The sequence below is a fragment of the Hippocampus guttulatus genome, chromosome 2 (assembly GCF_054856545.1).
Source record: "Hippocampus guttulatus isolate MCC_2025c chromosome 2, RoL_Hgut_1.0, whole genome shotgun sequence".
Taxonomy (NCBI): Eukaryota; Metazoa; Chordata; class Actinopteri; order Syngnathiformes; family Syngnathidae; genus Hippocampus; species Hippocampus guttulatus.
Window position 1 is genome coordinate 30,761,766 of NC_141262.1, and position 130,689 is coordinate 30,892,454.

General features: G+C 42.1%; 3 protein-coding genes across 5 annotated transcripts; 1 reads left to right on the plus strand and 2 right to left on the minus strand.

The window, feature by feature from the left end:
- The first annotated feature begins 10,205 nt into the window (after positions 1–10,205).
- LOC147209555 (uncharacterized) lies at positions 10,206–17,291 on the plus strand. The gene is made up of 3 exons (XM_086132011.1): positions 10,206–10,389; positions 16,198–16,359; positions 16,475–17,291. Exons 1-3 carry the CDS (start codon positions 10,206–10,208, stop codon positions 17,176–17,178), a joined length of 1,050 nt encoding a protein of 349 aa, XP_085988137.1. The 3' UTR covers positions 17,179–17,291.
- Positions 17,292–37,583: 20,292 nt separating this feature from the next.
- Positions 37,584–68,291, minus strand: tspan17 (tetraspanin 17). Of its 3 annotated transcripts, XM_086105630.1 has the most exons (9): positions 67,799–68,291; positions 61,393–61,443; positions 46,430–46,576; positions 45,003–45,173; positions 44,521–44,646; positions 43,004–43,048; positions 40,534–40,650; positions 40,241–40,347; positions 37,584–40,157 (listed from the first exon to the last, which is right to left on the minus strand). In XM_086105630.1, exons 1-8 carry the CDS (start codon positions 67,880–67,882, stop codon positions 40,282–40,284), a joined length of 807 nt encoding a protein of 268 aa, XP_085961756.1. In that variant the 5' UTR covers positions 67,883–68,291; the 3' UTR covers positions 37,584–40,157; positions 40,241–40,281. The 3 variants fall into 3 exon arrangements, with proteins under 3 accessions (XP_085961756.1, XP_085961755.1, XP_085961757.1); XM_086105629.1 differs by having other exon boundaries at positions 37,584–40,347; XM_086105631.1 differs by lacking the exon at positions 61,393–61,443 and having other exon boundaries at positions 37,584–40,347.
- Positions 68,292–71,882: 3,591 nt separating this feature from the next.
- synpo (synaptopodin) lies at positions 71,883–84,861 on the minus strand. Its single transcript, XM_086105632.1, has 4 exons — positions 84,744–84,861; positions 81,346–82,493; positions 76,241–78,258; positions 71,883–74,604 (listed from the first exon to the last, which is right to left on the minus strand). Exons 2-4 carry the CDS (start codon positions 81,506–81,508, stop codon positions 73,333–73,335), a joined length of 3,453 nt encoding a protein of 1,150 aa, XP_085961758.1. The 5' UTR covers positions 81,509–82,493; positions 84,744–84,861; the 3' UTR covers positions 71,883–73,332.
- Between the last annotated feature and the right edge of the window lie 45,828 nt (positions 84,862–130,689).

A 130,689-nucleotide genomic window follows, 5' to 3' on the forward strand; every position in this document is an offset into this window, starting at 1 on the left:
GGCCACGCCCAGCCAAAGGATTGCCGTCGCTTTTGTTCCTGTTCCCTGGCGAGGTGAAGGTCACAGTCGCTTTTGTTCCTGTTCTCCGGTGAGGCAAGGGTTGCCGTCGCTTCTTGTTCTTGTATTTCGGCGAGGCGAAGGTCGCCGTCGCTCTTGTTCCTGTTCTCCGGCGAGGCACGGGTTGCCGTCGCTTTTGGTTCTTGTTCCCCAGCGAGGCAAGCCTTTTGGACAATTTTGGGACGTCTGGGATCCGTCCCTTGAGGGAGGGGTACTGTCATGATTCGGTTTAGGGACCAACAGGTGGCACTGTAGGGCTCCCCCAGCAGCTGCACACCTGTTGGTCATATGTAATTAGGGCTTTAAAAGGACTCCCAGCCCTAACACTCGGTGTTGGGTCATTGTTGCTCTTTGCTACTGTCATGTTCGTTTGTTTGCTGTTGCCACGTTTGTTTGTTTGTGTTATTGCTAGTTTTGAGCTTCAGTCATGGTTTTTGTTTGCTACTTTGGACTTTGTTTGTTTAGGGTTTAGTTTCCTGTGTTTTATCAATACTTCTTCAAATACACCCTGCTCCTCTCTCCTGCCTGCTTTTTGGGGTCCACCACGCAACGTGACAAAAACAAACATTAAAAATGCAACCAACCAGAGCTGGGTACATGACACACGGTAACGAGGGCACTTGACGACAGCAACACCAACAGAAACTGAAACAATGATCCACCAAAGCAACCAAGGAAGTAAATACATGCAAAATGCCAAGACAACAAAGAAAACCTGGACAAGGCATAAGTAGCTAAGAAATATGATTGGCTGACACAAGGGACCACCCACATGACAAGAACAGGTGGACACAAAAACCGAGCCATACAGACAACACATGGAAAAAAGTAGAGAATCAAATCATAGCTAATCCAAAATCAACAACTTAAAAAATAAATAAATACCGGTAAATATATATATATTTTTTTTAAACCGGTTCCCGACACTTGACGCTAAACCACTTTCAAATTTGCCCTTTCTGACATGACCGACTCAAGAGCTGCACAAAGCTACTCACAGTTCCACAAATGGTAATCTTTTACTTGAACAGTTTTTCGTTCATCCAACACACCACTCACCCTCCCCCCTGCCAAAAAAAAACATTCTTTTATAGAATCAGATCCTACTATATATATGCTGACCTACAGCACTATCAGGAAAGTCCTGGCTGACTCTCGGTTCAAAGGATTTTAAAACCCCCCTTACGCGGTCACCGGAGAGGACGGGAATTTTCCCAAGCCATCTTGAGAAAGACTCATAAATTCTCACGACCTCAGTTGTAAGGAGTCAGTCCTGTCATCCACCTTTATTGAGTAACCTTAATAGAAATAAAGCCAATGTCAGGCCACTCCCTTTTTATGGTAACTTTTCCTCTTTCGATCTGGTGCGTTTGTTAAGACTTGGTAAGACTGCAAAGACTCGTTTCTGAAAAGCAAAAACCGATGTTCTGGGTGTGGTCATTCTTCCATTTTATAGAGAGTGAGTGTAAAATAAAATAATATGGGTGTCAAGATTACCATGACTTTATAGTGTTGGAAGATTGAATAGCGCCACAACAATTTAAACAGTTATCAATCGATATATCAATATCTATCAACTATTAACAATTATCAATCAAATAAAATGGAATATATGGTGCTGATAAACATCAAAGTGAAAATTATGACAGCAATTAAACTTGTGAATTCATTTCGCAACAAATTCATCACCATCACTTCATCTTGACATAGCACTCCTGTTACATCTTTTATCATCCACACCTCACATATATATATATAACATTTTTTAATAACATACCCTGTGATTTCTTCTGTTAATTCCCTTGATGCCATGACTGTGGTTTTATTTTCTCTAAAACCGTATTCTCTGTCTGACAGTAACTGATGATTCTCAATGCTTTTTCATTGTTAAGTCTCGGACAGACCGAGTTTAGGGGGGATCCAAAAGCGTAGACGAAAACAAGGTCTCCGTAGGAAAAAAATAAAGTTTAATGTACAAATCGCACCAAATAAGGAGAGAACATAAAGCGCTGGTCCACAATAAGGACCAGAAGGCAAATCAAACGAGTAACAAAAAGCACTTGCACAAAAGGGCAATGGAGAAAAATAAAGACCGCGACTACAAACGAAAAACAATGTATCACAAATACACGCAAGAAAGCCAAATCACAAAACAAAACCAGTACTTACTCTACCATGGGTACCGAGAAATACAAAGCGAAATCACAACGAGGTCTAAAGCCAACTAGTCAAGGAACAGCGAAACAGCAATGCAATAGACAATACTCCGACAACAGGTGTACGGCGGAGGAGTCCTTAAATACTGAATCTATTAATTACAGATTGGCAGCAGGTGTGCCAGAAAGTCCGCTCATGCCACCTGCTGGCCAGACCGCAAACAGAAACGTGACATTCATATTGCTTTATATTAGTTTCGCTGTATTTTGGAGAGCTAATAAGAGTAATGACACAGGCCTGGAGTTAGCCAAATATTTGTCTTCCAATTTACAGCGAGATAACTTTTTTACATTTTTTTTGTCGAAATCTTTCGATTATGAAAGGTCGTTTATAGGTTTAGAGTTGTGGGTTTGCAATACTGTCTTCCCTGACAAGTATCATGTAGAATCCATTTCGGGAAGTTGATTTTTTTTCTTACATTTACAGCCTACTATACCGGTTTATTTCTTGACAAGCATGATTCCTCGAAAAATTCACTTAATCCCGGAAACCAGAGGACAACACACAAATGCCTGTAGATTTTGCGACAATAACTGACAAACAGTAATGTAGGCCCTTCCTTCAAATCAAATGAAACAAACGTTCTGAGAAATGTCAAAGGAGGTCTGGTAGTCGACAATGGTAACTTAAAAATGGTAAATCCAACAAGCGGACATGCTCCTATAATTTCATTTTGATGTAAGCACGAAGTGGGGGAGGGGCAGGTGGGGCAATGCCAAACAAGCAGAGATATCAAGTTCTGGCCAGTGGCCACTGTTCTTCACGGTCATGTCTTCTGCTCAAGCAGGCTCCAGTGGTTTTGGTTGTATCAAATTAATGAATTTTATGTTGGGGGGGGGGGGGGGTGAACGCCCTCCGCACACTCCAGCTCGATGGATGATTTATGTTGAGTTGTTGTTGTTGTTGGAGGGGCATTAAGGCATCATGAAATTAGAGGATTATCAAGAGGTTTTTGAACAAAATGAGCCATTATCAGGAACATGGTGCGAAAGGAGCGGGGTGAACTTGACAAAATGTATTATTCGATCAAACACTATGAACACGAAATCCAAAACAAACAAACAAAGTCCTGAAAACAACAAGAATCCAAAGTAACAAACAAAATCCCATAGCATACGCAAAAACAAGGTGAAAGCAATACAAACAAAAATCCATGGCAGTAAAGCACAGAAGCAACAACAAAAAACAGTGACAGAAACAGAAACAACAACCCAACACTGAGCGGTCGGGCCGAGAGTCCTTTTAACAGAAAACCTACTAATGACATGATGACCAACAGGTGTGCCGCTGTAGGAGGAGCCCCACAGAGTCACCTGTTGGTCCCAAACAGATCAACAATGACACCTCTTTGGTATAATAATGTCTAGGTTTGGGTTGATACTGGATTCCTCAGAACAAAAAACAACAACAAAAAAAGAAATCCTGCCCCTAAATCACACAGAAATGCTTGACAAAGAATTCATTGGGATTTTCCAAAACGGTGTAACAATCTCAATCCCAAAGAAAATCCCTGGAAAATGTTGAGATCTGCCATGCGTGAAAGAAACCATGCAAGCATTCTAAAATGTAAACACACAATCATGAGACAACCTATTGGGGCAACAAGCTTTTAGATTGCTGTAAGAAAGTTTGGAGCCAGTTGTCCTTACTAAAGCCTTAACAACAAACTCATAACAAAGCGCTCTTCCTTTCCTTTTATTACTGTCGAGGGCCGTATTTGCTACTCTAGTCTATTTTGAAAAGGATCCACACAAGGCAAAAAAAACCAAAACAAACAAAACAAACCACCACCTTGTCAGGGTAAAGAGGAGACTAGATTACATATCAGTAAAATGTCTGCATGAACCACATTATGAGAATAGATGAAAAAACAAACAAACAACAACAACAAAAAACATGTTCGTGTGGGACCCTTATAAGAAGGGTTTGGATGACGGCCAAATAAAGCAGGGTGGGTGGTCTTCCTTTCTGGTGTTATATAAGCTACATTCCTGGATGAGTGGGTGAGATCTACTCATCGTAAATTCAAAAATAAATAAATAAAAGCAAAACAACTTTGGATATTATGGAGTGTGACATTGACATCTGTGATCATTGCTTTCTTTTAAACATACATTTTCATCAATTGGAGATCAATATTCTGAGTCACAATTCTTCATATTCACCAAGTTTATGAAAGTTGACCTCCATAAAATGTCGTTTCTAATAAATGGCACAGAGAGTGTCAAAGTGGAGGACATTCTGATGAGAATACATGATGAGGTAAATTTGCTGGATTCAGTCAAAAAATATTTTTGAAGAAAATGATGATGATACCCTTCGTGCAGGATTAAGTATAGTTTAGGGTTTTCTGTCCTTTACGAGCATATTGCTGCTCTCCTCGTATAAGATAAGAAAACCATTATTTGTCTCACAATGGATACATTCGCAATTTACAACAGCAAAATTTGAAAGTTTCTTTATAAATTTTCAGCCGTTTTTTTTAAACATCCGTTTGTACTATGTGTTCTCCTACATGTCCTGTTTAAATTGTGTAGCTAAACAACCAATGAAAACATTTGTGATGTAGTGGTAGGCACCTCTGCCACAGTTCAGCGATTCCGGGTTCAAATCTCAGTTCGGGTCTTCCCATGTGCAATTTTGCATATTCTTTGTGTGGTTGCGATTATTTTCTCCAGGTACTCTGCATTCCCTTTCCAAAAGGATACATGCTGGATTCATTATAGATTCTTAATTGTCTGTGGATGTGAATGTGAGTGTAAATTTTTGTCTATAGGTGCCCTGTGATTGGTTGCCCACCAAATGACGGTGCAATCCCCACGACCGTATTGGGAACACACGCTTCAGAAGAAAGATATGTAGTAAAATGTACATGCATTGTTATTTGGAAATATGTACAACACAATATGAAAATAATGGTTGTGGAATCATTTATATTTTTCAATATAAATGATTGAAGCTGTCTAAAAACATCATTTGCCATGTGTTTTAAAGAAACACATGAACAGAAACATGATGTGACAGCAACGATAGAGTGCATCTGTTTTTCTGCTTTTCTGTTCAGTGATGTTATTATCCTGACTCCTGACTGCCTGTCTCTGTTTCTGACCTTATCATGTGTCCATGTGCACAGTCGCAGTGCAAGAGTTGTGTAGCAATATAAAAACATGTCAAATTAGGAGTTGAGAACTCTTAACATTTTGGGCATGAGTTTTCTCCCGCTTCTTCTTCTTCTCCAGTCACTACGTATCATCAAATAATTCCAGTCCATTGTTGGAAACATTGTCTGGCATTCGGGGTGAGATCAACTAGGTCCTCTTGGGTGCAAGATGTCGGGAGGAGTGGGCAGACAAAGAGATGTTGCATGGTCTGATCCTCTCCACACAGACAAGAGATGTCGCCATTCTCATTAAACCCCCACTTTATCAAGTTTGTTTTGCATCGGCCGCAGCAGTTCTCAAGCGGTGAAGGGAAGACCAGAGTGGCCATGCTTCACTGGCACCAGATGGAAGAGATTCGAATGGCCTGGTAAAAGACACTGTGTGTGGGGCTTGGCTACGATGTTCTGTCCACAGAGCGACACGTTGCTTGTCCAGATTTCTGTCCAGAGCCTCGACAGAGTGCAGGAAGCTGTGCCTTGATTTGAACCATTTTGCTGTTGGCTCGTGATTGTAGAGTTGGTTGTCTCCATTTTTTTTTCTGGGATGCAACTGTCCTCCGGATGCTTGGTGGAGCAATCCCACTGAGTAGGTATAGGTCATCAACCTTTGTAGGCTTCAGGCAGCCAGTGACAGCACGGCAAGCAGAGTTTAGCACTGTTCAACCCTGGTGGCATGGGCTGATCTACACCAGACCGGTGATGCGTACTCCGCTGCAGAGAAACATAAAGCCAACGCTGTTGTACGTACTATCTTGGCATCAGCACCCCACATTGTGTTGGTAAGCTTCCTAAGAATATGCTGTTCCTTGATGTCACTTTAGCCTTGGTCTTTATGATGTGTTACTTGTAGGTGAGAGACCTGTCAAGTGTCACCCCTAGGTAGACTGAATCTGAGATGTGCTGCAGCCTCTTCCCATACCAGCTGATCTGCAGCTTGCGATCGGCTTCGCTGTTTTTTTAGATGAAACGCACAAATTTGTGTTTTGTCTGGGTTTTCCCTTCGGTGTTTGATGGAATAGTAAGGGATGAGCAGGTCCAGAGCATTTGAAAGGGAGACTTCAACTGCTTCAAATGTACTCTTCTGGGAGGCAATACACAAATCATCAGTGTAGAGGAAACATCTTGTGTCTGATTGGGTAGGTTGATCATTAGTGTAGATGTTGAACAACAGGCGGCGAGCACACTACCTTGAGGGAGTCCGTTCTTCTGTGTCCTCCATCTACTCCGATTACCATTGAGGTCTACAAAAAATCTGCGATTTGATAGCATATTGCAGATCAGCTCTTGGGATGGCAGGATTTTTTCCAGTTTTCAGTAGGGCAATGACTCTTGATTTTCTCCACATCTTTGGGATCTTGTTCGAGGCGACACATTCATTTATCAGACTGAGAAACCATCTGCGTGTTCCTGATCCGAAGTGCTTGATTTGTTCCACAAGGATATCATCAAGACCCGCAGCTTTGTTGTTCTTCATGGACTTCATTGCAGATTCTAGTTCATCCATGGTGAAAGGCCTTGTGAAACCTGTAGAGTCATCTGAGAGCGCATCAGACACTTGAGGAAGTTTGGCCCTTTGAGTACGTTGTTGAGCATTACCCCGACGATTCAGCAGGAGTTGGTGGGCAACCTGGTCAGCGGTGACTTGCGGCCTTGGTTGCGACTTGGTGTAGTCGTTTCCCAGGATATGGATAGTCTTCCAGGCTTTCCTACTACTATGGGTCATATCGGTTGATTCAATTAGCTCTTGCCACTTCTTCCATCTTTCTTCTGTGATATAATTTGCTAGTGTTTCGCCAAGCTCGATGGTGTCAACACTAAAGGGGTCCTTATCAAAATGCGAGATGGAGTCATCATATAACACCTCGGAGTCATCAGTCAGGCCTTGGATGTAATTCATACGGCAACCACGAGGAATGTTGCAACGCGACGATGACTTGACTGATTCTACCAAGGCATCATAGTTGCTTGGAGTGGCTGGAAGATCCACAATGGCAGAGTCTAGGTCTTCGGCAAAGCCTTCCCAGTTGTCTTTCTTCAGATTGAAACGTCGCCTAAAAGGGACACTGTGAGGAGAAATGACTGCATTGATCTTGAGCCCTATTGGACGGTGTTGGGTGTGGGGAATAGGGTCCAGGACAATCTTCTCATTCTGATTGGCAATGGCATCTGATGCAAAATTCAGATCTGGATTATATCCCCTTCTCCATCGGGAGCTGTTGAAAGAAGAGGTTAGCATCGTGGATGAGAGACAGTTGACTGTATTCTGCCCAGTTCTCAACCAGCTCACCATCTCCGTTACTTTTAGCAAAACCCCAGTTGACACTGTGACTGTTAAAATCTTCCACAACCACGTTGATGCGATCATCGGTGGGATCAGGGGGAATGTCACAAATGACGTAGGGTTGTTTATATACTGAAGTGACAGAGATTCTCTCTGTGCAGATGGGAATGACTTCAATGTCGTCGTTGTCAGAAAATGATACCTTGTCTGCATGCAAACCTCTGCGTAGAAAAACTGCACTCCCATAATGGTCATGTGGCCTCTCAGCGATGAGGGTCACACCAGAGGTGCGAGGACGGACGTGTGAAGGTCCACGATGTGTCTCTTGGAGGCAGAGGATGTCGCAGTTATTCTTGATACATAAATCGCCAGGAGATCTTGTTTGGCACCAGTAAGTCCTTCGATGTTCGATGATATCACACACAAGGCCGGTCCTGACAAGGACCCATGCTTACGACCTTGGGCACCACCGAAAGATCTGAGGTCTTGTTGAGTCATATTAGCAACGAATAGAAAAACTGCTGTTGACAGCGTAGTGTACTTGAAAGATTCGCAAGTGCAAAAACACCTGACAGGGACCGCGACGTGAACGCTCCTTCAGTGGCCCCCTTCTACCGCTTATCTCTGCTCAAGTCATGGGTGGGCTGCACCCTGACCCAGCTGACTGTGGATGAAAACTGGAGTTCATTCAGTCAGTCAATCACAGAGTATGCTCGAAACAATGGTCTTAATTGCTGTGTGAAATTATGGTGGAAGGCTCTGCCTCTGGCATTGCGATGAATATCAAACATGTTTTCCCTCAAAAAGGAAAAAAAAAAAAAAAGCACATCAAGTCCTGAGGGCATATGATTTCACCATCGCGGCCCCCAACAAAGTTGATAGTGCGGCCAGACTCAACAATAAAATGGTCGATATGTTGACATTCTGTATATCAGGATGTCCAAAGTCTGGCCCGGGATCAATTTTTTACCGGCACGCGGCCGGTCATAAAATCAATACTATGCGTAGTATAAAGTAAATTTGTACAAAAACATTTTTTTTACATTTCACCAGAGGATGGCAGTAGCCTTTTGGCCGCACCCTGGCCGCCGTGACACTTGGCCTCGCATGACCGTTTTAGCCCAGCCCATTTCTGACATGGCGACTGGAACCAAAAAACGTAAGGTTGACTGTGAGGGCCGCCGCTTCCAGGACAAGTGGAAATTGGAGTCTTTTTTCACCGAAATCCCGAACAACTGTGTGTGCCTAATTTGCCAAGAGACCGGGGCTGTTTTCAAGGAATTCAATATCAAGAGGCACTACCAGACGAAACATGCCAACTACGACAAGCTAACTGGAAACCAACGTGGTGAAAAAGTAAACCAACTGGAAGCTGTTTTAACGGCACAGCAGCGCTTTTTCACAAGAGCCCGCGAGTCAAATGAAAATGCTACGAAGGCGAGCTACGAGGTGGCGATGCTGATTGCCAAGCACTGCAAGCCTTTCACCGAGGGTGAATTTATTAAAGACTGTGTAATGAAAATGGTCGAGAAAATTTGTCCCGCGAAGAAGCAAGAGTTTGCCAATATTTGCCTGGCTCGTAACACTGTGGTACGGCGAACTGAAGACGTTTCATTAGATATTAAGAGACAATTAGAAGCAAAAGGAACTGAGTTAGATTTTTTTCGTTAGCCTGTGATGAAAGCACGGATGCATCCGACACCGCTCAGCTACTGATTTTTTTTGAGAGGAGTGGACAACGACATGAACGTGAGTGAAGAGCTTCTGGGCCTCCTGAGTCTGAAGGACCAAACAAGAGGAACAGATTTGTTTGTTTCATGTATGTTCTGCCGTAGACGACATGAAACTACAGTGGAATAAAGTCACCGGGATTATTACGGACGGCGCACCTGCTATGACTGGTGAGCGGAGTGGATTATCAACCCTTGTCTGTAACAAAGTCAGCAAAGAAGGAGGCAGAGCTATTAAACTCCACTGTATATTCACCAAGAAGTTCTCTGTGCTAAACATATCAGATATGATAATGTTATGAAACCGGTGATAAAAGCGATTAATTATATTCGCTCCAAAGCGCTGTGCCACCGGCAGTTCCAGTAGTTTCTTCTTAATATCCAGGCTGAATACGGAGATGTTTTGTATCATAATGACGTAAGATGGCTCAGTCGGGGGTCTGCACTGTAGCGTTTCTACGCTTTTAGGGAGGAAATTGAACAATTCTTGACAAAAAAGGGACAACTGATGCCACAACTTTCTGATCCCTTTTGGCTAGCTGATTTGGGATTTTTAGTCGACATAATGCGACATCTGAATGCGCTGAACACAAGCCTTCAAGGGCAAAATGCACTGGTAAGCCAACTATATTCACACATCAAGGCATTTCGGACTAAGCTACAACTTTTCCAAAGACACCTATCACAGGAGCAGCCCAATACTGCACATTTCCCATCGCTGAAGGAAATTATGACCAGTTTCCCACAGAAAAGTGCGCAAATGGCAAAGTACGCAGCAGACATCTCCTCTCTGGCTGAGGAGTTTCAACAGCGCTTTCGGGACTTTGCAGCTATTGAAAAGGAGATGATGCTTTTTTCCTCTCCTTTCTCTGTGGACCCTGATGACGCTCCAGACCACCTGCAGCTGGAGCTCATTGAGCTGCAGTGTGACGCCGAGTGTCGCGGTCGGCACCAACAGCTCCCTCTTGTCGACTTCTACCGCCCAACTGGATGAAGGCAGGTTCCAAGCAATGCGAACATTTGCTAAGAAAATGCTGCGCTTGTTTGGCTCCACATACTTGTGCGAGAAGACACAAGTATGATTTTCACAAGTATGATATTCTCCGTTATGAACATGAACAAGAGCCACGTGAGGACGAGACTAAGTGACTCTCACCTGCGTGACGTCTTGCGCATCAAAACCACTGTTCTTGAGCCAGACCTGGACTACATACTGCAGTCCAGGTCTCAGTTTCACCCTTCACATTAGTGCAGGCAAGATGTTTATTTATTCTTTTTTATGTTTATTTATTTATTTATTTATTTGTTCCAAGATGGCGCCCGAGTAGGCAGCCTCCGGCAAGTGCTCTTCAAGAGCCTTGCGTTTTTGTTCTTTTTTGGTGTTTTTGTCTTTTGTTTTGTCAGATGTTGTTTGTTGTTTCATCGTGTGGACCTGATATGGACTGTTTTCAGCGTTTTTTGGCCACGACATTCGTCAAAGGAGAAGTATCTGTGCTTGGTGGTTGCGCCTTCTCGGCAGCACGCCTGTACCAGCACCGATTTTGATTGGGAGGAATGTCGGCGCCATTGTCCATCGGTGCTGGACAGATCTGGGGCGCTTGTGTTTTTTGCGCCTGTAATGGGCAGCATTTTTCACAACCCCATTTTGTTCAGTGAATATGTCGGCGCTGTGGGACAGTCGGCGTTGGTGTGGCTGGATGGATGGCTGCTGAAGTTGAGGATGAGGAGAGAGGAGCGTTGGCGCAGAGCGCCGATGCGTATTTGGAACCGAGAGCTGCCGCTTGGAATTGAAATGGATTTCCATGGGACAGGAGAAGTGAACCAATCTCTTTTTTCATCAATGGATGCTACAGCTTCTTGTTGACTTTGAAACTTAGCTTGTAGCCGACGTGTGCACATTTTGAGCATGACGTCTCTGATCCACTGGTTAAAGGACACTTTGATTCTGTCCTCTTTCATCTCAAACTGCTTCAAACAACAAAGCGTGTGACGGAAAAGTGGTTAGGACTGCACGACTGTCCGTGTTTTATGTTATGTGTTGTGTTTATTATTTTACTTTATGTTAACTGTTTTGTTAAGCGCTTTGTTACAGCTGCCGCTGTTGTGAAAGCGCTATATAAATCAGCATGTATTGTATTGTATTATTCCTGAGATGTTTATTTATTCCTTGAATAAATTATTAAATCTCAGTTAATTGTTTTTTTGTGATGGTAAAAACCAGTTTTGAGTATGCAGTGATCACTGTCTTGAATTTATTTTACAGTGAGCATTTAATAGTGAATAATACGTAATTCTGCAAATTACTTGGATGTCTGTAATCTCCCCAAGTGTGTATTTTTTTTCATTTTTTTGTGGTCTGTGATTTTGTTTGGAAAAAATGAAGTCTGCCATTTGCAATAAATACATATATATATAATCATAAAATAGTTCCTTTGTATTTAATCTTAATGGTTCAAAGAATGTCAGGCTCAATAGTCGGCCCTTGCATATTTTCACTTTACCAAATCTGGCCCCCTTTGCAAAACGTTTGGACACCCTTGCTGTATATCATATACCCCAGGGGTCGGGAACCTTTTTGACTAAGAGAGCCACAAAAGCAAAATATTTGGAAATGTATTTCAGTGAGAGCCTGAAAGATATATATATATATATATATATATATATATATATACACACACACACACACACACACACACACACACACACACACACACACACAAACTGTATTTTAAAAGTGAATTCAACAAAATGTCAGATTAATACACTTCTGAATGTATTCTTTTCAATAAGTTTGTTTTAATACTCACCATTAATGTGAATGGTTTTCCGTTCCTCACGATTGCGAAAGATCCAGCAAAACTAGTGGGATTATAGTCAGTTTGCCGGGTCCATACGCGGAGTTGCTGCTGGTGGCTAGCTTGGACCCTGCTCAGTAGCTTGCATGCTTGCTTTCTGCTCTCTCTCGTAGTGTGTTTTGATGCGAACATAGCATGCCGCTTTACATTCGACCACTTCATCGATGGTATTTTGTCATTGCAAATTAGACACACCGCAGGACCTGTTCCCTCCGCAAAGGTGAATCCTTCGGTCCATTCGTCGTGAAGTGTACCATACTCGTCATCTTTTTTTCTTTTCGCCATCTTATTCATCGAAGGATTAGCTTTGAGCTAATGACTGAGCGGGCTGATTCAAAAGGGGGCGTTTACCTGTTGTCACAGCAACGGCCAACGTAGGACAGTATCATCCAATTAAAATTTCCCCTTCCAACTGCAGGACACGACCAGTGAAAAGTCGATGGATGTATTAAACAAGCGAGAATATTTTGTTTTATCTGCGAGCCAGATGCAATCATCAAAAGAACCATAGGTTCCCGACCCCTGATATACACAAAGCTGAAGTAGTACAAACATGGAACTAAAGCAAACTGACTAACCAACGAGGCACACCGGGACAAGACGCGAGTTGCTGGAGGAAGGGAGCTGATTGGTAGTCAAAAAGGAGCATGGCTGCCGAGAACAGCTGGACAGGAAAACCTAAAGAGTACACATGATATGAAAACAGTTACCCTCGGGAAACATGACAAGTCACCAGGCTGGAAAGGATTGGGTGTAGTCTGCCTTCTGCCAGAAGTTATCTAGGATAGGCTAAAGCTAAAGACAATGAACACGGTAAGCAGTATAGAAAACGATGGATGGATGTCATCTTAGTGAGTGAAAAACATCGAGTGATGACAAAGGTCGCAAGTTTGCCTGTGAAGTGTTAGACACACTCACACATCCACTTACACTTAAGTTTAGAAGTAGTTGGACAGATGATGGGTTTTTTTTTCCTTCATCCAGGAGTGTTATTCAAATGTGTAGTCTTTCAAGTTGAAGTGTTGAGCAGGTTCTAAATCCTGTCGTCACCAGAACCTTGGTAATTAAGAAAATGACTTTTTTTTTCTTCCCAAGACTGAGTCAACAAACCCCAAGGGGTTCAATCCAACCCATATTAGCAACCATTGCTTTTGAAGTTTCATTTATTCTTTCGTAATTACAACAATCATATGCAAATTATGTCAAGGGTAAAGCGCTGGAAACCTTTTGAAGTAAATGGACATCAACAGGAGATTCCACCATGAATCCTTTTTGCATCATGCTATACTTTTTGTACTTTTATAGCATTTTAACTGTGATATTTTTTTAGCCCGGCTATTTTAAAAAAATACTTTTTGTTGATTATGCTGCAACCACGAGTAACTTTTCTACAACATGGATCTGGCTAAATATGACAGGCGATTTGAACCATTCTTTCCTTTGATAATTATCGAAATGTGAGGTTACTTGCCAACAGACGAACAAACGGCTGTAAGAAAAAGTACATTGTTTGTTTACAATCACCCTTGAGTTGGGAGATTTCAACATCTCGGCCCACTCAAAGCTTGGTAAATGGTTCAGTCATATCCTCTACGACAGTGGTTCTTCACCTGGATTCGATCGAACCCCAAGGGTTCAGTGAGTCGGACTCATGGAGGGTAAGACACACACAACTCAACATGTAAATTAGTTATGACACGCCCGCTTGGCCATCACTGGCTGCAGATGATCACATGACATTGCTTGTCCAATCAATGCTGCGGGACGTGTGACTGTCATGATAGCAGACGTACAATATATATATATATATATATATATATATATATATTTATCTCTTGAAATTGTGTTTACTTTTTTTCAGTTTTTAATAAATGCGTTTTTTAAAATATCTTGAATTTGCAAAAAATATACAGGTATATATTTATTTTTCACTCATGAAGGGTTCGGTGAATGTGCATATTCAATGGTTGGGTTCGGTACCTCTAAAAAGGTTAAGGACCACTGCTCTACGAGAAGGAATTAACACTCTGGACATGGATGCCAAAGGCGAATGTGACGAGCTCTTTTACAGACAATGGGCAACAGCCCAGAATAGGAAAAGAACTTACATTTGTCTACAAATCTAAAGAATTGTGTTCTGTTTATTAGTGATGTGACAACTGACAGAAGCAATATCAAACCAAAAGAGCATCCACCACTTTTCATTTACCGAAGACAGAAAGAGAAGAAACACGAGCGAGCAGCAAGAAAGCCTGTTCAGGCAATGACGGCCCATCCAAGCATATCGAGGAAGGAAACCTTACGGTTTTTTTTCATGTCCAGACTCCAGACAGTGACTAAGTATTAGAATTTTTAACCAAATAACGAAAGTGGCCGCGAAATATACATTCACATTGAATCTTGGAATACGCTTGAGACTCTAACAAAAGCAAAAAAATTGATTTTACTTCCAAAAGAATGCAAAGGCAGAAACCTTCGAGCTGACAGCCTATTCTCAATCAAATCCTAATTTATTTCAAATTGATTGTCCTGCTGTACAAAGGCAGAATCATGAGAACCTAGATGCCCAAAAAGCAAAAATAAATTATAATAATAAGAGAAATTGATGTATTAAAAAGATGTGGGTTTATGCTGAAGGAGCTGAGTTTTTGTTTTTGCCAGAGAGTCCCTTTTTTTAAGTTTAATAGGACTTGCCCACAATGTTTTTAAGAAAAAGTGTTGCCCATGTGAGAGGAATATTAATTAGCCTCTCCTGGAGCCATCTCCAGTTGAACATCGACCCTAATGTGGCATGACATTTATCAGTGATACGCAAAAACAATCTACACATTGATGTTGACATTTAATTTCGGGGGGGGGTGCATGTTTTAACTTTTACAAGCGCAGTCAGATACTGGGGGGTTTGTCCTGCTGAAAAGGGCTCCTGCTGAGATCACGAGTATTAGTAAAAAAAAAAAAAAAACAACCCCCACTTTCACAAATTCTCTTCCTGTTGTTTCATTTGTTGTTTTCATTTCCACTTCCATTCAACTCTGAATCACATTGCAATCAACAAAAGCGTTCACTATGGAGCAAGGGACTCTGACGCAAAGAAAAATCATGTGAGGGTCCCCTTCAAAACTGATTGGTTATCATGGACTATCATCATAAAATAAGTGCCAAGGCCATGATGTGACTGTCGACTGCTCACTCCGCTACGTCACTGGGCAGCTCAAGTTCTTAAACGATGGAGGAGGGGCCACTTGATCATCCTCGACACCCAATTATGTCAATAGGCACTGTTTAGTTATGCCCCCCCCAAAAAAAAAATCAGGAAATATAAAATGGTGTTTAAAAAAAAAAACTGGTGGTTTCTCCGCACTTCAGTACTACATAGTTCTTTGTTTTTGCACTCGTTGAGCAATTATCTTCAAAGAAGTAGACTGTTTTTAGAAAGTTAGTTTTTGCTGCTGTAGACTGCAAATTTCCCCAGTGTGGGACAAATAAAGGTTATCTTAACTTAACTTAAAAGACGGCCAAGGAGATGGTAAAACTGGATAAACTAGTAGTTTCCATTTCGTTCTGTCTACTATGAACTTAATAAAGTACAAAAATGATTCGGGGACCACGTAAGGAGTATTTCCATACAGGATGAGAATAAAATTAGTTTTTTGTTGGTTTTTTTTCAGTGGGCTCAGTGGTGGGGCAACCAGGTGGAAGAAATCGGCAACATCGGAACTGAACGACTATAGGCCTGTCGCCCTGACGTCTGTGGTCATGAAGTCCTTTGAACGCCTTGTGCTGAACCACCTAAAGAACGTCACCGGACCCCTGCTGGACCCTCTCCAGTTTGCCTACCGGGCAAACAGGTCTGTGGAAGACGCAGTCAACATAGGTCTGCACTACATCCTCGAGCAGCTCGACAGCACAGGGACCTATGCAAGGATTCTGTTTGTGGATTTCAGCTCTGCGTTCAACACCATCATCCCGGAACTCCTCACCCCCAAACTTCTCCACCTCGGTGTGTCCCCTACGATCTGCCAGTGGATCCTCAGCTTCCTGATGGGACGGACACAACAGGTGAGACTGGGAGCAACAACATCATCAATACGCACCACCAGCACTGGAGCCCCACAGGGATGTGTCCTCTCTCCACTGCTCTTCTCTCTCTACACAAACGATTGCACCTCAACAGATCCAGCTGTCAAACTCATAAAGTTCGCAGACGACACCACGGTCATCGGTCTCATCAAAGACGGCGACGAGTCTGCGTACCGCCAACAAGTGGAGCAGCTGGAGCTCTGGTGCAGCCGACACAACCTCGGGCTGAACACGCTCAAGACTGTAGAGATGATCGTGGACTTCAGGAAACATTCTTCTCCACAGTTGCCCCTCACACTATCCAACTGCCCTGTGTCAACCGTCGAGACCTTCAAGTTCCTGGGAATCACAGTCTCCCAGGACATGAAGTGGGAAGTCAACACCATCTCCATCCTGAAAAGGGCCCGGCAGAGGATGTACTTCCTGAGACTGCTGAGCAAGCATGGCCTGCCACAGGAGGTGCTACGACAGTTCTACACGGCAGTCATCGAATCAATCCTGTGTTCTTCCATCACGGTTTGGTTTGGGGCCGCCACAAAAAAGGACAAAATCCGACTTCAACGGACAGTTAGGACGGCGGAAAAAATCGTTGGCACCGCCCTACCCACTCTTGAGGACTTGCACACTGCAAGAATCAAGACAAGGGCACGGAAAATCCGCCTGGATCCCCCGCACCCTGCCCACCACCTTTTCCAGCTACTCCCCTCAGGCAGACGCTACAGATCCATGCGCACCAAATCCAGTAGACACTTAAACAGCTTCTTCCCTCTAGCCATTAACTCCTTAAACAGTCACTGACGTAGTCACTCTTCTTGTACTACAAATACTGCTACTGGTTACTCTAAAATGGTTCAATGATTTGTTGTTTACGATGATACTAATGCAGCGTGTTATACCGGAGACAAATTCCTTGTGTGTTCTACATACTTGGCCAATAAAGATGATTCTGATTCTGATTCTGATTCTGGAAGCAGGAGATGTGGCATGCGTCTAGGCTGCCAGTTGGTGTGGTGTTGGTGATTAGATGGACTGAGGTGACTGTCTTAACGGTGCCTCACGCCCGGGACGCTGGCTGGCAGGCCGAAGAAGGGAAATGTGGACAGTGAAGCGGCATCTTTGGGCCATTGACATATTTGGGCCATTGATAAAAACATGAAGTCCAAGCACTGTTCCAACATGACTGACGGTCATTGGGAAGGGTGCGCGCAAAGCTGGCTATCAGCAGCTTCTGTTCGGACTCCATCCCTGGCTGATTCCCTTTAGTGCAAGTCAACAGAGTCAAGTAAGGGCAGACAAATGTACATTACCGGTACTTGTATTGTGCATGCAGGGTTCACGCAGTTATGGAAGGGACACCAATATATATTGTACATAGAAGTACCGGTAATAGTAAGCATATTTTTAAATAGATAAATGAAGTGGATAATTTTGACTTGTAATTGAATTTATAAGTAGTGTGCATGCTGGGCACCCCTGTTTTAGGCCGTGTTGTACCTGCTAAATGATACTTTGGACTGGAACAATTTTCCTTTGACGAAATGGGCTAATGTTAGCTAGTTTGCGTTAACTGTCGTCTAGCTATGATGAGCATTGTGCGTGGTATGGCGGTTCTGCTGTAAGTGTGTTGGAGCCATATATAAAATCTCATTAAAGGCCAACAAAATACTTGGGGCCAGCCCGACTAGCATTATACCAGCTAATTTGCGGCATTACCAGCATGAAAGTATGAGCAATGTGAAGTGAGCCGTGCTCAGCCAAGAGGTCGAGCGGTTCATGATAGCTGCTGACAGACAGCCATGAATGCGTGATGTATTTTCTCCACGCTGTGTTACCCAAGTGGCATGTGACGTGAGAAGAATGTCAACAACATTATCTTATCATTTCCAACTTTAGGCTCGGGTCATTGATTTGCATGTAATTGGAGTCAAATTCTCAGTGGAGCCATTGTTTTGAAAATATTTGTGAAATGAATTCTTCAGTTTGAAATAATGTGTCCGACTTGACTCATGCTATACTCCATTTAGTGGCTTGTTGACTTCAATGCTTGCTGAAATGACGCTTTGAGAGCAGTGAAAATGATGTAAAACACTTTGACACGCGGAATAATCGATAGGATGAGCCACTGTCAAACATGTACCGTAAATGGAGCAGAGAAGAAGACTTGTTTTGTATCGTCACTGTCCTATGAAAAACACGTATGTTCATTTTTATAATTTTCAAAATGTTTACAGTAATCGGACAGCTGCATTTTAATTGGCAGAATTTTTTTAACAGCAATGTTTATTAATAGTTTCTTTCCAAATTAAGAAGATAAACCTTTTTTGTCATAACATTAGCAATTATTTTCATGGATTTCACTTAACATGAACGGCTACTTGTTTTTATAAAACAAACAAATTTAAGTCTTTCTAGACTTCACTTTGTAACAATGTTTTTTGAAGGCAAGTTTGTTTTAATCTGACATTTATCTATTATTATTTCCATGGCAAACTTAACATTTATAATGTCATCGTTACATTTCGGGACCTGGTACGGTCCCTGTGGGTCCTTTCTCTTTCAAGAGGAAGTTAACCCAAAGATTTTCTTGACAAGAATATGTTCTATGCAGCCCCACTGGTCTAAACACAGCATTCTGATTGCCATGTGGAATATGAACTCGGCAATAAAATACACCCGTTTTTGTCCATCTCACGGGATGGCCATTTTGCCACTTGACGAAAACAGGTGAGCAGCGATTGGTCTTTAGCCCCGAACAACTGTGAGGTCAGAAAGTGGCAAAATGGCCGCCCTCTGATATGGACAAAAATGTGTCGATTTTGCTGCTTAAATCCAATTCCAGAAAGACAGGATGAATCTGGAATGTGTTACGACCCTATGTTTTTTTAAATTGTGAAAATAATTAGTTTTTTTCAATTTGACATACTGGTGGGGTTCTTGAAGCTAGATAAGACTTTGTCTACAGCACAGAATGTGCAATATACTTGAATAATTTCTTTGGCTGACTGACACAAGCGGAAAATAGTGTCTATATTTCCAGCTTGAAAACATACAAATTGTTCTGCTTCCTCCATTGTTACTTTTTAATGTGGTCAAGGGATGACACGGGTCATACGTCACTCACCCAGATGAAAGTTTTGATTCTGAAGGCCCAGAATGCTTCACTTCAATTTGTGAGCGCTGGAGTTCCCCTTTCCTAATGTGTTCTAAAATGTCAAGTTGTTTGCTGTAAGTCATTATCGAGGAATGGGGTCTCCTCCTTTATTTTCTTATGTGTTATTTATTAGTATTGTTCCACATATACGCGTGGGGGTGTGGGAGGGGGGGGGGGGGCAGGTAGGCCGGGATTGAAAAATATGTGACTCCTAGTCGAGTGTGCTCAAATGTCACCCTCAAGAGGTATCTGATGGCACTGGCACTCGATTATGAATGTTAAGTGTTCGCTACCTTTTCTGTGAGCGGATTGTCATGAATGTTAATTGCTATACCATCATGAATTGTCATCTTGCAAAGTAACGGTAGTCAGATTACTAAATTGAGAAACGTCATGCTTGAGATTAGTCGTTAGTGTCAAGAAAATTGCTATAACTGGGTAAAGGACTGGTTTTATTAGTTGATTTGCAAATCCTGTAAAAAAATATGAGACAAAAAAGGAACAACTGTAGAGTGTGGCGTTGAGGCTCAAGAGCCATTTGCCTAAAACCTTTCATCAGGGAAAGGGCATCAACATCAGAATCAGAATCAGAATCATCTTTATTGGCCAAGTATGTAGAACACACAAGGAATTTGTCTCCGGTATAACACGCTGCATTAGTATCATCGTAAACAACAAATCATTGAACCATTTTAGAGTAACCAGTAGCAGTATTTGTAGTACTGCTACATGTGTTGTTTTAGCGGTTCCTTTCCATGACAGTCATATTTTGAAGGGCATGAATAATTTGAGGCGCAGCTGTATACCAATAAACTGCCATGTTTACACTCAGTGAATCGACTTTCATAATTTTAAGTTCTTCATGGCTTTAGTGAACACCACTAAATTTCAATGTTCTCCAGTCCAATGTGCTTGAGCTCCAGTAGCTGGGGTCATTCTGGATGTCCACTCAACACATGTTTGTACCAGGCATTTCTTCATTCCATTGGAATGTTGTCTGTCCATGGGGGTCATATATCATACTGTATCCGAACAGAATGTTTCGTGTCAGTGTTTGACTGGTTCCTTTTTTTTCTTGCCTTCAACAATAAATGAATGATAGGGGGTGGATTCATATTGCACATTATGTTCCCACAATACACACGTTGAACTCAGTAGTTCCAAATTACATGAACACAAATGTATGAGAAAACTACACTTAACCAAGGCGCAAATGCAGAGACAATCAGGGCAAAAATGTCCCGCCCTTGGGATTCAACTGAACAAGGGCCCACTTAACTCATTTACACCCTTTGACGTATAAATACGTCAATTTGCGCATAGCCGTTCCCTCCCCATGACGTATTAATACGTCAATCACGTGTTTTCATGGGGGAGGGTGCAAGAGAGTCCAATGCAACTTCTCACCACAGGATTAGGCTTGACGGCAATGTTAAATAGCAAAAAAATGGCCATCGGGTGGCAAAAATCAACCAGGATCACGCCGCAGAAGGAGTAGAAAGGGCGTACAGTGAAGGAGGGGATAGTGGATTGGAACATTAGCAACTAGCAACGATGGAGAAAAGGAAATAACTAACTAAAAATGATTTTTTTTTTGGTATAAAAGCGTCCTCGAAACAAAACAACAAAGGAGATGGTGTTTGTGTGGAAGAGAAAATGACCCTTCGGTCACTAATCGAAAGCGGCACCCGTCAAACGAACGTCGGCCTGCACAAACATGGCGTGCTACACGCAGCCCGCATAGCTCACGCCGAGTTTCGAGTTCATCTGATGAAGATGAACTTGCTCCACGTCAGCGATCATCGCTTGGCAGAGCATTTTGTGCCTCCCGATGCCCCGCGTCGCCCACAAATCGTCTCCCCGGCGACTTCCAGCGATGATGGCAAAGAGGCTGCATTGCTTCGCATGGCCGACGCCGGGCACACGTCAGCGATTCGTTGGAATCGTCTCGTAAAGACGACGGCGAAAACGATGAATTGGAGAGCGATTTGGATCCCGATGTCGGACGAATATGTGCCTTCGGACGTAACGGAAAGCAGCTGAGAGTCCTCGCCAGAGCCGCTGGAACGACGAGGTAACTGCTGACTAGCTTGCAAGTTCCCATTCAAAACTTCATCACTTCTTATGCCTCCTCAGTCACTTTTATGTACCGCTACATTCCCCGCTATACTATGAAGTTGCCAGTAACACTAATCATTTATGTACGGTTGATGCGTCTCGTAGATGTGGATGAAAATATGCGCTGACTTGCATGTCGCCATAGGTTTTCAAAAAACAAACAAAAAAAAAACAGGACACATTTGGTCCGCTCAGCTCTGCTAAAACCACTCGTGTTAAATTCATATTCCATTTCATTTCAAATTGGATGCTGAGCAACGTGGAATGAATGGTGTAAATAGCAGTGTGCGAGCATGTATGTGTGTGTGTGAGAGATGTTGAAATGTAAGTGGAAAGCAACGATAAAAAAAATAGAAAAATAAAAGTGTGGTAATTGTACATACTTCTATACATTACAGATTGTCCAACCAGAAGCCAAAAGATGACGACTCCTCGCTTTGGTGGTGGAAAGAAAGGTAAATAAAATTATTGTACCTCACTCTGCAGCAAGATATATTTGCAACTTTTTATGGTTCTATAATTTATAGGTCGTGCATCTGGACGTGGTGGGATGAATCGATGGTGACAAACTGGATGGAAGCCAAAAACCATCTTCTCCACAGCTGCAGTTTTCTTCATAGTTCAATAGTTTTGTTGTGTGCAAATAAATTATTTTGCTACAAAAACATTATTTGTAATGTTCATTTGTAGGAGGAACACATTGTTGAGGTATTTGAGCTGCCACAAAAGCAAAAAATAGTGTAAAACTTGAAATGATGCTTGAAATGCATGCTTTTACAAAAAGCTCATTTTCTCCGGATTTCTGCAGAAAATCGGCCTTTCCCATCAAACTTAGCAGTTTTCTAATGCTGATTGCCAACGAACGGAGAAAGATAGAAACAAACTTTTTTTCTGCTGAAAGAAGAGAGTCTCGCCTTTCTTTTGACAGGTTGCATGTATATATAGCCATAGAACAGAAAATTCTGTGGGCCTTGCAAATCGGTCAAAATTCAGTAAAATGTGAGGGATTGAGGGGGTTGCTCCAGTGAAAAGGGGTGGTATTCAATGAGTTAATGGATGTCTCTAAAAAAAAATAAAAAACTATCCTGTGACGTGGGGTGGGTTAACAGTGATCGTTATTCCCCGATGTAGAAAAAAAAAATGGTTTGTCCAACAATGATTAATGTTAAAGCTATTAAATTTATGATTGCCAATACTTTGCGCGGTCGTAGAATGATAGCCGAGTAGGAAGCGACCCAAGGAAAAAAATGCCTTCGGCATCTAGGGAACGTGCGTTAATACAAAAAAAAAACGATACCGGATAGGGCACATTTGGTTTATTTAGCGCTGTTTCACGGATCGTCAGTCAGGGTGCCTTTGTTTGGGTATTTTGTGGTCACAGTCTGCGGAGTCAAATGACTCGGGAGATGTCGGCTTGCCCCACACACACATGAAAACTATTGGCCATACATAATCAAACACATTCATTCGTTAAGATTGTTTGGCCCTGACTCGTTTTGGACCACATCATCGGTACAAATCTACTCTTAACACACTACACACATAAGGAGAATCACATAGGACAATCTTATAAGGCATAAGATTGTCGGGTGCTCGACACGCTTTCTCGGGAAGGAACAAAATCAGGACAAAAACATGCCGATTGACTTTATGTGTGTACCCGTCCAAACTTGCGTTGTGGAAGTTATCGCTAGCGACGTGTGCACGGCTCATCTCCAGTCGACACTGAAGGACTGTGTTTTTGCATTCATTTTTTTCAAAAAAGATATCAAAGCAATTTAATCAGAAGAGCGTGCTCATGCTTGAGAGGCGGTGAAAACAGAGTTGATCAGGTTGCCAAGAAACACACTTGCGCATGTGGCGCATCAAATACCCCCCAAAAATCTATAATTTACCACCCATTATTCCGATGACTCGTGAATGTAGTTTGTGATTGGTGCTTTTCAAGCCCCACCAACATGTGGAAATGCTCTTCAAAGGGGAAGAAAAAAAGTCAGCTGGTGCTGATCCTTTTTCTCAACATTCACGATTGTAAGTTGAGTGTCACGTTTTGTGTGATGGTAGTTGTAGGACCCCAAAAAGCAGGGAGGAGCAGGGTGGATTGACCAAAATGTATTTAACAAAAAAATACACACAGGATTACAATGGAAAAAACACCAAGTCGAAGTACTCAAAAAATGCCTGGAAATCACAAGTATCAAACAAAACAAAAACAGGAAACAAAACATGCCAAGCGCACACGTATGCTCACATACTCACAGCTCGCAATGACCCTACGAACACTGACAGAAACTCAGGGAACTAAATACAAGCAAAGTGACGAGACAACGAGAAACACCTGGACAAGACACACAGGGTTGAGGGAGGGAATTGGTTACACATAAGGGACACTGATAATGAGAACAGGTGGCGAAAAAAGGGCACATGAGGAATCAAAACCAAACGTAACCAGACCGAAGCATAACACTGAGGGGTTCGTTGTTTTTAGTGGATAGCTCTACTTTACGAACGGCAAAAGGAGAGATGGAATCCTTTGAATGCAGTTTTAGTGAAAGGGAGAAAAAAAACAGGCTTCTGCACCGCAGCACGTTCGAGAACACAACTCCTTTTTCCGGCTACGAAAACACTTCCTGTTTCCTTCAGCCAATCAGACGCTCTCAACATAAGCATGGTTAAGAAATTATTAAAGAGAATATAATTTAGGTAACTTTAACATCAAAGACAATACTGTAATGTTCAAACATAAAATGATCATAATTAACAATTTAACAAAAGCTTACATGATCATATATTAAATTACATTTGTCACTGTCACGTAGTAGGGACACATCGAGCCGTCGGGCAGTCAGCATACCTGTCAACTTGTACGTTTTCCCTGTATTTTATACGTTTTTTTATCATTTCAAATCATGTACAGCGTATTACAACTTTTATACGGGGGAAAAAAACCAATTGTGAACCGATCTCACAAAGACAATTTTGGCTCAAATCCAGATCGTCTCACCTGCTGGTAGCCAACGACAATGCCGTCGTCGATCGCTACGATTGTCACGGCAAACCAGCAAAAGTAATCCTCAATCGTATATTTTTTTTCATCGCTGCGTACGGTCGGATTGATAAAGCATGATGTGCGCAGGCGCGGAAAGCCGTTGTATGGGTTTTTGTTGCTTTGTAAGGGGAATCGTAATCATTTATAAGGGCAGCGATAAACCGAGGTTGACAGGTATGAGTCAGTGAGAGTGTACGGTCCCCCTGCCGCCCCGCCTGCACATCAAAAAAGTGCCCGGCAGTGTGCCTTTTCTGACGAAAGCACACGGGAGTATATGGCCCTTAATGAGGTCAAGCGCGATTGAGAATGGACTGATGAAAATTGGAAGCCATATTCTGGATTTTGCAGGTTCCACTTCATGTTAAATCTTCCCAAGTAAGCACAGCATGACGTTTGACCATCTTAATCCAAATAATAGTGTCTTGACTCTTGACTGTCCATATATTCCATCACCGGCTCATATGCAGACAGATCCCACAAAGACAAATTGATGACTGGAGAAAACTAAGTACCATACTGTCAATGACAGAATGAGTCATCGGTGCATTTTTCTCTTAGAAAGGTTAATGAGTGTCTGATGATGTTCATACATGGGTTTTTCTACATGCTCCTTCAGAATCACTTCAAAAAGTATTTTAACATGAAAAGAGTGACTTTGTTAGCTCTCTTATTGGTATACGTTATGCAAGCCTGCATGAAGACATATCCTGGGTCGCTGGGGTTATACGCATCCGAGCATTCCAGGCCATATTTGAAGCAACATAAACTTCATTCGTACACGGCATGTATCGAGAATATTACAGCCTCGCAGGTCGCAATCTCCACAGTACCATTAGATGATTGCATCACGGTAGACACGATCAATAAATACCCTGGTAACATGATCATTACCTGTTCCTTAACATCATTCCAGGCCTTTAAAAAGCTTCTACGGTTTAATTTGTCCTGAGTGGAAGACAGTGAGACTGATTTAAGAAGCCGGAGAGTACATCAAAATGTATTTGGTTGGTGGGGTGGCGTGACACACTCATTACAAGCTGAGGGCTGTGTTGTGTGAGACAAATTAGCACATCTTTTTTTCTGCCTTTAAATCACCTGGAAATGTGGGCGTTGTGTACAACATGCTGAACGGTGTCATTGGCAGTGATGTATAACTCTGCCCCTCATTTCTGGCAGTGAACGCTAAGTAGTTACAGTGCCATGAAAAAGGATTTACCCTCTTTTCAAATGCCGACTTTTTTGCAGGTTTCCCTACTTAAATGTTTGAGATCATCACTTAAGCCACAGGCGCTTCCACTCAACGAGCAGGGAAGGGAACTCTTACCTGCCGGTTGAGTGAAAGTACCTGTGGCTGAAGTCAAACGGATTTTACTTTCTGGAAAAATTGTGGCCTACCCCCTCTGTCATGAAAGTTGCGTCGACCTGATTTTTTTCATAGCACTGTAGCTGGAATTCAACACGTACATGTTAGCCTGTATCTGTGGACCGGAGTGTATCATGATGACATTTCAAGAAAAGTCGTCAGGCAAATATCCAATGCCTTCCATCCAACCATCCATATTTCTGATCCGCTCATCCTCACAAGGGTCGCGGGGCGTGCTGGAGCTTATCGCAGCCGTCTTCGGGCAGCAGGCGGGGGACAACACCCTGAACCGGTTGCTAGCCAATTGCAGGGCACACACAGATGAAGAACCATCTGCCCTCACACTCACACCGTGGGACAATTTAGAGTGTTCCATTAACATGCCATGCATGTTTTTGGAATGTGGGAGGAAACCGGAGTACCCGGAGAAAAACCCTTACAGGCATGGGGAGAACATGCAAACTCCACACAGGGAACCCGGAGCCGGAATCGGACCCTACTCCTCTGCACTGTGAAGCAGACGCACTGACACCGGGCCTCCTCCAATGCCTTCCATTAAGGTTAATATTTTTTTAATTTTACTGAGGGCCGCCCGGTGGTCCAGTGGTTAGCACGTCGACTTTACAGTGCACAGGTTCAATTCCAGCTCCGGCCTCCCTGTGTGGAGTTTGCATGTTCTCCCCGGGCCTGCGTGGGTTTTCTCGGGGTCCTCCGGTTTCCTCCCACATTCCAAAAACATGCATGGCAGGTTAATGGAACACTCTAAATTGTCCCAAGGTGTGAGTGTGAGGGCAGATGGTTCTTCATCTGTGTGTGCCCTGCAATTGGCTGGCAACCGATTCAGGGTGTCCCCCGCCTCCTGCTCGAAGACAGCTGGGGTAGGCTCCAGCAGCCCCCGCGGCCCCAGTGAGGATAAAGCGGTTCGGAAAATGAATGAATGAATGAATGAATAATTTTATTGAAGGGAAGATAGCTCAGAGGGCAGCAAATCATCATTGATAAATCTAAGTAATGGCGTCCACTTAGCGGCGATGTAAGATGTGACACCGCAAAACATCTACAAATGCAAAAATTACGCACTGTGCAACCCTCCGGTGCTCAGTGAGAAAAGCGCATGCATCCTTTGAGGGTTCTGCACTGTGTGAGCATCAGTCGTAATTTTCTCAAACTAATTTAATCTCCTCAATTAATCGGGTCTATGGGGGAGAGGGTTTAGTGTACTCAATGCAGCTGTAGTGACATCTTCCAGAAAAAAGCACATAAGCAAGCTGTTTTTGCTCCTTTTGTCAAGCGCCTTCGAAGTGTCATGGCAATACACAGCACAGATACACTTTGGGCTCAAATAGCTGCCACACACTTAGCGGTGCTGTGATTGTGTCTGGAAAGTACAGGCACTCTGGAGAATTATGACCTATCCTGATCCGGTTCCTGCTTCATCTTCACCCCAAGGCACACTCCTTGCTGGCAGATTGCAAGTGGTGCCGTGAGTTTTCTCCCTGGGCCATATCATCTTTTCCTGCCAGGGATTAAATTGGACTGTGATTCAATCATTGTTTTGCCATAATGGTGACCATTCATTCAATTAAACCATCAACCAAAAAGGCCTGTTAGGAACAGAACAAAAGTTCTGTCAGTCAGACATCATTTGGTGTTGGTATCTATGACACAACGATTATAGCGGAACCATGAAAGACAAAAGCAACCTCTTCCAGGGCTGGTTTTTTTCTGTCAGGAAATAATGGAAAGAAATATGGACGTGAATAATCACTTTCAAGGTCAAACTGTTGCTATCGGAAACCATTACTGGCCATGTTTTAAAAGATGTTGGCATCTTTAACTGTCAAACAAGTGGGATGGGAATTTGATACAATTACAACGATTCTGATTCCCTCATCGATAGGGATGGGCACTGAATCCCGATGTTGAATTATTAATCCAGATTATTGTTAAAAGGCAACCGCTCAGAGTGGGGCCCGCTGCTACGCTCTTTTTTATCTTACTCTTTTACAAACAATGAATTCTTGAAGAAATGATGATGAACATTTAATATTTGTTTTCTATGACCATTGACTGAATCCACTTAGAACAGGGATAGTGCAAAGAAAAAACATAACCCCCCCCCACCCACCCAAAAAAAGCTTTATGCAAATTCAGAGGAAAACTCTTCCCCAAAATCTAAGGCAGAATTCCGAATCGTAACCTCAGTGGCGTTATAATCAGCAGTCCACTGAATTTTTGATCATGTGATGGAAATCATCTCGACCTTTGCAAATGTATGACTTTGACCACACAAAGGAGAGTTTCAGAGCAACATAATAACACACGAGAAATAAAAACGATTTTATTTTCATTTTTCTTAAAGTGCATGTGATAAAAGCACACAAAGAGGCCGGCAAGCTCCGTTCTGTCATGTGACGTCTCTTTCTCCAAGTTGGATGACGCAGATGTGATATCACCGGCTGGTGAATGGGAGCCTTTGACAACTCGGTCGAGTCTGTGTACATCAGTAAAATCAGTTCCTGATGACCTTATCTGGAGGCTACAGCGGGCCTTCTCCATGTGGAAAGCCGGAGGGATTTTTTTTTTCTCTTTATCTCTCGATGCTAGCATTCTTTCCGGGCTACTTGTTGGAGCCAGTCTTGGACTCAGGTTGTGGCTCGAGACCAGCTCGCTTTACAACACTGGAATTGTGAACCTAACATTGTTTCAAATGTAAAGCAATTGCACAGTTAATATTACCGCAAATGATACAGTAGTGGTGATTCTTTTCTTATTTGTTGTATTTACATTTCACCATTAGCCTCGCTTTAGTAGTCAATCAAAATGCTATTTACTTTTTACATATTGACAAATACATATTTGATTCATTTGATTTGACTTTTTATTAGGTCTCCTGCAGGAGAAACTTGTGTCGGAGGACAGTCCCTCTGTGCTGCTACAAACATTGAGCAAAAAACATACACATCCACAGCACAACATAATTAAGACAATTACATACAAGACAAGACAGTATATACTCTACACACATTGGACACTGCATTAGAGTCATTTGCACCCCCCCCCTCCCCCATCCCCACCACGCTCACGAACTTCCGCTTGTCTGTCTGCCTCCCTCTAATTGTTCATTGATTAAGATGATAGCCTGCGGTATGAATGAGTTTTTATACCGGTTTAATTTGCAGAAAAGAGTCCTATACCTCTTTCCTGAGTTTAGGAGCTCAAATTGGGCACATGAGAAGAATTGTCTAGAATGTTGTTGGCCTGTTGAATAACGGACTGCACATATACTGTATGTCCTGGGGAGCAGGGGGTGGGGGCTGCCCGATTACCGTCCCTGCTGTCTTAACCAAGCTGGTTATCTGAGCCTTAGACTTAACAGTTAGGTTCCCAAACCAACTGGTTATTCCGAAGCGCAGGACTGACTCAATGGTTGCTCTATAAAAGATCAACAGAATGCTTTTGCCAACTCCAAATATCCTGAGACGTCGCAAAAAATGAAGGCGCTGATGGATCTTCGAACAGACCTTTGATACATGTGTCTGCCAGTTAAGGCCACAATCTATATAAATCCCCAAGTATTGGTAAGAGGAGACCTGCCTGATGTTCGTGCCATTTATAAAGATGGGGCTGTGGTCTCCAATTGGTTTGGGGTCATCCCGTGCTGCTCATGACCTCATCTGACAATACAGTGTTAAATCTCACACGCTGTGGCCTTTTTGATAAGAAGGAGTGGTACCACCTAATAAGAAATGGGTTGGCATTCAACCGAACCAGCTTCTTCAGCAATATGTCTGGACGGATTGAAGTAAAGGCTGAGCTGAGGTCCACAAATAGCAGTCTGGGATATGCCCCCCTACTCTCAAGATGTCTCAAAAGAAAGTGCAGGATAGGAGACACGGCATCACTCGTACCACAGTTTTTAGTGAAGGCAAATTGATATTCATCCATCAAAGCTTCCACCTCACTGCGTAGTTTCTCGACAATGATCTTCTCCAACCCTTTCATTACATTGGAGGTTAGGGCCACTTGGACCGGAATTGTCATTGATTTCTTGGCACTTGGCACTTCTGTGTCTATTGACAGCTGGAAGAGAGGATGCCAGGCCGGTGTTAGTTCCTCAGCGAATGTTTTTACTAAATAAGCGGACATGTTGTCTGGTCCAGTGGCCTTGTTTACACCAGTGTTGTGTCCAAGGACCGGCAACCCGAGGCCAAGGCCAAGGCCAAGGACTTGACTCCGAGGCCAAGGCCAAGGCCAAGGACTTGGAAAATTTTCCGGGGCAAGGCCAAGGCCAAGGACTTGAGAAATTTTCCGAGGACAAGGACCGAGGACTTGAGAAATTTTCCGAGGCCAAGGCCAAGGACCAAGGACTTGCCTCCGAGGCCAAGGCCAAGGACCAAGGACTGATTTTGAAACTGAGGCCTAGCCGAGGACATGTAAACAATGCTATCATACCACTTGGCAGGTCTTCATGATTTGCAACACCCCTCCATCATAACCCTTTGCACTCCCTAACGCTTGAATGAAGTGTTTTTATTCAAAGAGTAGAACAGTCAGGTTACGTGTTATTTATACTGAGAAAAAAAAAATAAAATCATATGGTATACATTTATGAATGAATGTTTTAGTGCAGTAGTTTCTTAATATGAAGTAAATCAACACTCAACGGGCATGACGTGGCACGGAACACAACTTGAGAAATGGCTTTGCATACAAGTCAATCACTGACTCCAGAAAAAGCGGTAATCTCTCAGTGATAATTTTACAGTTTACCGGCAGCGAGTCCCAGGGACTCGCTGATCAGAAAAGTATGAGTGCCATTATGGATTGAGAGAGTCCCAAATTTCGAATTCTGAAAGGGTCTACTTATTCAATTGCATATGATAATAACACAAACAACAACATATACATACAATGATAAACAAATGCTGCAAAAATTTAAATAATTCAGGAGCAGGCCTGAGGATTTCGGAAATTCATGGTAACCGTTTTTCGGTTTCGTCGGATTACCCAATGGGAAACCACGATAACAAATGTTGGGTTCCGTAAACGTTCATCATAGGAACCCATTTTTCAATTTGACGAAAGAATTTAACACACGTCATCATTCGTTCTACCAACAGTTAACATTAGCATTACTACACCTTGTGACGAATGTTTTATTCATAAAGTTACCATGCTACAACCAGTAAATCATAGAATAACCAATACTGTTTCATAATATTTTTCACAGCGATTAGCCTACAAATCTAATGACCAACTTGCCTCGTAATCGTGCCTCGCGTCGTATTTCGCTCTCGCGTTCTGTGCATATGTCACAGGTGAGTTTAGTGATACGCCCTTTGGACGATTCATACGAAAAATCAGACAAGCATTCCCATTTCTTAAATAATGTAATTAGTAGACCCTGGTGAGTTTTTTTCGCCGCCATCTCAAACTTTCATCCGCGCGATTCCTCAGTTTGCGGACTAAAATAACAACCCGCATGCGCACATAACGTCATCTGTTGTGTCCCCCCCCCCCCCCCCCCTGAAAACAAAACAAAACGAAAGTAAATTAGAAGAAACACACTCACACACCACATCACAAACACACATACAGGCGCAGTGAAATCGCATGGATCACACAGTCAATTCAAGTGCGGTGACTTTTATAATTAAACTATTTTTCGGTACCGTGAAAATGACGCCACGGAAACGACACGCTACCGGTAACGATTGTTCCTGTGAAATCCTCAGGCTTGCCGTAGTTTTTTTGTTTGTTTGTTTGTTTTGACTGAGAAATTTCCTTGCGTCCCAAAAACGCACATTGTTTGGAACTGTGCGTCCCGTGGGAAAATGATGCGTCTAGGACGCGGGACGCAGAGGTAACGAGATGGCTGAATCTCGAACCATTCTCTGAGTACGACTATTATTACCACTACCACTAATACTACATTAATTAATACCTTCAACTTCACAATAATCATAATAAATAATTCAATCAACCATGATTTTAAACTATGTATTATCAATATTCATTATTCCAAACATGAGAAAGCATTCAGCAAACATAACTGGAATCGAGCAAAAGGACTCCAAATCCCAACGGCCAAACCCAGAAGTGAACTGCCGACAATATTGACTCCAGCTGTAACGCAAGTTACTTGGTTCAAACAAACATTCTAGTGCGACCGCACAAATGTGACGACTGTGCAAAAATAACTAAATAGAAGACACCACTGTTACAGAAAGGCTTTACACGCTATTTAAACTGCCGATCGTGAACGCAACAAACCGTGATTGAAACTAACTGTGATGCCGCTCTCTATCCGTTGCGCCAACTGTTATCTGTCAGTGGCAGACCCGCCCCTCTTAAAGCGGCAGAATTTATCCATCAATATGGGTTTCCTTGGATGGAATTTATTAGATTCGTTCATGATTATTGCGGTCCTTATACAAGGGATTCGAGGCTCTAATCCCTCATTGTGTCCGAGGACCGGCCATCCGAGGCCAAGGCCAAGGACTTGACTCCCGAGACCAAGGACCACCCCTCGGTCCTCGAGCCGGTCCTCGAGGCCAAGGACCGGCTCGAGGAACACATCTCTGGTTTACACGCAGTGATTTTAAAAACCCGGGTAACACTAGCTGAGTCGATTAACACCCTGTTCATCTGTGCTGCATATAATACAGCACATTTGACAATAACGTTGTCTTCAATTCAATTGTTAGAATCATACTGCAGAGCAATTCATTACACTCTTTGGAAGTGTCAACTTCAAAGCGCATGTTGAAATCATGTAGTTAGTTCCCTTGCCCTCGCTTTCTCATCATGGGCCGACAGGGGCTTCTTCCTAGTGTCCATGTTCGTCATGGTGTGAATTGAGTCCCACAACCTCTTTGTGTTTGAATTGGACAGGGCTTGCTCTGCCCGCTCTTTGCGTTTTGACCGTGCTGCTCTGAGTTGCCAGTTGAGATCTTTCTGGGGCAACCTCAGAAACTATTTATACCTTTACTTTGTATGCCTACGTTTATAGATCCAATTTTTAACCCTAATAGTTTGCTGTGTTCTTCAACCAGCCACAAGCAGTGGCGTACAAAGCGGTGGATGCCTGGGGCAAGCGCATGGGTACGATGCTTCCGAAAAAATTGGTGTCGAACACTCGAGTGTTGGAAACGGCTGTCAGGATAACGTGATACAAGGGGTGACACATTACTACTCGTATTAAGCCAATGGCAGTTCATGATAGAGTGTGCCTGCCATGAACGACGGCGTTCTCTTTGCAGCCTTCCCAGCAATGCCTTAAGAAATGGATAAGATGCCACAAAAGCATTTGAAGCCTCACGTTACCTTTTACAAAAATCTATTGGAGACTGTGATCTATATGTGTCACAATATTAAACCATCGGCATGCTCAGTCAACCTCAAGGCGGAGGAGCTGGTGAAAACATAATAAAACATTATTATAAATAATAAGAAGGAAGAGACAGATCTAATTATGAAGCAGGCTGAACCTTTTAATCAGGTAAGCACATTAGAAGACTACGGATAACAATCGGCGTAAGAATGGTTTGTTGGAGTAGGGACGTAAAAACACCAACAGACCCACCAGGCAACAGACCAAGCATGAAACCAAAAGATATATGGCAGTTAAATTATATGTTTCCGGAACGGGTAAGACAACGGAGTAGTGGTGGTTTCATACTGCACCTAATAAACATAATTAAATTAGGTGGTTTGGAACAGGCCTTAATGCGTCCTTGGGCGCGCGCGCACACACGCACACAGATAGTCTGCTCAAGTCAAATCAAACAGGGGCAATCTGAATGAAAGCTGCTGTCCTTGCAACTATAAAACAGCCTGCTTTATGTTCCCAATCTATAAATTATCAGGCGCATTTAGGATTAGGAATGAGCCTGAGGACAGAAACCAGAACATTTGCGCCACAGCAACGTAAATATAAGACGATGATGGCTTGTTGTTCTTGTGTCAGACAACCTCGCAAGCTCAGATGGCCTTTTCCTTTTGAGACGAACTCTCAAAGAGCGTCTTAATGCATTCATCAGACTTGTTTTCTTTGAACGCAACTTTTCACAGGAGCCAGGCTCATGATCCCGGGCTGCCATTGGCCAGCACACATCACACTCTGCTGCTGCCTGCCGACTCACTTTGTTTCTTCGATAACGTCACTGCTTTCGTTTCCACAAGACAGACTGGGAAGCGGCTGGGTCATCATCTGTCTCCCTCTGTTGGCTGATTGTAGACGTCATGGGATGAATGTAAACATATTCCAATAATCCAAGGCAAATGTGACATTCCAAATTTTACTATCAAAGGGCATTCTTGCTGGTGGACAATCTGATTTATGTCATTAACAAGACAGTGTTCAATGCGTTCAAGGAACTTTAAATACAAGCAGACATTTACACTCTGAACAGAACAGCATCTTTTAATGATTTAGAGCTCAGCCACCTTTTCTTTCAGACACTAATTGCTTTCAATTGTAGTGCTGCACGACTCTGGCCAAAATAATCATCACGGTTATTTTTGATCAATAATGTGAGCACTATTATCAATCACAATGTAAAGTTTTCACTGCAAGATAAAACTCAGAGTATACATTTGTTACATTAAAAAAAAACATTTACCCAATAATTTAAAATGTTGATCGCTATTAAGGTTCCTCGCCATGTTGCTTCTCATTTGGCTGTACAGTATTTTCTTCTCTTGACATGACTCGCTCTCAAAAACCCCAATTGCATTCAGTCGACGCTTTAAGCGGAAGTAGTCGCTCACTTGCAGGGTGTGCGCACTTGTAATTTGGGCTTTTTAATGAGGCATTAACCATGCGTTCGCTCCCTAGTGGTTGGCGGACCATTGATTGAGCGAATGCTTAGTTTATAATACAGTACAGTATATGCTGGCTGTACTGTATACGTATCGCCAACTGCCCAAAGACAGCTGGTGTAGGCTCGAGCATGCCCGCGCCCGGCCTGAGGATAAATGTTCACATAATGGCTGGATGGATGACAATGAGGTTCATTTAACCATGATGGCCCAAATCGTGATTAGAATTAAAATGTGATTAGTTGCATGTGATTGTGCAGACCTAATCAACGGGTTTGGAAACCTACTCGTAGCCTTAGCTAGCCCTAGCCATTCAAACGTGTGTGTCCATGTGTATGTCAGACTAAACATTAAAGAATATGTAACCTTGATCAGGGCTACTGTTATGATTTTTAAAAAGTTACACACAATTGTGATGGCTTCATTCTCCCTCAGTAAAAACATTTCCGATATAATCAGTCATATTTCCTCCCAAAGATGCTAATATATGACACGTTTTGCCAAAGGACGTAAACTTATGAGCACAACTGTATAAAATAAATTCCGAGAGTGCAAATATAAATTCTAACTAAGCAGCCAAACCAAATGAAGGCCAGTTAGGCATGAGTGGAAATTCATGCGCAAAAATGCAAAAGCAGAATAAAGTGAGTATATCGAGAAGTGCTCATTGTGCAGGGATGAATGGGAGATCCTTGGGGTCAGTAGTACAGAGCACTGTTGGAGTTCAGCAGTCTAACAGCTTCCCCATAGAAGCTGTTCCATTGGTGGTCCTAAACCCGATGCTGCAAAGCCTCCTGCCTGTGGGGAGAGGATCAAAGAGAGGGTGATCGAGATGAGTGGAGTCCTTGATGATGCTGAGCCCTCTTTTTGCAGCTGCGCTGGTAGTGGGAAGTCTGCTCTTGACAATCTTCTGTGCTGCGTTCACCACACTCTGCTGTGCTTTCGCCTCTGCAGCTGAGCACCCGCTGTGCCACATAGGTGATGCCGGTGCTCAAGGCGCTCCCCACGACACATTCGTTCAAGCTCGTCACGGCGGCGCTCCCAAGTCCATTTCGAAATGACAAATCGGAGATGTGTGTAAATGGTTCAGATTCAGAAAACTTTATTTGTCCCCATGGGGTAATTTGGACTTAACAGGCACGCTCTGCACAAGAAACATGAAAAACAATGACGAACATGGGATACAGTGCGAAGGGCCTGTCGGTACTCGCCGTATGTACAGCGCCCCGAGATCTTAGTTGAGAAAGTAAACACTAGGGAAGGAGAGGGGGGAAAAAATGGTTTCGAGATTCCACAAACTATCAGTTCCCTTTATTGTCTTATCTGTATACAATCGATCGTTACAAAGAATGTGTTTATACTTAACATAATCGACACCATTTTCGCGAAAATAGGGTCGGTTATTGACATTTCTCAGGCCATTTCAAATATTTAATCCATCCATCCATCCATTTTCCGAACCGCTTGATCCTCACTGGGGTCGTGGGGGGTGCTGGAGCCTATCCCAGCTGTCTTTGGGCAGCAGGCGGGGGACATCCTGAATCGGTTGCCAGTCAATCGCAGGGCACACAGAGACAAACAACCATGCACGCCCAGACTCACACCTAGGGATAATTTAGACTCTAAATTTTAGAGTGTTCAATCAGCCTGCCATGCGTGTTTTTGGAATGTGGGAGGAAACCGGGTCACCCGGAGAAAACCCACACAGGCCCGGGGAGAACATGCAAACTCCACACAGGGAGGCCGGAGCTGGAATCGAACCCGGTACCTCTGCACTGTGAAGTCGACGAGCTAACCACTGGACTACCGCCGCCGATATCTAATATTATGATTATATTTAAGATTATGTATGATATTCTTTCTCACAAATTCTAATATTAGTTCAAGTACATTTCGAGTATTTTTTTTCTTTAGGTCTGTGTTTTAAGAAGTTCCCTCGATTTTCCCCTTTTTGCGGGCGTTTATTCGAACTTTTGAGATCCATGGGTTGTCATTGTTTTGCTTTTATTGTTGTTTGACAGTTACAATTGTTTCAGTATTCATAGACACTAAATTCCAGTCCTGAGTCTGTAATTGTTTAGCACATCAATGTCCTCATCTTTCTTCTCACTTGTCAATATTGTGTTTTGTTGTTTGCAGTGGTCACTGATGTCATGTAGAATAATAATACTCCGCTCGCCAAATTATCTATGATGCAAAATTATCGTCAATTAATGGTGTACAAGGAGAAGTGATTCTGCTGGATTTGGTAATCTTGGTAAAAGGGTTGAGGCTTTAAAAAATAATGGATGCATTCTTTGTTGTTTGTATGGATTTAGACAATCAATGTAATTACAGCAGATGAAAAGGACTTCTTTCTGTGTCATTTTCTTACAATGTTTTTAATCCATCAACATGACAAATAATTCCATATTTTGTAACCACAAACTTTAGCGGCAATGTCATGACATTAAGGTGCAAGCGATTGTCAGGAAGAAATGCGAGAACGACCTTTTTGAACAACCTTGAAATGTTACCACAGAATTGCCTCTATTGTTAATAAAGGCTTTTATGTTGACTGCATTTGATATAGGGATTGGTATTTGTATCACAAGTTTTTTCAAATAAAACAATCAAGCTCCAAACCAGTGAAATAGTCTAGCAAAATAAAATCAATCCTTTGATGGGTGCACAAAAAAAAAAGTCATAAGGGGGTGTTATGATTTAAATCCTTTAATATATGAAAGAAGCACATTTTAACACAATATACAGTGTAACAGACCATGTCCCACAGTTTTCATATTCGCCGACAGGATTTATTAATAAGGCCATCACCGGAGCTATGTTTACAATGTTCAGTGGTTTCTGTAAAGCCAAAAGACGCATGCATGATAGGATGCTTCTTGAGAGTGAATTCCAGATCATTTACACTTGATTACTGACACAGCGTTGAGACCTCTGAGGCCCACGTGATCGAGTGCCTTTCTATTGTTCTATTGTTAACAACAATCTTGCTGCTCACCGATCAGCCGCTGGTGAGGTAAAATGCGCCTGAAGATGATGATTTCTAACAACCCATTTTCTGACAGACACTTTCATGAATAAAGCGTGGGACAACAATGGCTTCTTTGCAAAATATAAATGTCAATGTCTGGAAATGTAAGTAACGGAATGTTCTCATTCTTAAATCTAGACAAGGAAAAAAAACCACACACTTCACTGACAGGACCTCTCTATTCACACTCCTCATTTGTGCTGTGCATTGCATAAAGCTAACTTGTGTTGTGAGGAGCGTGTGCTAGGTGCATGTCGTTTCCCACTTAGACATTCATGGGATGTATAAGGCACCTTCATGGGAATGATTTAAATGTCCACCGGGAAAGCTGAGGAATTAACAAGCTTGTTTATGCAAGGCCTTTATCATAAAAGGACAATGCAGAAAGAAAGCTCTTTGGAAATTCATGGGGGTGGGCTGGGCTTGTCAAGGAGGGGGAACAAGTCAAGCCCAACTTTAAAGGATTCAGAAAAATGCTGCTACATTAGCCATTAGCCTGTATGGCTGCATATCTGCCACGTTTATAAAGGTAACGTATCCCCAGAGGTCCTCCTCTTCTAAACACACCTACACACTCCTACCAAAACGTGACATGGGGAAAGGGTGTTTCAAACCCTGAGCAAACGCTTAGGTTCAAGAGCTTTCGGAACAAAGCTACTCGTGACTGATTTCATTGCGCTTGAAGAAGATCAAACTCAAGATCTATGATCGTTTATTGAAAGTAAACACAACTGTCACATCAGGCAAACACTGCATCTGTGTTTGATGCGCTCAATAATTCTACATTGGCTCTGAAGGCAAAATTGTGGTCTCCTAAAAAAAAAGCTCAGAAAAAGCATTTATCAGCACTGAGACATGGTGAGAATTTAGTTTGAAAACAACTAACTTGCCGTGAGACTAGTTCAAACAACCAAAGCGTGTAAAAATATATCTGGATGACAGGCGACCAAACACGGGCGCGTAGGCGAGCGCGCCATGTGGGATGTGCACACCGCTTCAGATCACACGGCGTGAAATTCCAGATACGTATTTCCACAGGTAAAAAGTCTTGCTGTGCTGTTCCCAGAATATTAAGGCGGCTCATTTTTCATGTTTCTTTCTTTTTTAGGGGATGGGGGGGCTTATACTTGTGCATATCCCACCAACATGTTGACAGAGTGCTGTATGACTTTTGCAAAGAGACACAAACATCTCGCCATGTTGACAACCCACGTGGCGTGATGGTCTGCTGACAGGTGGGACGGGGCGCTGCTCCTCAGATAAAACCAGCAGCTCGGGACAAGATGAGATGAGACAAATGGCTGAGGCGCAATTTGAAACAAATCATCTGAACAATTCGTGAGTCTGAGGCCAATAACACTGGGAAATGACAAGGGCTTCGTACTGCACGACAACTGTCATAATCTCGTTCAAGTTCGAGCAGCATTCAGATCATATTGATAAGATTCTAATGTAACATCCGAGTTTTCTAATCTATTTAACCTATCCCAAAAAAATCGACAGGTGGGTGACTGATATGATGTGGTCAGACGAAAACAATTTGCCACTTTGTTGCCAACTGCTTGGTTTAATAAAACACTTGGGGGGGGGGGGGGTAAATCTCTATACATATAGCTATATGAAAGAAGAATATAAAAGCTAAAACACATTGTTGAAGATAGCATTTAAGCATAAGACAAATGTGGTAAAAGGGCCAAAACCAGCAATCCTGTGTGCCTGACGGATGCTGTGAGAGACACAAAAAGTGTGTTGGCTAAGGTGGCTTACCAACTGCATATCTCCATATAGGTTCCAAAAGTGATTTGTCTGTGTATGAAGTATGGCCATTGTAATTCACCACACACGGACGGAAAGCGAAATATGTTTTCAACAAGGCAAACAAAATCGATTTTCACCAATCCCTGCGGTATTGCGGGCTCGTTTCAGACAGGAGGACAAACGCTGGAAATTAATAGCACTTTTTACCTTTGGACTTGGGCTTTAAATGTGCTGAGACATCTCACATGTCAGGCGTGGCCTACCAGAACTCAGGGGTCACCAATGAGAAGAAAAACAGAGTGATGTATCCCTTACTGAGTGGCAAAAAAAATGACAATGTCACACTTGACCGAAAGAAAGGGGTCATTTTCCTTTGTCGGCGTCCCCTCTGTGGCTTTTAATCTCCCATCTGACAAGCATCCATGTGCAACGTCTTGCCATGAACGCACTTGTCTGAGAAGGGGTAGGCAGGGAGGGACTATCAAAAAAATATATAGATATACAGATGTGCTACCGAGCTCAGAGCAGTTACACATCAGACAGGAGGGCTGCCTCATAGACCTGCAAGGGCTTCTGAAGGGCTCCTCATGCCGCCTCTCTGGTCACCAGTTGGCTTTGACAGCTTTGATGTCGCTCACCAGGTTTTGAGCGAGGCAGATTCCAAAAATCTGGAGAGGAAACCACACAGGAAGCGAGGGATTAAGGATGGTCATATTGGATTAAGAAAAAAAAATTGGACCGTTACGCTGCGGGGATTTACTCAACTGTAGGGATCTCGCCACAAGGGGGTAGTGACAAGAAAAAAATCTGAGCCCCTAATGGGCGCTGGTTGACCGTATGAACATCACACTCACCTGCAAAAGTGCGATCCCGACAAAGGTGCCAGCAACAATAATGAGGTTGTCCTGCAGCCACTTTTCAAATTGCCCCACACAGCCTTTGGTATAGATGTATTTTTGTTGGTCCAGCTTCTGTACAAAGCACGGGGGTAAAAACAACTATTATGTCAGAAACAAATTAAGGATTGGATCAAGTAACACGCAAGTGATCTGTTCTGACAACCTGCTGAACCTTGACCTCTCCTGTGTCACAGGAAAATGCGAGTGAGGCCGAGTCATTCTCCTTCAGAATAAGTGGGACTGTTTCTTGTGCCTGACAAGATAATACTAATTTTTGTGCTATACAGTGGAACCTCGATTTAACGGACTGATTGGGGAGGAGAGCAGAGAGAGCTGTTCGAGCAGATTGTCCGTGACATCAAAGGACTTTTTTTCATGACCTAAAATCAAAATGATTGCATAACTGTTTACAAAATGTTTTAAAGTTCATCCAACCTTACCTTGTTGCTGCTTGGGGGGAGGATAATGCCGCGTTGGTTGTGCTCATGAGCCACGATATTAGCGCTTTCTTTTTTCATCTCCATCAAGATTAGATGCCATAGACAAGGGCTTTACAAAACACATGTGTGTAACTGGACAAAAAAAGCATATTCCAGACATGTGTAAATGACTAAAAAAAAACAACCACAGATATGAACAGGAAGATATGAGCGATGTTCCTTTTGAGCCATGTTGCTTAAGGCATTCTTTCTATTACAGTTGATGGGACAGTCGACCCTACTTACATTGCCGCCACATTCTGTACCATATTGTTTTTGATGGTTGAGGTCGTCCTGCCAACATGGCCGCAACATTGACACACTTTTTAGGCTGCTCTCGTCTCCTGTAAAGTCTATTTATCGATGATGAGGGAGCAGCACAAACTGGAAACATGCGACCAGACTGTTAATAACTGTGGCCAATCTTTGAGCTAACGCACTTTGACATGTACTGTCCAAAGGGGCATTTTGAGGAGACTGGAGACTATTTTCTGTCCGAATAATCTGGGATCTGTTCGTTTCGAGTCTATTGAATTGAGGTTCCACTGTACTCTGTGCTGTGTTCACGAATAAGGAAAATAGGGCAAAACAAGCGCAGCCTCAGATTTGGTAGACATTTTGTTCACAAGCGCAACCTGATGCTATTTTTTAACCTATAGGGGATGAAGGGAGCTCCTTTGGAGCAAGCTGTTTAGTTGGTCAACATTCTCAAAAGGTATTTCATTTTCAACCTTGGTCGGAGGGCTAAATTCTCTGAGTGTCTCCATAAACAAGCTGCGCATCACTGATAGCGCCGGCAAAATATTAGTCGGCGGGGCGTAAACAGACATGGGAAAAACAAATTCATACCTACTCAGCGGACAGCAGTTCACTGTGCTGCAGTGTGCCTAGCAACAAGCAATCTGTCGGACTGCAGTGCAGTGAGTCGTAACTGCCACACCCACCCACCCACCCGCGGCACACGCACACGCACACACACACACACACACACACACACACACACACACACACACACACACACACACACACACACAACAGAGCGGACTGGCACAACCCAGCCGATTGCCAATTACACAGTGGCGTAAGGCTGCTCTCCAGGCTATAACGGGAGGCTAATTATACCTGCTAGAGGAACAATCTGTTATTACGGCAGGAAGCGTGCAAAGAAGCCTGGGTAATTAACTCGGCAGATTCTCAAATTCTGCTGTGATGCTCGAGTGATGTTTGTGGGCATTTCTCTCTTTTCTTTTCTTTTATTATGGATATTAAGATTTTAAATCACCCTTGACTGCTCAGGTCATTTCAATCAGCTTGACCTTGTAAGCTCAGAAGCTTGTGATTTCTGCAAGAAAAGGGCGGCTCCGTGCACACCATCCGGTGAAATTTAAATAGATCTGAAAATGCCATTGCATGCATTCTCTTAACGTTGGCTTGAATTGAAGTTTTCAATTCCACTGATTCTTTTGTTAATTGAAATGCAATTAACAAAATAATCCAGCATCGGGACAAAAAATACATACTGTATATAAATCCGGTTTGCATAGGGGAAATTAACATTCACGTAAATTTATTTTAGATCTTTGTTAAAAGATGGCAAATCAGTCGGGATGTCTTGAACTTGTGTTTCAATGCCAATGTTGTATTGAGCAGAAAAATACTAATCTGGAAGAGTTTCAGTCGTGTTAATGTGGCCCAACACATCAGTCCATGTCATGTTTTATTCTATTTCTGACAAAATCAATGGTGTCTACGCTGTTTGCAGCAAGGTATGGCATTCTTTAACTCCTTCAGCAGAGGATGTCTTTTCAAAAACAGTTCTGCACAATTGACAAAATGAAGAATTCTGTGAAGAATGGTGTGGAAATTATTCTGAACAATGACATAAATCAACTATGATGATCATTCATACAGTAGAGAGACAGTGCTAAACGTGTGACAGTGCCTACCTCTTCACGTCGCACATCATAACCACACTGCGTGTTGACGACACCCTGTTAAGGAAAAAAAACGAGAGGTGAAATCTAATGCTAATGTCTCTCAGTTCCTTTTTCAAATTTTACAGTTGCATGACTTTGCAGTTCAAAATGTGACCAGACGGTTCACGTAAAAGACACCACTTTTTTTAGAAATGCAATAAAATCCCCTTCATCATGGGTTCAGTGTTTGCGGTCCCGGTATATCACAGACTATGTAGAAGTGTTATTAATTTAGTATTTTTGCCATTTAATCGTATTTTGCTGCGTTTGGAGTTTAAATCCTGTGTGTCGTGAAAAAAATATCTGCATGTACTGATTCAGCCAATCAGAGCGTCGCTATCGTTTTGACACCCGCTGATTGTGTTCTGTCAGTAGACACAGCGCGCTGCTCGCCTTGCTGATTCACTTCCGCGTTTTACCTTTCTGTATAGAATGCAATGTAAGCGGAATGGCATCCTGACGTTGGTCTGCAACGCAGTTCGAAAACAGAATTGGTGGAGCCACCCAGGAATACAAGAGAAGAAAGAAAGCTAGCTAACAACTGCCTACAATCATGATAGCAACAAGGGAAAACAAAACAAAACGTCACCGGTGAATAAGGGCTGAGACCGCGTTAATGCGCAGTTGTACGACATGCTCATGCAGGCGGAAGGAACGTTTGATGGTCAATTTTAATATGTGACAAGTTGGTCAATTCTTTACCAAAAAAAAGACACCTTGATTTGAAAGCCATGTTCGAAGATCACATGCATTAAAACGAATACCATCTATCCATTTCCTGAACCGATTTATCCTTACAAGGGAGCCTATCCCAGCTGTCTTCGACCAGTGGGCGGGGGACGCCGCGAACCGCTTGCTGGCCATTTGCAGGGCAGACAACCGTTCACGTTCACAATCAAACCTAATGCCAATCTAGAGTGTTCCATTAACCTGCCATGCATGTTCTTGGAATGTGGGAGAAAACCGGAGTACCCGGAGAAAAACCTACGCAGGCACGGGGAGAACATGCAAACTCCACGCAGGAAGGCCGGAGTCAGAATCAAACCCTGCACCTCTGCATCGTGAGCCGGACGCGCTAACCAGTCGAACACCGTGTCGCCCATTCATATATGGTTAGTTTTATTAACGTAAGATGTCATTCTATATCGCAGATTTCACTTATTAGGGGGGTGTTCTGGAACGTAACCCCCTGTAATGAAGGAGGATTTATTGTTCTCTGAGGTCATGCAAGATGTCACATGAGATACAAGCAAATCTCACTCTGTACATGTTTTATAGTATTTACTGTACATTTTTTCTGTTTGTTATTTTGTCAGTTTTTCATCAAAGTTTTATCTGATGACTCATTAATTCAATGATTCATTCATTCTTACTTAAAACTGAATTGAAATATGAACGAAGTGAGTGGCAGTGAAACGCAGAACAGATGACCTCAGAGGGCCCACTGTACTAAATCGATGGTGCAATAATTGGTTTCAGCGCCTCACCACAGGGTCTTTGACACAGCAAGACAAAGGGACACCACAGCGCTCCCTGCTGTGGTTCTGTTCAGTGCAGTTGAAGTACATGTTCAAATTCCAGTCATCAGGCCCATGAGCGCCACAGCATGACCACTAAGAAACAAACAACAGACAGAAATGCTAACTGACAATTAGCCAACAACCAATAGACAAGGATTTTGTTTGATCTGGTCTTGGAAAGGCACTGAGGCAATCCGAGTTCTGCTTGCGTGGGGTGGCAGCTCACGGTGGCAAAGATAGCGGCTCCAGATAACAAACAAAAGAAATTGTTTTTACATGGGAACCAATTAGCCCTGCCACCTCTTATAATTGGATAATCACAATTACATTCACTTTGACATTTATAGCAGACCGGTACCCTCTGTCCAGAACATCTGCCTCCAAATAAGACTTCAGAAAAGCGGGGCATCTGTGTGGACAGTAGTTTTCGGCAGCAGCGGCAGCCTTACATATCCCTGGGCGAAGTCAATGAGATTCTGCAAGTCGATGTCATCGCGGTAAGCCTTGATATTGTTGTTAATGAAGAAGTTGAGCTGGTCTTTGATCCAATCCTTAAAGACGAAGGCGAGAATTCCTGCGGCGAGTTCCAGGAAGAAGATCAAACCCAGGAACACGGAGAACTAAAAAAAGTCACAAGCGGTCAGTACAGATGGAGAGTGGTAGGGCTGCACAATACATCAAAAAAAATATCGTCAACGCGATAAAATCCCTGTGCAATATGCTTATCCCAAAGATGTGCAAGTGGACCTGTATGCTTTTATCTGACTTCAATCAGATGCAACCTTAAACCAGGTAGGAGAACAGTATTTAGGGGGATCACGACCACGAAATAGTATAACTTCAAAAAATATCTCTCTCCCGTTCCTTCTCTCTGTCTGTCTCTCTCCCTTTTCCTCCTTTTCTCTGTCCCCCCTCTCTCTACACACACACACACACACACACACACACACACACACACACACACACACACACACACACACACACACACACACACACACACACACACACACACACACAAATGGCAATTTATTACGTTTGATGAGCTAAGAATGAACAGTTTAAAGGATTATTTAATATAAATCGGTAGTTGTAGCTCAAAGATTGAAAATTTTAGACCCGAATCCACGCGACGTGCTCGGTGTCATTACTGGACGATCACATTCATGGATGATCGGAATCGGTATCGGCAGCTTAAAACTCATCAGAACATCCCTAGTCGCAGTATCGCGGTAGTCAAAACCTCTATCGCATGTCGCATGCTTTTCCATTTTTCTGCAGCCCGAGTCAGTACCACTTAATATTGTTAATTTTACAAGCAGTGTTAGTCTGATGGTCCTGTTGAAGGCTCAATTTGCTTGGCAAAAAGTGCAGCCCCAGAGGTAGCATTAAATCATCCCCTTACAGTAAACGTAGGTGGAGACAGGCTAATGATTCATGTAGCAAAACCCTATTAGCTCCTCTCTCCGACGCCTGACTTACTGCTGCTAATGGAAATCGGCTGGAGGTAAGAGCTACTCAGGACTGCAGGCAGCAGGTTTGTCTGCATCAGCTGTCAGTCGAACCAGAATACATCCCCCAAAATGGAGGGTGTTGATTTGGGCTTTAAAACTATTCTACTTTATTTCCACACCAAAAGGCAAAGAGCAACATTAGGATGTTCGGATCCGCGTTCTTTGATCTTTGGCGGGGAGACGGCACGTTTTTTTTTGGGGGGGGGGGGGGCTTCTCTTCAAGCGACAGCGACACCTGTGACTTCGGCAGCCTCTGCTCTGGGTGTGAACTGCTCTTCTAAAGGAGGGCTCAAGTGGTTAGACTGGTGTGTATGTGTGTGTGTGTGTGTGTGTGTGTGGCCTTTGAAAGTGAGGAGGCAGCTTACAAATTTAAGCAGGCGCGTGTTCTCCCGCAGTGCTCCAATGCATCCAGCAAAGCCCAGCACGAACATGACCCCTCCGACAACAATGAAGAGCCAAACAGGGTCGAAACCCCCTAGATCTGTGATGGATGACAGATTGGACAGCACGCCCTAAGGGAGAAGGAGGCAAATACAACAGTGAAAATTATATTTCCATCGATTGAGACATCCCACCGTTTTCTTTGGGATGTCAAAGAGAAATATTTAAAGCTCATTATGACACAGATAATACTCAAAAGTGCCCCCCACCTTCCAAAAAAAAAGATGTGGGTTGCATTATGAATAAAACGTGCTTTTATTATTTTAACTGCCATATTTGGAGCCATCTGACAACGCTGTGAAACAAAGTTACATTTATCAGGAGCACAGTTCACAGGTTTCTGCCAATGTCCACAAACGTATCCTTCCTCTGCACATCCTGCCCAAACCGACTATGCTCCACCTTACAGTATGCTTTCCCTTTCACTAAACTCTTTTAGAGTGAATGCAGTGTTTCGTCACACTTTTGTATATATGTCAAAGAGTGCCATTTTATAGTGATATAAAATATAATCCGCTACACTGCCTCTTTTTAATTTGTAATTAAGTAGACTACAAATTCATGGTTGAAGACAGCCAAGGGTGTTCCATCAGGCATTTTTCAAATTATTATCATTTGGCATATGCACCGTAAGAATAGTTTTCCAAAACGATCATATTTCTGTTCATTCATTCATTCATTTTCCGAACCGCTGAATCCTCACTAGGGTCGCGGGGGGTGCTGGAGCCTATCCCAGCCGTCAGGTCAGTTCAAATGACTTGACAGAAAAATTTAATAATTTTATGTTGCGATATCATTTACTGATGATACTATGATACTAATGCAGTGTTTCTTAACTTGGGTTCGATCGAACCCCAGGGGTTCGGTGAGTCGGTCTCAGGGGTTCGACGGAGCCTCTGCCATGCAGGGTGAGACACACGCAACTCAACATGTTAATTAGTTAAGACACACCCGCTTGGCCATCACTGGCTGCAGATAATCACATGACATTGCTTGTCCAATCAGTGCTGTGGGAAATTTAGTTCGCTTAGTCGTCAACGTTTGACTGTCGTGACAGTACGTCGTACAATTAAACAAAAAAAAAGTATAGTTATCTTCTGAAATTTTATTTACTTTTTTCTGTTTTTAATAAATGTGTTTTTTTTATATCTTGAATGATATACTCTATATTTATTTTTTAATATCTTGAATTATATATATTTATCCTTCACTCATGAAGGGTTTGGTGGGCGGCCCGGTAGTCCAGTAGTTAGCACGTCGACTTCACAGTGCAGAGGTACTGGGTTCAATTCCAGCTCCGGCCTCCCTGTGTGGAGTTTGCATGTTCTCCCCGGGCCTGCGTGGGTTTTCTCCAGGTGCTCCGGTTTCCTCCCACGTTCCAAAAACATGCATGGCAGGCTGATTGAACACACTAAATTGTCCCTAGGTGTATGTGTGAGCGCGCATGGTTGTTCGTCTCTGTGTGCCCTGCAATTGGCTGGCAACCGGTTCAGGGTGTCCCCCGCCTACTGCCCGAAGGCGGCTGGGATAGGCTCCAGCACCCCCCGCGACCCCTAGTGAGGACTGAGCAGTTCGGAAAATAGATGGATGGAAGGGTTTTATTGAATGTGCATATGAACTGGTAGGGTTCAGTACCTCTACAAGGGTTAAGAACCACTCTACTAATGTAAACACAATCCATGTGATGACTATCTTTGCAGCTGATAAAGTATGAATCGAACATATACATCGGCTTCCACAGATAAGAAACAGAAATAAATTGGGCCTGGTATACTGTAAGTTAGGGCCGGACAATTATGGGAATAATAATAATCACGATGATTTGGATTTGATTGATTGACATCACAATTAATATAACGATTATTGCGTGACTTCAAAACTTAGTATTTATTCAACTACTAAAACTCAACTACTCAAAACTACTATACTATCATAACCTAAAAATGCCCATTCATCCCTCCACATTGAACACTTTATTCTCATTTTTGTCAAGCACACAATGACCTTGAAATTCAAGCCTGTTGCATTCAATGTTCCCTCTAGTTTTCCATCCCTCTGAGCATTCACACCAACTACTCCATGAGCATTCCTTGGACCACGGTGAACAACATCTGACACGCACGCGGCGGCCAAACCCTGATCACACCTGTCCAAAACCTGCAATCAAGGAATGTGATGTAGTAAGTTATGAAAAAAGTAAAATGACCTTAATAGCAAACTAGAACATTCGAATTATGACACAAATAAAAGTGGCCCAAGTTACTTTTATTATAGCACGGGTTATTTTAAGCATAATTAATTCAGCCAGTCTTTGTATAACTATGGTCGTACATTGTCCACTCATCAGTAATGGAAAACTTAATTTCATAAAACACAAAAATTCCTAGTTAGCTGACCTTGGAAACGCACGAAAGAACCTCATTCAAGGGGCGTGTAAACCATGTCCATTTTTGCACTTCCTGAATGGAGCAGTCCACGGCCTCTCGTCTGAGGTGTGTGAGTGAATGTTTGTCAATACATCAAACTATAGAACAACTGAGTGCACACCCTCGGTCGCATTACTGAAACTGTAATGGAAGTGGGAATAGTCTGGTGTCCTGTTTGTAGATTAAAGTGTGGTGGAAATGAAGAGTGTAGAAATGTAGTGTGTGTGTGTGTGTGTGTGGGCTGAGAGGGTGAGAGAAGTGCACAATTGCTCACGTGCGCAACTTAGTGGGAACATTGCTTGCCTTTTCATTCTGCAGGATCCACACTTTTGATGCCTTCCATTTGCACACATTGAAATGGCGAATAAGCATCTCGCTTCTCTCTTTATCATACTGTGTTTTTGTTCTGTCTTTGCTTTCACAAGCCTTGGGATGCACTGGACTCACCTGGGACTATCGGTATTATATTTCGTATCACATCATGTGGAAATTTGTGTTGGTAAAAAAGTCCTGGGAGCTTTGTATCCTTGATTTTTGAACCCTTGAATCCTTGAAAACTCAAGTTGGAATGTAACTTCCAAGGACAACAACAACATAACTACTAAAATAAGACTGCTTAAAAAAAGAAAAAAAAACATACTGTATAAAAACAAACACGGTCTCTGCTCCTGCTGTGTGCACATTGGGCTCTTGGGGGTGGTGTGGCGATGTACATGCATGGAGAAATGGAGTACAGTCATCCCTCGCTCTAACGCAGTTCACTTTCCGCGGCTTCGCTGTTTCACGGATTTTTTTAGTGCAGTTTTTAAAATGATTTTAAACAGTGAATTGCGTTCTGCATCCTGATTGGCTCAGACACTGACCGACGTGAACAGTCTCCGCACCTCGTCTCTGTACAGCTTGCCAAATCTACCTTTGCAAATTTTTGGTCTTCGGTTTTATTGTATCAGTGGCGGATGCTGGTCTGTCAAGGAGGGGAAGCTAAATTTCGGCCTACATCATAAAATGTGTCCGTTTATTAAGACGTGAATTCTACTCTCCGTTCCTTTTCAAAAAATGAGAAGGTTGCCATCACCATAAGATCGTGATTGGCTCATTTCGCTGTCAATCAAAAAGGATTCGCTCGCCCCCAGCGGTCAGCTCGTGAAGCTAAAACGGGATCTGAGACACATTTCGATCGCTCCGGCATGGTGTGCCCTCGACCCCGTCGCCTCGTGCTTGCTAACAGTCGTTGGCTCTCCCACCGCGCCACAGCATTTCTACCCTCCACGCCTTTCTCGGCGAGGAATCCAGCGAAAGCTTTTGAGGGAATGAATTCCCCCGGGCTCGGCGATCGGAAGAGGCAATCCCTCCCGTTGCTACTCCCACAAGGATCGCATTGTTAAACGCCCGGTCGCTGACGAACAAGACCCATATTCTGAGGGAGTATTTCCTTTCCAATCACTTGGATTTCCTGTGTCTGACGGAGACTTGGGCAGGTACTGGTGAGTACAACGCTTTGCTTGAATTGTTGCCACCTGACTGTGGTTTCCTCGATACACCGAGGACATCAGGCCGTGGTGGAGGAACGGTGAGTATCTTCAAGAACAATTTCAAATGTAAACGGTGCACATTCACCACATCAGGCACCAGCTTTGAAGCAACCTTCTTTGAAGTCGGTCGTGTTTTCCCGGTGCTCTGTGCTGTCATTTACCGTCCTCCTAAATACAACAAAGACTTTTTAAGCGACTTTTCAACCTTTCTTGCGGAAATCAGGCTGAGATATGATCATATCCTCCTAATGGGGGATTTTAATATCCATGTGTGCTGTCCGGAAAAACCACTAGCAAAGGACTTCTTAAGACTTATCGACTCTTAATTTCTTAATTTCGTGCAGTATGTGACACATGAACAAGGACATATTTTAGACCTTGTCCTTGCTTATGGTCTACCGGTGTCAAATCTGGAAGTCCTTGAAAATGGGATTTCTGATCACATGGCAGTTTTATTTGACGTAGTCTTATCACATGCTGCTGTGAAATCTGCCGCTCCTAGTTGTAAACGCCGAATTTTTAACCCTCGCACTGCTAGTCGTTTCTCTGATGCCTTTAATAACCTTTGCGTACCCTCGTCTAACACAGAGGAACTCACCTGGATTTGGTGGCTCCTTCAAAAACTGTGCTCCCAAAACCTAAACCCGAGCCATGGTTTAACGGCATTACCCGCGTAGCTAGGCAGGGGTGTCGCAAAGCCGAACGCAAGTGGAAAAAAGACAAATTGCATGTCTCTTATCAAATTTGGAAAGACTTCTGGCGTAACTACCAGCTCACAGTAAAAGAGGCCAAAAGAGAATATCTGTCGGACCTTATTCAAGCTAACCGTCACAACCCGCACGCACTATTTAAAACGATAGATTCTGTACTCAAACCCCCTCTGCCTACTTGCTCGGATTCTTCATCAGAGATGTGCAACAGATTCCTTCAGTTTTTCATCGATAAGGTCTCTACAGCTAGGACTCCGGTCTCAAATACCGCATCTGACGTCTCTGTCCATGTTCCATGTTCAGCTGTGCTAAATTCTTTTGAAACTGTGTCCTTGACACTTTTGGAGGATGTAGTTCGCCAGACGAAGCCATCTGGCTCCCCCTGAGACTCTCTTCCCCCGCACTTCTTTCAGGAGGTTCTCCCGAGTGTTGCCGCATCGGTCTTGGATATCACCAACAGCAGCCTCTCTTCTGGTATAGTTCCCCAACAGTTTAAACATGCTGTGGTCCAACCCTTGCTCAAGAAACCTGGTCTTGATCCAGATGTGCTGTCAAGTTTCAGGCCCATTTGCAAACTGCCTTTCATTTCCAAAATTCTGGAAAAAGTGGTGCACATGCAGTTGAAATTTTTCTTGGATGAACATAACATCTTGGAGGTCTTCCAGTCAGGTTTCAAGATGATGCATAGCACGGAGTCAGCCCTGTTACGCGTTTCTAATGACATCCTCCTGGCAAATGACGCTGGAGACCACGTGTGTCTCGTTTTATTGGACTTAACTGCAGCATTTGATACAGTGGATCACAGTATTCTGCTGACTCGTTTGCAGCACTTGGTGGGCATTGGCGGCAGTGCTCTTGAGTGGTTTAGGTCCTATTTAGCTGACAGAACCTTTTGTGTCAGCCTTGGCTGCTCTGAGTCACGCACTGCTCCCCTGTCATGTGGTGTTCCACAGGGCTCAATTCTGGGGCCTCTGCTGTTCTCGCTGTATCTGCTCCCATTGGGTTCCATCTTAAGGAAACATGGTATTCCCTTCCACTGCTATGCAGATGACTGCCAGATCTATGTCCCACTGAGCAAGAAAGACGCCTTCTCATTAAGGCCACTCCTATCCTGTCTGGAAGAAATCAAAACCTGGATGGCACAAAATTTCTTGAAATTCAATGAAAAGAAGACAGAGGTGATATTGTTTGGTCCCAGTGGCCCTTGTACATCCCATCCTGTAGACTTGGGCCCCCTGTCTCCTTATCTTAAGTCAACAGTCTCAAACTCGGGCCTTAAACTGGACAGTGATTTGAAACTTGATCGGCAAATTGGTGCTGTTGTTAAATCCAGCTTCTTTCACCTTAGACAGCTGGCCAAAATAAAACCTCTCCTCTCACATGAACACTTTGAGACAGTAATTCATGCCTTTGTCACATCCCGGGTCGATTACTGCAATGCCATTTACTTTGGAGTCAGCCAGTCCTCCATTAAGCGCCTTCAGCTGGTCCAGAATGCCGCTGCTCGCCTCTTGACTGGTACTCGTAAGAGGCAGCACATAACTCCTACTCTGGCATCCCTTCACTGGCTCCCCATACATTTTAGAGTTATTTTCAAGATCCTCTCATTTGTTTTCAAATCTCTGAATAATCTCGCGCCACCTTACCTCTCTGAGCTCATCCGCCCCTACACACCTGCCCGGCGCCTCAGGTCTGTGGACCAGACATTATTAGAAGTTTTCTGTTGCTGGTCCCTCTCTCTGGAATGACCTCCCACTGAACATTCGGCAAGCCTCCTCGCTGCCCATCTTCAAAACCCTCCTCAAAACTCACTTGTATTCTTTGGCATTTGACTCAGCATGACTTAGATTTGTTCTTGGTTCTACTGTGTGGTGCTTTCTACCGCCTTTATTACCGATTAGTCTTACTGTTTATTGTGCATGTTAAATTGCTCCATGTACAGCACTTTGTATGCAGCGATGGCTGTTTGAAAGTGCTCTATAAATACAGTTGACTTGACTTGACTTGACTTGACTCAGACCGATCATCCAATCATCATGCAGAAAAGCTGAGCTTCCTGGCCAGCCTATAAACGCCCACTGTCCATAGACTCACAAGAGACGCTGAGCGTCCAATGGGTGGGACAAAGCATTTATCCAATGACTCGTCTAGTTTCAATGCATTGGGACAACGGGCTCTGAACTCTCTCAACGTCCAGCGTCCGTGCTGTAGACGCTCAGCGTCCACACAGTTTAAAGGACAGTGAAGCTGCGGGAATGAATGAGAAGAGGGTCGCGTCGTAACTCGTAATTAAAAGCTGATTCCGAACAAAAATTGAGCGCATTGTAGCACATATTTAGTCAATGACATGTACACACATGTATTTGATCACTTATTTTTGGACATTTTAGGGGAAGCTGAGCCTCTGCATTGTATCCAGAGGCTAAAAAATAAAGCTGACTATCAAGTACCAAGTACAACTTTATTGTCAAATTTACAGCACATTTAAAATTTTGTCCCTCTCACATTCTTTTGCATTTTTTTTTTTTTTTAATTTTTATAAATCCTACTTCACGGATTTCACTTATCACTGGTTCTTTTTGGAACGCAACCCCCGTGATAAACGAGTGATCACTGTACACGCTTCCAAAGAGAAAAGAAGAAAGTCGTGATTCAACTGCATTAGAAATAACTCGTTTTTCAAAGACTGGGAAGAAAAGCAGGAAATTCACATACCAAAAACATGGACTTCGAACCCTTTGATGACCCTTCCAACCCTTTGATGACTTCCAACCCTACTGACCACAAGACATTTGACCCTGAGAACAACTTGGACCCGGACAATAACTTTTTCAAGACCGACCGACCGCGAGGGAGCCAGCGACGACCGACCGTGAGGGAGCCAGTGATGACCGCGAGGAAGCCAGCGACGACTGCAGGGAAGCCAGCGACCGCGAGGAAGCCGGGAGACAACCAGCCAGTGACCACCGCGAGGGAGCCAGCGACGACCGCAAGGGAGCCAGAGACGACCGAGAGGAAACCAGCGACGACTGCAGGGGAGCCAGTGACCGCGAGGGAGCCGGGAGACAGCGAGCCTGAGGGAGCCGGGAGACAACCAGCCAGCGCGCGTGAGAGAGCCGGGAGGCAGCCAGCCAGCGAGCGTGAGGGAGTCGGCGACGACCGCAAGGGAGCCAGCGACCACGACGGACCCAGGAGACGTCCAGCCAGCAACCGCGAGGGAGCCAGTGATGACGGCGAGAGAGCGAGCGACGACAGCGAGGGAACCAACGACGACCGCGAGGGAGCCAGCGACGACCGCGTGGGAGCGGGAAATTCACATCCCAAAAACATGGACTTCCAACCCTTTGAAGATATTGACTATAAGCCATTCGATCCCGAGAACAATTTGGACCCAGACAACAACTTCTTCCAGAACAAACAAAGGGTAACAAACTCTGACTATTACCTGGATGAACAATTCAACACTAATATAAAATTGGAAAATGCACTTTCAGTAATACACTTAAACAGTAGAAGTCTCTATAAAAACTTCACAAAAATCAAAGAATACCTGACTAAATTCAATAAATTTAAAATAATTGCCATATCAGAAACTTGGCTTGATGAAGATAAAACAACTGAAATGGAAATAGAAGGTTATGAAATGTTTGCAACTAATAGGGAAAACAAAAAAGGAGGGGGGGTTGCAATATATGTAGACAAAGCACTTAAATGCAGTAAAATCGAGAGATTGACAAACACAATAGAAAACCTAATGGAATGTCTAACCATTGAAATACATAATAAAAAGGCATCAAATATCATCATAAGTTGCATCTATAGGACACCAGGATCATGTATTGACACATTCAATAAAAAACTAACAGATATGCTCAGTTACAACAACGATAAGAAAACACGAATGTGGTGACTTTAACATTGACTTATTAAACCCAAATGGACACAAAAAAACAACCGACTTCATAAATACTATGTACAGCAACAGCTTTTTCCCAGTAATCCTGAAACCTAGCAGAATAACAGTTGACACGGCCACATTAATAGATAACATATTTATAAATAAGATTGACCATAAAATGGAAAGTGGACTTCTCATTAATGACATAAGTGACCACCTACCTGTTTTTGCAGTTTTTCATAATTATTTTGATAGAAAAGCTAAGTCAACAACTCGCATAACAGAAATAAGACTAAGAACCCAACGCTCCACCGACGCCTTTAAGCAAGACCTAGAAAAACAAAACTGGACCGAGGTCTATTCAAACGAAGACCCAAATACAGCGTTTGAAGTATTTCAGTCTACCATAATCTCCTTATATGATAAACATTTTCCATTAACTAAAGTCTCCAAAAAGTATAAAGACCCAAGTAAGCCATGGATAACGAAAGGCATAGAAAACGCATGTAAAAAGAAAAACAATTTATATAAATTGTTTTTAAAATTGAGAACTGAAGAAGCAGAAAAAAAATATAAGACCTATAAAAATAAACTAGTAAATATTATAAGAACCAGTAAAAGAGATCATTATCATGCACTATTAGAGCAGAATAAAAGTAACACACAAGAAATATGGAAGATACTTAACCAAGTAATCAGAAATAGTCCTAAAAAAATGGATTATCCAGAGTATTTTATCAAAGGCAAAAATACTATTTTGGAAAAAACTGCAGAAATAGCAACTGAATTTAATGAGTATTTTGTCAACATCGGCAGTAACCTAGCAAAACAAATTCCTGATCCAACAAACTTGTTTGAAATAGATAGATATGTAGAAAAAAACTCCTCCACGATGTTCCTTACTGCTGTAAAACAAGAAGAAGTATCAAATATTATAAAAACTTTTAAAAATAAAAAGTCAACTGATTGCTTTAATATTGACATGACAATAATAAAGCAGATTATAGAATATGTAGTGCGACCTTTCACGCACATATGCAACCTGTCATTCAAAGCTGGTATCTTTCCATCAAAAATGAAAATTGCTAAAGTTATTCCAATCTATAAAAGTGGAGAAAGACATCGGTTTACAAATTATAGACCAATATCACTACTACCACAATTTTCAAAAATATTAGAAAAACTATTTTCTCGCAGACTTGATAGCTTTATACAAAAGCATGCGCTGTTAAGTGAGAATCAATATGGCTTCAGGGAAAAACGGACCACCTCAATGGCAGTTATGGAGTTTGTGGAAGCAATAGCCACTAATATAGACAACAAAGAATTTACTGTTGGGGTTTTCCTAGATCTAAAAAAAGCTTTTGACACAATAGATCACAGTATATTATTGAAAAAAATAGAAAGATATGGCATTAGAGGTGTATCTTATAAATGGATAAGATGTTATTTAGAAAACAGATATCAGTACGTGCAAGTCAACAATAAAAAAACGAATCAACTGAAAATCACTCACGGAGTTCCTCAGGGGTCAGTGCTTGGTCCAAAACTATTCATCTTATATATAAATGATATCTGCAAGGTCTCAAAACAATTTAAATGTGTCCTATTTGCTGATGATACAACTTTCTACTGTTCTGGAATAAATCTGAAACAGCTCCTGACAACCGTAGAAAACGAATTAAATAAATTAAAAAACTGGTTCGACAGAAATAAATTGTCACTTAACCTGAAAAAATCAAAGTTAATTGTTTTTGGCACAAGACCAATCAAACACCAAGCTAAAATTATGGTAAACTCAATTGAGATAGAAAGAGCGTATGAAACCAAGTTTCTCGGATTAGTAATAGACTCAAAACTATGTTGGAAGCCACATATCGATAACGTAAAAAGAAAAATAGCCAAAACCGTAGGGATCCTCTACAAAACCAAGGAAGTGCTAAATAAGAGATCTTTGTACACATTATACACTTCATTATTATTACCATATATGACCTACTGTGTGGAAATATGGGGAAATGCCTGCAAAACAAACACACTCCCTATTCTCAACCTACAAAAAAAAGCAATTCGAATTATTAATAGATCAAAATATACGGAACCCACAAATCCACTATTTATCAAATTAAATACGATGAAATGTTATGACCTGGTTGACTTTAAAATCGCCCAATTAATGTACAAAACACACAATAACCTGCTCTGCCAAAACATTCAGAAGTTTTTCGAAATTCGAGAAAGCAGCTATGATTTAAGAGGTACCAACTTATTCAAAAAACTCAAAACAAGAACAAACATCAAGCAAAGAAGTGTATCTATCAAAGGTGTTAATCTGTGGAATAATCTCTAAACGGACCTGAAAATGAGTAAATCGCTTGCTGAGTTCAAAAACAAATTCAAAAAAATAGTACAAACAACCTACATCAATCAGAGTTAAAATGATAAATTCAAAACATTAAATATAATGATAAATCAGAACTAAGTTGATAAATAGAGAAAGGTATATAAATATCCATTATGAATACAAGAGAAAATTGACACAAGAGTGTCAGGGTGTGGAAGTATATAATCCCGATACAAACCAAAAGTTGTAAAAATATCACGGTTAAGGGTAAAGTATGAGCCTTAATGGAGACTTCTTTCTTCTTACTTTTTTCTTTTCTGATTGATATAAAAATGATTTATTAGATACAATCACATAACGGGGTAGGACTAGATAAGTTTTTTACTTCTTCCTACTCCCTTGAACATAATAACTGTGTTGAATGAAGATTGATTTCTTTCTTTTTACTTTTTTTATCTACCTTATTTTCTGTCAAATTATTACTGTATATATGTTTTATGTTCAATAAACAAACAAACAAACAAAAAAAATGTGTCAAGTATTATGACACCTGTGTCGATGCTAATTTTGCGTTCGCATGTCAATGGGATTTTACATTGACTTTATATCAATGTTTTAAAAATGAAGAGAACCCCATGTCATTCTGCATATTCATCGCTTTTCTTCAATTAGAATGTTTTGAAGATAGACAGAAGCCAAATTTGATCATTCTGATTAATTGCCGAGCCCTAGTGTAAGTAAAATTTTGTGTAAACGCAAAATTATAAAGATCAAAATCGTGGCTTGGACATCTTCCCCTTGAATTCACAAAAACACTAAATGCGTTCGAACTGCTTTCAGCATTGTACTTTTTCAATTCAATTGGTTGTTGGTCAGTGTAAAAGGTGAAAAGGTTTCTCATCAGATTTACACGGCTCTCACTCTTGACCTGACAAAAACCTGGCTTCCAACTGAGGTGTGACTCAACACTGAATGTGTGTCACAGAAACCAGGAGAAATGACAAACCTATTCTTTTGAATGGTAGCATGCATACTCAATTGGCATAACTCAGAAAACGGTGATCTCAGTATTCTCTTTATCTGTGTAAAACCCCGTTTCGGAGTGTCACTCAATCTAATAAATCAATTGTTTTAGTCAAATCCAGGAGACAGGAAGGTGACAGAGTCCAAACCTTTAAGGTAGATAATGAGCCACAATAGTATTTTTCTATTCAGAGTCAGTGAGCCGGACAGATTAAACACAGAAACATGCAAAAAATGAGGGGGGCCAAAAAAGAGAAATCAGTACATTCTCTCAAAAACACTGGTCAGAATTACAGGTATTTGAAAGTGTTTTAAAATGATTATGAACCATATTTATCCCTTAACCCTAATAACATGGTAAACTGTCCACTGTAGTAACCGCTGTCCCTGAAAGGGTTAGTGTTTGATTGAGTATGAAGTAAATTTATTCTGTTGATATAATTCAAGAAAAGTCTGGAGAAAATGAACGTGACATTGCTCTTTGATTTTGTTTGAGTTGTTCCAATAAAAAAATAATAAATAATAAATCATTTTATTTCAGCAACTACTACTAATGCCAAGGAAGCGGAGATCTAATGGGTCCCTCTGGCAGGGTCACGGAAAGGTTGTTATGGTGATTTTCCTTTATTTCATTTGTTTATTTCCATCATCATCATTATTATCATTATTATTTGTTTTTCATCATTATTATTATTAGGCTGATACTGATTATTAGTATTGTGTTTTAGGCTGTGGTGAGGAATAAGACGGCCTTCTCAAGTTTAAAAACTGAGAACTAACAAATGCACATGATAGCTGAATGCAGTTGTGATGAGAATAATTATTTTAGTCCCTGAGATGCGAACCAACCATTATTCCAATCCTGTACTTGCCATTAATCATTCAGCCCTAATCCCTTTAAATTATTGAAGCGGTTCCACCAAGGGACTTGGGTGCAGGCAATTTGCAGGGTTCAGGACCACACGGTACTAATCAGATCATGCAACCACAAAGACAGTATTTAGGGAACCGGCATGTATAATTTCAAGATAATTAATGAACATGTTCACTAGTAACAGGACTGAAGAGGGTTTTTAAATGTTTTTACTGATCCACTGATAATGGGAGTTTAATGACAGGACGTGTCCTTTTTATGCTCCACTACGGTTAAAAAATAGAGTTGGCGTCAATTTATGGAGGTTTTCCAAAAGATCCCTAATCTCACAAACCTGAGGACACTGTAATACCGAGAGAATCTGTGGCATGCTCGTGCGCTGCTCATCTGCTCAGACTTGAATATGCTTTGTCCATGAATTCAATGCACTTCAAAAGTATTGAAACAGTATGCAGGAACTTCAAAAAAGGATTATGAAGTCAGAAAAAGTATTTGGAACAGAAAGACTAGACATAAATCATTTGCTTGTAATAACGCCATTCACCTTTGGTATCACTAAACCAATTTTTTATTTTTATTTTTGGGTGACCCTTTTCCAGGCTTTCACTGTAGTTTCTTTTAGTTGTCTGTTTTTGAGGTTTGAGGCAATTGACTACACTTGATACAATTTATCATGTAAAAAAACACAAAACATTTCAAATTTCAAAATTTCAAAAAGTTTCAACGTACAACAGACTACTCTCTAAAATGCAAATATAAAAGGCTAAATGGTGTGACCCAAACAAGACCACAGTAACTACAACTAACTGGCATGGCTTGGTACTTACGTAACATGGATAAGGGTTTTCATCATGTCTTGAAAACATTGTTTGGGATGAGAGCATGTCTTTGCTTAAATGTAATGTGTGGAATGGCTTTTGTAATACTAGTCAGGGGGTCGGCAACCCGCGGCTCCAGAGCCGAATGCGGCTCTTTCGCGACATCTAATGGCTCCCTGGAGCTTTATAAAAAATGTTTGAAAATGGAAAAAGATTTTGATAGTAGGCTAATATAGCTCAAATAGATATATATACATGTTGCAGCTCCGAAAAAGGAGAGCTGTGGTGTTGGTTTTTTAAAATGTACACTTTATTTATGCTTTTAACAGTCTCGACAAAGACAGACACGTCTGCTTCCGACTCCGTGCCTTCTCTCTTCTCGTTCAACTCGAGAGCCGTTCAAAGACAGCCTCTGAAAAACGGAAATTCATGATCACTTCACTGACACTAAGAAAAGAGAAAATAATACACCAAAACAAAACATCAAGCGAGGAAATTACAAAATAAATTCTATGGGGGCATTTGTGAACACACAAAAAAGGAATGAATAACAAACAATTCTGAGACAGTCCAGTCTCCTACATACATACAGCATGTGTTTCCTTCATATAGAAGGCTTTTATTTTTTTGCGGCTCCAGACATATTTTATTTTATTTTTTTTTTGTCCTCTTTGGCTCTTTCAACATTTTGGGTTGCTGACCCCTGTGCTAGACCAACACTTTTTTTGCTTTTTAATCAAAGGGCAGGACTTTTTTTTTCTTTGCTCCCATGATCAGACTGACATTTTTTCGCTTACTATCGGTTTGCAAATTTACTCATGGAACACAGTTTTTTTTTTGTTTTTTTTGAACCAGCTCCTCCTGCCTCGTGGACACACTGAGGCAGAACCGATGACATAACCGACAGGCTTTATCGCCCCATCCTTGCCGTGAGGCAAATTTATATAATTTATGCCATCTACCACATGCCCCGCGAAAGCCTATAGTGCAGACATTTGGCTATATTGATTTAATATTCACTCTAATAGGACACAACAATGCAACAAACCACATCGGTCAGGCGCACGCTCCAATAATTTGGCTGACATTAAAAATGGGTGTGTTCAAAATAAACGCTATCTTCTAATTTTAAAATGTTTCCTTTTCAAACCCTTTCTTACCCAATGATTTGCTTTTTGTGTGTGTGTTGCAGTAAAAATATTGGAAGAATGCAAGTTATGCTAGTGAGCACTGCATGTTCATATGCGTGTGTTGAAATGTACCTTCTCCGCCCATGCCCACAGGCCTATGGCAAGGAATGCTGCTCCCAGTAACTGTAAAACAAAGAGCAAAGAAAGCAGGCCTCCATCAGACAGAACAACAATGTAAAAGATACAGTATTTAATAACCGGATATGAACAATTAGAAATCTGTCCAGAGACATGCAAAATAATGCTGCAATGTCTACATGTGGGAATTCCTCTCACTGCAAATAGCTAAATCTGTAAAACTGGTTTTCCAAGGCTTCAAAAAGAACTAGTATGTCCTGTGGACAGACTATCTTAATCATTGCATTTGCAGGTGGAATTCATTGCTCCGGGCCACTTCAGAGACTGAGGATGTGAAATCCAGAGGATTAGGGAAAAATCTTTCCAGCATTAGCTTCCTGTCCCTGTGAGGGATGTAAGCAGGGGCTCACAAGGAGGGGGGAAGGGGGACTGCAGAACTTTTTATTGGAACAAACAAAACAACACAAAAGCAAATTATATTTTTTTCATTATGATTCAAATCTAATCATGTGTCTCATTGGATTATAATTGACGGCAGTCCCTGCTAAAATGTGGTGGTAATTGGGGCTTGTGAATCATTGTTTAAAATATAGTGGTACCTTGACAACTGAAGTTTGTCAAGTTACGAGCCGTCACTTCGTCCATTTTTTTCCAAACAAAAATTTAATTTACAAGTGACCTTTCCTATAACCATAATGTGAGTGTGCCATATGCAATTTAACAGAAGTTTACAGTGAATCTAAACATAAAACAAAGTATGATTAAAAAAAAACATGTAACATTGTCTTAAGCCAGATTCATGTCGCATGATAATAAGCCCGTATTTTAGCCCCGATTCCCCACTCCCGACAATCCTAAGGACGCTCCCGTTACTGTAATGTTGATCTGATCAGACTACCGTGTGGTATTTTCAACATGTTTTGCGTGATTGTTTTGCGTGGTGCACCCCACGGACAAACAAGATTGCAACCCGTTGACAGTGGCGCGTGTTCATTCCATCCTCTCAAACTTAGCTGATTAGCCGTAACTCACCGTTAACAAACAAACGAGCAGCGTAGGGCTTGGGTGGGTTGGCGGTAACCATACATTTTCTCTACGTCTTGTCTTCATTCGTTGTCAGCAGAGATGCTGCTAGACTTCACTTAAGAATGCTTGTTTCTCTATGTTCGGCCTGTGATGGGGTGTACATGTTGTGTACATGTCGACACTCCTATGTAAACAATTTACATTGACTTTAAACCTGTAGAATGCATCGGTTTCAGGTGAAATGTCGAATTTGCCATACAGAAATATCATACACCAACAAAAGCACCTCTGCAACTACATCTGGAATGTTACTCATCATTATTAGTTTGTTTTTTTGGAAACTGTTCTAAATGCCAAATTTGTTAGGTTTGGTTTTTTAGATGACCTGTGGCAACATTTGGATGATGAGGTAGGGAAACTGGGAAGAAGTGCAACAGCAGATACTATACCTGAGGTCCAGCGATAACTGGCAGAGGGGAAAATTGCACGAAGTCAAGACCCGCTGTTATAATCGAAGGACCAACACGCTACTTTTCCAAACCTCTCCAACCTCGCAAAGCAGTTTCTCTGTACGCCGGCATCCCCAGTGCCATGCGAGCGTGTGTTCTCCACAGCAGGGGAAATAGCATGCAAGAAACGCAACAGACTGAAATTCAAAACACTGGAGCAACTTATTTTTCTAAATAAAAATTTGTGAAGACAAAGCCCACATGCATCCTCATTTACATAATGTTCACCTTATTCAAACATATTGAATAATACAATATGAATGCATAGATGTGAATTATATTGTATCCACTTCGTCATCAAATCAGTCAGTTCAGTCTGTCAAGTGGGTTGGCTGCAGGGATTTTGAAAGTCCAGCAGGTGTCAGTGGTCAGCGACACAGTATCAACACAGTATCAACACAGTGTGCCATTGTGTCAACACGCGTCATGAGGCCTCATGGACACATCACTACCCAGCAAGGTAATGTGACGATAAGTCAAACATCAATGAAGGAAAACCCCAAAATAAATGATCAATATACATTTACATAGATAGCGTCCCAAACATGCTGCCCTTTGCTTAAGGAAATAAGTAGAGTAGTATAAGCATGTTATGCGTTTTGCAGGATAACTTGTACCCTCATTACGCTGGCTTTACTCATGAACATTGGATCAAATAAAACGCCCCGAATGCTTCTCCAGGGTGTCATGAGACTGCTGCTCAATAAAATGGATGACTCAAAAAAAGTATCACACATTTTAATGCATCAAAGTTGCCTAACAAATCATGAAAACAGTAAATATAGCGCCCTGATTAAAATCAATTTGTAGAAAAAGACCCGTAGAGACTTATAGAATGGCAAATGTCTATTTTGTTTGATGAAAAATAATGCGTTGAGATCCCACAAGCTGGGTTGGCCTTTGTAGTGAGGAACATTCTATATCACACACACACACACACACACACACACACACACACACACACACACACACACACACACACACACACGCACACGCATCCTTGGTTTCATAACTGCATGAGAAACCTGATTCATACGAAAGCAATCAATTTGCAATTCTTACAGAAAAGGAAGCCTTGCCATAATTGGGAGGTGTCATTTCATCTCAGATCGAGTGCATTTGAGCATAACCAATCCAGTCGTGTGTTAATACGGAGATTATCAATACTAAAGGGAGCTTCGTCAGTTAATCCTGTTAACATTGACTAACTACTGGATCAGTGTCGACACACACAACATCTAACATTATCTTTGCATCAACCCATCACATCTCCTGCTGCATCAATACTGTCAGCTGGCAGTGATGACACATGAACAGTACTCACAACACAAAATCATCGGCCCCTCAGAATGTATTCATCACAATTCATACTGCCAAATCAGTTTTTACATAAGGCAGATTAATTATGAAATAAACACCCGAAAACAAGAATTTCAAGTGCTTTTCAAGGCTAAAATCTCTTAACATACCACCACGTAGTCAATGTCTCTGGCAATAAAACATAATACCGACTGAAGTGGAGATACACCCAATAATAGCAAAACACTTTGAAAGATCGAGGTTCATCATCAACAATTAAGTTTTTGGGGAATCTGGAGTTTTATCAATTGAGGAATGGCTACTCCAACCCTCTGCCATGCCACGCAAGAAAGAAGAAAAAAAGCAACTCTTTGTTGTAACTAGTAATACAATTTACATTTGTCTTTGACAGGTATCACTTTGGTATACCAATGCCACACTCAAACAACAGCCACTAAATTGTATTTACAGTCTAGCTTGCGCTAATATCAAGGATGTTGGCACTGATTGGCCATGATCTTGCAATAGTTTTTGAGTGGCTAAAGTTTAACATTGAAATAAATAAATACATTCTGAGTTAATTATTAAGATAATGAGTTCCGACCTCACTTGACGGCATCTATGTGACTGCATGCACATTCTTCATCATCAGGATATAGAAAAGAAACAATTCATTTAAATACACGGGCAATTTTAGATAACATTCAACGTTCGTTTTTTGTTTTATGTCTAAGACTGTCGGCTTTTACAGATTTCTTTGACTCGCCCAGACTCTCTCGCTCTGTTGCAACCTGCTGATGAATCTCAAAACTCAGAGGCCAAATCCCTCTGAGAATGTCTTTTTTTAACTCTGGCAACGCCGGGATGCTGTTGAAATGTTAGATGTCGAAATGTGAACAGCATGATGAAAAGGACAGTTTAAATACCAAATTAAGCTCACCTGAAATGGTTAGATTCCTTTAGTGCCTTCACGGTATGTAAATTAACTCGCGCAGTGCAACCAGATTACATTTTTACGAGCACACATTGAGAAAAACAGGAGTATTGGCGAGCATATCACTTTGGCCGTTTTTGTCCATTACCCTTGCAACTCAGCACAACAGTAAACCCAGACTTCATGCACCCCATTGTGTGTATCTCTACCATGCTGGTCCCCTTCTTCTCTACAGCGTGGTTCACTGAGATGTTGAAAGTGAGCAGCACTTTGTCCATGTTGGTGATGTGGTTGGGCTGGATGTATTTGTTGGCAATCTTTTTGTGGTATTTCAAACTGCAAAGCACCCCTGTCCCGCATCACATGCTGTCGCCCAAGTGGGTATGTCGGAATGTGTGGATGTGGGGATTAGTTGAGAGAATCATAGATAATGGAAGCGAGGCTGGCAGAACAGCAGAGTAAAGGTTGAAAATCTCCAAGAAAGCGTCTTTATTTAATGTAAAGCAGAACATTACACTTAGTGCCTTTCGAGTCCTCCTTCACGCCCACCCTTGCCACCTTAACATCCGTATGCTGCCCTCAGTTGCGTCCACCTTACCTCTACATAAGCAACGTGTCGGCACAACGTCAGTCATCGGTCACACAACAGCATTCACAAATACTGGAACTCGGCGCATACACAAGGCGATCCGCATTATTCGGTGCCCCATCCATTTTGGAGAAAATTTAAGACTTTTAGGTGCGTCTTATGGTTGTGAAAATACGCTGGCTGGATCATCACACATAGATTAAATAGATGTATCGTTACACCCCTTCATCCCTACTTTCTGATGCCGACTGGCGTAAAATTCAAACAATGCTCTCTTTCTCTAATACGGATGTTAGAAGATGACTTGTGATGAAAAATTACAATGAATGGCCACTGACTCCATTCACACGTGACTCAGTAAGAGTTTTAGTGCCAAATAGGCACGTGCACTGAGGGTTGATGCTGGCTAATAAACACAGAGCCTCCATCCAAGCGACTCAGCAACCTGGTTAGAGCTTAACACGCTCTTAATTACAGAATGCAGAGCTTCCAAACATTTCAGCAGCTCAAGCAGAAAATGTGATTAATTATGTGGATGTGAGAAATGTGTCTATTCTGAGGAACGACAGAATGTGTTTTGTTCCCAGGCGAGAGAATGCCTGGCTGTCAACACCGAGCATGCCTGGGCATTGGAAGAATCCGAGTCGAAAAGATTTTATTGCCCACGATAGTTTGACTCTTGGGCATGTTAGTCTTATTTTAGGCAGCATTGTCAAGGCTGACAAGAGAACACCAGGAAAGACAAATGGGTTGATTTCATGAGAATAAACCCCATTGCTGCCTATTCAACAATCCGCTGGCTTGTCTGACAAGACCAGTTTCACAGCTCGTGCAAGAAGAAAACATCTTGTGGTGATTACTAACAGGTGAAAAAAAAACCAATGATCTGTGACTCGTTTAAGTAAGAGGACTTTTAGGTTGGCCAAAGTGCCAAACAAGACGAAAACCAGCCTTAACACATTAGCCTGATGACTGAATGTTTCCTGCTTAAATACTCAGTTCTATTGAATTAAGATTCAAATAACTGGTAACATGAATCTCACGTCATCTCTGATTTGTACCATCCCCAAGTTTGGAGGACACTTGGAGGTGGTGATGAAATGATGGGAATAAGGAGGACATTTGCATATGTGGCTGATGAGCCAGACACTGGCGGAATATATGAGCCAAGACAGCCAACCATTGCTCCCCCTAGTCATTGTTCTCACCATCACTCTTTGTGCATTTATGGGTGTGGAAGTGAGAGAAACAATGCTGTCCCAGAGGCCAGCCTCTAGAGTGCTTGAGTCAGTGAAAGGGGCATGAGAAAGAAAGAGAGCCTGGCCATCTCGAAGCATGTGTGTGTGGGAAGACCCCACGGATCAAACCTAGACATTATACTATGACACTAATCGCACCGGGGCCCATGCAGACGGCTGAAGAGAGAAACTTTGCTGCTAAGTGGCAGTGGTTGTAATGACGTGGGCAGATGCTTGCACAATGCAGATGAAACTTGCGCCATGCCGAAAAACAACAGTGACAATACTTGAGTGGCATCTCCGCCAGCTGCTTAACAAATCATATTTCCTCATCTTTATTTGACATTAAGGATGATTAAGCAGTCATTTATGATAAGCATAGCCCTTTTTTCGTAATATGTTTGGCAAATCATAACATGTTCAGCAAAGACAGAAAGAGGCAAAGGGATGGGAAGAAGATTCAAAAACGAAACATATTCAAAAAATAATAATAAGTGTTTTGCTTTGTACATAATCATTGTGAATAACTACGATATGATGTCCTCTCAAGCAGGTGAACCAGCTACTATTAAGTTTATCATAGTAACAACAACAAAAAAACATTTTCCATTAAATCAAATAACGTATATTCATGTAGCAGTCCATTGAGTGATGGTGGACGTTCAAGAGCATTTTGTCACAACTACATCGCAAACGTTAAGCTAATTTAGCTCATTTCGAACCACAAAGAGACTAAAAATTTGCAATAAACGTGTCACTACGTGTTTACATACATCATACATGATGAAAGATCGCATTTACTTACCCAGAATAGAATATTGAATCCAAATAGGAAGTATTTGACGCAGCAGCTGACTTCTGCTTCTTTATATTTGTATTTTCTGTTCATTCTTCCAAAGATAGGTGCTAACGAGCGAGCTAATGAACTACTACGGTCGCTGTGGAATAAACTAGACCAAAACCGCAGTTGTTAAACACCTGAAGTGAGGGTTAACTCGTTCCATAAGAGAATAAAAATAGGTTTTATACTACCCCGGCCAGACTCAGAAGTTACGAACATAACTAGGTTTCCTCGTTTGGACCGTTAGCATGCTAGGCTAGCTAGCACACAACTTTCCCCATTTGCATTACATCCTCAAAAAAAAAAACAACAACAAATACGAGTCCGTGTAGTCTTATACGCATTTCGCCGAAACTCTATTTACAAGCGTTAATTCTCGTAAGGGAATAACAAATAGCCGTGTTCAAATAGTTGCCCCTTTGCGATGGGACAACACCCATACGTCATCATCTGTCGTCGAAGCTGGAGTGACAGACGTAAACAGACACAAGGGTGAGACGCTTAGTTTCACCTTTGGTGACAAAAACTTAAAATTGTTGTTTTGTACTCCTCCTTTAATTATGTTATTTCTAAAATCCCACTGGCACGACTTTTTTTTAATCGTCAAATGTATGTGCTAATGCCTTTACGGCCACCTGTTTAGTTGTCATGCAAATTAAGTTTCCCCCCCAAGAAGTGGATAACTTGCGTACATCCATTCTCAATAGCACTTGTACTCAAAAACAAATGGGAAAGTAACGAATCACATTCACATTCACACCTTTGGACAATGTTTAATCTTCAATTAAACTAACATATTTTTTTTATTTTGCATGTGTTCTTTTTTTTCTGCAATGAACACATAACGCACACGATCAATGTTTCTCAAATGTTGTCACCCTGGGACATGGAATTTCTTTTGCTGCATAGACATTACGCACAATAAAGAACATCCATCCATCCATCCATTTTCCGAACCGCTTGATCCTCACTAGGGTCGCGGGGGGTGCTGGAGCCTATCCCAGCCGTCTTCGGGCAGTAGGCGGGGGACACCCTGAATCAGTTGCCAGCCAATCGCAGGGCACACAGAGACGAACAACCATCCACGCCCACACTCACACCTAGGGACAATTTAGAGCGTCCAATCAACCTGCCACGCATGTTTTTGGAACGTGGGAGGAAACCGGAGCACCCGGAGAAAACCCACGCAGGCCCGGGGAGAACATGCAAACTCCACACAGGGAGGCCGGAGCTGGAATCGAACCCGGTACCTCTGCACTGTGAAGCCGACGTGCTAACCACTGGACTACCGGGCCACCCACAATAAAGAACATGTTTTGTCTAAAAAGTAGTCTGTGACAAACACATGTATCGCATATTGTACCTTCAAATCGGGATGTTCGATACCACTTTTTCAGACGATATCAGTACGAGTATTCACAATTTGAGTACTCACTGACACCAATTAACGTTCTCCTATTTTTTTGTATAGCAAATTTCATTTAAAGGGACATTGGGTAGAAATTTAAAATTTGTCAATGTTCAATCATGAAAAGAACAACACTTCGTTTCAATAACATGGGGAACAAATATGTTCCATCACATTAATGTACAATTTATATAGTCATAGGATCAGTGGTGTTAGAAAGCTGTTCCCATCTGTTGCCTGAAAACGGGTTCATTCGGACCCGAACACAATACAAGGGTCATAGGATCAGTGTGAAGAAATGTAGAATTTGTCAATGTTCAATCATGAAAAGGACAACACTTAATTTCAATAATATGGAAAAAATATATGTTCCATCACGTCCATTTTTTTAATGTTGTCATCGGAAAAGCCGAAAGGAAAAGAAGAACAAGGATAATTTATAGCGAATTATACGACATGGGTCATGCCCTATTTTACAGGAGGCTGACATGTTTACCACCATCTTTATGCGGCGGATACACTTTTTTTAAAACTAGCTGTCCTCAACTCACTTTGAACTCCCGACCCACCAGTTGAGAATCACTATACTAGATTATCTGTATAAATGTGTACTTTTCTGTACACATCTCAAAACGTATTGTATCTGTTTTCTGGAATTGTATGTACAGTATATTTAAGGTAATCTAGACAATGGTAATGTTCCACTCTCTTGATCTTATCGGTAAATATATTGATACTTTTCACATGTAGTACCCCTAACTAAAAATTAATTTATCACAAAACACAGTAGATTTTGTCAGAAAACATTTATAAAACCGAACACAAAAAATTTTCACTGCAGTATGCATGTGTGGTGGCGCCTCGCGTCATCACACATGCATATGTGGCTTGATGAAGATGGTGGGGCAGTCTTCTCCCAACCCGAAGGGTGACCACGTTGAGGCATCTTGATGCTAAACTCCCAGTTGCTCCTGTTTCTGTGTTTTACCACCAAAAAAAAAAAAACAAATCATTTGTAATTCAGGTTATTTTGGGGGCGTGAGTGGTTCAAACGTTTTACAGATTTTAGTTATGGTAACTTCTTTTTCAGGTGTACTGTAAGATTTTACACTGTGTGCACATTCATCATAATGCTACAAAATTCAAAAGATGGTGCTTCACATCTTCACTTTGGCGATGACAAATGACGCGAAACATACTGTGAAAAGAAACTCGAGACTTTTGAAGGCAAAGAATATTTTACAATGATCAAGTGAGCAGTGACTTTTTCTCAAGCCAAAAGAACATACATACTGTAATGCCCTTCAGTAGCGGAGAGAAGGATGCTCGCAGTCGCCGATACTATTCATCATTTTTAATAAACAAAATGAGTAATAAACACACGCATTCAAAGGAGTTGCTGTTAGCCACAACTCACGCCCATGCGCTCCTCACTCAGACTAACTACCGGAGCCAATATTCCCCCAACCTGGCTCTTCCCCTCTCTATGACGTCACACAAATACAAGAAACAGATATTACACTACTTTTCACCCACTGAAGGCAAAAATGTAGGACGCAAGACCCAGTTCCATTGGCTGTTACTCCAGTGTGTGTGCACTATTCCAAGCAGTCAGTCATACCATTAAACTTGTTTTCGCCCTTCTGACCTCAACAGCGGCCTCTTGTGTCTCAAATGATGAATTCCTGTTTCTTCCCTTTTTCATAAACACGGAACAGGCGAAGCAACTGTGAGATTTCATGGTTCCTGGTGAGTTGTCAAGTTTGGGTGCGATATAAATTGCACAAATTCGCTTCACTGAATTGCATGACAGACGTATGAGTCAGTACTACGGAGAGGTGCTTGCGTATTTTTCCTATATGTTGGGATTAAGGGAGGTCGATGTTGATCAAAATCTGAATAATCAATGACGATTAAGGAACTAATGTCAATATGTCTGTGTAATGCAGTGCAGCTTGACATCACTGAAAACTATAACCACAATAATACTCATCATTATAATATTCGCAGATAACCCATTCTGACTATATTTTGACTATGTAGGATCCTACTATATTCTACAAGTGTACTTGCACACTACCCGAGGTGGTACTTGAACTTGAGGAACATTTATATATGGATGTGTTTGGTCATTTGAACTTCTGTCTAAAGTCCTACAGATGGGAGTCTCGGAACCTGAGATAAATTGTGGATTTGGATCTTGGAGGCTGACATTTTGGCAATTCGGTCCTTTCACAAAGTACGTAAACAACTTTCAAATTAAAATGGACGTCAGTGGGTGTGAAGTCAATTTGTAGGTAGCCGAATGCACATTATATACCTATTTGGCTGATAGTGGCAAATTGCAGGTTTTCATCTGTGTTCGATTATTCCAACCTGGATTCATTAGATCATTGTTATGGGGCCATCAAAGTCCTTAAGAGCTTGTAATGGCCAGATTAAATTGAATTCTGTCTGCAGTGAGGCACGCTCACAAAGCTTTGTAATGAATGTCTTAAAGGTAGAACTCACGAGAATAAATTTACATACCATGAGTTTTTAAATCTGTTTGGGTTGTATTTTAAATTACAATCTCTACTGGGATTTTCCCCACAATTTGATTAGCAAACGATCTTGTGTCGAGAAATAATGTTACAAGGCTTTGCTTGTGTGTAACCACTTTATTTATTGATTTGCAGACATGCAAGTATGGAATGTTAGTTGTGTAAAAATGCAGTTGCATAATCACAGAGCCCTCAAAAAAGAAATGCTTGCAAAAGTTCAAATGAAGGGTGTCAGCAGTGTTGGCCTGTCCAGAGTACTGCTTCAACCAATCCACTGACAGTGACAGGTTTAATCCTTCTGAAGGTCAACACCAAGCAGGTGTCCGTGCCTCAAAAAAACTGAAGTAGGTGATTTGCTGTGTTTGCTGACACATGGTGGGGCAAGACGGGAATGATGTCGGGCTCACATTGAGGATCCATGCTCAAAGCGGAAGGTGTTCATTTGAAAGCCACAACCAGTTCCATCAGTTTGGGCAGCTAACTGGGTTGTACAAAACGTTATTTTGAGACAGTCCAAACTATCTGCGTGTCTATTAGGAATGGGCATTATAATCATTTTAATTGCTCTTGCTGGATCTTAAGTACTGAATCTGTCCTGAAACATTTGAGGCAAAATGGAATGCACTTTGTAGCTGCATCCAACTGAGGCGCTGCTGAGGGAGTCAACGTTACATTAAGTTGAGCTTTATTGAAATCTCTGCAATGGCGAGTCCTCCAGGTCGCATTAATCTGCTCAGTATGACAATGGCACAGAAACAGGGCGTCCAGAACATTCAGAGAGGTTCTCTCACCTCATTAAAAACAGTAACAAGATAACAATGAATCAATTGATAGTTAATATTCCAATAATAAGGGCGTTTGGTCAAAAGCCCATCCATTCTAAAGTTACACATCCTTTCATTTGCAACAGTATTTAAAAGCTTGGGGAATCATATAAAACATTTGAGTAAATGGGTGGAGCAATGCCACATCACATACACCCTTACTCCCTTTTCCGACTCTGTAAAAAGTTTACATTCACTTCAACAAATGCAATATAAAGCAACATATATACACTATGTTACACTGAGTACATATTGCACTATGTATTGCAATTTGCCATGAATTATAAGACACCTACTGCAGCCATGTGTGATTAAGGATTACCATTAAATTGCATATTATTGTGAGCATTATTAATCAATGTGGTCATCAATAAAGTAGGAATGTTTTAAAAGTATGTGTTTTGAACAGTAAACAGTGATTAAAACATTGAAAAAGTAATAATCCATCATTGCTAATGAGCTCGGGAAGCTAAGGAATGCTTGGTGTAAGACTGTAGAGTATAACATTCCTTCAAAGTGAAGTTAAAGAAAAGAATCTTTGGTTAAATGTGCCCTTTCAGTGTGCCGGAAGCGTACAAGCTACCACAATTGTTTATGTAAAAAGCTTGTTCTTGTCATTCTAAAGCCATAAGTCACATCAAATATTAATTGTTGTGAATGAAGAATTTTGATGATTTCAGATCTCTGTTTACAATGCCAACGAAACCACCGAGTGTTGAAACCTCACAGGTCAGTAGAGATGGTGCTTTTCTTCACCCTCAGACTGCCGCTCCAACCACGGGGACAGGTGTTGTAAGAATGCATGCCAGGTGACCGCAGGCCCGAGTCCTCAGACTCTATGGATGCATCCGAGTCGGTCAGAGAGCGTGTGTTGTAGAGCCTCACGGGAGAGCAGATCCGCTGTGTTGGGGTTGGAGGAGGGCTGGTGAAGGTAGGCGACTGGCCCCCTAGCGGTTGTGACTGCACTGGTTTACAGTCATAACCATGGAGGGCATAGCCCACAGGTGAGATAGGCAAGCTGTGACCGCTCAGTGCACCTGGCGAGGGGCTGTTTTTACGTTTGGCTGCATTGATTATGTTCTTTGCCAGCATTCGATGGTTGGCCTTTGAGTCTAAATTATTACTGATTGGGGACATGCAGCGACTGTCCTTGGGTAGGGAAACAGGAGAGGAGGCAGAGGATATGGACAGACGGTTCGCAGAAGGGAAAGAAAAATTTGTATGAGAAAGTGCAGGAGACTGGGAACGTGACCGCCAAGGGGGCGAGACAGGAGAAGTGCTTGTTGATGTTTTGGAAAGTGTGGAAGTTGAAATAGTGGAAGGATGGATAGTCTGGATTACCATTGGTGACTGACACCTTGGACTCCAAGGAGGAGAACGGTGAGGTGCAGTTGTAGATGTTTGAAAAGGTCTGGAAGAAGAAAGTGAGGGCAGGGTGGAATTCTCGGCACTCACGCTCACCATGGGAGACTGGCATCTTGATCCCCAAGGTGGAGAGAGTGGGGAGGTGTTTGTGGATGCTTTAGATGAAATGTGCAAAGCATTTGATGATTGCGCATGGACTACCGGGGACTGGCATCTTGAACCCCATGGTATCGAACGAGAGGAATTGGACGTTTGGAATCTGAAATCATGACCAGAGGAATTGGCGGATGACTGGATGTTCTGGGAGACCATTGGGGAGTGGCATCTTGAACCCCAAGGCGGCAAGCATGGAGATGTGGATGTCAAGGTCTGTGGTGGCTCGGTCACGGAAGCCGATGAAACTGTGGAAAGCTGAATCCCTTGATTGCTCATTGGAGATTGGCATCTTGCAACCCTTGAAAACGGAATGGGTGAGGTGACTGATCGGCTGGAGACGGTCGCGGAGGGACTCTTAGTTTGAAGACCGGACATCCACGTTGTACTGGCGAGACAGTCGGGGCTGCTGTACTTCCTTGTAGGGCCCAGCTGAGTCTCACTGGGTGGTTCGGTTGGGGAGGGTTCCTTTGGTTTCTGTTGGACCACAACAAATATAACTTTTTGGTGTGTAATCCTTCATAGAATGCAATAGCGAGCCAATTTGGCAGTCACACATATGCAACTTGATTCATTGTTTTGTTCGTTACCAGCTCAGGAAAGAGATACATGGGAAATAGCACATGCGTTTTTAAATAGAGGGATTCTCTTCAGCCTAAATAATATTTATTATAATCACAGTGGCATTAAGGTCATAGCTATGAATTTTAATCCTCAGCATGTGTTTGTGCACTACGCCTGGCCGATAGCCCATGTCGACCTAGTTTTATGTGTTGTTCTCAGGTTACCCTGAATACGAATGGCCTTTTTGCAGGCAAGGATTTGAGGATACTTGGCTGAACAACGTGTAATCACCTCCATTGAACACGTTGATAAATATGCTCTCACCATCTCAATGTAATAATCATATGAAGACGACTTCAGCTGCTTATGAAAAGTGAAGGAGCATTTTGGAAAATAAAAAGTTTTATTTCTTGAAATGTCTGAGCCCTTCATGACCAGTATGACCATACGTGATTTGGATTCCGAATGTGTAACTAACTGATACTGAAGTGACGGGCAAAACATAATTTAACACCTCATGTTATAAAATATGCTTGTGGTGACAATTACATGTAAAATTATCAGGGTCTTATTATTTATTTAGTATGATCAAGTGTTTGCAGTGTTAGCAAGAATACCAGGAAACTTGCCCATACATTAAAAGTGAAAGTAAAATATGAAAATAGAAAAAGGAGGAGAAGTTCACAGATGAGTAAAGGGTATGAAGCTTTAATCAGAGGAAGAAAAGATTCAGCTCAAATACAATTGGAACAGAACGTGAATGAAGTTTTATGAAGTGAAACAGGCATGCAAACTCTGCGGAAAGAATGGCCAATGACTGATTGTTTTCTTTGGACAAACAATTCTGGAATTGCTGCTTGAAGTCATGAAAATAATTTAGATGCAGGTCCTGGAAGCAAAATCGCGTGGTGTCTGCAGATGGCAAACATCAAAGAATCCAAGTATGCAGCAAAATTTTGAGTAAAAAAAAAATGGTGTTGAGCAGAGCAAATTACCCTTTAGATATAAAGACATAAAAGGAATTCTATGGCTGCATTTTCACTTCAGTGAGAAGCATTAAATTGCAAATTGCAGCTCATAAAGCAGATGCCACACCTGTCAAAGTGCTTTGTAACAGCATCACCCGGCTCCTCAAATACACGGTGGGGAAGAGGCAAAGCAAAGTTATTATAATCCGATACCCAAGAAGGAGGCGTTTTGGTGCCAAAGTGTCTTGCAGCATTGGGCACAATGATTAAGTTAGCACACATTTTTACTCAGGTTGATGCCTTGGGTGTTATCTGACGAAATCAGTGACTTCAATTCAAATTGACATTTTAATTTTCTCTTGTAAAGAACAACAGATGTATTGTGTGGCTTTATGTATATCATGTAAATCATTCACATCAATAATTTCTATTCAAGAGGGAGTTTAGGGAAAGCAAAGGAGGATGAAGACACACAGGAAGGTGCAGGAAAAAGAAAAATAGTTCAGATATTATGCCAAATAAAGTTTGGCAATCACCGGGTTACCACATAAAAGTTCTTAAAAGATAAAAGGCCTCCACACCTGTGCTTCAAGCCCGGCTTTCTTGGCAGAAAATCTTGGCTTTGGTGCTTGGATCCCCAGCCGAGGAGATGACACACGGGTTGGAGAAAAAGCAGTTGATGGCTTACCACCGGCTGGATTTGATGGATAGTCTACTCTTGTGATGGAGCTGACGGGAAACTGAGGAGATTGAGACTGGGTGGAAAAGAGAGAAGCGGGGTTGTTCGGTAAGGAAGCCTGTCTCGATAAAGATGGAGGGAGGAACTCGTTTTTCGACTGCGGTGCTCCTTTCGGTAGGGTACTCAACGGGTCCTTGACTGGCTTAAGGATGAAGAGGGATGATTTAAGTTGGTAAGGTCTGTGTCTTGAGAGGTCCATCTCGATCTTGGAGCAACCATTCTCAAGAGGAAGGGTCTCTTGAACTTGTGTTGCTGGTGCCGCTTGTCTTGGTTTCGACCTGGCAGTTTGTTGGGCTTTCATGTTGAGTGCAAGTTGAGCGCACATGTCAGAGTTTTTAGCAATAGCTTTGACCCTACCCGGCATAGTTGATGGGTAAACCCACGATGGTGGCAAAGACATTGTTGGAGAAGGAGGTCTGATATGTTGACCTGCATTCTGGTTCTCAACGATGAATTTCTCCATTCTGGACTTGCGCTTGGCAAAAAGATCTGCACCTTTTCCCGATGCATCACCGAGGGTCTGTTCTGGTTTATGTTCGACCCTTGTATAGGTTCTGGAGCTCTTCAGACAGGAGGTCCACTCTGGGGCTTTGGCTTCTTCAGCCCTCTCTTCCTCTTTGGCAAGGAAGTTGGATGCTTCCGCACCCAGCGCTAGTAACTCCTCCTCAGATGCGGACTCAGGCACAGATCTTTGCCTGTGGGTCTTCATTTCATCCACCCCTTGCACTAGAGAAAGCAACTCAGGGTTCGGAGCGACAACCTTCTTCTCTATGAACGTGAACATCGACTTTTTCGTGGGTCGTTTGGCAGCACTATCCTCAAGTAATCCTGTTTTTATTGGTGGCGCAGACTTCCTTTCTGGAAAAGGTCGAGGAACGAAAGTGGAAGGTTTTGGCGCTGTTGGGGGCCCATAATGGGGAAGTGGTGTAGCAGCATTCTGAGATACAGTAAAGGCAGGCGTTGGTGGAGGGTTAGTGGGAGTCGTCACAGGTGGACTGAAGTAATCGGTCTTTGGAGGCTTGTTTGTGAAGGCAGGTAGGGGAGGTGTGGGATATGCTGGAGGGGGCGGAGGTGAAACTGCGACTGGCTGGGGAGCAGTGAATGCAAAACGAGTCGGGAGGTTGTCCAAGACAGGACTATCTGCCTCTTGAGACTGCACCGTCAGCGGTGAGAAAAACGGCCTGGCAGTTCGATTGATGATGGTGGTCTGCTTTGATGCAGACACACCTGTAATCGGCGGTCCATGGCAGCCATTGGAAAGCTTTTCAAGAGGAGGTGATGAGATGTGGCCTCCATTTATCGCCACCTCTTTCTCCAGAAGATTCATTGCAATTGGATTCTTATTTTCTCTTTCAGGTGGAAGCTCATCCTTGAATTTGCCTTCAAGTTCTTTGTAGACTGCATCCTTTTGCTCCTCCTCCTGCTCATCTATTTCTTTTACAGGTAGGAAATGTCTTTCCTGGATAGTATTGTGCTCAGCTACATCTTCTTTAACATAACAGTCACCTTGTTCCTCCATGCTATCGCCGGTTGCCTGTGTACTCCCAATAGGCACGAATAGTGGGTTGGTAGTGCAATTCTTATAGTTCAAGTCTTTGTCCTTCTCCTCACGACTTCTCTCTGCCCATGTTAGTTTGCCAGATGACGGGTTGGGTTTCACATTCCCGGTTACGTCCTCGTTCGAGTGCACTCCACCGCTTTCCAGTGTGAAGGCGCTGACTCTCTGCTTGCGTCGGTTGAAGAGTTGCACGCCTCGGGAGCCGGAGCTGGAAGGGACAGTGAGCTGCGCAGCAATGATGTGACTCCTCTGGCGGGCCTCCTTTAGCTCCTTCTCAGATAAGCTGACGCTCCTGGTTAGATCTAGCAGGGGAAAGAAAGAGTAAAGGGGCACTTTGGTTAGTAATGGAAATATTCAGGTCATCTTCATTCGATATTTTTGATTCATGGTAAAGGTGACCCAACTTGCTCGGTTTGGAGGAAAGGGTTGTGTTCCTTATCTCAAACTGAAACAAAGACAACTCTCTAACCATCTAATCATCGGGAGACAGTTTGGGAAAACTATAAGAAAGAAAGGCATTATCGTTTGATTTAAAAACAAACCACAAGTTTCACTTTATTGACCAGAATTTAAAGGCCAGTGGTGTCCATTTGCTTTGTGACGCTTAAAAATGATAGTATTCAGCATGCCTCTGCTTAAAATTATGGTTTGTTTTCTGAGCTTAAGAGTTCCATTCCAAGCAGCAAAGTTATTTCCTCTGCAATCTGGTCAAGTCCCTCCCTGAGCATTCTTCCACTATGGAGAAAACCCCCTGCTTAAACTTCCAGCATGCCTGCGTTCCTACTGCAACACTCACACACTCATTTTCACTATAAGCAGCTTCAAAAACCTCTGTTAAGTCCTGTAGTATGGACGCTATACTTTAAAGTAATTTCATTTTAAAATAAAAACATAAAAATAGCTTCCAAGTATATGAGAATATCAGTTGCAAATTTTTAAGGACAGCCGACTCCACATCTCAAATGGTATAATGTGCTGAATAATGTGCATTCAATGGATGACTGTTTCTGGGCACACGTTTGACATTATTCATGTAATTCTGACTGGTGGAAGTCATGTCATGCCCCTGCAGGAGGTTCCCATGACAACTGGAGCAACCATGACTCATTTTTTGTTCCGTACATCGATTTATTCAGGCAGCCACGTTATTTAAAGTAATTATGTGTGGTTGGTGATAATTACAGATTGGTAAAACACATGTCACTTATGGCTTTCCTGCTCACCGACTAAGAGTACTATATGCATCTGTAATTGATTCTCCAATTGAGCGCTCTTGGGTGATGAGGAATATAAAGTATCACATCCTTTTTTGTTCGAATTTGAAATTGTATGGTGATTTATTGGCTTTATTGAAGTTTGAACTCAAGTCCCAGGACCTCTTTTTAAGGCAGTCTGTTGGTCCATCTCCCCAAAATGACTTTTACTAGCTACTGACTTTGAATATTTTCGGCCTGTGGAATATATCAGAGCAGTGAAGCTTGAAATGAAATGTCCTCACTATAAACCTTTGCCTGTAGTGGCAGCCAGATTAGTTATCAGGTAACATGCAGGTGCAAATCCAGGCACATGATATTCACATCATGAGCTTCTCAAAATAAATGCTAAATGCTATCCTCCCTAGCAACTAAAAGTGGTTTGTGTTTGCTCGTTATTTAAATCAAACTAACTTTAAATGAATCTGCCATGAAGACAATGATTAAAAAGTCGACAACAAGGAAACAGAATAAGTAAGTTTATGGACATAAATTAGAATAAACAGTTTCACATTTAACTCTCACCCAACATAAGCTTTCCAATCATCCAAAACTTTTTATGTCATCAAAGTAACGTACTGCATACTATTGGGTTGCATTTCTTCACAACAGAAAAACCTGATAAATCCCAAGTTTCAATCTCCAGAGTTTCCTTTAAATTTGGACAGTTTCTCCAAGCGCAGATGGTTTTCTCTCTTACCTTTCTCCTGTCACATTCAGAGCTCGGCCGTTTTTGTACGTCCCAAAGAGCTTTCCGCTGAACTGCATCTGCTGGCCTCACACACCCCTTTCCCTTTCTGTAGTGTGGCACAAGCTCCAATTTCCTTTTCTTCAGTTCAGCCAGCACACAGAGAGGGAGGGTGTCTGCAGCTGGAGCCTGCGCCGCCTGTCTGCATGTCTGCCTGCCTGCAGCTCTGTTATACTACTTCTAACACAGCTTCATTTCTTGAACAAAAAACAACTCAGCAGGCCTTATGGCTTCTGTAGAAAAGCTATGGATGTCAGCTCTGACCTTTGTTGTGACAGTTGAAGAGGAGCGACCAATCTGTTTTGAGCGGCTTATCTCCGTCTGACGTCGAGTGACAGCAGAAAAAGCGTCTGACCCTCGTTGGAAAGGGAGATGCTCCAGTTGATGTGCAAACGGATTAGTGCACTGAGACCACAAAGCCCCAGTGGCTGACCCCTGCTCCCCTCCCTGTCCGCCCGTGTGTTTATTATGCACTCTCCCTGAGTGCCTGGCCTCTTTGAACCCTCTGGGCATAAACTCCAACCTACAATGGATGGGATAGGAATTTCCTGTCCTGTAGTGAAGACAAAACTTGAAGCTCCAAGAGCCAAGATATCAAATCGCCCACACCCACTTTCTCTCACCACATCCAAATTCACCACCTCCTCCCTCTGCTATCAGTCCCGTCCCCATCAGCCTCCCCTCCATGGAATAGAAAACTCCCACACAGTGGGGGGATTTTGAAGTCAGAGGGCTAACCCTGCATTTTGTGTATCAAAGGTCAGATTACCCTGTCGGATGTTATCTTTCATCAGGCACTGGCTGGAGGCTGAGTGGGATGACAGCACTGGCCCCAGTGGCTCTTGTGTGAAGCGGTATAGAAAGACGAGGATTAACAGAGGTCCTGAGATCTCCTGGACTGAATGTGACCTAAACTCCAGGTGAATCCCATTGCGGTGGGGGGGGGATTAGGTGTATTGATAGTACGAATACACCTAATCTAGTCTCTTCTGACTGAATGGCTATTGACACTAATTATGATTCAGAGGTTTCATTCCTAATTATTTTGACAACGTAATGTTTTTTAATCGGGGCTCAAGCGGCTTAGACTGACATGGCTGTCAGTGACCATGCTGTATATTTTATTGATTACATTTCCGTTGCTGACGGGCTCGCATGGATTTTGACTGGACGGAAACAGATGTTTCTTGGAGAATTTTGCCATCTCCAGTTACACAGAAGGCGGAACCTTTTTTGTTTCTGACGTTTTGCCTTCTACCCCTTTCTTCCAAGCTTCCCCCCCCCCCCCCCCAACCAAACGCGCCACATTTAAAGAAACATAGCCCCAATTGGGAAAAGACACTTCTACTCAAGTGAGGAGAGAAAGTACCAGGTGAACAAACACTCACTTGTTTTGCTTCGCATCTGTTCCACATTGTGTCCAGTCGTTTCATGTGTTGTGTTAGACTCCTCCACGATGGTGGCTTGTGCTGCCTGGATAGGTTTAGTCAATCCTTCTGGACTACAGCTCACTCCTCTACGCAAAGACGTGTGTCCTTTCTCCATCTCCATTCTTATTCCAAGTTCAAATCACTCCTCTGCAGTCCTCTATGTAAGTCTTTTCATCCAAGTTGGATCAAAGCTCCCTGTTGAAGTTTTAGTCCTCACTGGTATACAGGGAGAAAAACGAAAAACAAAACAAAATAAAAATGTGTCAAAGAAAGGAAGCACGGTTCTCCAGTTGGCTAACGGTCGTGGCTGTGCATTTAGCAAAAATCCTTCCAAATGTTTTCTTGCGGTCGACTGAAAAATCTCAATAGAACTGTACTCTGGCTTTTGTCTTCATCAAGTCTAATTCTCTATCTAACTGGATCTCCCTCTAGGGCCTAGGCAACATTCCCCAAATGAGTTCCACTGGACGTCTGCCACAAACAAAAAAAATTGCACCATTTTGGCATGGCGAGCCGAGAAACAGCCCAGTCTTCTCTAAATCTCCTTTTTCTTTTCCCAGACGTTGCTCTTCCTCCGTCGCTATTTCAGTCACCAAAGCCTTCTCTCTGTCTTCATCCAAATCTCCAGCCCCCAGATTATTTTTCTTTCAGCGAAAAGATCTGCTCTTTATCTTGGCGATCATAACTACAGTGTGACATGAAAAGGGAGCTGCGCATATGGCAGTTTCCTGCTGTTGGGTGCATGTGAGGAATAACATTTCACTCTGCAAAGGTCATTCCAAAGATGGCTTTGCATTGAAGCTGTTCAATTATGTCATGGTTCCTGTGTTACTTTTTTATATTACAGCCCAACAAAGTGTTTCGAGCAGACTGCTCTTTTTCCAGTACTAAAAAACAATTAAGGAAGCCATCACCCCGATTTGAGTTACAACTCTTTGGGTCTGTCTTCACCATGTTTCTTCATATTTTTCCCCTCGTCAATGCTTTGTTTTGTTGAGCCTGTTTTGGCTCAGACTCAAAGTCTTGTTGAAAAGAATCTGGTGCTTAAGTGCAAAAAGGCAACTTTTTCTAATCCCTCCATGAAACCATGTCCTCTCCAAGGTAACCTGCAAAACAGAAAGAGATGTTTTATAAATCTGGCAGAGACCCTGCCCCAGCATTAACAAGATAAAATCGGTTCAGATTCTATTTTTAGCTGTTGAGTCGGAGAAGTATTAACTGATGTCTGATGGAATTTTCAAGCGAAAATCATTTTCTTTAACGTGTCATGCTCTTTCAAAATGAACTACCTCAAGTTTATTTGCGTAGCCCTTAATCACAAGAGTGCCCAAGAGCTTCGCAAACCCTCCGTCGACAAATACAAGTGTTGGCGTGATCATGAATAATCCTGGTCTTAAACTTATATACTCACCCTGACCAAATTGTGAGGTAATGTACCCTTAATCTGACTCTCCTTGAAGATTCTTAACACGGTCTTTGTTTTGGTTCATGTGGTAATTCAATGTCACTTCATCAATGTTATGACTAAATGTTTTTGTGTTTTTGCATCTGCCCCACAACCCTTGACGATAGCAATGTATTAATAAGGAAAGTCACTCAGCAATGTCTTAGCAGAGTCCTAACCTTGAAGACAGTCAAAACAAAACGGTGCCCGGCAACGAGAAAGCTCCACAATTTCGCATAGTGGCGTGATGGCGGCGAGTAAGGCCAGATGAAGGCTGGTACTGTTTAGACTCTCTGACAACAACCCCTTGAGTCTCAGAGATGTGTGCTGGATCTGGATATCATTGGAAGACTGACATTATTTTCTTCATTCCCCAGCACTCTCATGTCCATCTCGAGTTCATAATGGCCCTGGTATGGCATTGCTTCAAAGCTTTCTTGAGAAATCCACACCCGACTAATTGTACTGTATTGTGCTTTTCATGCTTGACATCTGACGTCATCTTCCCTCCTTTCCCCCAATCTAGCCACCAATTACTTTGAACTTCAAAAGCCGCTCCACTGTGCCCACCTGTGCTGCTCACCCACAACTCCATCGCTTCCCTGTGCCACTCATTCACCTCTGTGATTTTAGGTCGGGATATCATTTACAGTCTGGGCCCCTGGAGGCCACTTTAGTGTGTAATCACAGTGTTCCTGTTCATTGTCAGTGAATGATGCATCCACATGTAGACAGCCAGATAAACTGTTCTCAGTCTTCTAATGTGTACATATACCGGATGCATTAGTGGCCCGGAAATAGAAAGAATGCATGCATAGTGATTCACTGATATGCATGCTTTCTATATTGTGCTGGAAGCGTAAGAATTTAGATATGTGATCAGTGTAGTCTGAACTGCTCTAGCCTTGAAGGTGTATCACTTAACAAGTTCATTTGGAGGCATCTTCACACAATAGGTTCTTCCATGTGTCTGCTAGCTTTTATTTATACTGTATTAAAAAATTGCTAAAATGCTGAAGGATTTTTTTTTTCACCTGACCCAGACAATTAAGCAATTCAATGCCTTCATGGAAAGCTGAGCAATGATGTTTGTTTATACTCCAAAACTGTCATTCCTAGTTCATAAATCCTGGTCTGGAGAGGAGCGGGGAGGAGGGCATGATGGTTAACGTGCCTCAGCTTGTGCTGTGTGATGACTGACATCTAAAACATGGCTGAGTTCCAATGAATCTCATGTATCTTTCCTAAACTATTATTTTATTTTCAGGAACTAATGGCTGGGATGGGGGGGGGGGGGGGGTGTTGTTGGAATCCAGCCAATGGTTTGCCACACATTGCACTCCCCTGTTCACAGGTGTGAAAGTTCAAGTGACAGAAATTCAAATTAGAGGGAGGTGTGTGTGCTCCATTGCCAAGAGGGAGCCACCACGACCTGAAAACTTTTAAACATGAGAGTAGTCAAGCACTTTTTGAAAATAAGTATTATCAGTACTATAGGGATAATTACAAACACATTTCAGAGATCTATAACATCAGTAGAGATACTCTAAGACAGTTATCATGTGATTTCTCCCAGCCAGTCAGCAGAGAAAGGTCATGACAATACTCGTATATTCCAATCAGTGCCATATAAATGTCTTGCAGCACCCTATTGCAATTCATTGGGCACACCGTGCATAAAAGTCAGTACATAGTCCACATTTCCCCAAATGTAAAATACCTTATCATCACGGATGATGATAACGGGATCGTTATGAACCGCAGAGCCACAGTGGCGAGACAAAGAACCCTGCAAGTCCCCAATGAGGGGAATAACTACAACCCCCGAGTGTTTGCCATCTCCTTCAAACTTTCCCTCCTTTGTTTCAATTAGCCGCCTATCTGCTCTCTCTAAACAAAGACAGCAACTTACCCCCTGAAGATAAATGGAACGGCCTGCAGGTGACGGGCTCTGCAGCAGCAGTACTCATTGCTGTGAGGCGCGTGCTGGTCCACTCACTGCAGCTCACCTGTACTCCGCTGGGTCTGTCTGTGTGCGGCAGTACTAGAGTGGACTGCCCCCTTTTTCAGTTCCTAAATGACTCTGCACACACACACACACCCCTCCCCTCTCCCTTCCTCATCTCACTCATGAAACAGACGATGGATGGGGCGGGGTGGAGGGTCAGCTGGAACACAGAGGGCTCTTTGTCTGGAATCTTTTTTCATATGGTTTCCTTCAGGCTTGCATACTGAACACATTATTCTCTAATATATTTTCATATTCAATACGAGGATGCTGAGCAGTTTGTCGGCCCCACTCTTTTCTCCCGTCCCTCCTTCTCTGTTTTTAATTCTTGACCTACTTTCCCGCCAAGTACGCCGGGCAGAGTGCTCCAAACAGAACTAAAATGGTAGGATAAATGTGAACAAAGTGTCTGAGGGGGGGGATTCTTTTTCGTCCAAAAGAATACGCACAGAATGGGAAAAAGCTTACTTTCGTGGGATTCAATCAAGATTTCCACATTTTGTTGGAAACATGTGCAGTGATTATTGTACTCCTCATGACTCCAGCACTTAGATGCTTATCTTTCTCCCACAGTGAGGGAATGTCATATTCATTTTGTCAAAGAGCATTTCATGCACACTGACAAATACCTCGATTATGAAGTAGTACCTTAACAACCATTTCAAAGCGTGTGCATGGCTGGCGCCATATGATAGATAACATAGTCAGTAACTAGTGCGTGAAATTTGGAGTCGGATTAGTTTATTTATCTTAACATTAACCCCAAAACAGGGCAACAGTAGGGATAAGTCCAAACAGACGTGTTGAATTGTCATGAAAAATACACACGCACACGCACGTGTTTATAGTCTACATTCTCAATAATCCGAACAATAACTGACAGATGTTAACAGTCCATTTTAACCTTAATCCACGGAATGAAAATCTCAAAGAATGAGTTGTGATTGATTGAAACACAAGCATTAGAACCAATGTGAATAAGATTATCCTTGTGTGAAGGCCTTGTATTTGTTCAACTGAATATATGTGTGTGTCAGTGTTGGCTGACTAAGTGGCTTGAACGCAATTTTGAAATGCACATAAAAGCACTGCATACCCACTGACCACCCACTTTCCTCTGAGAAACAGGCTCATCAATGAATTCAGAATTCGTTCAAATTAAATTTAATGAATCTTAGAAGTGGGCTGCCCGGTGGTCGACTGGTTAGCACATCGGCCTCACAGTGCAGATGCGCAGGGTTCCAGTCCGGCTCCGGCCTTCCTGTGTGGAGTTTGCATGTTCTCCCCGTGACTGCATGGGTTTTCTCCGGGTTCTCCAGTTTCCTCCCACATTCCCAAAACATGCGTGGCAGGTTGATGGAACACTATAAAATTGTCCATAAGTGTGAGTATGAGCGTGGATGGTTGTTTGTCTATGTGTGCCCTGCGATTGGCTGTTAACCGATTCAGGGTGTCCCCCGCCTACTGCCCGATGACAGCTGGCATAGGCTCCAGCACGCCCCGCGACCCTTGTGCAGATAAGCAGATCAGGGAATGGATGGATGGATGAATCTTAGAAGTATCTCATTATACTGTCAGAGGTGTCAATTTTTAATATCACACAGAGACAACTCAAGGAAATACAAAATGCAGTTTCTAAATGCCAATTAAATTTATTAAGGCACAAAAAATTCTAAAACTACCTTTCCCTATGTGAAAAAGAACCCCCCACTCCTTGTTAAGTCACAAAGTAACTGTGACTAACAACAGTTCTGGGAAAGCTGCGTTCAATGTCACAGGCAACACCCGAGCACCACATTTGTTGAGTCAAGAAATCACATAAATAGAATCTGTCAGACAAAGTGAAGTAGGCTACAAGAGCTCAAGAAACAATTGCATCATGCCACGATCCGAAGAAATGCAAGAAGAAATTACCAAAAGAATTATTGAAATCTATCAGTCTGGAAAAGGTTACAAAGCCACTTCCAAGAGTCTGGGGATTCAGCAAACCACTGTAAGAGCGATTATCCACAAATGGAGAAAACCAGAAACAGTGGCAAACATTCCCACGAGTGGTCAATCAGTTAAAATTACATCAAGAGAAGCAATTCTGTGAAGAAGAGTGGGCCAAAATTCTTCCACAGCGATGTGAAAGACTCATCACCAATTACAGAAAACTCTTGATTTCAGTTATTGCTGCCAAGCCACAGCCCATTATTGAGCTCTTGGGGCAATTACTTTTATATATATATACTTTCGCATAGGGACAGGTAGTTTTAGTTTTTTTGTGTGTCAAAATTAATTAAATTGGCTTCTAGAAACTGCATTTTGTATTTCCTTGGGTTGTCTCTGGATAATATTAGAAGTGGTTTGATTAACTGAAATCTTTGAGTGTAATAAATGTGCAAAAAACACAGATATCAGAAAGGGGGCAAATACTCTTTCACGGCACTGTAGATGTGTGAAAATATTTGCTGCCACTATTTTCCATGCCCTCTGATTTTGTTTTTGTTTTTTTGAGGCTTTACCACAGTGTGACAACAAGGCACTTTATAGCAGCCACACCAGCCCATAACCCCGCTTCCACCTTCTTTCTGTGACATGCTCTCAATTCTCGACACACTTTAAAGCGGCCACGCAGGCCCAAAGCGTCCACATGCTCGCTGTCAAGTTGGAATTTCAAAATAGGGTTAGGATTTCAAGTAAGGTTAGCGTTTCAAAGTAGGGTTTCAAAGTAGAGTTTCAAAATAGGTTAATTTGTAACAGTGGTTATGGTTAAGGTTATGGGTGATTGATGCAACCATCAAGATATGTGACCACAGGCTTCAAGGTAGGGTATCGGTTAAAAAAAAAACTCATCTCCTCACTATTCCACCTTCCTCTACTTGGTATTCACACAATCAGGCCTATAAAGTGGCAACGGCAGCGGACTTTCCTTAGGGAATATGCATTTCCAGGGTCAATGCGCGGCTAACTTGTTAAATGAGCATCACAATTGTGGCAGATAACTGCTGATGCGAACAAAGGCAAGCTATTGTACTGTTTTAGCCACGCCCCCCACACACCTCCAAAAAAAGGAAAATCTGGAAAACTGAAATGGTGAAAAAACGTTTCACGCTATTTCTCCACAACTGAGTACTACATAGTTCTCAGTCTTTGCACATGTTTTCAGCAATTATTTTCAAACGTGTTACACATATTTAGAAAAGATTTGAATTCACTTTAAATGTGTTGTTAGAAATATACATAACATTTCCATAGTACTAACAACCCAGTTGGAGAAAACAGAATGACCACGCAACAAAAATTACTTTGACGGCTCTGTCGTGAGCATCGATTCATACATGATGATCCTGACTGAGCACTCCCTTGATTGGCCACGTAACTCAAACCACATCATCTGCTGATGTAATAAACCTTTGCAGTGATGTTGTGAATCGATACATAGATGGATGGGACAGTAAACTTGGAACATCACGATGGAGTTTAAGGTTTTGACATGGATCCATGGCGGATCTGGAGGCTTGCAGAAAAAATAAAATCACATGATGGAAAGTAACATTTTTAGATCCGGCAAGCTTCAGCAGAAATTCTTAATTGCCCGCCAGCTTTTGGATAAGCTAACTTTAAAGTGTATTTCTTCTGACTGCGGTTTACCGCTCTATTAAACTGAAGGTCGCACAAGCTTTAGAAAAATACTTAATTTTATTCTCCCCCCGCCCCCCCCCCCCCCCATACCTCTCAAAAATACGGGATATTCGCTTTTAAGGTGAAAGCGGAAGGATGGGTGAATCTGGAGGTTTACGTCGGAGTTAATTGTTTCTTGAAGGCTTGATAAGGAATGTCTAATTACCCTCCAACTATTGGTTAAGCCAACTTTAAAGTGGATTTCATCTTGGTACAATTCGCCATTCCATCAAATAGAAGGTCACACAAAGTTTAGAGACAGGCTTCAATAGAAACAGCAGGATTTTGGATCAGTTGCTTTGGTTCACAGTGAAAATGAATGCATGGATGAAACCTTTACTCCCCCCACGGTGCCACTTTGTTAAACAGAAATGAAAAAAATGGTGCCTCATGATCCTATCAGAAAGTTGATGTGCGCGTGGGCCAACTGCTAAGTGTGTGGCAAGCAGTTGTCGACTTTATTTTTCTTTCTTCAATGGTCAATTTCGTTTGCTTTAAACCGTGTCGCTTGTTGTGCAGTGGGGATTGACTTCAAACATGCGTTGAGCACGCACCGTTTTTTTAAGAAGGAATGGAGGAAGGCCTATCACGCCAGATGTTTGCTGTATGAAAGCCAACTCTTGTTTTCTCATATCGATTTTGAGATTGTGAGGTCTGCTTTGGCTACACAAAGCATGTGGCTGTCATTGTTGGTCGTACCATCCACAGTCATGAAATAAAATGCACAAGCACACATATACAGAAAACTGCCCAACATACTCATAATACAAGCAGTAAAAAGTCAAATTATTTGTTTAAAAAAATAAAATAAAAAGCAATGTTTTTCTGAGCATAATTTACTAGATAACGTATTTTCTTTTGCCGTTGCTTTACGTTTGTGTATTATATCATAGTCTGCCTCTTTCTCACGCACTGATATGCTAGTTAAGATAAGATAAGATAAGAAAACCTTTATTAGAATCAGAATCAGAATCAGAATCATCTTTATTGGCCAAGTATGTAGAACACACAAGGAATTTGTCTCCGGTATAACACGCTGCATTAGTATCATCGTAAACAACAAATCATTGAACCATTTTAGAGTAACCAGTAGCAGTATTTGTAGTACAAGAAGAGTGACTACGTCAGTGACTGTTTAAGGAGTTAATGGCTAGAGGGAAGAAGCTGTTTAAGTGTCTACTGGATTTGGTGCGCATGGATCTGTAGCGTCTGCCTGAGGGGAGTAGCTGGAAAAGGTGGTGGGCAGGGTGCGGGGGATCCAGGAGGATTTTCCGTGCCCTTGTCTTGATTCTTGCAGTGTGCAAGTCCTCAAGAATGGGTAGGGCGGTGCCAACGATTTTTTCCGCCGTCCTAACTGTCCGTTGAAGTCGGATTTTGTCCTTTTTTGTGGCGGCCCCAAACCAAACCGTGATGGAAGAACACAGGATTGATTCGATGACTGCCGTGTAGAACTGTCGTAGCACCTCCTGTGGCAGGCCATGCTTCCTCAGCAGCCTCAGGAAGTACATCCTCTGCCGGGCTTAGTCTCCCAATGGAGAAATTCCCAATTCACAGCAGCAAAGTTATGAAAGGAAGAAGTAGAACAACAAAATATAGGAGCTGCTGGAAAGGCAGCCACTCACGCGGCGCCATTTTGAAGTCAAAATAACAAAAATAACACAACACAACACATAGGACACAGACAGTAGTGCAACCTTCACCACTTTTCTGCATACACTTTGTTGTCTGAAGCAGTTATAGATGAAAGAGGAGAGGATCAAAGTGTCCTTTCACTTTTAACAGCCAATCAGAGTGATCAATTGTCACCGACAACTGACACCATTTTGCAAACTGTGATAGAAGACTCATTCGTTCAATCTAGGAAGCAAATAGACAAGACAAAGTCTTCATTCTTCACAATTCAAATTCTTTTTACTTGGATTCATTCCTGCACGCACGCACGCACAACTATTAACAACGATCATCAATTGGTTTTTTTGTGGCATTTATGACGACTTGCCAGTTGATCTACAATTGCATTACCGGCAGAAAGTTACCCTGTGTGGAGGAATCGACTCATGCACGCTGTCCAAGGCTGATTTTTTGGGTAGAGAATGCCTGTCCAAATGTGTCTTATTCCAACATTGTTGACGACATGCTCTGTGACACAGCGCCACATGAAAGCTTACAAATCACTGGAGGCTTACAACTACTTTGTAAGCAGATGGAGACAGAGTAAACTTCAAAATCTTATCTTAAGAAGCAAATTTTGTTGTTTTCTTGTGAATAAACAGCTGGGCATGTTGTACAGCTACCAGTAATGGTAGGCTCTATGTTGTTCCGAAAATTCTGATGTAAAATTATGTGATTACCGTATTGGCCCGAATATAAGACGGTGTTTTTTGCATTGAAATAAGACAGAAAAAGTGGGGGTCGTCTTATATTCGGGATCTAGACATTATACTCATTCACGACGCTAGATGCCGGCAGATATCAATGAAGCGAATGCTGAACTTGATTCCCCAGGCCAAAGTGAACCACTGCCACGAAGAATAAAAATAAAAATAGCGGTAGCACAAAGAAGAAAAATAAAAAATAGCGGTAAGAAGGAAAAGAGAAGAAAATAATAGAAGAGATAACAGAAAATGGAGAAACATAGTGACAATCTGGAAGAAAGTGGGTCGAAGATCGGCCAGGTTAACCGGCAGCTGAGGAGAAGTTATGATGTCATTTACATTTCAAAAACCAGAAGCCATTCATTTACGAATGTGATTGCACTTTAGATTTGAATGAGGCAAAATAACATGCTTTTTCTCTCAAATATATTGTTATAATCATTTGTTTCAGATGTACTGTAATTATTTTCTGTGTAAAAATTAATTTGGTGTTCAAAAAGTCTTTTTTCAAACTTGAGTCTTGAAAAGAGGGGGTCGTCTTATAATCAGGGCTGTCTTATATTCGGGGCAATACGGTATGTGAGTAGGCCAGAACAGAAATCCTCACTAATGCCAGAATAATGCACTTAACAGTGGCGGATAACGTTGTAGTTGTCCACTAGCTTGTACTAGTGATTGCTCAACGCACGAGTCCAAACTATGCAGGGCCATGGGCCATGATGGGTGACCATCTTTGGAATCTGAAAGAAACAACTTTTTTCTTTTCTTCGCATCATTACAACACCCAATGACGCAACAGCAGTTCATCATTTTTAGTAGCAGCCGAGAAGCGTGTTTTGCGATCACATGATCAGTCCACCCAAGATGGTGAGCAAAAAAAATACTTTGCTGAAGTGATGTCAACTGCAAGCGACCTATAATAAACAACAATGATTAATGCTCACTAGTATACCATTTTTCACTGTTATGGAAAGATTCTTTTCTGCTCTGTGTGCAGCTAAATTGTATTAAAACTTAGATCTATCTGCACCACAGAATAGCATTGATCAAAATCTTCCCCTAGGCACAGGGTTGGTCTGTGGGATTCCACGGCCATCACTGGCCACAGTGTAGCTCCGCCCTTGTTTTACTCAAAAAGGAATGAGATTTAGATTACAGGTATTTAAAGAATAATTTGAAAATGGATTGAAATGGTGTTTTTCGAAGTGAATGTAAGCATGTCAGATCCGATTAATATAATGAGCTGATTACTTTCACTGAACTGATTTTATGAGCATCAAAATGTCCACAGTAAATACTTTTCCTGGTATGTCTGCTTCAGTGATTTGCACCCCAATCCATTGTCAGGCTGTCACTTGGGATTTTTTAACAGAGAAACATATAGTCCTCTCATTTCTGATTGAAAGGGTGTTGCTGGTGATTTTTATGTCTGAACTTTATTCCCTTCCACTATTGCTTACCCGATGGACGGTCTCAGCAAGATGCTCACACAATCCATCATCTCAAGGCTTCTCAAGTAACATCCCTGCCTTTTCTTCTCCTCCGTCACCACCTCGTTCCTTCTGTTCTCACTCATCCTCACTGTTAATCTAACCTTACCTTTTTCATCTCTTTGCCTTGCATCTGTCATAGCAGATTGCTTTTCCCTCTACCTAATCACCCCCCACCCCCATCCTGCGGCCCCATTTGAGGGCGGCACGGGGAACTAGCAATGAACATGTTTGCAACACAGTTCTGAGGTTTGGATTTCAAAAAGTTGTACAGTGCCTCTCTCCAACTCAGCCGTAACCCTAATGAGGACAAGTGGGATCAACAATGATCCAGCTTGAGGCTACTTATTCTTGTTATTCCCCTCAATTGCGGTCTCTTCATCACCTTTCCGATGTGTGTTGCCCCTTTTGACCCAGCCTTTCCTGACGTGTGTGTGTGTGTATATATATATGTGTGTGTGTGTGTGTGTGTGTGTGTGTTATAAGCTATGCTTTTGGGAGCAGCCATTTACGGCAGCATCTGCTTTTTCCTTCTTCTGCTTCTCCTCCTCGGCGACTTTTCTGGTGGAATGGCGAAGGGCAGAAGTGCAGGAGTGCATTTGTATGGGAGTTGAGGGGAAGTGTTAGCACACGTTCATTGCAACAAAGAGGATCGGCGTAGAATTTCCTAAGTGATCTTGATTTCATTGCTTTCTCAAGTCTGATCCTTCTACACTGCTTCGACAGAAGTTATCAGACATCGTTTCCTACGTGGCCCAGGCCTGGATTGATTGGAATCATATGCAGGCCCTGCTCCGTCGACCTTGCTTATGTCCCTGTGGCTGTAATCTGATACAGTGACAGGGCTGTTCAAAGGCAAAGCTTTAGTCTATACAGACAGAAAGGAAGAAACTTCTGCATGATTGTCGATGTTTTGGTTGGTGGATGTTCGGCAGTTGATTGTATGAGATTACAATCGGTCTGATCACCGGGCCTCGGGGTATTTGATATGCATGTAAAAGACTAATTTAGTTAAGGCACGCTCATGTTTCACTATTTCCTGTGTTTACTTTCAGTTGAACAGACATCTGAGTTTCGCATGCATAGTGCCTCAGACTAGTCTGAAGCAGAAAATGGGAAAATGGGTTTTTGTCCTTCTGTCGGTTTTGTGTGCCCTGAGGGGGTTTACATAACAGAGACAGTTTGGGAAAAGTTAACTGTTTATTAAACACAAGCTTACACTACAGTCAACTGAGCACAACACTTAACAACAACAACAACTACACTTCTCTGTGGTGAATGAAATGTATCAGGCATTTGTATTTTCAATTTACAGGGGCTTTAACATTGATGTACACGAACAAAGAGACATAAAACAAAAATGTAAGCCTCTTTCAATGCTCCACTGAAGCTAAGCTAGCAAAGGCTAGTGGCTAGGCTCAGTCCCAACCATTGAGCATTCGTCAATTCAAGTCAGTTTTTTTGGCAAATATGCTCTATGTGCAACGTACAGCACAGATGAAATTTCTTTCCTCTCAATCACAGTGCAAACAGGCACTGAAAAGCAGGAGAGAGAGGAGCCGATGCGGGTGCCCATGCTGCCATCATATTTATTTATATAGTGCTTTCAAACAGCTTCAGCTGTAACAAAGCACTTTACAGAACAGTTAACATAAAATAACAAAATAATACAACACAACACAGAAGACAGACAGTCGTGCAATCTTAACCCCCTTTCCTGCATACACTTTGTTGTTTGAAGCAGTTATAGATGAAAGAGGAGAGAATCAAAGTGTCCTTTCACCAGTGGATCAGAGACGTTACGGTGAAAGTGTGCACACATCTGCTACAAGCTAAGTTTGAAAGCAAACAAGAAGCTGTAGCATCCATTGATGAAAAAAAGAGATTGGCTCACATCTCCTGTCCCATGTAAATCCGCTTCAATTCCAAGCGGCGACTCCCAGTTCCACATTCGCATCTGCGCTCTGCGCTGACACTCCTTTCTTCTCATCGTCGGCTCCACAAGCCATCCATCCATCCAGCCGCAGACTGTCCAAAAGCACCGACATTTCCGCTGAACAAAACAGGGCTGTGAAAAATGCTGCCCATTACAGGCACAAAAACCACAAGCACCCCTGGGCTGTCCAGCGGTGACAGTCAAAATCAGTGCTGGTACATCTGTGCTGCCAAGAAGGCGCACCCACCACAGATTCTTCTCCTTCGACGAATGTCATGGCCAAAACGCTGAAAACAGTCCAGATCGGGGCCACACGAAAGACAACAGACCATATGACCAAAAAAAAGACCAAAAAAAACAACAACAGAGCTCTTGAAGAGCTCTTTCAGATGGCTGCCACCGTGGGGGGAAAAACCACAAATATAGTGAAACTCCTTTACAACGAAACCTACATGGGCAAAAATACCCCCTAGTGTGAAAAAAATCTTCATGCATTAAAACCATTCCCACTTTTCTGCTCCCCCTACAACGAAAAATCCCCCTGTTGCATTATACGGAATATTTTTCTCTGCCCTTGCCTCACAACGAGATTCACTACAACGAAAACAAGCCTTCCGCAAAAGTCTAATCCAACCTCAACCTACAGCGACTCCTACTGCTCAGCTCGGAAACGGCAACAGCAAACACCACAGTGTCTTACACATGTGCAGTAGTACAGGACGTATTTGTTATTGTTAGCTTCAGAAGCAGCATGAACGTTGCATTGCTAAAATGGCTACAAAACGGATCTTTGGATGTCAAGCAGCTAAGACAAGAAGAGCTCTGACGCTGTAAGAGAGGGTAAAAGTGATCAAAATGAAAGACGGAGGAAGCAAAATAAAATACATTATCCAAGAAATTGATGTAAGTGAAAGTGAATGCTTATCGTAAATTTCTTTCCCTTTTTTCTCTGTCTACCCTGGCTCTATGAAGTGTCAAATAAGTGTATGCTCATACTTATGCATTATTGGAATAAAATAAAGAGTACCCATACGTGTGTGTGTGTGTGTGTGTGTGTGTGTTTACATCTGAGATAAATATGCTATAGTGAAAAGTCCCCTGTTGTGAAAGATTTCTTGCTGCAAACATGATTTCATTGTAGAGGAGTTTCACTGTATTATACCTATATATATATATATATATATATATATATATATATATATAAAATATATAAACTGAAATCATTGATGTACACTCAATGATGCCAGTCTGGCGCCTGCCACAGTATCTGTTATTACCGTATTGCTCCCACAAACCTTCTGAATCCAATATACTATGCTAAATATACTCCAGTCAGACTACGACATAGTTTTGTGGTCCAAATTGTTTCCACAGACAGGGCAGGGCATCAAAGAGTTTTTCTGAAATGGTTTGTGAGACTTGGACCCACAGACCCATTAGTGTCCTGTGGCAGGACCAGCATAATAGTCTTGCTAATGCACTGAGACTGAGTCCAAACCATAATCATTTGGCACTATTCTTGATAATGTTGAAGTCACACTGTTTTGTTGTTGTTGTTATTGTTGTTTTGTCATCAGGAAACACTGATAATAATAATAATAAAGTAAATGCAACATTGTCTCCCTTCTGTCGCGTGGGAATACAGACCACAGCTGAAGAGTCCCCTGAGGTTCCAGAATGCAAATTGTAGAAAATATACAGCTATAAAATTGCAATAAACTTCAGAGTTTGAACCACTTATATCAGGGGTGTCCAAACTCGGTCATGGAGGGCCGCTGTCCTGCCTGTTTTCCAGCTGTCTCAGCTGTAACACACCTGAATTCAAATGATCAGCTCATCAACCAGCTCTGAAGCAGCATTGGAACAATCCTGATGATGTGAATCAGGTGTGTTGCTCCTGGGAGAGCTGGAAAACAGGCAGGACAGCGGCCCTCCAGGAACGAGTTTGGACACCCCTGACTAGAGGTAAGATCGGGCCGCCTGAGCCCGAGCCCGACCTGACCCGAAATTCGGGTCGGGTCGGGCCCTAAAATGTCAATCACTGCTTCGGGTTCGGGTCGGGTCGGGCTTCTCTCTCACTGACTTGTTTTTTTTCCGTTTCGAGTCCGTGAATAGTTTTGGCCACGAGAGACCGTGGTTCGCAAAAAAACAGAAGTCGCCTCATCACAACACGTACTGTACTAAACTCTTGCAATGGCAATTCAAAGAACTCCTTCCAGTCTCTGTCGAGTATCCACCCGTCATTCTTCGTCTGTGTCTCTCTGCTACTCTCTCTTAAAGTGCCGTGTTCGATTCTTAAGGACGTACTGCTGCGGTGATTTACGGCCCAATTTTCAACCCGTCAAAATGACGGGCGGCCTTAAATTTTCCCCATCCACTCTTAAAAAAAATCTGTCAATGATGGAAAATTGTCGGTTAATGTAACCTCTTCAGAAACAGAAATATAAAATATGTAAATGTTTATACAGTCTTGTTTAACTTAGATTTTGTTACAAAAGACAGGCTTTCTTATCAGAAATCACCCCTCCTCCTCACAAATAAAATATGAAATCTAGGGTTTGCTTCGGGCTCGAGCCTGCAAATCAAGTTAAGTGATCGGCCTCGGGCCGGGTCGGGCTTAAATACCCTTGGTCCGAGTCGGGTCGGGCTCGATTTTTTAGGACCGATCTTAGCTCTACCCCTGACTTATATGATGTCAGATTCAGATTCGCACACTTCTGAGACATGTTATTTTCGTAGTAAGACGTCACCCTGTTCGAATTTCGTGTTGTTTTTACTTTGACATTGGTTACAAGTATATATTTTTTTTAAACTACTGTGAGTAAGTGATTTCGAAAGTAAGATTTTCATTTTGTTATTAAGATGAAATGAGATGAGTAGTTAATTGTTCTTATGTTAACATCCATTAAGCGTGCATCACTGATTTTTGAACAATGGATCAAATTTGAATCGATATCACAATATACTGTAGCAGAATGCAATTTTGCATGCTGGGGGACAAAAAACCCCAGCTTTGTTTTGGTCGGCCTGTCGATTTTCATCTTTTTTTTTGTATTCATATATTTCATTTATGTCTTTATATAGTGTCTAGATAAACTCAGTGCTGAAGGAGTGCCGTTCACTTGTTTACATATCTCTGTTGTGATAAGACAGTGGATTTGTTTGCATTATAATGGAAATATGACGTCATCGTTCCCTTGCCTTTATTTTAGCACAAATTGAACCTGTAATACCAAAACATTTAAGTATCATAATTCATATATTGTTTGTTGTAGACTTGTTTATTTCTTGTGATTGTTAAAAAGCACATGGGAAGAGGGTCTTGAAAAAAAATAATCGCATCTCGAATCGTAATCGCAATATTGAGGGGCGGGGTGAGTGCAGTTACATTATTTTCTCAATTGTGAGGCCTTATTTTTTACTCTTCTATATCAGAAGAATGTTACTTGAATAATTGCCTGTGCAGTTCATAAAAGTATTGTGACGTTGGAACACGTTTCCATTTAATCAAAATGATTGGAGGTCATCAACCTACGTCCCATAAAAGGGTTGTTTCAAATCCAGGAGGTTTTTACGACACTCTGAAATCTCAGGATTGAGATGTTGAGACAATTGCTGTTTTCTTCACTCCAATCTTGTCTGGTTCTAATCACATTCAAATGTGATACATAAAACATGATGTTCTCCAGTTGAAAACCACACTCACCAGTGTTCACATGCCACCGGCAGCCAATTCAAACAAACGCCGGATGTTGCTTTTCAGCTCATTGTTTCCATGTAAGAGCAGTCCAGCAGCACCTAGTACATGAGCATAGCTTTATTAATGTCTCCCGTGGGATGTGCTCTTGTTATTCCGTGACACAACCGAGCTTTGATTACGACACTAATGAAACGTGCTGCTCAGTGAGCATTAATAGTTTCAACTGTTGTCTAACAGGCCAACACATGACAAATGTAAATCAGGCCTGAACATTAACATTAAAAGGAATCCAACTAATGAGACGGTAAACCATCAGAAATTGTGTACGATAGACCAACATATGGATGATTGCATGTGACGTCCCTTCTGCTTCTGTTTGGTTCAGACCATTCCCTTGGAAATGCATTTCTGCTTCGTAGTAGGCCTCCCGACAGATGGACGGAAACAAGGCGGGAATTATTGTCCCACCTCTGAGTGAGCCTCTTGCAAAGAAAACACATGCTGCAGAATGCAACCCAAATTTACCAGGAGATGGAAATGAAATGAGAAATACTGCCATGCCAACTCACTTTATTTAAGAGCCACGCAAAGACTTCATTAATGCGGCAAGTGACATCCAGTACCCGGTGAAAGAGCTGCAGCAGTCACTCTCAGTGTTTAATGCATTGTGATGCCGGCAAAGCAGCAGCCTGGGAAGTGTGTGTGTGTGTGTGTGTGTGTGTGTGTGTGTGTGTGTGTGTGTGTGTGTGTGTGTGTGTGTGTGTGTGTGTGTGTGTGTGTGTGTGTGTGTGTGCGTGCGTGTGTGTGTGTGTGCGTGCGTGTGTAAAGCGACTTTATTTTGATGTTTACCACAGTGCACTACACCAGGCTGACCTTGATTTTTTTTTTAAACAATTAACCCTTTGATTACAGATTAGTCTAACATAATGATTCAGTAACTCTGTGGACTCAAAATACTACCCACTTCCTCATCTTAAAATCTACCCCGCCGCCAACATACACTCACATGCACAACCACACACGCTACCCCCTCACTTGCATGGCATCTGCAAGCAATTAAATGGATTCGTTCATACCTCAAGCCATCTGGCCTCTTTGCTCTGAATTAAGAAACGACATTGGATATTTTCCATTCCGAGACCTCGTACTTTTTCCAAGGACACAAGGAGCTTTGTTACACGCGCGCCCGCCCTGCTGTTCGACATTTCTCAGGGCAAATAAGCCACTGGAGATCTGTTCTATCTCAACTGGGAATAACTTACTGTAAAAAGATTTGCTTGGAAAAGTATAAATTGGAATGGAACATTCTTGTAAATTGATGTTCAAGGTTGAAACAATGAAGCCAAATATTACACAGGTAAACACATATTTACATTTTTTCTTCAGAGATGCAAGTAATCTTTTCTGGATTTTTTAAAAATAATTAATTTATTTATTTTTGGGGAGTGCTAATTCAGAATCTGTCCTTGTTTTTTTTCCTCTGGCACTTCAGGTTTTCGAAATAATTCTACTATAATATGTAATATAGTAATATTCATTCATTCATTCATTGGTGAAAGGACACTTTGATCCTCTCCTCTTTCATCTATAACTGCTTCAGACAACAAAGTGTATGCAGAAAATTGGTGAAGATTGCACGACTGTCTGTGTCCTATGTGTTGTGTTGTGTTATTTTTGTTATTTTGACTTCAAAATGGCGCCGCGAGAGTGGCTGCCTTTCCAGCAGCTCCTATATTTTGTTGTTCTACTTCTTCCTTTCATAACTTTGCTGCTGTGAATTGGGAATTTCTCCATTGCGAGACTAATAAAGGTCTTCTTATCTTATCTTATTCATTCATCTTCCGAACCGCTTTATCCTCACTAGGGTCGCGGGGGGAGCTGGAGCCCATCCCAGCTACCTTCGGGCAGTAGGCGGGGGACACCCCGAATTGGTTGCCAGCCAATCGCAGGGCACACAGAGACAAACAACCATGCACGCCCACACTCACACCTAGGGACAATTTAGAGCGTCCAATCAGCCTGCCATGCATGTTTTTGGAATGTGGGAGGAAACCGGAGAACCCGGAGAAAACCCACGCAGGCCCGGGGAGAACATGCAAACTCCACACAGGGAGGCCGGAGCTGGAATCGAACCCGGTACCCCTGCACTGTGAAGTCGACGTGCTAACCACTGGACTACCGGGCCGCCCATATAGTAATATATTTAGTAATATTTGTAAATTAAGGGGGAGATTCAGCATCAGGTAGAATTTTTTTTCTTGCGCAGTCTTTTATTGGTCAACCTTAAAAACAAACAAAAAAAAGAACGTTTCTTAAAACCTGACATGCAAGGAAAAAGTAGACATTTTTAAAATGTGTGTCAAAAATACATTTAGCGACATAAAGCCATCGCTGATTTGCTTCTGAGCAGTGTTATGAAGTCGCTGATCATTTGGCTAAATATACAGTATATAGTTAAAATTATTCATACCCCGATGTTTATTTATTATTATTTTTGGTTAAAGTGCCCCTTTTATCTGTTGACTGAGAAATACACAACTGGATAACATTATTTTAAAAGATATGATTGAAAAATGTTGACAATTTTGATTCTTTCTCTTAGATTAATATCTGACCATTTTTCCAACCATTCTAAAGGATCCTGAGAACATCTAGCACAATATACGGCCATATAGAACACTGAATATGCATCGAGAAATGCTGCGAATGATTAAATATAATAAACATTGTGTCTTTTCCAGTTAAAATATTTCAAACGAAAATATCTCCACCCATGAAAAAGATTTGCTTTAAATGTGTTTGCATTAACCAAAACCATCCTGCAAGATATTGGTTTCTTAAATTACCTGTTACAGACTACCGGTAATCTAAAGTTGCTGGAATATCTCTGTTGGTTCCTGAAGTTTCTGAGATAAAGATGAAAGTTTTGCCAAAGTGGCGGTCATGATTGTTTCTGTTGTTTGCATTCAAATACCTCACTGTGCGTTCCTCATGTAACTATCACGAGACAGGTGTAATGAGCTTACATTGACGTGCGGAGGATCCAATTTCTTGGGAGATGAATCAAAAATCAGTAAAGGGCACATTGTGGCCATTAAAGAGAGTCAATAGAGGCCAACAGATGGGTCATGGAGACGCTACGTCACTGGATGTTTTTTGGGTGGTTATTTCTGGTGTTTGGTCAGGAGATGAGGAGAGAAGGGCCATTTTTTAAACGCAGCGCTCTGAGCCGTCCACCAGCTGCATGACAGAGGAGACCAGTGACAGACGTGTTTTTCACTGCATCCTGGAAAAGTCATTCTCTAAAAATGAACTGACACTCCCATGGTCAGCCTTTTTTTTTTTTTTTTTTTTGGAAATATATAATGATGCCATTTTATACCACATTTCCACAAATGCTGTCCATGGGCCCTTTTTTACTCAGTTGAAGATGGAGGGTTAGTACAAATGGAATAAATGTTTCCCTGATTTTTCAAAAATTTTTTAAGCAATTTGTTTTATGGGGGCGGGCCGGTGGTCCAGTGGTTAGCGTGTCGACCTCACAGTGCAGAAGTACCGTGTTCAGTTCCAGCTCTGGCCTCCCTGTATGGAGTTTGCATGTTCTCCCCGTGCCTGCGTGGGTTTTCTCCGGGTACTCCAGTCTCGTCCCACATTCCAAAAACATGCATGGCAGACTGGTTGAACACTCGAAATTGTGAGTGTGAGCGTGGATGGTGGTTCGTCTGTCTGCCCTGCAATTGGCTGGCAACCGGTTCAGGGTGTCCCCCGCCTACTGCCCGAAGTCGGCTGGGATAGGCTCCCGCTCCCCCCGTGACCCTTGTGAGGATAAGCGGATCAGAAAATGGATGGATGGGTTTTATGGGGTTTTCAAAGCGACTTGGATATAAAGGAAAGCTCCGACTCATTCCTCATAGTTCTCATGCGAAAGTAAATCTGTGTTCTTCTGTTTAGAATATAAAGAAAGGGAGATTCCCAGGTGTGACAGCAATGCAGTGTCTGGCTGTGGAAGTACTAGACACGACGCACACAATGGTGAGCCATTGACAGTCACAGTAATGTTGTTGAATGGGAGACAGATGTTCTTACCCTAATTTTACTCCTCCTTCAATTCTGTTCCTTTGGGGAAGGCGGTTTACATTAGTTTAGGTTTGATGTGTATTTATAGTGGAAACGAGGTAGGAAAAACTCCCCCCAAAAAAAAAAAAGATTTGACATCAGTTACCTCAGTTGGATGGATTAATTAGCATTTTTACTTGGCAATCTATCTCTGACCTACCTTCATTTGGATCATATTCTTATAATCTTTGCATAATACCATCAACTAAATGCAGCATCAGAAGTCAAGTCAAGTCAAGTCAAGTCAACAGTATTTATAGAGCACTTTCAAACAGCCATCGCTGCATACAAAGTGCTGTACATGGAGCAATTTAACATGCACAATAAACAGTAAGACAAATCGGTAATAAAGGCGGTAGAAAGCACCAAACAGTAAAACCAAGAACAAATCTAAGTCATGCTGAGTCGAATGCCAAAGAATACAAGTGAGTTTTGAGGAGGGTTTTGAAGATGGGCAGCGAGGAGGCTTGCCGAATGTTTAGTGGGAGGTCATTCCAGAGAGAGGGACCAGCAACAGAAAAGGCTCGATCCCCTCTGAGCCTCAGTTTAGTTCTCAAAGGTGAAAGATAAATTGTTTAAAAAACATTTTAGATTCATGTGATGTATGGCTCAATTGAAAAATATGTACGAAAATAAAAATACACGGTGGATTTAGTGTGGTTGCACAAGTATGCACGCCCTCCTATAACCCCAAATTCTGCAAAAACACATTTCCTGAACACATCTTGGAAATTTTATTAGAGCCTGATGAAACCAAGGTTGAGCCTAATTCCAAGTCCAACACAAGTCACGATTTCCCACCAATAAAACCAAACATAACATTGTGTCATATAAAGTGAAGCTATGACTGCTCATTTTGACAAGTACAGAAAATAAAGAACGGTCAAATTTTTGCCTCGATCCCCAATCATCTGAAAATCACTTGATTATCCACCATTTCCGATCACATGATCGGCTTGTGACATCCCTACTGCGAAACGACTTAGTATTGTTTTGCACCTGTTTAAAGACACCAAGCACTTGCGATTGGTCTCAGGAGGAAAGAAAATACCAGAGAAGCGAGAACCCGTTTTTAGTCTGGTTGTTTAACTTGATGTGTACCCCTGAGTCAGTTTTGCACCATTTCAATTCAACTCAATCACCCTCACCTTACACTCACCTTAAAATGCAAATGTTTTAACATGACATTATCCCTCCAAAGTGGAGGTTGTCACTATAAGCCCATAACATAAGACCGTCGTGTGTGGTTGTTCAGTGACCCTCACGTGTATTCAGTCAGTGACAGCAGCCATACGGCCTCTGCAGGTTATGCGAAGGATACGCTTCAGTTTAGACACGGTCGTCCTCGCCCTCAAATTGCCAACTTCTTTGTTGTGTCTGCAAGTGTATGAGACCAGACAGGCACTTTGTAAGGCAACACGATGCGGAATGATTATTCGCGCAGCGTGCAGAGGAAGTGTCCTTTCTCATTTAAAGTGAACTTGTTTGATATTACAAAGAGGTGACACTGGGGGCCACCCGAGATGTTTATCCATCGTTGCCTGTTGGGTTGAATCGCATCTGCTTAGCATATGGAGTTTAGATGAAAAGGGCTCTCCGCTGTGTGAAATGACCAATTAAGAAAACATGCTTTTCCACCTGATACGATTTGTTATGGTAAACCTCGGTGTCCTCAGTAAACCCATCATACACGAGCGTTACCATGCAGCCACCCACCTTGATGGATACCACTGAGGAACTTCGAAACTCAAGCGGGGAGAATCAAAACAGACAACATGGGCTCTTTTAAGGCCGCCTCCTAGCTTCCTTGCGATTGTTTGCCAGCGCGCTGGCATGACGGAGTGAACGGGGACAGAGTACAGTTCATGTCAAATCCTGAATATCCATTGCCTCTCTTGTGTGGATGAGATAGCCTGCAGCTGTTGTCATGATTGCTCTTCTAGTCAAATGAAAGCATTCCAGACAGCACTGACTGTGTTGTAAACAGATGCAATACGCTTCAACAGGCTTGGGAAAATGCTCTCTTACTTTTAATGTCTTTATCCCCTACAGTCCCTGGACCAAAACATTGCATTTACAGGAAGGTGAAAGTGGAAGTATGTGCGGTCCTTTTATTGGAGCTGTAATAACTTACACGCTTCTAAGGAGTCTCAAAAAGATGCCGGGAGTGTCTTTGTGGCTTTTTTTTTTTTTTTTTTGTCTAATCTCCGTTAAAGTTTTAAGGGCTCAAGACTGCGACCCTATTTATTTATTTATTTTTAAGCATTTGTGAGAATTTTATTTGGTTGCCAGTGTAGGTTTTAATGCTTCCTCCAACACAGGCACTATATTAGATATTGTGGTTGAAAGTCACCCCCTTTTTCACGATTGCATAGTTTCAGCATTGCGCATCTGCAGATTGCTTTGGGAATGCGGACCGCAGAAATTTTCTGGAAATATTTATATCAGTTTCCTGATTATCATACAGCAGAGGTGGTTTGCAGAGAGACAGCATCTGCTGGTTTTCTTATTTTTGTCAAAAATCACCTGTTGTTTGTTTGTTTTTTGGAGTGTGCGGATGGGGTTTGTCTAAATCTCTGGACTGATAAATATTCTTTCCATTTTTTTGACAAGTTTCCCCCATTTTATGTTTGATGGGTTTGAGGTTGGGGCTCTCAAGTTCTTCCACACCAAATTATTGGTTCTAATAGTTTGGGACTTTTCGTTTTAGTTTGTTTTGTTTTTACTTTTGTTAAATTCATTTTTTTAGTTTTCACTCTTTTTGAGAGTTTTTTTTAATTTTCTCAAAAATGTTTTGTTTTTGCCTGCTTTTCAGTAGTTGTACAGTTGTGTTATTATATGGAGTATTTGTCAAGTGCAAGATAAATAAAGAAAAGGTCACTATTTTATCTTAAAGTCACAGGGCACACAGAGACAAACAAAAGAAAGCCAGTGCACAATATACAATGGTGTGTAAAAAAAGAAGAGCCCAATATAAACCTGCATAATTTATTATAGACCACATTAAGAGGCTGTCAGATCAACGATGTCAGCATAGTCAAAAATGGGCAAAATAAGTTGAATCATCAGTTTTTTCCTGATATTAAATTTAAAACAATGCTCAGAACGGAACAAAACGCCTACACCGAAATGAATCTTCTTCAAAACATTCAATATCTGATTTGAAAGTGAGTGGTGAGTCAATCCAAAAACCCAAATATTTACATTTATTAACTGTCTAAGGAATTCTACCATCATGATATGTCAAAAGCAAAGGATTTAAACCAGAATTAGGTTTTTGTCTTTGACCAAGAAGCATAACACATGTTTTAGATTGGTTAAGCAACAATCCATTTTCAAAAAGCCAAGACTGGAAAATGTTATTGTCGTGCTCTAAGGTTTCTTGAATTTGTAAAGAAGAAGGCTGTGAGGTATAAAAATAGTATAATCAGCATATAATTGGACAGAACAGTATGAAAATAAACAGGGGAGGTCATTCAAAAAATAGAAAAAAGAAGAGGACCCAGGGTTACTCCTTGAGGAACACCTCAAAGCTGAACTAATAAATCTGACTTCTAGCCTTTCAAGGAAACACATTTAATTTGTGTAAATAACAGTTAAACCACAATAAAGCATCTATAGATAGCATATAGCTTGTCCAACAAGTAACGGTCAACAAGGTCAAATAATTTTGTACGGTCTACAAAATTGAACCGGTAAGTAAACCCTGATCCGCTGCTGAAAATACATCATTTGTCAACTTTAAAAGAGCAGTGGTGGTGGACTAGTTGGATCTAAATCCAAGCTGATATTGAGAAAAAAAAGGTTATTAGTGTTCAAATAATAATTTACTTGGTTAAAAATATCTTTTCAAATACTTTTACAAGAGAGCATTAAATGGAAATAGCTCTGTAATTATTAGGATTGAGCTCATCACCACCCTTATAAAGGAGTAATACATGCATATTTCTTAACGGGAGGCATTTCATAAGTGCACAGTGAAAGGCTAAATAAACCCAATAATGGAAAACATATGATGTGGGAAGCTAATTTAATGAACTGTTTCAGTTGCATATAGCCCAGGTCCAGCACTCTCTTTCAGTTGATATGTGCAACACATGCACAACTTATCAAGACTTAATCGATCTCATTTATGTGTTTGCCTGTCAGATGTATTTTTCCTAAACTGTGGAATGAATTTACAGAGGCGGTAGTGTAGACGGCTAAATGGCAGCAGCAAGCCAAGCTCACCATTGGCTCACTTGCACGAGACAGCCGCCCCCCTAAAACGCCTTCATTTCTGCATAAAAATAAATAGGGTGAATAACGTATGATATTACAAATCCTTTGGGGATTGTGATAAGAAGCATGTGGTAGATGGTTTTCAGCTTAAACTGTTTAAAATTGTGGGGGAAAAAAAGCACAAGGCCTCCTTTAAACAAAACTAACCTTGCGCATATTCCGTTCTTGCTATATTAATGACGTAAAGGCTTCCAATTAAGAATGTTCCGTTTTAAGAGGTTCCCAAATGGGACTGTTAATGTGGCATCCCATCTTTTTTAAACACCAAAGAGGTGAATTAGCTCTCTATGAACTGCTGTTTTTTATTATATTATTAGTATTCCCCCGGCCCTCTCAAATGAATATCCTTTTAAGGGGCTAGCTATATCATAACATAAACCTCAGTAAACTTGGCAGGCATGTGTGCGCAGTGGAAATTTATGTATTTTAGGGGTCCCAAATATGACCCCGCAAAATTGATTTGCTCGCACCCCCTTGAAAGTTTATTTAAAATAAAAAGTCCCCAGCACTATTTTTGAAAGCTTTTTATTTGATTTATATCACTGACGCATGAGCTATTGTGACAATCACATCTAAAAGTTGGCTTACCAACATTGTGTTATTATTTTTTGTTATTCACAACACAGCTTCATAAATTTAACAGCAGCCCATGACTAAGTTCTCAGCAGGGTCGAATCAAAGTGAAGCCAACAGTGTATTTGTTAGTTCACTGACTCTCTGAAGAACTGTAATTTGTTACCGTTATCACATTTCCTGCATTTCTTTTTTGCTCGGCCTCCTTAATGCTTCCCACCATTTTCCTTTGATTAGATGCACATCTGACTCCCATTAAAACTTCCACCAGCACGTCCAGATTCTGCCTCTGAGCTGGTTGAGAGTTTTTTTTCCTCCTTTTTTTTTTTTTTAATGCAGTCATGGCCAAGTTAAGTCCTCCAAAATATCTGACCCATGGAAACCTTGTTGCCCGAGAAGCCATGGATGATGTGTTTTCATCAACACCATCCAGTTAAAATCACTCATTTCACTCTATATACTCCCAGTTGGGCGGCCCGGTAGTCCAGTGGTTAGCACGTTGGCTTCACAGTGCAGAGGTACCGGGTTCGATTCCAGCTCCGGCCTCCCTGTGTGGAGTTTGCATGTTCTCCCCGGGCCTGCGTGGGTTTTCTCCGGGTGCTCCGGTTTCCTCCCACATTCCAAAAACATGCATGTCAGGCTGATTGAGCAGTCGAAATTGTCCCTAGGTGTGAGTGTGGGCGCGGATGGTTGTTCGTCTCTGTGTGCCCTGCGATTGGCTGGCAACTGATTCAGGGTGTCCCCCGCCTACTGCCCGGAGATGGCTGGGATAGGCTCCAGCACCCCCCGCGACCCTAGTAAGGATCAAGCGGTTCGGAAAATGGATGGATGGATACTCCCAGTTGAACTTTGCAGTGGAGGAAAGTGTTTCAATCCATGAATTTAATAGGCAAGAATACCCTTTGGACATATAGTCTGTCTCTTGCTACTCAAGGCCACCCCCCCCCCCCCCCCCCGCAACCCCAAACACTGCTCAGTGTCTAGGAAAGATGTCATAATAACAGTTCTATCGCTCTTGGCTTTTATGGCTCAAATTTCCCAGCAGCATTGGAGCCAGGGCATCATTTTGAACTTAAGTCCAGAGGCATAAATATGTATATCTTAATTCCTTTTCCCCATAGTAAGGATATATAATATTATAAAAATACCTTGTGTGTGCCGATCTGCATGGATTCCAGCAAGCGGGCCCGTTATGCTTTAACCATGTTCAGTATGCACCCCTGCTAAATTTCAAGTTAATGAGAGGAGCCGCTTCGATTCGATTGGCTAGGAATCAAGTCGGCTTTGTTCACTCCCACAACGTTGCAAATCCCCCTTTCTGTGTGCCCTACAATGAAAAAAAAAAAAAGAACTAGGAGGACATTTAGACTGCACTTTGCGCTGGACTTTTGCTGTGCACAAAATTAGGGTATTCATTATGTGATCCCATGTATCATCCTGTTCTGGTAAATTTCACTTTGTCCCTTGAACACCACTGTACTTCTGTCGCGTCGCATCCCGCATGGTGAATGTCTGTCTCTTCACACAGTGTATAGTCATAATGTCAACCTCACATCACGACGACATTTCAGTCGGTGGAAAAAAGGCACATCATGCGTCCAAGTGTTTCAAGTTTAAACAGAAAGGGAAAAGAAAACCAAACATTTTCATACCGCAGTGGACAAGACTCACCATAAGGCCACAGAAATAGTCATGGACAAATAAAAGGCCGAGTGGGCGGCTGCTTGGCAGGGACGATAGGAAGTGATTTGCCTGATCTATGGATTCCAAAGAGGAAATGACACAGTGTGACAGCCTCAGAGGCCTTAAATCCCACAGATTGTTGGGGCGTGTAGATTCTATCCTGAAAGAAACGCTAATACCCGTTGCTCTCTGCCCAGTTTGCCATGCTGCTTTTGGGAAAGACGATACAAAAATCAATCATCCACATGTTGTGCAACATTTTCACAGTGTCTGTCTGACGCATGGGCTGTTATTACTGTAAAATGTGGGCCGAGCAGGAATGTCCGGGTGAGGTCAGCAGGGAAAATATGCATGTGCCACGCACTGAACAAGCAAACCTTCTATCTCAAATACTTCCTGGGCTGAAACGCTCAGTGGACAGGTCTCTCTTTCAGAAACATTAAAGGAGACATGTTGTGCTTTCTTCTTTCTTTTTTTTTTTTGTACGATTTATAACAGTTCCCAGGTGTGTTAGTAGGTCTCTCACATTCTTCTGTCAAAATACAGAAAGGATAGAGTTACAGTACACTTAGTATCAGCTGGTACCACTCTGGTTCAAACCACGGAAAGTCATTTGAGCATTTATTTGATCCTTGATATGCTGCTGAAGGTCCACACGCGAGTGCGCTCTTTATTCTGACGAAGTGGGTTTTATCCTCACGAGCAAGACAATTCAGCTCGAATAGAACTGTAGAAGACTGTTTTCCTTCCTGCCTTTTTCTGTCATGTCTGCACTAGTAGGACAATTTTGGCATCGTAGTTGGGCAAGGTTTTTGTGAGGCATACCTCTGCACTAATTTACAAACGTCTGCTAGTCGTCTACTATGAACACATTGGTGACACTGAAAAAATGATACTAGTTGACATCTAATGCTTCACTAGTAGCGCACAGATGTTGACTACTGCAGTAACATGTAATTGCAAATAAATGCATAACTGACGTGAAGTTCAGTTCACATTTGACCAGCTAACGGTAAGTATGTGAAGCTAACCGAGCTTATTAGCGTCTGTGGGTTTTATAGTGACAGACGAAGGCCTCTTATCTTTGAATTGCAGACCTTGCATGTTGCTATTGTCTTTTTCATCGAAAATACAATCCTTGAGTTAAAATGTCATCATCTTTGGAGCTTCCTCCGTGATATTGGCTTAATGAGATAGCCTGCCTGCCTCCTTGCATTCTGGTGGTTGGGCTACATCCCTATTAATGTCTGCGGTAAAGACTGTGCCACCTGAATGCAGGATTTACAACATATGAGCTAGCAAAATTACTGCAGTTGTAAAATAAATGCACGCATCATATGTGTGTTGTGGCTATTAATGTGCAATTTAAATTGTGTTTTATTGATTTAAAAACAATCATGTTGGCACAATGATCCCCCCCCCCCCCACCGCCCTGCCACAGCAAAACACGCATGTTGTAATTTGAGCGTGTCACTGGAGCTTAATTGTCTGTTTTTTTTTGCCAGTAAACATAAATCGGTTGTCCGCTTCCTTGAAGCATCTTTTCTTGAATTCATTGAAACAGGCTGTCAGGCCAGATGATAATTAGTCCACTGAAATGCTGGAGTGGGCTGTAATCAACCATGAAAACAAGGCTCTGGAGTGCAATATTAAGTACCGTATATAATGGTGTGTTGAGATACAAGTGACCCAACTTGGGAGTTTTTCGGGGTACCATCACTCAGCTGATGTTTTTGTTTTGACTTGCAAAGCATTGCATGGTGGTTGTAAACTCTGCTCATTTCACAGTCAGCAGAAGTTTGTAAAAATTACTTTAAAAAAATCTAACGGTTTATCGACACTCCTAGTTTAAGTTTACTGTCAAACTGTACATAAAACAAAGAAAATTACACATTTGGGGATTTACAAGCACCACAAACTTTGCCTCTAAAACCGGGAGGTTAAAAATTACATATACCTGTAATGGGAAATGCCACAGACGGGCAAACTAACTATCATTGGTGTCACAGTCTTATAAATCATTTACGGATATTTTAACACAAACGGTGGAGCAACACGTACGGACAGATAATACAACAATACTTAAAGGCATATATATTTTTTCCATGACAAAGATCGACAAATAGTTCTGCAACTTAACTGAGGAATCGTGACCGTCTTCTTCATGTATAGCCACACGTCTGTATAATACATTTCTATCAATTTCAATAGGGGATGATATTTCAATGCAAGTGTTTAGAGATCTGATCATATCACAGAACAAACTAAATTCATTTCTCATTTTCACAATGCTAAATAACTTATAGTGTGTAAGTGTACTTATAATGCCTAGAATGTTTTGAGCTCATGTGACAATATTATAAGATCAAGCGACAATACAAATACATTTCAAACTTTATTTTTAAAAAAAGCGCTGATTGAGATGCACCAACATTTAACTGGTTCTTGCAACACACAAAGTGTGTTCCGCAAACCACCAAATTTCATTCACATCAGTAGTGCAGATTTTGAGGAGTCATTCTACTAAAACAAAAAAAACAATCCGGCTCGCTTTTGCACTTAGAGGTAGTGAGCATGAAAAATGGAAAACCCACCACTGTGAAATGATGAGACGGTCAAAACACAATAAATGATTACATGAGTTATAGTTATATAAGTTCTTCTATTTCACGTCAGTGCGTTCAAAATGAAATGATAACATCTACACACACAATCAATCGTAACATATTTATAATGAATGGGGCCAACTTGCCTCGTGCTTGTTTTCGTAAGTTCCTATTTCCTGACTGTCTGGCACTTTTCTGAGGTTCGCTAAGTGTTTGCAAGGTCCAAGTAAAACAAAGAGGACTATAGACCACTGCCTCAGCCCACCATCTCCGCTATCTGCTGATCTCAGCCCAGATCCTGTCCAGACAATACACTGCTTCCCTCTGCTACACCAATCCAAACACGCACCCATTATATGGCGGCTGGGTGCGAAGCTGAGGCATCAAAAAAAAAAAAAAAAGAGAGAGTGAGTGATCAAAATAGAGGTGGAAGTGTTTTCTGTTCCCTGCAAAAGTGCATTTTTTAAAACAAATCCCACAAAAACATGATTTAAAAAGAAAATATAGCAAGATCAGCCGGCTTTACATGGAGACTTTTCTGTCTTATTGTGCTTACAATCTTCAAACACCAGACTCAAGGATTCCGTGGCATTTTAAAAGAAATTTAATTCAAGAATGAATTCAAATTTAAGACTTCGTAAGGCGAAACTGCATATCACATCATGTATTATGTGCAGAGGGCCCGAGGCAAGAGTGACAAAGAAAGTACAGTACTGTGTGAAGTCAGGGTGGGAATCAACAAGCAAAATGATATTATCATGATGTTTTGCAGAGCATGAATATATCAAGATAGAGCAAGTGTGGACGAGAGAGATTAATGTTTTCAAGATGGACATTCAGTCACTGTTTGGAGTGTGTGTCAGCTAATTAAGAAGAAACTATGAAGGGTCATTCTACACTCTGTAGTGTCGACAAAGTGTTATCTAGCTTCAAAAACAATGTCAAAAACCTTTTGAATAGCAGCGCAATATATCCAAGGAAATGGAGAAAGTCCCATCTTCTTTTGCAAAACAGAGCGCTGCCTTATCATTTATTATAAAAAATATAGATTTGTATATAGCTTTGTGACGTATAGAAAAAAAGCCTCCTTATTTTTATTGTCATTTTTATATGGGGATGGTGTTGTTGGGACCTACAACTGCTGTAATTAAGAAAGAAACTGAGAAAAGTGCAGAACTGCAGATGTTTTTCTTTTTTTTTTGGGAATGATGGCCTGATTTTTTTGGAATATGTTGAAATTGAAGGTCCCATGGGCGAGTGGTTTGTGCATCGACCTCACAGTGCAGAGGTACCAGGTTGGATTCCAGCTCCGGCCTTCCTGTGTAGAGTTTGCATGTTCTCCCGGTGCCTGCGCAGTTTTCTCCGAGTACTCCAGTTTCCTCCCAAATTCCAAAAACATGCATGCCAGGCTGTTTGGACACTCTAAATTGTCCTTAGGTGTAAGTGTGAGCGCGGATGGTTATTCGTCTCTGTGTGCCCTGCGATTGGTTGGCAACCGGTTCAGGGTGTCCCCTGCCTACGGCCTGAAGACAGCTCGGATAGGCTCCAGCACCCCCCTGGCAAGGATAAGCAGATCGGAATTTAGATGGATGGATGGATGAAATTGGAATGATGAGAATCAGATATGTGGAAGAAAATTAATGTAAAAGAGTGGGCAGAAGAATAATAACAAAGAATAGAACGTAACATACTGTTTGCCTCAACATTCACACATTAATGACAAACAACACACGTCATCTTCTTCCACCAGCATCTCTTCCGTCGTTGTAATCTTTCGTTGTCGCCTCGCAGACGTCACTCTGCTGACATCGTCATCTCCTCTCCACTGGGCTCGAAAAAAAACAAACTCTCAGAGGGAGGGAGAAGAGCCTCCAGTGTCTGCGGACAAGTTCTCCGCTGATGGCAGCCAGTCGGGGGCAGTGAACTCCGTCCTGCTCTGCCGCTCCCTGACGGAGACCCAGAAACCATTGAGGTCAAGTCTCAGTTGAGAATCCGAGGTCTGACAAAGCCCAGCTCTGTTTCTTTGATACACACCACTGCGTTCTTTTTTTTCTTTTTTTTTTTTAAGCTTTTACAGATGTGAGGCAAAAGTGGGCATGGAGCGGACCAACTTAATTCGCCTTTTAACAACAGCCTGATGGATCTTTTGTGTCTGCTTCCCGTCACTGTGCAGCATGGCTAAGTTGCACAAACAAAACGTTCAGACAGCCAGTCAGTGCCTGGTGGGTATTTCCAAAACGGCTATGGTGCATTCTGGATGTGGAGACATATGAGCCTAATACTTCCTTGTTGTTTACAAGGGAGGCGGCCAAGCGTCTTATCAGTCTTGATGTTGTCCCTTTGAGTTTCTGTCCTCATGCTTCGTAGAGAAGGGTCAGATAAAGAATGGAATTTATTTTGGCTGGATTTTGCCAAAAATATTCACCAGGTTGCCATGCCTTTGAAATTAACCACTGGAAAAGATGGAAGAATGTGAATGAAGCAGTCCCGAAAAAGGTCGACGATGACTTTGATGATGGGCAGTAAACAAGCATCATAACAAGCTGGGTTTTCCCACTTGTCCACAGGAGGCTTCGATTAAATAGATTAGAATAGAAACAACAACAACAACAACAAAAACTGATAAAAACATTTTGATGATGAAAAGATAAAGATAGATAAAATCCAAATGAGGTAGCTAGAATATGGACAAGTTAACTGGTGTATTTTTAAAGTCAGTGTAATGGCATCAAAATCATCTCGCAAGCAGCTCTGCTCAGACTTGAGTCATTTATTATTCTTTTTTTAGATCCATGCCAAATATATTCGGAACTTTGGATCACTCTGCAGCCTCCACTCACTGGGAAGCAAATCACAGAATGTGTCTCTTTTATAGGTGAAACTGGATTGTCCAAAAAAAGTCTTGAGAATTTGGGAGAATACAGTCCTCCCCGACAGAGCTTCAGTTCGCTGGTCCGTCACAGTTTTGACATCTGTGCTCAGAAAAATGGTAACTCAAAATTATTGGGACATTTAAAAACACAGTTTTGGTGTACTGTACCAGTATTTTTTTAAATGGAAAATGTGGACAGTAATCCCTCATTTACCGCGGTTAATGGGGACCAAAACCACCCGCGATAAACGAAAATCCACTAAGTAGCGACCAATTTATATTTACAGGTAAAAAAAAAAATCATTTTTTTTCTTTTTTAGGTCTACAATAAGTCCGCAAACAGTGCGTGAGAAGCTGGAAAAACAACAGCAAGTCACATAGAGCAACATATACAGTACTGTACTCCATGTATATGAAAACAAACATTTTTTAATTTTTTTTATGACTATGTTTGAAAAAAATCTGCGATGCACCGAATCCACGATAAACGAATTGCGAAATAGCGAGGGATCACTGTACTAACAAATCTTTAACCCTTTCATGCTGTCACGGACGTGGCAGTGGAGGACCGCAAAAAACAAGCAGGAGGGAGGAGCAGGGTGAGCTTGACAAAATGTATTAATCAAATACTGAGAAAAATCAAATCCAAAACAAGCAAAGTCCTGAAAACAACAAGAACTCAAAATAACAACAAAATTCATGGAATAGGCAAACAAAATACATGATAAACACAAACTAACAGAAGTAGCAGTAGCAGCAGCCGTAGCAACAGAAACCGCGACAATGACCCGACATCAGGTGGTCGGGCCGGTTTTAACAGAAAACCCACTAATGACATGATGACCAACAGGTGTGCCGATGTAGGAGGAGCCCCACAGAGCCACCTGTTGGTCCCAAACAAATCAATCGTGACACATGCGCCCTGTAATCTGATAACATGATAAACTCGACACTGTTGTGACCATTGCGCCTGAAAGGGTAAACATTAATTCGACATCATCCAAGCTGACGGCCTGAGGCGGCGGCTAATAGCACGGAATGTCCTGCATGAGCTTTAAAGTCACATTCAAAGTTATTAGAACACTTACGCAATATGCAATATAATGTTTTATTTTATGTTATGTTATTTTTTTTTTCAAATTCAAGTCTCAAGTTTTCAATTAAGGTGGGGGTAAACGGCTTGAATGATTCATATGGGTCTCATGGTGTCATTGCAAACATAAATACCGGTACATAAATAAATACATACATTTTTTAAAAACTGGCATTTTAACATGGATGTGTAGACTTTTTATATCCAACGTATGTATTTCCGTGTCAGCATCCCTTTTGTTTCTTTCTGGTTGTCATTAAAAAGAGACACGGAGATGTATTATTTGGGGGGCGGGGGTTGATCAAGGTTTATTGTGGGACAGAATCATCACATCATAAATTAACGAGAAGGTGAAAAACGCTTCCACCGCTGAATTCATGTGGAATGTCTTCAATAGAATTTGCATGAGCCAAAATACACATTTCATACAATGGAGTGATTCGTTCTGTGGAGGTGACGGATGACCGTCGTTGACTTGGAGTGGACAGACGCAGGGTGTGTGGCTTCAAACAAGCATTATGAAGCGTGGAGACGAATGGCGGTGTCATGTTTGGCAAAGGAGAATTGTGTGATTGTGTTGGACACTTTCCCCGTGTCACATCCTGGCCACTTGAGGGCCGGCGGGCATCAACAGGAGGATGCTTCTCTGTTAACCCCGACAACACCCTTTCCTCCTCCTCCTCCTCTTCCTCTTGATCTCCAAGTGCCATCAAGTGCAGACTATGCCGACTCCACTTGGGGGGAATTCTTCTTATACAATTCCAGAGGAATGAAGTAAGATTACATAACGTGTGGGATGCATTCACAAATATTCCAAGAAGACATTGTTCCGAAATGGGTTCCCAAAGTCTGACAGATGTCAAAGGATTACTAGATGGTAAAAGGCGACATATTATATGAAGATTCAAAGCCACATGTTTTTAAGTGTGAGGTATGCCTCCCCCTGTGGAGCAACAGAAAAACTTCAGGGGAGGCGTAGCAGCTTGAGAGAACAAATACAAAACTAAAAGGATTTTTCAAGGGTTCGTTTCAAAATACTAAATTTAAAAAGGCCAAGAAAGCAAGGTTTAAAGTAACAAAGAAAAGCAGGGAATAAATTCACAACAAAAGGAAACACAACATGACTGATTTATGTTGCTTTTTTTTTTTTTTTTTTTTTTGGTTTCTTTAGGTGAAAAGAAAAACTCTTACCTGGCTGACAGTTTCGGCTGAAGCAAAAATTAACCAGAAGTAGACAAGATGAACATCAGAGCGCTACAACATGACTGCATAGACATTACACATGACGGCAACAATAAGACCGAAACGAACCAGGGAAATAAATACAATGTGAGAACAGGTGGGGACAAAAATATAATAAGCGAGACAAGACATGAAGTAAGGGACAATGGGAACAAATCATGAAACAAAAGTTATTCAAAATCAACAAAAACACAGATCATGCATGACAATCTCTGCATGCTTTTAATATATATGTATATATATACATATATATATATAAAATATACATACTGTATATATATATTCAGAGAAGAGTGTGCTTTATCACCGAGTGCACCTCGTTTGTTCCAGCCCGCCAGGTGATCCAGCAAATGTAAAAACAGACTAATCCATCCAGCGCCACACTCCCTAAAGTGTCTGGGAAGTGGCGGGGCACCGAGTAAAGGGACGTTTGACCTTCTGCATCCCCCTGCCTCTGGAGGACTGCTTAAAGCGCGAAAAACGTCATGTCTGGGGTTTGAGTTTCCTGACCCACTTACATGTTCTTTGTACATGCCCGCAGCAGCTCATCTGGCAGGAGGAGTTGAATTTTGACGTGGGAAGTTGGATCACTAAGCTCACGAGCTGAGCAACCTCTTTCCACTCCTCTCTAAATCGAGGAGCCCTAAATGATAAAAAAAAAAGGAAGGAAGAATCTTGGTGAAAGCTTTGGAGTACTGTTTGTAGTGCACGGGGTGAAATGCAAAGTTGGAATTCTTTGTTTAGCTTTGCGAGGTCGTGTGATGATAAACTTCAGCATGAAAATATGTATGAATTCGGTGAAAGGGGGAGGAAAACAGAGCCCTAATAACACATCACGTTGTTCCTTTTGGCAGCCAAATTCCTCCAAAAGTGTTGAGCAAGCGCGACGCCAGAGACACGAGTTAGTGCTGTACGAGGCTTCCGCCCACGTGTTGACTCTTCATGCGCTGACCTCGATTACAATAAGAACAGAGTGGAACCTCTGAGATACAACTCATCTCATTTCAGGATGTAGATTGGCTCTACTCCGGCAACATGAAAAAGTAGTTTAAAAAAAAAACAGTTGTAAAAGAGCATTAACAATTAAATCGGGTTTTGTAAAGGTTGTCGATATAGAGAGAGCAAATGATTTTTTGGAAAAGTTATCGCCCTCCTCAGACATTTAAACTTTTTAAAACACAATTTTTAAACTCACAATTTAGTGCAAGCATAATATATATAAAAATGAATACTTTCCATATGTTTGTGTCCGTGTACATTACAATGCCATATTTATACATCTTTATGTACATGCATGTGCCTTTAATAGGCGGGACCTGGTGGGATGCATGTGATGCCATTGAGTCGGTGTATGAGTGTTTGTGCGTGCTTGTTGTCTTTGTGTTGAAATATTCTGCCTACATTCAATAAAGAGCCGAAAAGTGCATCTGCGACTGGCTCTCGCAAAAGAGGTCATAAAACTGAAACTGTATCGGAAAATGATGAATCCGACACCATGAAGGTATCCGCGGGCCTCTTTCATCATTAACATAACATTTTGTTTTAGCAATGTGATCCTCATGCTGCAGGTCAAAAAATGTCAAGTGCTCCGAGGTCAAACTCATTCATTCTTGGAGGAGTGCACTCCGATGACAGCGCCGCTCGCTGCTGTGTGCACTTCTGTTGCCCGTGCACACGTCGACAGCCTTAGTGTCTCATTAGGCCTGCTGAAAATCATTACATTTTATCCAAACGATTGGTCACATGCACGGCGAGAAGACATTTGCTTCATGAAAGGACTGCTGCTTGATTGTCCACCGTTAATAGGGGAGGTGTTCACAGGTAGCAGGAACAGATGCTTGAGATTGCTTCCAGGCTCAGATATTTCTCCTTTGAAGATGTATGCTTCTTCTATTTTTTTATTTATTTTTGCTCCTCATCAGGCTGTCCTCCTTCCACTGCACAATCAGATGATGTGAGTTTCACCATCAAATGGCTAATTTAGTGGGAATTGGATTACGCTATTTACTACGGTCATTATTCCATTCTTTGGGTTGACTGTTTTCCCAATAGTGTTATTAAAGTTAATGAAAACTAATGAAACAATCCTAAACGGGGTTTTTTGGAAAAACACAAATTTCAACGAAATAATTTAAAAAATGAAAATGGTTTAAAAAAAGAAGAAGAAAACTAACTCAAACTGCATCTTACACTTATGAAACTAACTATGATTATCGCAAAAAAAGTCCTTCATTTTCATTTGAGTGATTTAATATCATACATGAGCTTTAGGGGTTCATTTTAAAGGTATTTATTTTGATATCGTGGCACGTCTGTACAGATGAAGGAAGGTCAAAACTGCATTTGACTCAATACTTAGTGACTTTGTTTTTCATGTTTTAGTCAACGACTCCATATATTCAAAAACCAAAAACTAACACTACAACTCATAAAAACACAATTAAAACAAAGCATTTTTGAAAAATAAAAAGTAACAAATCTGTTCTAAAAACAAATGAATACTTAGTGAATGTCAAAAAAAAACAAAAAAAAAAAAACAACTAACTAGAAAAACCCAGAACTATATTCACCCGTGTGCTTCCGCCATTTTGAGACGACTGCGGCGCGATGAACGAATGAAGGGTGTTGTTTTGATTGGCCATGAATGGAGTTGGCTGTGACGTCGCTCTGGCAGAACCTGTGCTTCCAAAGTACCCGCCTCCGTGCAGAGATATTCCGTGCACTGCACGGACTTTATGCCAGTCACAAAAATAGTCCATGGTGCTTCCAGTGTTGATTACATTACGTCAAACATTTTATTTTACTTTATGAAAGAATTTATTGCACATTTCTCTCATTAACGCCCTCATTCTCTCGCCTACTTCAAAACCTCAAATAAAAACAACATGCGTTTACCAAGACTCTGAATGCAGAAACCCCAATGGCATAGCTATTGGGGGGAAATTCTCACTCAGTGGATTGGCACCAAGATTATCTTTCCAACATAAGCAGGAAACCAAATCTATGAGCCACATCAACAGGAAATTAAAAGGAACGTCAGTGTGAGGAAACTGCAGGCAATCCAAGTCCTTTGGGCAGCAAACATCAACAGTGACACAACTTGTGTAATATTTGAGGACATCCTGACAGCCAAACACACTTACGGCGTGTCCAGCGTGTGGATAAACAAGCTCTCCAACAGCAGCGGCAGTCTCTCAGCAAATAAGAGCTTTTGGGATATTTCAACGGGGGAAAGACGATTTGAGAAACAGAGGAAAGCTATTACATATAATTCTTGTGTCATCTGCGTATGTCGTTGAATTGTTCGGGCGTTCCTCCAAGTGTTGCCGGTGACTTCTAGTCATCGTTGTGACACCGATTTCGCAGTCTCATTTTCTTACATTCTTTGAAGGTGACTGAACTTTGCAACGCACGTCAGCACCAATTCCCACCGGAATCTTCTATTTAAGCGAGGGAGCTACAACACACTTTTAAACACGACGTGCTCATTAATTCCACCGCTACATTTTTTAATCATTGCATCACTACATCTGCGGGTGCAAGATGAATGACAGTGCAGATGAGACGGGCGACGCATATTGAATCTCTTCGTCTGGCTGACACGTGATGAAAATCTCACGTACAATGTCGTACAATATGAACATATATGGCGAGAAGAATTGAACGTATGGTCCACAAAGGATGACATAAGATGACCATTTCTGACTCTGGGGTGAGGTAAAGTGCTTGAAATGGCAAAAGTCCAAAGAAAATTGTGGTAGCATGCTGCGCTCCGCTTCATGGACAATGGCGAAAACCTTGAAAGTGAAAGAAGTTTAAAGTGTTCTTTGTAATAGTATGTTCCTCCTATCGTCTCACATCCTGATTAATATTGCATTGGTGAAATAAGAATTGATGAGATGAATTACCACACTTTGAACGTTCAAAGGGTGCAGCCATTTTGGCATTATACTGCTCTCTGCTGTCAACTGAAATTGACGTCAAAGTGCTTTCAGTTCCGCATTGCAAATATCACAACTCACCCGTTTCCAGGTTTGGTCACGTGATGATCGCAATGCGGGGCCCGAGGGCACTCAGACAACAGTAGAGGGCGGTAGATTGGCTACCCCTGTACTGAAAAGCAAATTTTAAACTTGACTTCCAGATGTTTAAAAGAAGGAGAAAAAGAAACCGCATTCTGCACTGCAACAAACAGATTTTTTTTTTTTTTTTGCCAAAGCAGTGCTGCTCCAATCGCAGCAAATCTCGTTATTGTGTCTCCAGTGCAACAATCCATATTGTTGCGTTGCATGCAAATCATCGTCGATGTATTTATCTATAGTTTTGCTCTTTTGGGTGAGCGCACGCGGCTGCTGGGTGATGGGACCAGGAGGACTCACCACATTTTTCCAGGGTTTGGTGGGTCACGTGGGGCCTCTCCACTGTTGGTTTGGCTTTTCGCCCTTGCTTGGCTTGCTCCTGTCTCTTCACTTTCAGAGGGAGCAGCACACAGCACCCAGCGGTGCTTCGCCGGCCAAGAAGCTCCCAGCTCCACCACCTCCAAGGAAACGTTTGGACCGAGAGCAATTTAAGCCCTAATTGAAATGCTCTTTTATGGAACTTGCTTTATTGCTGGCTTGTGGCAGAATGCTGTGTGCAGCATGTATTTCACTTTCCTTAATCACACAGGACTGTCCTTTGTTTGGCGCGGATGAATTAACCTCTTGCTGTGCTAGCTGCATATTTGCGTGACTCTTTTCTATAAATGTCAATGGAACTCAAGTTTCACTCTGCATGCTGATACAAATAAATACGTGTCATTTATGTTCCAGCGCCAAATGCCTTCCGACTCAAATTATATGTCAGCGCGCAGACCGCCAAAGTCTTCTGGGAAGTTCAAACTGGGGTGTGAGTGACTCAATTCATGCAACACAGTGAAAATGACCTCTAATTACAGAGGGCAAAATCGCTGACATAGAATCAACAAAACCTTCATTTAGCACTAATATATTGGGGTGTTTTTTTTGGGGGGGGGGGGGGGGGACAACCATACATAATAAACAAATCAACAACTCATCCTATAGTACAAAGTACATAATACGGTTTCACTCAGAAGTAGCAGAAAGTACACACAATAATAAGACAACAACAATAAATGTTTATTGTAGTGAGAGATTATATATATATATATATATATATATATATATATATATATACACAATATTCAGATTCAGGTTTTCAGATTCAGATTCAGTGTCTGTGTGTGGGTGGTCGAGTGGTTAGCGCGTTGACCTCACAGTGCAGAGGTCATGGGTTCGATTCCATCTCCGGCCTCCCTGTGTGGAGTTTGCATGTTCTCCCCGGGCCTGTGTGGGTTTTCTCCGGGTACTCCGGTTTCCTCCCACATTCCAAACACATGCATGGCAGGCTGATTGAACACTCTAAAATTTAGAGTCTAAATTGTCCCTAGGTGTGAGTGTGGGCGTGCATGGTTGTTTGTCTCTGTGTGCCCTGCGATTGGCTGGCAACCGGTTCTGGGTGTCCCCCGTCTCCTACCCAAATACGGCTGGGATAGGCTCCAGCATGCCCCGCGACACTTGTAAGCGGATCAGATGGGTGCAACTCTGCACCAGAGGATGGTTAGACCAATGTATTTTCGTGGAGGAGCGCAGTCTGGCGGATGTTCAGGTGGGTGGCCTGCGCCACTATGGGAGTGTTTTTCAGCCGACTCAACTGTAAGTCGCCGCCAATCAAGGCGACTAATCTTTCCCTTTAATGTAGCGACTGACAGTCTTGAGCGAGACATCTCTGTGTAGAAGAGGATGATGTGTAATCACAGTTGAGGTTTGGGAGACAATTACAGGCGGGTGTCATATCGTCTGAATGTTTTTCTTTTTCCTATTTGTAGTTTGGTCTACTTTGGTGATTTTTTTTCATCTTCATCTTCAACAAAGATTACACAAAGATTTCAAAATGATAACGTGGAAAAGGCTACACAGCAGAGGGCTCACAGTCACTTTTCTGGGGGATAATGACGGCAAATGCCTCCCCCCCCCCCGCCCCATGACACTGCAAACCCCGCTGAAGACAACCTATGTGAAAAAAGGATGGATCTACATTTATTTATCTCCCTGCCGCATTTTGAATCGGGCTGAATAGGACAGTTTTCGATCCAAAGCATACCACATTTTGTGTCAAATATGATGTTGGCAGTGCTACATGGCATGGGTGTGTAAGACTACGATTTTTTTTTTTTTTTTTACATACTTGGCTGCAATGCCTGTTTAAGCACTTCTTTGGAGTGCCCTCAAATTTTTACGAAGCTGCAAGACAAAAATGGTAGAAAATGTGATTTAAATTCACCAAAGGTTCAAGTAACCACTGTAGTAATGAATCCGAAATTGCGCAATTCTAAATTTGCCTCACACCCCAACCAGCGATTTCATTTCTAGTTTGCATTTCTTGAGAAAGGAGAGATGATTGCAGCCAGGCAGAATTTCCTCCCTCTGGTGACACCAGTGAGGCCCCAAATCGAGACAGTGACCTCGTCTCGGGGCCGCCGACACGTCTAATTCACTTGGTAATCAGTTGAGCAAATAACAAATGAAAGCCCAGAGCGAGTGTTCAGTCCGTGTCCTGTCGTTGTGGAGGCCGGCCAGCAATCGCCAGGGTTGTGATCTTTTTACGACTGGGAGTCCAAAGTCAACATTCCAAACAACCCCCAGCTTAGGGAATGCTTTGCTCGGGTAAAAGTGAGAGGAAACGGAGAGAATGAGCACATGAGAGTCGAGCTCTGAAGGCCTTGCCCACATGCAGAGTCGTTCCTCGAGGTGGGTAGCGTCCTTCATAATGAACTCTAATGAAGCAAATGATGGTCTGCTGAGTAGAAGTGGAGGCGGTGATTAATCAGAGCTCTTGCTTATTTCCTCTTTCTGCTCCTTGTGTGGAAAATGTCACGAACAATGTGGTGAATGTACTTTTGCGATCTACCTGACCCATTCGCTGGCGACAAACCTTCATCCAAATGTATGTTGATTGAGAAAAAAAAGGGGGGGGGGGAATGAAATGGAGGCTTAGAGATCCAATCTTTTAATTAGATGGAGAGGATTGAAAGGCCTCTCTTGGGCTGTGATTTTTTTTTCCCCTCCCTTCTTTTTCCAACCGGTGTCACTCTTCTCCTGTGGTTGACTTCCTGGCAGTGTGGACCATGATGTAATTGTGGAAAGGTTCCACTTGTGATTCAGTGAGGAATTTTACATCTGGCCGCGGTTGGCTCATTCCCTATCCCAAAATAAAGCTTCAGGAGTACAGAGGGAGAATGAGAAGGCCAATGAAATAAATGTATTCCCGAGTGATGTCACAGCTGTGATAGTCATTGCTAATCCCTGTCAAATGTACGCAGACCATTTTACAGTGTTGTTTACAGCAAGCGCCAACATGAAGAAAACAGGTTGAGTGTGAAGTACATCCTGCATTAATGTGGGTGAGTGTTATGTAGATTTGATTTGAGGATTACTACCATAAATTATTCTTTCCCGTTTGATTTTTAGAGATAGGCGGCACTTTACAAAGTGTGCCAGAGAGAGATAAAAAGAGCAATCCATTTATTTTCGATAGCACAAGTCCTCATTAAGGTCGGCCGAGACCATCTGACTTTGGAATGGACTCTAAATGGCCAACTGAATGCAGGGGCACATTTAAACACACAATGAGCAACTTAAAGTCTTAAATGCTTAATTTTGAAATGAGCAGTTTACACAGCCTATCCATTCATCCAGCCATCCATTATCTGAACCACTTTATCCTCATGAGGGTCGTGGGCCTGCTGGAACGTAACCCAGCAGTTTTTGGGCAGCAGGCGGGATACAACTGAACTGGTTGCCAGCCAATCGCAGGGCACACAGAGACAAACTACCATTCACACCTCGGGACAGTTTGGAGTGTTCAATGAGTCTGCTGTGCATGTTTTTGGAATGTGGGAGGAAACCAGAGTACTCAGAGAAAACCCAGGCAGGCACAGGAGAAACATGCAAACTCTACACAGGAAGTCCAGAGGATCAACCCCCCCCCCCCCCCCCCCACACACACACTTCTGCACTGTGAGACGGACATTCTATAGCCAATCACCGTGCCGCTCTATCTATCTATCTATCTAGAGAGAGAGAGAGAGATCACCTCAGCACAGAATTTTGCAGTATGCACACTACGTAGTGATGTATTTTTTTATTTTGGTGTCAAAACCAGCTGTGATATGATCAGTAAATCACTGACTTGAATTTCCCCTTGGGCCTCACAAGGGTTTTTTTTTGCATTTGGGGTTATTTGAGGCTATATATATTTTAGTAAGGCTATACAATAAATGTGAAATAGCAATAACACCATTTAAGTGTGAATATTGAAAATGTTTGATTAACTCTGACCATCATAAAAAGTAAAATCTGCAATACATAAATATGCTATTTAAATTTAAAATATTCTTTAGGCATGGTTTTACAGCATCTATGGCACTTTTTTCAAGGGTCTTTAGACACACATGTATTATAACCACATAATACTCTATTGAAAGCAAGAAATGGATAACAAATATTGTACAATGCAACAGCTACCAATTTCTCTGTGTTTGTGTTTACAGTAAACAGTTTTTGTTTCCAAACTAACAAACTTATCATCTCACAATATACATCAATATTCATGCCCAAAGCTGTACCACCCCCTCCCAAACGAACACATTTATCACAATTTACCCCAAATATCATCAAGTCAAGTCAAGTACAACTTTATTGTCAAATGTGCAGTGTGTGCAACATACAACACAGATGAAATTCCTTCCCACTCAAACAGACAAGTCAACAAAAGGAGCCGCTGCAGGTGCCCGCACCGCCAACAAAAGAACAGTTAACATAAACTGACAAAATAATACAACACAACACAAAAGACACAGACAGTCGTGCAATCTTAACCATTTTTCCTGCATACACTTTGTTGTTTGAAGCAGTTATAGATGAAAGAGGAGCAAATCAAAGTGTCCTTTTCACCAGTGGATCAAAGCTCAATGATCATGCTCAAATTGCATGTCTGCTACAAGCTAAGTTTGAAAGCAAAAAGATGCTGTAGCGTCCATTGACAAAAAGCGATTGGCTCTCATCTCCTGTCCCGTGTAAATCCACTTTAATTCTAAGCCGTGTGCAAATATGTACATTAATAAATTAACCTCCAGCCGTTGCATTCTTTAGTTTTAAAAAGCAGGATTACAGAGGATTTTCAGCAAAAACTTTGACTGTGACAATAACTTCCTGCTATCCTTTCAAATTCACACCATCTCAAAGTAAATTGTGTGCCGTTATCGATTGGTCATGAGTAGGATTAGACCCCCGAATAGGCGAGCGTCAGACCCAAAAAATTGAATGATCTGTTTTCGGAGCTCATCAGTGTCGCCGCACCATCTACAACATGAATAACTATCATACAACACTGAAGTGTGTGCTGTGGAGCTATAATGGGGCTTCACTCTCCCACTCTTTGGAAAGCTTAATTAATTTATGATCTGTTCGGTGATCTTCTGACTATGGAGTGACTCATTTCCAATAAATGTTTATCTCAAGTGAATTATGGCCATGGCTATGTATGTTTAGCATAGTTGAGGGTGTCCATCTGTTCTCAATATTACAGTATATGGCATCCCACTCACGAGGAAACAACCAGTGCAGGTTTAGGAGAGCACTAGAATTCAGTTAGTGACTTTTAATGTGCTCCCGGGCCATTTCTGTGGCACGAATTCACTCTGTGACGATTTTATTACCTCATTTTCAGGGGCGCTGTATAGCCTCTCTTCTAAGCTGTTTATGTCGACTGAAGATAAAAGAAAATCATTGCTTTATTACACAGATGGAGAGGGTCTGTTTACAGAGCAGACCCGCATCGAATAACTGAACTGCCTTATTGCCTATAAGCTGTCCCATGTGTAAAATAGCATTTTCCATCTAACCCCGGTGTTAGCGACGATATTTCATTTTCAGATACCGTTTCGTCTTGCCTGGGTTCTTGTTAACATTGCAGCGCAGATGTGTGGTGTCCTCGAACTGTATTGGAGGAACATCATGAGCGCCATTCAAGCAGATCTGCTGAAGCACAGTGGATGATGAGGAAAATGCCCTCTCATGACTGCCGAACCATCTCGCCTTGAAACAAGGTGTAAAAGACGGCCTGCAGCGACACCTGGTGGTGAACCAACGGATGAATACATTGACAGTCACAAGAATCGGATACATCCATCATTCCGAAACGTTTATTCCTTGAGCTGGAGCTCAGGTTCTTATCAGAACCAAGAGATCATAACATATAGCTCTAAATACTTTACACTGGCTCTTACACTGTCTTAAAAAAAAGAAAAAAGATGACCCCAAAGCCATAAGATAATAACAATTTTAAATTGTGCAACGACACGAAACCTTTTAACTATAATATTGTTGCCATCAGTGTCACCTTGTCAAAGGTTTCTTTTTTTAATTTTTTTTTTCTTTTGTTCCAACTTGAGTTACTGTTTTAGCCCCCAAAACTACAATTTGGTTTTGTTTTTTACAGTCAACTCAACTGTATTTTTAAGATAAGATAAGAAAACCATTGCCAGATGGAGAATTGGGAATTTCTCCATTGCCAGACTAATAAAAGTCTGGCAATGGAGAAATTCCCAATTCACAGCAGCAAAGTTATGAAATGAAGAAGTAGAACAACAAAATATAGGAGCTGCTGGAAAGGCAGCCACTCTCGCGGAGTGAGAGCACTTTAAAACAACAGTGCATGCAGTCAGCTGTACAACACATTTTAAAATGATGACACTGGTCTATAAATCAGTGAATGGAGAAGGTCCTGAATGCATTACAGAAAGGCTCATGAAATATAAACGCACAGGGATTCTTAAGTCAGGTCTCAGGTCAATTAGTGGAGCCCAGTATTCAAAGCAAACATGATGCATCCACATTTAGCTATTATGCTGGATGCAAATGTAATAAACTGTCGACACAATTGAAGTTAGCCCAAAGTGTGAATAATTTTAAATCGTGAAACTCATTCACTGCCAAAGACGACTGGAGATATCCATTATAACAGGGAGGGGTGGTACGATCGCCGATCGTTGTTATTGATTCAACAACACGTCGGAGATTCGGCCGCGTTTTGGCAAGACGGTGCTGAAAAGACGCTACCTCCGTTCTTGGCTAACCTGCCGGCTAATCTCTTCCGCGTTCGCTCGCCCCCTTCACAGAAGTGTCGCCGCCGCCGCCGCAAACGTAGCGGTCAGCTCGTGAAGCTAAAACGGAATCTGAGACACACTTCGATCGCTCCGGCATGGTGTGCCCTCGACCCCGTCGCCTCGTGCTTGCTAACAGTCGTTGGCTCTCCCATCGCGCCACGGCATTTCTACCCTCCACGCCTTTCTCGGGGAGGAATCCAGCGAAAGCTTTTGAGGGAATTCCCCCGGGCTCGGCGATCGGAAGAGGCAATCCCTCCCGTTGCTACTCCCACAAGGATCGCGTTGTTAAACGCCCGGTCGCTGACGAACAAGACCCATATTCTGAGGGAGTATTTCCTTTCCAATGACTTGGATTTCCTGTGTCTGACGGAGACTTGGGCAGGTACTGGTGAGTACAACGCTTTGCTTGAATTGTTGCCACCTGACTGTGGTTTCCTCGATACCCCGAGGACATCAGGCCGTGGTGGAGGAACGGTGAGCATCTTTAAGAACAATTTCAAATGTAAACGGTGCACATTCACCACATCGGCCACCAGCTTTGAAGCAACCTTCTTTGAAGTCGGTCGTGTTTTCCCGGTGCTCTGTGCTGTCATTTACCGTCCTCCTAAATACAACAAAGACTTTTTAAGCGACTTTTCAACCTTTCTTGCGGAAATCAGGCTGAGATATGATCATATCCTCCTAATGGGGGATTTTAATATCCATGTGTGCTGTCCGGAAAAAACGCTAGCAAAGGACTTCTTAAGACTTATCGACTCTTTTAATTTCGTGCAGTATGTGAGCAGCCCGACACATGAACAAGGTCATATTTTAGACCTTGTCCTTGCTTATGGTCTACCGGTGTCAAATCTGGAAGTCCTTGAAAATGGGATTTCTGATCACATGGCAGTTTTATTTGACGTAGTCTTATCGCATGCTGCTGTGAAATCTGCCGCTCCTAGTTTTAAACGCCGAATTTTTAACCCTCGCACTGCTAGTCGTTTCTCTGATGCCTTTAATAACCTTTGCGTACCCTCGTCGAACACAGAGGAACTCACCTCTTGGTTCAACTCATCATGCCGTGCCATCCTGGATTTGGTGGCTCCTTCAAAAACTGTGCTCCCAAAACCTAAACCCGAGCCATAGTTTAACGACATTACCCGCGCAGCTAGGCAGGGGTGTCGCAAAGCCGAACGCAAGTGGAAAACTGACAAATTGCATGTCTCTTATCAAATTTGGAAAGACTGCTGGCGTAACTACCAGCTCACAGTAAAAGAGGCCAAAAGAGAATATCTGTCGGACCTTATTCAAGCTAACCGTCACAACCCACGCGCACTATTTAAAACGATAGATTCTGTACTCAAACCCCCTCTGCCTACTTGCTCGGATTCTTCACCCGAGATGTGCAACAGATTCCTTCAGTTTTTCATTGATAAGGTCTCTACAGCTAGGACTCCGGTCTAAAATACTGCATCTGACCCCTCTGTCCATGTTCTATGTTCAGCTGTGCTAAATTCTTTTGAAACTGTGTCCTTGGCGCTTTTGGAGGATGTAGTTCGCCAGACGAAGCCATCTGGCTCCCCTTGCGACTCTCTTCCCCCGCACTTCTTTCAGGAGGTTCTCCCGAGTGTTGGCGCATCAGTCTTGGATATCATCAACAGCAGCCTCTCTTCTGGTGTAGTTCCCCAACAGTTTAAACATGCTGTGGTCCAACCCTTGATCAAGAAACCTGGTCTTGATCCAGATGTGCTGTCAGGTTTCAGGCCCGTTTCCAAACTGCCTTTCATTTCCAAAATTCTGGAAAAAGTGGGGCACATGCAGTTGAAATTTTTCTTGGATGAACATAACATCTTGGAGGTCTTCCAGTCAGGTTTCAAGACGATGCATAGCACGGAGTCAGCCCTGTTACGCGTTTCTAATGACATCCTCCTGGCAAATGACTCTGGAGACCACGTGTGTCTAGTTTTATTGGACTTAACTGCAGCATTTGATACTGTGGATCACAGTATTCTGCTGACTCGTTTGCAGCACTTGGTGGGCATTGGTGGCAGTGCTCTTGAGTGGTTTAGGTCCTATTTAGCTGACAGAACCTTCTGTGTCAGCCTTGGCTGCTCTGAGTCACCCACTGCTCCCCTGTCATGTGGTGTTCCACAGGGCTCAATTCTGGGGCCTCTGCTGTTCTCGCTGTATCTGCTCCCATTGGGTTCCATCTTAAGGAAACATGGTATTCCCTTCCACTGCTATGCAGATGACTGCCAGATCTATGTCCCACTGATCAAGAAAGACGCCTTCTCATTAAGGCCACTCCTATCCTGTCTGGAAGAAATCAAAACCTGGATGGCACAAAATTTCTTGAGATTCAATGAAAAGAAGACAGAGGTGATATTGTTTGGTCCCAGTGGCCCTTGTACATTCCATCCTGTAGACTTGGGCCCCCTGTCTCCTTATCTTAAGTCAACAGTCTCAAACTTGGGCCTTAAACTGGACAGTGATTTCAAACTCGATCGGCAAATTGGTGCCGTTGTTAAATCCAGCTTCTTTCACCTTAGACAGCTGGCCAAAATAAAACCTCTCCTCTCACATGAACACTTTGAGACAGTAATTCATGCCTTTGTCACATCCCGGCTCGATTACTGCAATGCCCTTTACTTTGGAGTCAGCCAGTCCTCCATTAAGCGCCTTCAGCTGGTCCAGAATGCCGCTGCTCGCCTCTTGACTGGTACTCGTAAGAGGGAGCACATAACTCCTACTCTGGCATCCCTTCACTGGCTCCCTATACATTTTAGAGTTATTTTCAAGATCCTCTTATTTGTTTTCAAATCTCTGAATAATCTCGCGCCACCTTACCTCTCTGAGCTCATCCGCCCCTACACACCTGCCCGGCGCCTCAGGTCTGTGGACCAGACATTATTAGAAGTACCAAGAACTAAACTGAGGCTCAGAGGGGATCAAGCCTTTTCTGTTGCTGGTCCCTCTCTCTGGAATGACCTCCCACTGAACATTCGGCAAGC

Excerpts from the sequence above, each read along its gene's own strand:
- LOC147209555 (XM_086132011.1), top strand. The coding sequence starts at position 10,206 with ATGGCAAAGTACGCAGCAGACATCTCCTCTCTGGCTGAGGAGTTTCAA. Across the intron at positions 10,390-16,197 it reads GTGTGACGCCGAGTGTCGCG|CTCGACAGCACAGGGACCTA; the intron begins GTCGGCACCAAC and ends ATCCTCGAGCAG. Across the intron at positions 16,360-16,474 it reads TGATGGGACGGACACAACAG|ATCCAGCTGTCAAACTCATA; the intron begins GTGAGACTGGGA and ends GCACCTCAACAG.
- synpo (XM_086105632.1), bottom strand. The coding sequence starts at position 81,508 with ATGGAGATGGAGAAAGGACACACGTCTTTGCGTAGAGGAGTGAGCTGT. Across the intron at positions 78,259-81,345 it reads ACAGATGCGAAGCAAAACAA|ATCTAACCAGGAGCGTCAGC; the intron begins GTGAGTGTTTGT and ends TTCCCCTGCTAG. Across the intron at positions 74,605-76,240 it reads AAGCCGGGCTTGAAGCACAG|AAACCAAAGGAACCCTCCCC; the intron begins GTGTGGAGGCCT and ends GTGGTCCAACAG.
- tspan17 (XM_086105630.1), bottom strand. The coding sequence starts at position 67,882 with ATGAACAGAAAATACAAATATAAAGAAGCAGAAGTCAGCTGCTGCGTC. Across the intron at positions 61,444-67,798 it reads GATTCAATATTCTATTCTGG|TTACTGGGAGCAGCATTCCT; the intron begins GTAAGTAAATGC and ends TTTGTTTTACAG. Across the intron at positions 40,348-40,533 it reads TCGGGATCGCACTTTTGCAG|ATTTTTGGAATCTGCCTCGC; the intron begins GTGAGTGTGATG and ends TTTCCTCTCCAG.